Raw genomic sequence first — 144,179 nt, 5'->3', positions numbered from 1 at the left:
TCACACAGTAAAAGTGCATACGGTCCAGATCCTGATATGTGTGTGACAAGGTTTATATCAGGCCTGTCTCCTTGATGCAAATATGTGTTCTACATGTTTGAATTGTGATGAACTATCCCTTTAAGTATAATGTTTTGGCATGACCTATATTTCTGCGGGGATGTGGGGTCACTTGGGTGATGGTTTATTCTTTGTTTCAATAATCTGAGCACATGACAAGAGAATACACATACCCCACCAAACTACAACAGAGGAAACATTAGCGCTGTTTTCTTTTGTGTATGTGTGTGCATGCAGTCAGCCATGGGAGAGGGAGGCAATCGCCTCTAGTCTCAGGAAATGAACGGATGTGGGAGATTATGTTTATGTTAGTGTCCTTTAATAACACTCTTACAAATATCTAAGTTATGCATGTTGCTTTGTCCCTATTGATTGTCATTATCCAGAAAATGACCTCTGGTCGAAACAGAATAATGTGGCGTGTTTATCTATGATATGAGCTTTCCAGGTGAGGTGAGGCATTTATTTCACAATGTTTACTTCACGGATCTATGAATGATTTAGTGTCTTTCCTTCTCTTTGTTCTTTCAGACTGTTGAGCAAGATTCAATAGGCTACTTTGTTAATTTTCAAAGTCTGACCTGGGCTTAAACCTTCAAATAGCTCATAAGAACAGCACATTTGGTCAATTATCCTAATGCACTTATTTATTAGTTTCTGCTGGATGTCTGTTGACTTTTACCCTGCACAGTTAGCATTAAAGGTCTTGTAAAATATGTTGTTTGTTCTGTAAATAATATGATCATTTGCTCATTTTAAATATTTTTTTTTCTCTCCTTCTACATTTCTAAAGTGATAGTTGACCCAAAAATGAAAAGTTAGTTACACTCATGTCTGATTTTCTATATAGCCGAACCCTATGATTCAGTGATTTCGTTCATTTGTTGAATGCAAAATGAGTTATAGTTTTATCAGTCCAGGCCAGTGTTGTTTTAGTGTCATTGAGATACTATTATAGTTTTTATTATTGTTTTGAATTATTCAATTGTTGTATTTAAGTTAAAATAGCTAAAATAAACACGTTTTTACTATTTATTTTATTTCAAATAAAGTTTATTTTATTTCAAGTAACAAAAGTTTTTGGTTTGAGATTTTTGATTTAAGTTTTAGTTAACTATAATAACCCTTGTCCAAGCTGCTCTTTTCCATGTGAGAAAAGTGAATGGTGAGCACATTTTTAGAGCTTGACAGGCCCAGGTCCCCATCCAATTTCATTGTATGAAAAAAACCACGTGAACCTTCATAAAAACCTCTCCTTTTGTGTTCCACAGAAGAAAGAAGGTCATACAGGTTTGGAACGACATGGGGGTGAGTAAATAATGACTGAATTTTAATTTTTGGATGAACAAATGCCTCTTTGGATGCCTCTCTATAAGCATTCATATAGTGTGTGTGTGGTGCTTGAGTCTGGCACGGTGTCATGGCCACAGATTAACTGAGTTCACTGTCCAAACACTGATTTCCATAGTGACATTTCTCCAGTCTGCCGGACAGCTGAGACAAAACGGCAGCAGAGATTCATGAAGAAATGACGAGACATTCAGGTGCATGCACACAGAAACAGATACACCCACATTCCTTCACACAAACACTCCTGTGGCTAGTGTCGTCCAAATATGCCTCACTACACTATCACAAACATTACTGACTGCAAATTCAGGCTGATCAAACAATACTGAAATTGCACCGAGGGAAAATATGCAATGAGACACTTTCACACTGACACTCTTTACTCACATTACTCTGATGGGCTGGACTAACTACCACAGCAACCAGGCCCCTCCCCTGGGTGTGTGAGAGGTTTTTAAGTGGAGTGTTGGGAATGTTGTTTTTAGAGAGGCGCAGAAGGCAGGAGAGTGTCTGTGAGAGTCAATCTAACCACACCGTTTAAAACCACCAGCATTGACTCCAGGATGGGTGAAGACTCCTCTCACGCCGAGCGAAGCACAACCACCTTACCCAGGGAGGAAAGCACCCCGACACCACCAGCTCAGGATGCCCAAGATCTCCTTATTTCGAGCTTCAACCCCAGCCAGGTGCCCTCCTCCCCCGTCAACACCCTTTCCCGTCGGGGCCCAAAGTCCCCCACCAGCCCGACCAGCCCCACGGCCCCTGGTGGCCAGGTCAGCGCCATCACGGTGGTGGCTCTGCTCGACAAGCTGGTGGTGATGATTGAGTCGGTGCAGGAGAACCAGCGGAGGATGGAGAAGAAGCAGGCCGAGCTGGAGGGGGCGGTCAGGGTGGTGCAGGGGGACGTGACCCGGCTTACCAAGAGCCACATGTCCACGGCCAACAGCGTGTCCAAGCTGCTGGAGCGTTCTCGCAAGACTGGCAACAACGTGAAGGAGGTGAGGGAGCGCCTGGATAGACAGAGCAGCCAGGTGAAGCGTCTGGAGGCCAACCACACCCATCTGCTGAAGAGGAACCACTTTAAAGTGATCATCTTTCAGGTGAGCAGATTGAGATTGTCCAACTCTTGAGGAAGCTTTAAAGATAAAAAGATGTGTCTGAATGAGGTTTTTCTACACTTGAGGAACCTTCAAAGACAAATTAAGTTTTTCTACACTTGAGGAAACTTTATAGCTTGTTTTTCATATATAAAAATAAATAGTTTTAAGGCTATAATTACACTGTAACACATGCTTTTTTTTTTAAAAGTTAAACTCCATGTAAATATTTTTTGACATATTTGCAAGGGGATGCACACTGTAATTGCAGAGAAAGTTAGATTTCAGTGTTTTAGGGTTTTAGTGGTGTGTGACAGGACACGTGTGCAGTAGTGTATCATGAATGAAACTAAAGTGCATGGGAATTCTTCCTGTAACTGCAGATGGTATGAAATGTTTGAAGTTTGCGCAGATTGCAGAGGAATGGCAATATGTGCATTTGTGTGTGATCATTTCAGAATGTGTATTGTTACAGAATGTGTGTAAATGAGAGTTGTCAGTAGCTGATCTTGAGCTTCCTGCAAAACTCTCACATTCTTCATCATTCTTTGCCATAAAGCTCAAAGATCACTTTGTTTACAATAGGCTCATTAAATTAAAAGCCTCTCCTTACAAATAAATGTAAAACAAACTGAGATTGTAAAGTCGAGACTTCTGGCTAAACCAGCTTTGTGACCTGTGCTTTAGTTTCCTCTAATCTTTGGTGAGGTGTTTTGTTTGTTCAGATAATGCAATTTTACACACTCAGGAAGTGCTATTATACTTTATGCCGGTTGGTTAATGTAAAGGGTGCGTTGTGTTGATTTAAGCAACTGCGTAGGGCTCATGCTTTTAGAATAGTATTCTTATCTGATTGCCCTAGAGCGAGCCACATGCAGCTTTACATGCTGGGACAGTGATCTTTAACTTGTAGAAGCAGGTAGAGGCATTTCTTATGGGTGTTAGAGTTCTGCTTTTCAAAATGATTTCTGGGAATCAGTTTTCCTGAGGCTAATGTTATTCAATAGCAGAATGAGCTAAATGTCAAAGAGTGTTTGAACCTCAATAGATATGAAAGCACAAACTTGTATCTTGCTCCTTTGAGACTCATCCTGATCCAGCATGTTCACCTGATCATTCACAAAGGCATTAACTAGCATAACATTTTGTAAAATGTCAAAAGGATGTCACATGTTTCCTTCATAAGAAGTCCTTCTTCATAAGAATTTCCTTTTTTGTACATTTGATTCTTCATCAAAGTTTTCTGAAACAGGCTGAGGTTAACAGATTGTTAGACTTAAGCATGCAAATTCAAAATGAGTAACTTTATAAAGACTCCTAAGTAAAACAGGAACTTTTCAGGATATGGTTTTTCATAAACTCTTTTAATAAGAGCAATCTCTCAGTGTGGAGAGAGTTGATTATCGGGGTGATGATGACTCTTGACTAATCCAGCTGTCAGAGTGGAAGCCCATGAGGCTGAACAGTGCGGATATTGGCTGATCCCAAGTCTTAACCGTTCCCTTTGTGATCGCTAGCAGCAGGTGATTTTCTAAAGTGATAATCAGCCTGTATTCAGCTTGTTAAAACTATTCGGCATGAGTGCAGGCTTGCAGAAAGTTTGCTGCAGGAGATTGTAATATCTGCTTTGGGAACGTGTTGTAAGATGAAAAGAAGAGCGAGACACACGCACACATTAACTGGACTAGCACTTCTGCTATGAAAATACACTACCATGTTTTTATATAGAAATTAATACTCCTATTCAGCAAGGACACATTAGATTGATCAAAAGTGGTAGTAAAGACATTTTATAATGTTACAAAATGTCTAATTTTAAATAAATGTTGTTCTTTTGAACTTTCTATTCATAAAAGAATGAAAATTCAGCTTTGCCATCGCAGGAATAAATGAATATTTTAAAATATATTAAAGCAACACACACACATGTGAATATGTCATGTACTGTATGTGTTATTAGACAGTCAGGTATGGAAGCAAGTTTCCACCTCAGAGTAAAAATAAAAATAAATAAAAAGGTAAATCTGGTAAAATTCATAATTGCAAATTTGCTTTCATGTAATTGTGACTTTGTTTCCTATACTGTGTGTCAAACAATGATGTTTGTTGTCAATCTTAAACTTTATCTCACAGTAACCTTTATTTTCACCTGACTTCCATAGTTAGTTGTCATAGTGTGTCTTATAGTGGTTTAGTTCTTATACAGTATTTTGGTCAAAACACACTTTCCCATGTGGTTAAGTGCCTCAGTGACTGCACAGGCATGTACTTTCCTTTCTTGACACATGTTCGGCATTATAGCTGCAGGTGATGTTTCACATTTGTTGCACATGTGTCAATACAAATATGACGTGACAATAGGGCAGCACGATTATGACAAAAATCATAATTGTCGATTGTAATTGCGATTTATTAATTATGATGATCACAATTTACATTGAATGATGTTTTGAATGGCTTATAGCATTGTTTGAAGCAACTGTATGCCATTTTTTATATGAAAATAAACAAGCTGAAGTCTTCCTGAAAGACTTTTATTGCTTTTCTATAGAATTAAGCCTCAATTGTCAACTATACATTGTATATGGCATTATAATGTTATACTAAAACTATATAAAACAATAGAAAATCCCTTAAGATAACCTGTAGAAAGAAAAAACAACACTCATCTTAAAGGGTTAGTTCACCCAAAAATGAAAATTCTGTCATTAATTACTTACCCTCATGTCGTTCGTAAGACCTCCGTTAATCTTCGGAACACAAATGAAGATATTTTAGTTGAAATCCGATGGCTCAGAAAGGCCTCCATTGGCACAATGTACTTTACACTCTCAAGACCCATAAAAGGTACTAAAGACGTCGTTACAAAGTCCATCTCACTACAGTGGTTCTACAATAACTTTATGAAGCGACGAGAATAGTTTTTGTGCGCAAAAAGAACCTAAATAACGACTTATATAGTGATGACCGATTTCAAAACACTGCATCATGAAGCTTCGAAGCGTTATGAATCGGTGAGTCGATTCAGCGGTTTGGATCGCCAAAGTCACGTGATTTCAGCAGTTTGACACGCGATCCGAATCATGATTCGACTCACTGATTCATAACGCTTCGAAGCTTCATGATGCAGTGTTTTGAAATCGGTGCATCACTATATAAATCGTTATTTATAAAGTGCACTTTTTTTTTTGTAATAGCACCTTTGAACGATTATGTAATTGTGGAATCTGTAATTGTAATCACGATCGGAAATTCGATTAATTGTGCCCTATGTTATAAGGATCTTTAATTCACTGACTCTTTTAAGTCAAGACATTTTTCTCTTCTTTTTGTTTTCTGTCTTTCATAATGGAAAGTGATGTGCATGTCCGTATACCATAGGCCAATAAAACAATGGTGTATTGTTCTGTAGAGCGACCACCCCTTTAACACTATTGAAAGTAAACACAGAATACAAAAACAAGGGAGAACCGTTCGGGCTCAGAAGTTTGCTTTGGAAGAGCGCTATTGCTCTTTGGTTGCGCATTTGCTTGTTTTGTAAAAAAAAATTGGCATCTTAATGATGCTCACGCAGCCTGTGTGGTAATTATAAAAGTTCTGTGCACTGTGTAAAGGCATTTGGAGATGGAAGGTGTGGTTCGAACACACAAGGGCCCTCTGAAAGAAAGAAAGAAAGAACTGCAGTAAAGACACTGAGTTTGGAGAGACATTCCGGTCAACTGCCTCGTTTCCATTAACAAGCACTAATGATCTGCAGTAATTACTGCCCATTTAAACCTCTGTTTGTCTATGTTTAATGCATCACTGCTCTTTCTGTGTTCTCAGGAATACATGAGTGTTGATTCTTGAAAAAAGTGGTTCTACGTGCTGAAGCTCTTCACTGCAGTTTCACAGTGCTTTTGAAAGGATCATTAAATGTGTTCACAGCAATAATCTAGACAACTTCTCATAACATGCTGTTTTTGTTCATCTAAGATATAAAGATCGGTTATGTGTGTGTTTTCCATGACGTCAAGCAGAAAAACTCTTTCTATACTTATAAGGGATAACATGCACCTTAAACGTCTTCACCAGGACGTGCAAGGTTTGGCAAGCTGCATGACTGATGGCAAACATGAGGATTTTATGGATGGTTATAAAACATATTTTATTGCTTTTATGTTTTTGAAGGAAAGAAAGATTTGGCTGAGATGTTTCTGCAGTGGGCGTTCACGAAACCATCTGACAACTGTCATTTTTTACACCTTTGTAGTCGCTTCGATTCCCCTCATTAGTTCACCCTCTGAAATCCTGTTGAACATTGTCAGGGTTTATTTTGGCCCAGAGGTGCCTTGGAACGCCTTCATTAGGATGATGTAAGTCTGCTTGGGATCCAAGCAATGCCACGTATGATTGACCAAGTTAATCCATTTGTTTAATTGTGCATTTCGATTTTCGCATAGATGTTCAATCCTCAAGATCAGGAAGTTCAATAAAAGATAAAACAAATATGAGTGTGCAAATGTGAATTGTGGGAAAGTGACAGTCTTTCAGGGTGGGAGAAGGGAAACAACCAGATAGCCAGTGTTTACAGACCCTCCCATAACGAGAAAGAGCTTTTTATAGCGACAGAGCAGATCCTGATGATCAAAACACATTCATTCTGATAGTTCTGCACGATAACACTTGGTTATACAACAAAACACATTCTTTCATCAATCAAAAGCATGATTTCCAACAAAGATTTGTATCCATTTTGCGTACCGGATGCACGCAGTTCATTTTGTTCAACAACAAAGAGTATTCATCGGGATTTGATTGTGTTGATTTGATCTCATCAATGATTATATTCTCTGACACTGAGAGAAAATGTGTTTGCTTATTGTGATCGGTGCATTTCAGAGATTTGTTCTGGCTATTTTAATCTGAGAGCATACTGATTCAGAAAGAAGAAAGAAAGAAAGAAAGAAAGAAAGAAAGAAAGAAAGAAAGAAAGAAAGAAAGAAAGAAAGAAAGAAAGAAAGAAAGAAAGAAAGAAAGAAAGAAAGAAAGAAAGAAAGAAAGAAAGAAAAGCATGAAGAGATTGTGATGAGGGAGGAAACAGCAGAGGAGCAGAACAAGATAGAATGAACTGGACGAGAACAATGGAAAACAAACTGATGTATGAGAGAGAGAGAGAGAGAGAGAGAGAGAGAGAGAGAGAGAGAGAGAGAGAGAGAGAGAGAGAGAGAGAGAGAGAGAGAGAGAGAGAGAGAGAGAGAGAGAGAGAGAGAGAGAGAGAGAGAGAGAGAGAATCAGACATATTTCGGCCCTGTGCAGGATTTCTGGTTTGACAACGCGACTCCTCCCTTTATCTCTGAATAAGCACACACATATAGCCTGTTTGTTTATTACAACGCTCTGAAATACTTGATTCTGATTGGTCAATCGCAGCATTCAGATATGTTTGAATAATGACAGCCAAACTGTAAATTTGACTTTTGCCCCAGAACCTCCTATTCTGTGTTAGTTTCATGTTTCTCGTATCATTCCACAGATAATACAGCCTACAAACACCCAGTCAGGGTTTATTTTGTGATGATGACCATAAATGAAGAACCATTGACCTATTCACTTTGGTGCAGTGGAGCTGAAGTGTGCTCATGCACTTTCCCGCCTTCTAGTCATGATTCCTCCAGCACCCAGCTTAGTAATGTTTGCAAGGGATCATAGTTAAGTGCGGTGTGACTCATCCTGCACAACACAGATATTTGTCCAATCAAATGTTCTAAGGATTAAGAATGCCCCACCCCCTGAATGCAAATACCATCTGCAACCGACTAGAAAGTAGCAATGGTTCACTGGTTAATATATTGTTTTTTTTTTTAATAGACAAGCTCTTTGGTATGCCCCACCCAAACTTTCTGTTTAAATAAGAAATGAATCAAGGGTGAGGTGAGGTGAGATCTGAAAAGTCAAGCCCTGTGAAGATGAAATGATCCAGACACACTCTTTCTACAGGTGTTATTAGACTCACTCAAAGAAATACAGTCTAATTAGAAAAATGATACTTCAGGGAGCATGACTAATCATGTGATTAATTCAAGCGGCCAGACAGACAGAGACAATGAAGCTTTCTTAATATGAACCTGAGAGAGAGAGAGAGAGAATGAGATACAATCAGACCCCTTCTTAGACAGCTTAGTTCTCATCAGCTCAGGCAATAAGTCAGAATTTGCTTTTATATAAAACAAAATACTCTTCATTTCTGCAGGGCAGTTAACCTCTGCTAATTCACTAAAAGACGGTTGAAAGTCCACAGATGGCCCTTTAAGTATCACTTTCCCATAGTTTTTACCACAATGCCGCAGATCGGAGGCGTTGATAGCACATTGCTTTGCCCAGCATCTCACTGAACTGTGTGTTCAAGCCAGTTGGCTGTTGCTTTATACTTATTCTCTCCATCTGGAGCGAGGCCAAAGATTCCCTGAACTTCTTCCACACATCATAAACAGGTAACGGATGAGCGGGCACATTTTTGTCTGGTTTGTGTGCGTGTGTGTGTGTGTGTTTTTTTTTTTTTATGGGGCATCACATATGGGCTGTAAGTCATGTGTTTTAAGTGTTCAGATACGTGTTTTATAAACTTGAAAAGGGTTAAATTAATAAATGGTTAAATGATATTCAGTCATGATATCCATAGTAAGATTTACAATCAAAACTTGTGCAGATGGTGTAGACTTTTTATGAGTCAGATTTGCATAGGACTTGACAGCTGCAGAATCATTTCCCCAGAAGACAAAGTACAAAGACTGTGCCTTTTGTACTGTGCCTTTTTTGTTTTGTGGTGCATGTTTTTCATCTTTCCCCCGTTTTTCCGATCTTTCAAGTTATTATTATCATTAACTAATATAAAAACTAAAACCTTCACAACACAAATAAATAAAATAAAATAAAGCTGAAATAAGTATTACATGAAAAGCCTAACTAAACTAAAGTAAAATTAGAAATGTTCGGCAGCTTACTAAAATACATTTAGGTTGAAGCACTATAAAATTAAACTGGAAATGAATAACTAAAACTGAAATAAAAATAAATTAAACAATAAATAATAATATTTTTTAAAATAATAATAAAAATGACAAAAACATACGCTGTGTCCCAATTCGCATACTATCCGTACTAAATAGTATTCGAAAATAGAATTAGTATGTCCCAAATCGTAGTATGTTAAAAATAGTATTCCAAAGATACCAGGATGGTCTATTATTTCCGTTCAGAATTCGAAGTGCAGATCGACAACCCAATGCAAATTGGACGAGGATTCGATTAGAACTACAAACGCGGATAAAAGTGTTAAAAACTACAAACATGACAGTTGTGCGAGTCCGACGGTTAAGTAGAGGTTTAGATAAAGGGTGTTGAGTGATCAATTATCAGTGTTTAACCTGACGAAAAGATATTTATTCAATGTTATCCACATTATATTATTTTTCACCTCTAACAGCATTGTGAACTTTTGTAATGATACGTTGGGCTATTAAAGCTACAATATGTAGCATTTTAGCAGTAAAATATCCAAAAAACAGGCCAGTGTTATATATTTTGTTCAGTTGACTTACAATATCCCAAATGTTTCCAACTATTTGCAAATCGTGAGAAAATTGCTATTTTAACCCAGGAACCGGGACGTGTGAGGGAATCGCCTGTCAATTCCGTCATATCTGCGTTACCCTCGGTTTCCTAAACGCTTTACTCTTACTGCAGTGTGCCACCAGTGCCATAGCAGCCGCAGAGCGAATGCACAGAGTAACGTCATAACATAATTTTCAACACACTCAAATGTATCTAATATGATAAACAGAGTTGCGTTACCTCATACCACTGATCTATAAAATTATTCTCTATATAGATCAGTGCCTCATACTCATGACCGGAAAAGCGGAAATGGCGCTGGCGACTGCGGCCTAATGAAAGTCCCACTGCTCGCGAGACATGTGTTGTGTTCATCTTTTTAACAATCGCTCCAGCTGCCTTGTTCAGCTCCACAACACTCGGTCCTGCTCTGCTTCATACTACAGTAACATTAATAATCGCATCCATGAACATGATTTCTGCCCGAGTCCTATCCCGATTCTTTTCCACCGGCTGTGAGGTGAGAACCACATGTCCCAAGAATCTGCGCTCAAACGTGGCATCATCAAACTACGCCTTTGTTTTGAATAGGCGACCTCTAGTGGACATACAAGTTACATAGTGCACCTTTAACTTTTAAAAGCATCATTATATTTAAACTGCAAACACATGAGGAGAGTCTCTGCATTAAAGACCCACAAATGGCAGATCAACGTGCTACTACATTTCTCTCCGATACTGTAGGAAATGAAACTGAATGTGGAAGATTTTAACCGTGACGATGATTGACAGGCCAGTTTAAACGGTGACGGGATGCACGTAACTAAGTGACAGAGTCCGTTATAGATGACGAAGTAGTATGTCCCAAAGCTTGCATACTCTTCTGCTACACACTCAAAAGTATGTTTTCTTCACAAAAAGAGTACATACTTTAAGGTCGTAGTATAAGTAGGCAAATTGGGGCGCAGCAATTAACAAAATGACTGAAAGTTAAACTAAATTTAAAATAAAAACAAAGTATAAAAATAAAAGCTAATTCAAAATATTCATAAATACTATATAGTATATGAAATAATACTAAAATAGCACTTATCGGCTAGATTTTTTTTGTGTTTGTATATTAAGTATTGTATTGTAGTGACAGTCTTTGAGAGCCACTTTCCCTTAGTAAGAACAAATGCGATACTGCAAACATCCACCAGTGACACATCCTTCCTTTGTGTGTGTTTTTTTTTTATAGTATATCATCCTCTATTGTTCTTATATGTGTCTTTCCTCTGTTTCTTTCCTGTGCCCTTGTGTTGTAAGAGCCTGATCAAGAGACTCACACACACACACACACACACACACCAGTCTCTCTCATCTCTTTCGATGTTTCCACTCCAAAAAGTCCAGAGGCCTCCAGCAGGGTGCATTAATTATACAGGCTCCCATTACACACACTGAACCAGGGGTATCAGCATGTGACACAATGTTTTCAAAAGTTCTCCCTCTCTCTTTTCTTCAGTCCCCTCCTCTTTCTCTTCCTCTGAGCCTCACAAGCCATTGTGTATTTAGATAAAGGTCAAAATCTGAATGGCAAATGTCTTGATTTATCACTTTGTTACCGGACACAGGGCTGTGAAACAAATGTTAAGAAAGTTGGGTACAGAGCAGCATCAGAATGACTTTAACAGCTTCAACTAAGAATGCAAATGATAAATGAAGAGTGAAACTAACCAAACAGAGACTCCCTGCTTTGGTTTTCAGCTATTCAAAATATGAATGTAGAATAGTATGTAGCTAGTTGCATGACGTCATTCCCCCCCAAAAAATCTAAAATATGCATCTTTATATTAATATATGTTAGTTTTACTACTTTTTATGACACTGTTACTGTTGAGACTCTTTTAATAAAGCCTTCCAATTGGGGTCAACCTACTACTGTGTGAAATTTCCCAGGCTTATATAGAGATATATATTTCATGTGTGCACTTTTCGTCTGACAAGACCCTCAAGGTAAAAACTAATTAGATTTGAGCAGAACCAACATATTTCAATAGGGAATCATTTTACAGAATCAAGGTTTTTTTAATCTAATATCTAAATCCCTAAATCTCATCTGCGTAGTTTCTTGGTAGATTACAGTTCTTGTATGGTTGGATAAAAAAACAACATGAAGGTGTTGCCTAAGTTTCACTCTATTATTAATTATGAAATAGAATACAAATATAGACATTACCAGGTTATTAAAAGCTGATACTTTTACAGAGCTAACCGAACTCCAGCCAACTCCCAGCTCTGGTTTCCACGTCGCTCTTGAACCTGAGGGGTGTTACATGTGCTCGTGAAGAAACTGGTTTGCCCAGAGTCAACACTGGTTTTGACTGGATCTCTGCCCTCAGGTGATACTGGGTATTCAAAGGTGAAATGTTAACAAAGATGAGCACAAGTACCATCCCTTTAGACCATTAAAAAAAATAAACATTTGTTACACTGAAAACATTTTAGAATACTTTCTCGTATTAATCAAGAAAGACATTGGGATTAGTTATTGAATGTAAAGTGGGAGTTGCATTCCTTCACTGGAATTTGTAAAACAACTTCTTGATAATAGCACAGAGTTTTGTGCTCACAAGCAACGCATGATGATCAGGTTGTCTTTACATTATGATTTTATTACATTTTTTGCATTTTTATTACAAGTTAAAGGAACGTGTGAACATTTTTTGAATTAATGAAAGCTAGGCTAGTCGATGTTTTACATAAACACTTTTTGTTATACTGGTTGAAAAACTCTTTACATCCTAATAGCAATTACTATTAGAAGTGGTCTATTAATCTTCTGTGGAAGTCTCAGGACCAAAGCATGTTCTGAGTTTATATCCTCAGACTCTGATTTTCTATCAAAGGCAAAATGAATCTGCAGCTGTCAGGTGGTCACTGTAATTTTGACACGTTCCTGGATCAACATATTTTGTTGATCCTAGAACAAAATTCCTGTCAGAAAGTTTAGTGCTAACCCTATTCCTGACCCTAAACCTTTTTTCTATTCCTTTTTTGTTGCTAACTTATCCCTGTAATCAGAGGGAAATGATGGGTGAACACAAATACAATAATAATGGTAATATCCCTCAAATCTGATTGGTTGATTGAAATGTTGTCTCATGATCATTAAAGATGTTGATCCAGGAACATGTTGTATTTTATGTTCATTATTTATTGTAATGTTATGTGCTTTGAGACATGAGGTATTTCACGTTATCTCATGACGCTTTGCAGACTCTACTCGGGCTCTGCGTGTTCATGTGTTTTGGAGGAGGCGTGGTTTTGGAGAGCGCTCTGAATTCGGGAGGATGGGATCTTATGCTTTCAAAGCTAGCCTCTATGAAACTGCTCAACCTAGCTTGAAAAGCACATAAATGAGTGCTTTATAGGATAGAACATGCTTGACTTGTAGGTTCATTTAAAGACAGGAACATTGGCATCTGAAGATCTATTTATGCATATACTTGCATTTGCAGTTTCATACTGAAATACTGGCAACGAATCTGTCATTTAGATGTTTAGAGCTTGGACAGTGCATGCTCTAAATTACTGGGAGTGTGCTTGGTGCCCTTAGGAGGGAGCAGGTGCGTGTGCAAAAGCTCCATTCGTGCTGTTAATCCGCCCTTCCCTGAGGGTCAGATCTTCAATTTACTCCTTAAGCGTGAAGCATAACCCCTGTAAACCTCAGCAGCCGTGTCTGAGGTATCTGTCAGGGGTCTGCGAGTATGAGGGGAGGGCGCGGGAGATAAGGGAAGATTCTGCACTGTCTCAGAGAGAGATTTGAAAGAGCATAGCATATTTTGTGATTTTTATTATTATTATTATTTCAGTGACTGAATATTTAACTCTACATTAGGTAACAGTATGTATATCACATATCTCATACATGTATAATCACAAAATAAGAAACAAATATAAGTGATAAAAATGATTGCATTCAACATATATTAAGCACAGTTTACCAAAAAATCTTGACTTGTGAAATGAGATTGTTTAGTGAAATAAGATTTTGTGGCTTTTTGTTAAATCAAAGCTTTTTGAAAAGGAATTTAGCATGGGTGAATTTGGGAGCTAAAAGTATATTCTGCACTCTCTCTGTGTGTGTAAGAGAGAGAGATTTGAAAAGGTGTGGCATATTTGGTGCACGGTAAAAAAAAAAGTCCGTAAAAATAGGGCACAATGTACTGTATAAATATGAAGGAATTTTCCATATTGGTTTTTTAAAGGTGTTTTACCTGTATTTTGAATTACACATTGCATTAGTTTGTGTTTTAAGGGTTAACGTAAAATTACTGGATAATGTCCTGGCAGAAAATGACCAAATATTTAATTATGCATAAGCTAACAGATATTTATATTTAATTTATAAGTAACATAATAAGTCAATAGGCAAAGAAGCGATAAAATGATTGCATTCAGCATATACTGAGATATGCAGCATACCCAAATGACTCGAGAAAGGAATCAGATTGCTAAGTGAAACAAGATTTTAGTTTGCGTTTTTATACATGTAAGTTTTAAATCAAAGCTTTTGAAAAGGAATTTAGTGGGAAGAATAAACCTAAACCTTGTGCCATTTTTTTTATTGCTTTGGAATAACTCCAAGACAATGCCTCCACATGTCTTCTCTATAGCTAGCTGTGCCACAAACAGGTTTTTCAACAGATATAATCGCAACGCAATATAACTTAAAAAAACAACAGTGCAAACTGACTCACCTCTTTGTTTTGCTCATTTATACAAGAATATTGTGTGCGGACCTGAAACTAATCTTTATAGTACAGTCTGGTGCAATGCCAAGGCTGTTGGTTTGTTAAAACATCAACTGATAAACTGTTTGCAGTGTAAGTGGCTTTGGAGAAGATTGTTTTCAAAAATCTACATGCAAAAAAATTTACATCAGATTCAGGTTATAGTAGGATTTACACAATATCTACACAATATCTGCACTGTAACCTTAAAGGTCAGGCATTAACACTCTTTCAGGCTTGGTTAAATACGTTTTCTTTTTCTCTAATTTCAGGAGGACAATGAAATCCCCTCCACTCTGCTTACTAAAGATGGCCTGGCCTCCACCTCTCAGGATGAAATCGCTCCATCTTCACCAACTCCACTCCCTGATTTAAACCACTCTCAAGATGAAGGCTTGCAGACCATCAGCCTCTCCTCCGATGACGATGAGGAAAAAGGAGCAATGAGCCCCCTGGCAGAGGGCGGTGATGATTCCATGGTGGATCTGCATGAAGATAGCTTCCCAGGCTTGGGAAATGAACGTCTAGAACGTTCTCGTGCTGACAAGTTCAAGCGCTCCAGTCTGAAGAAGGTGGATAGTCTGAAAAAGGCCTTCTCACGAAGCAGCATCGAGAAGAGGATCAACAAGATTGTGCCTCCGGAACAACGTGAGAAGATCAAGAAAAGCTTCACCCCCAACCACCCAAAGAGCTCCTCTTCCAAGAGCTCGTCCTTCCATGTCTCGCCAATGACCTTCAATGTCAAGAAGGAACGAGATGGAGACGCCAACTCCTCCCAGAAGCCCGGGAGCTCACCCAGAAACCTCACCCCAGTGGAGCTCCCCAATATTGGGGGACCTGACGGTGAGCTGCCCATGGCTGAGTTACACTCCCCATGTGAAAAAGCAAACGGAGATGATCACCACAGCCCCTCCACACCAGGAAGTGCAGATGGAGAGGTGTTTGTCACAGGTGAGGCTGGAGATCTTGAGAACGGTCCATCTGCAACTCTGGCTGAAGAGGAAGTGGATAAAGAAGATGATGACACTGATGATAATGATGAAAATGGGATAGAGGAAGAAGAGGAGAAAGAGAAAGAATCAAGACCCGCAGAAGAAGTGCCCATGTCTCCGCCGTCGACTGCAGCTACTGTTGAACTAACTTCTTAAACAGTTGTTTCTAGCCCTCTGACTTCCATCTACTTTTGAGACTTTGGGAAGCATAGTTACTCCCTTGTGCCACTAGTATCTTGTCCCCACGCTTGTTTAATATTATCATGTCTGCTGGAATAACATATCGCCCTGAATTAACCCCAGATATAATGTAACTATAACCTATTGTGTTATGTTCAGAAATTAAGCATGTTCTTGTAGGAGGAAATTCCATTTAGATTCCATTTCAAATAGATTGTGTACAAAGGCCCAGAGAATGGTACAGCAGTTCAGACCACTGTCACCACAATGATACACCGAAATAGCTATATTTTCCTGTGGGAGCCTGTGAATACCATGAAATTGACTGAACTGAAATGCCTGAACTCTCACTCGCTATCTATTTTTTTTTCTTTGTGTAGGAGAGGCAATGTGTGTGCCAATCTGCCCTTTGTTATGCTGGAGTCCAGACTCTCTTCTGTCAGTGTACATAAGATTTAGTATTAAATTGTCTACAATAAAGTACTATGGAAGTATTATGGTTTTTGGAAACGGTACTTTGTTTTTTTCAGTAACAGTATTATGATGCAAATACTCTGGAGCACCAAGTACACTATGGCATATCACATATGAACATGCTAGCACCATGAAATATAACACCATTAAACATCATTACCATTGTACAAATACAATTATTTTGATAAGGAATAAAACAGACAACTACAAAAGGCAAGAGCTGAAATGTAGACAAAGTTTTTTGTCTTTTATTAAAATATTTAGCAGCAATCCATCTCGAGGCTTGAATAAGTAGATGTCTATGAGGATGTTTACAAATTTGCTGGGGGAAAGCCAGCACAATTGACTGCCATCTCCATGGAAACCTTGCCCACTGCCAACAACTCTCCAATTACTGCTGTAGTGCACGGCAAGGGCACACACACGCAACCTAATAAATACACGTATACAGTGAAGCAGAAGTATTTGTGTGTTGTCAAACATTCCATATGGCTGATGTAATATCGTCATATTCTCCTAAACACTAAAAAAATTTTGTATTCAGACCTGTAAATATAAGAATTGCTGCCAGATAGACTTCAGGGGCCTAATTTATAAAATGTTATGTAGAAACTGTCCTGCTTTTTATCTAAGATCGTTTCTCAAAATACCCTTTTCACATTTCCGGGTTTCTCAGAAGCGGAAGTCGTGTTGGGTTAACTTTTATAGCAGTGGATGAGAGAATACATTAAAGGGTAACTTCAGCGATTTAGCATTAAGCTTTGTATCAGTAGAAACCCGGTATATTCGAATTATGGTACTTTTCACCCTCATATCCCCTGAGACGAAATTTTATTTCTGGAAAAAATCCTCCGATGACGCAAATATCGTCATTTTGCGTCATCTGAGGATTTTTGGCCAGAGCCTAGAGCAGGGCTGTCCAATCCTGATCCTGAAGGGGCACTGTCCTGCAAAGTTTAGCTACAACCCCAATTAAACACACCTGAACCAGCTAATCAAGGTCTTATTATTAGGCATACTAGAAACTTCCAGACAGGTGTTGAGGCAAGTAAGAGCTAAACTCTGCAGGAAAGTGGCCAGGGGAGGGATCTCACTCACAAAATGTAAATGCGCACGGCCGCTGCCGCTCGGTTCGGGCATTCATAACGGAGCGGTGTTTCAACTTTTCAATGAATTCCTATGAAAGTTTAGCTTCCACATGCGATCTGATAACGCACCAGACTGGACACGCGCCGTGCTTACCTCAGCTCTGCTCAGCGATGAATGAAATCTGACTCCTGCTGTGTCTGTGACGTGACTTTGGTTCGGCTCACTCACACTTTTTTGAAAAGACACATTTAGTTTTTAATTGTAGTGTTTATTCTCTAACTGAACGAAATGATTGTATTAAAACGACGGTGGGGTGGTGCCGTGGTGGGCAAGTGATAACCAATTGCCGTGGCTTTGGGAGTGGCCTTGTAGGGCAGCGAAGCAAGTGCATTCTGGGAGTTGTTGTCTTTCATCCACATGAGACAAAAATACATTTTCTGTCTTTTCTCAGTCTAGAAGGCACCAAATGCAAAAATAATTTCAAATTTCTACTACAAAAATGACAGTTTAAATACACATTCATCTTCCCAGCGCTGAAGTACCCCTTTAAAGCTGCAGTCTGTAGTTTTTCCTCTTTGGCGCCATCTCTGTTCGAAATCTGCAATTGCAGTTATTCGCGGAATTATCAACTTTACGTGAATTGTGCCTCGGCACATCACAGCACGGAGGGAGGAATCCAACGTTTTGAGGAGTATATATGCGGCTGTCAGTCACCGCACCGTTGTGGATACTGTCATTCAGAATCACAGATTATACTTTTTGAAAGTATGATCAACATAAGAATTTTCACCAGAAAACGTCATCTGAACAAGTAAGTAGATAACATCCACTTTTGTTCTGACCAACTAACGTTAAGGGGGGAAAAGCATTGCAGTAAATCGCGATGATTAAATCTAACGTCCGCTTATCATATCACGTCAACACGTGCAAATTATACTTTGTTTATAAATTGTTAATTTTAACAACATCAGCATAGCGTGACTACATTTCATGTGTATTAGGGCTACCTGTAGTTTAGTTTCCATTTCTGTGCGGTCTAATTTCTATCTGTCTTATACCAACAAATGAATGTAGAGTAGAGGAGAATTTCTCCCTCTCATAGCTAGCCCAAAAGAATTTATATTTACCATAATGCACATGGCAAAACGAGAAAGGCACAACAAAGAAAACTGTATGAATTAAGCGAACAAGTGTGCTTCTATTACATAATTTAACCATGTCTTTTCCAGCAGAAAAAAAAGCTGTCTCTGCTTCCGTTTTGAACCCCTTTAACACACGGTGTTCACGCCACCTTTCAAAAGCCCTTTTTATCCTTGTTTTCGCATAGGCCCGGTTGCAGTCTCTTTTTTTCTGTAGCCACTCCGAGGGTGCGTCTCAATCAGCTCCCTAGCTCAGTAGTCAGGGCACTGATCAGGGAGTCAGCCCATTGACTTATGTCCTGATCAGTGCCCTGACTACTGAACTAGGGAGCTGACTGAGACGCACCCCATAAGTCCGAAGTCTTTTGCATTTTTCAACGGGTGAATCTCCAGTTGTCACTGGTGATTGTGTTTGAACCTTTCTAGATCCGCCATCAAATTGATAAGTTTAATTATATCAAGTGCTGTGAGAAAAGGCTATAAATCTCCACCTCCAACATCCTCACACACAATATAGCCTACCAGCCGGGACACCTTCTTTATGTGTACAGATGTGACGTAATGACGCAAAGACATGCTTGAATTTCCCGCGGAAATCCACCAATACCACTGGAATTTAAAACATTATTACAAGCTTACCGTTGTAAATCGAGCTAAGGTAAGCAGATAGTATTGAAAACTGTCTGGTTATGTACTTGCTCAAATTATTTTGGATAATTTTTAACCCAAAAAAGTTACGGACTGCAGCTAAATATATTTGTTGTGTCCCCATATTTGCTCAAATAGCAAAAGAAAAACTCTTTCATAAAGAGGGGACAAATAGAGTGAGATTGATAACAGCAGTCAAAAGAGAGAAAGATTAATTCATTTTTGATTAAGGTTAATTTTACCGTCACTCCCATAGACGCTGTAGAAACACCCTCACAGCAGTGTTAACTTGTTTTTTGTAATTTATTGCAAAAGTAATAATACAAAGTATTAGTGTTATAAATGTAAAAAAAAAAATACTGAAAAAACTAAAAACATTGCAGGATTTGCGACCGTTAAAACGTGTCATCACAGTCTGTGAAAAGGGTCTAATGTGTGTGATTCCGAAAAACGAACCTCTCTTGCGCATGTGAAATCTATAAATCGCAAATTATCTTGCAATTGTGCGCAGCTGAATGGTTTCAGATATCCACCTTGTAAACGCCCCCTAATTAAGTTCAGGAAAATTATTCAAAGTATTGAAAAAATTTTCATAGCGATTGTAAAAAACTGTAAAACTGAAGGTTATTCTACAAAGCTACTCTGAGATGGGTCATTCATTTTTTGTATTACATTTCTGCAGCAAAAGACACAAATGCATGCATTTACTAAACCCAACCAAACACAAATGTGGAGAGTCTTCAAAAGACACACAATCTATGATCAATAAAATATACGGTCTATTGTATAAGGGTAGACCTGACACATAAATTAATGCCGTTTCTGTAATTCCATCTAGTGTTAGTGGTTTTATAACATTGTGCTATGTTTGACTAAATGTTCCTGTTGGAAGAGAACATGTACGTGTTAGGGTTTTGGTAGACATAGTGTATTGTGTTAGTGTATAATTGTATTTTAAAAATTAGTTTTGGAGTTTAGTTTTTACAATGTGTGATTTTGAGCATGAAATTAATCCTTTTGGCAGTTGTGTGATGTAGGTGTGTTCATCGGTTCGGCCGTGTTGCTGGAGCGGCTGAGACAGGTGCGCTGTTATTACACAGTATGAGAGCTCTGAGAAGGGTCTGTTGGCATAATATAGCACGAGAGCGGCCTCTAGAGGCGAAAAAACCTCACGTGTGTTGTTTACATTACCACGTGAGGCTGCGCGCTGAACGGAGAGCACATGCTGCACGGAGAGCGCTGACATGTCAGATGTTTAAAACACGCCAGGGAAACGGTATGAATACAGAACACTACAGTACTTGTTGCCAAATCATTATAAGGTAATTCATTTCTTGACTAGATGCTGCATTAACAGGTAAATTACAGCAGTGTGTATGTTTCTCGACGAGGCTGAGAGGACGCTAACATTAGCAGTTACCTCAAGCAGTTAAAACAATGTGATAAAAACACACGCAAGTCCGACCCAAATGTTGCACATATAAAATTAGTGATGTGAGAATGCAAACTGTATGTCATGCTGTCGACAGAAATATAAACAAACAAGAAGCGCATTCGTTTTTTATTAGATAATCGCCTTCTAAAAAAGCATACTGTTTAGTTTTGTATGAAATGGTACAATAAGATTCCATTTGTAACATTGACTACGGTTAATAAATGCTGTGGAAGTATTGTTCATCGTTAGTATGTTAATTTCAACATTAAATTGTTTGAATTTTTATCTGTTATCCTTGGTTAATGCACAATGAACTAGCATGAATGATCAAGGTACAATTGTATTGCTCATATTAATACATGCTGTAATAATGTATGCATAATGCATATAGTTCATGGAAGCTAATGCATCCTTGTTGAAAAGGGACTTGCATAGTGTTACCTATGAAATGTACATGCATGTTTCTAGACAACAGGAGGATCTTTGTTGACATCTTTGTACGCATGCGCGAGTGGTTGTGTGCCAACAAAACAAACAGTATGGCGGGCTGTAAAGACGTGACGAGCACTTTCAAGAGAGTTAGAGGGCGAAATCCACAATATATAAGCACTTTAACATCTGAAGACCGGAGGAGGTTTGGAGAGAAGCTCAAAATTTGTATTGGTGACAAAATTGAAGTTATTCAAAGCCCATATGAGATCTGGGATGACAAAAAACGTTGGTCCGACTCGCCCGTGTCTTGGCCACCAATCTGCTGGGGAGACATTTATTCTTATTTAATAGAAACCCCTGGACCCTTCACTCATAAAAGATTAAAGGCTTTCAAAAGTCTGGAGGCCTATGATTTTGTTTCTCGCAAAGTTGGGCCGATCTTTTCTGCCAAACAGAAAGCAGTGATCGTGCTAAAAGCAGAGGTTAGACCTGGCCAAGCAGAGTCACAGCGTAATTCGCATCTCCCGTGGGTGAAAGCCAAAGAGAACGGCGAAATAATCACTGCTCACTGCGACTGCAAAGCCGGTTAAGTCTTCATTGATCAGTGTTCTTATTTACTTAATTATTGAAAATGTAGTGACTGTTGTACCAATTCAATTGTGTTCAGTGTGAGACTTTCAATGGCGTCTGTACTAATTAGTACACACTAACTAGACACCTGAATCAGAACGCGAAAACATATGACTCGGTTGATTTGACTTATTTATTTTTTATTCAATCTTCTATAAATACATAGTCACTAAGACTTACCATGAACAAAATGTGCCTCACAAACTCGATCAGAAGCTGCAGGAATCCAGGCTTTCTTCGGAGCGTCCAGGTTCAATCGCCTAATTGCACGCAACTATTTCTTTCGTTTTTTGCTATCCTTTTCGGAGGGAATTCGAAAACTTTTTATCAGTCCCCCAACGAGCCGTACAATCGACCACACAGCAAGAGTGAACCATCCTCTTCTCTAAATCCTCCTCCAAACGTGCAAAACAATCAAATTACAGGTATCTAGCGGTGTTTCTTGCCACACGACTCCCATGATGCAACGCGACAAACATAAACAATGACGTCACAAAAGATCCGCCTTATAGGCAAAGAAACAAATTTGACCTGTAATATTTTAATGTTTAAATTATTTTCTGAAGAATTTATGTTAGAACATCTCATTTTAATATTAATAGTTATATGTTTTTAATTTAGCACATTTTCAAAGTTCAGCACTGTTTTAATTATGTTTTTTTTTTTATATCCAGTATCCATTTTAAAAACTATCGGTCGATTAATCGGTTATCGGCAAGTGCGGTCCAACCTAGTTATCGGTATCGGTAAAATCCACTATCGGTCAACCTCTAGTTAAAAGGATTGAAAAAATTGTCATAGCGATTGTAAAAAAACTGTAATATCATTAGTAAAAGAGCACCATTCAACGTCCATTTTTATTAACTTGAGAATGGCAAGCGGTAAGAAAAATAATTATGAAAATTTCATATCACGATTTTAGTGACCCAAATTATCACGATTATCAATATTATCACGTTTTTTTCAAATGAGATGAAAGTGTTCAAAAAGAACAGATGCACACACTGAAAACATTTCAACAAGTTTTATATTTGAAAATCAACAAACAAACAAAAAACAAGCAGCTCTATGCACTTTTTTAAGCAAGATTCTATTCTGTGACATTTCCTTCCTAATGGCCGTCGTCAATAGCAACGCATTATAACACATCACATATCAACGTATCACAATGGACGTGCTCTCTTATTTCATTCAAATACAACTTAGGTCTTGCTTCTCTGTTTTTGATTGTATTGAAAATGAAATAAATACTACTATAATTATTACTATAAGTTATTGTGATCATCTTGTCTGGACGATTGTTTTGTACACTGTACAAAACGGATTAATAAACAGGTAAGATTTAAAACGTATTAAATCCTAATTCAATATGTCCCCGAAATTTTTTATGTAGTAAAGAAAATATGTGTGATAAGTGTACAATGAATATACAGTACATTCATTGTAAATGTCACCCTAGTCTTATCTGAACTTGTTCGTTCGTCTTTGGCTCAAAGCCACTTGCTGCAAACTTTTCTTCATGGAAGCTTTAAAGAAGCTTGGAAGCTTTTCAAGTGAGTGAGATAAAATATTTAAACTCAAAACTTTGTGTCTAATTATTTCCCAGACGTATTGAGGTCAAAGTCCACTTGCCTTGCGTACGCTATACTGTACAAGTAGTGGTTGATGGTCACGAAAACGACTCGGCAGATTTTAAGTGTTTGCCCCTATAGCAGCATGTTCTGCAGACAGGGTGACCATCCTCGATTAAGTTTTTCCTCTGGACTTTTGTCCTATGCTCGAACCAGAGCTGTTTGGACTAATTAAATTGTTAGAACGGGCTTTATACGATGATGGACTGATGATCAACAGTAACGTAATCCACCAAAGAGCGCTAGGGTTGAATCCCTTTACTAAACTAAGAACTTGTTCGTATGCATTTTACTATTTCTCTCAAAAATGATGAACGTGTTAGTAAGTACTCCGTGTATCCTTAAATTATTTCTTCTACTTCTTCCAGCTTGTGTGCAGTTGAGTTCTATTGACAATTATGTGTCGCTCAACATTGCTCTGATTGGTTGTAGGTATATCCAATTGACTGCAGATGCATTTTCTTTCCGGTTTGGTTGAAACCATAGACTGTAAAAAAATATAGACATAGTGTCCGTGACGTCACCCATAGGATTCTGAAGAGCGGTTTTGAAGCGTAAAGTAGGGAAGAGCTGGCCGTTGCCATCTTGGCAGCGCGTCCCGGATAACAGAAAATGGGCAAAAAGGCGGGACGTGGGTGGAGCTGAGGTGACGCAATGACTAACAGACAGCAGTTAAATGGCTATCCACCTGTCACTCAAAGTGGCCACGCCCTTAATTATGCAGAACTTTAAGGCTTTATATAATGTAAACAAATGAGGTATAAAAAAATTCACCCCCCTCACATTTGTCATGAAGGGCAAAATTAGCTATATAGTCCAAAACCACAATTTGTACCAGGCTGTAAAAGTTTTTTCTGCTGTAAAGTTTTAACATTTTAACATGGGCTCAATGAGATTCTGCTCCCTTCTGGAGCCTGTCCCTAGTGACCAGTCGATGAATTGCAGTTTAAGTCACTTCCGTATTGGCTTCAAGAGAAACTCACGTTCTGTTTTACATTATTTCACATAATAATAATGGGGGACAGACATTTATCCGTCAGGATAAGTGCGTGCGTCTGCTCATACCCTGACGTGGCGGTAAGCATTTTTCACGTCAAAGACCATTAAATATGAACTTTGCCATGGATTTTAGCTGTAAGATCAAATCTGTGACGCACTTTTTATAAATGAGGCCCCTTAACTAAAGCTTAACACCCGCCCAGGTACCATAAGCTTTTAATCGTTTTTCTGGACAGTCGCATGCTCACTAAACTATTCAGTACACGCACAATCTCTGATATACACACCAGGTGAAGAAGGTGCATTCCTGGTTCTGATGGATAGCTTCTCTGCAGTTCATTTTCCACTGACTGGAAAAAGAAGAGCTGGGAACGGATTGATGGCTATAGTTTCCACTGGTTAGCTGAGGTATGGAGTACCCGCATGTTCTACAGGTGTGCTGCCTGCAGGCCTCTTCACGGCCCCTCTCGGACACAATACCTCATGCTGGTGTTGCGTCACGCCACGGCAGCGATGCTCAACATCAATAAAACAACTTCAGGACCAGCTTAGTTTAAGTTTTGTGGATTTTGTTAACAACAATGAACACTGATATAGAAAACATTTAAGCATTTATTAATGTAACTTAGAAATGCAAATCAAGATTTTGAGTGTCTCGAGTTCTGTGTTCTTCTCTTAGTAAATGTCATATGTGGTAAAATGAATAGTCGTTCTAGACAGAAAACTTCACTGTTTAGTTCTAAACATCCATGTGAGTTTGGCAAGTAAAATCTCTCTGGCTCCCAGCAGGGGCGTGGGAAGATGTTTTAGGGTGGGGGTGCTGCAGGGCTCCAGACTAACTTTTTTCACTAGGAGCACAGTGGCCCCCAACTGAAAATTTTAGGGGCACAACCAGAAATTTTAGGGGCGCACACCGTAAATCAACATGCTAACCAAATCTACTAATTTCCACTGTATTACTAATAGAGATCGGTATCATTAAGGTTTTAATGGTATTACTACTCTTACCGATACTGCTTATCGATCCGGTACTTTAACAGTATTCTTACCAGTTCTTTTTATTATACTTTTTTTTTTTTTTTTTTTTATTAAAAAAAAAACATAATTAAGAACATAATTACCATGGCTTTATAATCTGAAAAGTAAAATATCTATAGCAAAAGAAACCGCAAAGTTTGAACAAAAATATAAAACATCTATTTGTAAATGGACCAGTGTGAAGGCATTCGCAAGGTCTGCTAACATTAATATTAAAGTAAAAAACAAACCTACAAAGAAATCTAATAAAGTAATGAAATGTAAAACAACACTGCATCGTTTTCACTGTATAAATTGATAGATTAATGCTTATAAAAGCTTGAGTTATTAATTCAAGAGATGTGAATATTTTCTATTTGCCTTTTGTTCGATTTGAATTAATGGATCAATCGTCAGCAGGTTTATTAGATGCGGCCCCTTTAAGACCGATCGAATGTAGAACTAATAATATCATATTCTCCTATTTCTCCAAACTATTTACGCCCATTTAAGATATAAACTGTTAAAATAACTACTCTCCAATCCGGTCATTTTGACACCGGCTATTTGTTGTTTATTTGATGGTTTAGACACGCACACGAAGCCTAAAATATTAAGTGCAAGTCGGTCCATTTCGCAGCACACACACATAAGCCGCCTTGAAGTTGGAAACAGCGTCTCTTGCGCGGATTATTGTGCATTTAATAGCTCTTTATTATCAAACACATCCCGCAGTTTAGCAACAGTAGAGACTGCAGTTTACAACTATCACTGAATCTGACATTAAGTTTAGGTTTAGGGAGAAATGACAGCGCAAGGCTGTGAAGGGAAGGATGAGCTCGACGAACACGGCTATAGGAATAGTTTTACCTCATACCATCTTTTTATAATTCTTGGAAGCCAAAATCGAAAATAAAATTTGATTAATATCACAGCACATCCCTAAAGTTTAAGCAGACTAAACTTTTGTTTAGTTATTGGCCATCGTCATTAAGATGACTGACGTGTTGTGTTTGCCGTAGCTCCACGTGAGCTCGCTCGCTTTCTCTCTCTTCTGGATTGCGAATGGCAAAAATGCATCACGGACAAATGGTTTAATATTATCGCATATAGAAACGGCTGGCAAAGAGAGAATTTGCCAGACATAACGTCTGTCAATTATAATTAGTAAGTGTATTTTCTTAATTTCTTCAGTACCGACAGCAGGCAAATTTACTGGTCGCACATGTGCGACTGGATGTAAAATTCAGTCGCACACTCTCAAATTTTAGTCGCAAAATGCGACCATTTAGTCGCACTCTGGAGCCCTGTGCTGTGATTTCTTTTTTTTTTTTTTTTTTTGGGGGGGGGGGGGGGCGGGGTACAGGAAATACAAATTGACGCAAAAAACCTGCCTACCTTACCAGAGCATGTGAGCAACCGCTGACCGGTAAAATGACGTGCGCTCAAATCCCGCTCCGATATGACATTTCTCTGTTGCCTACTATACTGTTGTAGCCAGTGTTGGGTAAGTTACTCTAAAAAAGTAATGCTTACTAGTTACTAATTACATCTTCAATAGTGTAATTAGATTAGCCTACTGTAGCTACAAATATTACTCTCTCCAAAAAGTATTTAATAACTTATTACAAATTAGGCTACTTCCCAAATCTATATCAACCTCGACTAGTTAAGCGATTCAAGGATAGACATGAAACGGTTCTTTTAATTCATTCAAATAAATAATATAAAACTACATCAATTATTCTGACCAAAGTATTACAAATGTTAGAAGGATACATAAAAACATTCATTTTAAAGTTAGACTTTAAATGTTGATGTTAATTCTATTATTGTATTATATATAATTGTATTTAGTTCAATTACATCAGAAGTAACTGTAATTAAATTACAGAAAAAATAAGAGTGATCCCTTTTCTTTACTTTTTCAAGGGAAAAGTAATTAAATTACAGTAACTAATTACTTATATACTAGTTACACCCAACACTGCTTGTAGCCATTAAAACACGTATTTAGTTTCAGTTTAAATATTATAATGTTATTTTTTTTATTAAATGTACGTTGAAAAGTGAACAGGACACATAAGATGCATAATAGCCTATGTCAGAAGACGGGGGGGGGGGTCTTCAATAAGTTCAATAACACTGCAATAAGTTTTGTTTTGTTGAAAGCCTTAAATTGAATTTCGTTTTGTATAAATTGTATCTTAATTTTAATAAATATTTTATCAACCAAATTGCACGGATTTAATAAATAATAAGCAAATAGCCTATAACAGACAATGACATGGAGGCGGCGGCGCTGCGTGAACAACGCCTTAAATGAACAACTACTAGAAAAAAGAAAGAAAAAAAAAACTTTAGTCTGGGGCAGCCCATTTCAGATAGCCTATATTTGATCCAGAATGTCACAAAGGGAGTTCTGGGTTGAGCGCGCGGTGCTGAGCGGAATGAGCTTCAGAAATGAACAGAATCTCCAGAAAGGCGCTCTCCACTGGACCGCACAATATGACCTCATGTATGTTTTAAAAACACAATTCAACATCTAAATAATACTTTTTAATGGGCCACTTAAAATGTTTATTACAAATAAATGATTAAATCCTAAAAATGAATAAATGTAAATGAACAAAAATTTGCATTGCATTTGCAATCCTTTGAAACCAGGGGGTGCTCCCAGGTAGACTGAGGAGTCGGGTAACATGTAGCCTGTATCTCCAAGTTGAGGGATTATTGAGGAACAGATAAGAATGACAGTGTGAAATATGTAAGGGGGTATGAGATGTAAGAGGAGATTCTAGCTGTGATTATATGTGCCATAAAGAGAAGAGTCATTACACTGAGCTTTTTCCTTCCCTAACAGAGATTACTTTGTACAAAAGGTATACAGGTTATAGGGTATGTGCAGATGCAGAAATAATTTGTCTTATCTCACAATGTGGAGCTGAAGGGCGTTTCTAACAGGGTGTGGTAATGTTTGTAACTGCCATTATTGCAGAAATCTGTCGACTTTTAAATAATACATTTGAAAAAAATATTGCTAAGATTTTCATTCAAATGAAAATGTTAAGGAGGGAAAAAACAAACAAGGGATTCACATTCACATTTACTGTATTATTGTTGTTGTTATCTTCTCAGCCACCTTAGCTGCTTTTTGGAACTGAACTTTCTAGTCATGGATGATGATGTCTCCGCCGTGTGGCCAAATGCCGTCAGTTTACGATTTCGTCTACTTGCCTTGTTGGCGATTTTAAGCCCATAAAACGAACATTAGTTCTTGAACAAATATTAATATTCTGTTATTTCGTTACTCAAAGCATAATCAGATCACTATTTGGCAAAAAATGTGTATAGTATTATATAGTATTCTAATTCAATAAAAACAAGTGTACGTCTGCTTTCCATTATATCTGTAATACCGTTAATAGCTTTTTTGCACACCATGGAGGTTTATTTGAAGACCGTGCGCTAATAAATAAAATATATGCAATTGAAACGTCCACGTTATGCTTTTATATTTTATGTGCTCCAAAGAAAATGGCGTCACGGTGGCCGAGAGGTTAAGGCGTTGGACTCGAAATCCAATGGGGTTTCCCCGCACAGGTTCGAATCCTGTTCGTGACGAATTTTCTTCTTGCGCGAGACTGCAGTTAATTGTTGTTGCTTAACCCATGCAAACAATGTAGCAACATGTGAACTTTAACGTGTAGAAAAATATAATTTATCTCTAGCTAGCTAGTCAGCCGGTCATGTTCTCAATTTTTAATTCGAAAGCAGAGCACTTGGTATGACAACGAACATGTTATGTACTTGTCTACATAGCCTTTAGCATTTTCTTTGATGTGAACATCAGCGCATATTTAACTACCGTACTCTTCATCGATATATAAATACAGCAAAACTTTAAAAACAACTGTTATTGCCAACACTGTTGGATTACTGTGGTAGGTGATGATGCAACCTAAATACCTTAGGAAATATTTTGGAACGTGAAATCAAATCATATTACACAACGTCGACAATCGTACAAGGAAATGGAGTGTGGTTATTTCCTACCCATGTGGACACATTCTTCACGGTGTCCAATCAGATTGAGCTCAATGTAACAAGAACACGGTAAAAACCAACACTTGGGTCTCTCAAGCTTTCGTTCCCGTGCAATGTTCATGATACTGGACAACATTGAGTGAATTATTTGTAATGTCTGTTCAATCAAATGTGCGTGTATTAAAATCGCATGTGTGATTTTAACAACAATAGCGCATCTGTGAACACCCCCGCGAAACAGTGCGATGGTACATCCGGCAGAATTTAAAGAACCGACCACACACTGGTGCAGATCAGACGCTTTGTTAGCAAGGGAGAGGCAGATAGCACTGTGAAATAGAGATTTCCCCTCTTTTTCGAAAGTGTTTTTTTATTATTATTCTGTTTCTTAGGAAGATTGCAGTACGTCACAAGTAGAAAACATAATATAGTTATAACAATTTAAAAGGCCACCAGGAAGTTTCGAACTGCTCATAACGCACATTAAAGTTAGGCAGTTATAGTTCTTTCGGCTGACATCCGTTTTTATATTGACTGTCTCGTCGCTTTAGCATTTTACCGTAAATGTCGATTAGACGCCAGATGAATGATTTTCGAATGGAAGGTGACATGAAGAGACGCGTTGGTGTTCAGTTTGACCGGCAGTGTTTGTGACTGAACTCACTGACACGGTTTTAAACGCAACCCGCAATATAACCGGCATATGTGTAAAGAAACAGATTTTAACAGCTATGTGTTAACTTGACGTCGTGTATTGATAGTGTAAGCTAACTACAAAAACGTGACTCGGTATATTATTCTGGATGCTAGACATTTTGAGCGGTGACAGACTTGGAGACAAGTCTTGGAGTCGTAGTTTTTTAGGTTTAGGGCAGGATGAAGTCTAAAATATCTGTCTGGAAAACGAATTGAGTGGTTTTTATACGAATACTTTTAATCGTGTAGGTGGAAACATTTCCTGATTTTACTTTCATTCCTTTAACGTTAGCTCGATGGTCAAGTGTGAAAAACTGCCTCAAATGTTACGCTAGTAACACATCTGCCTATCTAAAAGGGTGTTGCATACAAAGTTTATTCGCCAAATAAGGTTTATTTGGCAAATACAACAACCCACACAGAGTACAGATTTAGCTTTAGATCAAGAAATCCTCCAACACAGCTGTGGTTTCGCTAGCCGGTGTGCTAGCCTTCACCTCAGCTCTCAGAAATGTCGAATATCTCCAACGAAGCTGTGCTCTTGATAAAAGATGTAAAGGCCGGATCGAAAAACCTTAATATCGTCTTTATAGTTTTGGAAATCGGTAAGTGGATTCACTGCTGTGCCCCTCACGACCGTATATTAGCACAAGCGGAGCTAATTTCTTACAGCTAATATTTATGAATAACATGTCTAACGTTACGCTCGACGTCTGTTTGCCGTGTTCTTGTAGCTTTGATTTCACGCATCACTCTTCGTGTAACTCAATCGTCTGTGTGTTTTCAGTAGTTTTGTAACGGTTGAAATTTTTACTGAACTTTGCTGTGCACGCGCAGGTCGGGTGACGAAGACAAAGGACGGGCACGAGGTGCGCTCGTGCAGAGTGGCGGATAAGAGCGGCAGCATCGCCATCTCTGTGTGGGATGAACTGGGCAGCCTCATCCAGCCTGGGGACATCATCCGCCTTACGAGAGGGTACGAGCCACCTCCTGTGTTTTATTCAGACATGTCAATCAAATATAAAATTGATTTAAACTGCTTTGAGTATCCTCCAAGCCCGTATTAAGACTGTATGTGAAATGAATGTCAATCGCAACCAGGTGCTATAAAAAACGAGCAGAGTAACGTATAAACATTTGTGTTAAGGCTCTTAAATTGTACTTCAAGTACAGATGACGTGTTTCAACTTGTAAATAATTTTTGTGTCTGGATAGTTATGCTTCAATGTGGAAGGGGTGCCTTACTCTGTACACTGGACGAGGAGGAGACTTACAAAAAATAGGAGAGTGAGTATTACATATTGCCTCAGTCAAAATATATAACTTGATGTGATTAATCAGCATGGTAATTTGCCCTCATGTGACGGTTCCAAAATCTACTGACAGACGATGCCGTGAATGGATGCTGTATTCAAATGTTTTGAGTTCAGTAACTGTCTAAAATAACTGTCTATAAAAGTCCCTGTAAAGTCAAAACTAAACATGTGTTCGTAGTTTCTCACACCACAGATGCATTTGTTTTTAACCACCCAGCCAAATTTGAATCACAAAAAAATCCGCTAAGTACATAAAATAGTTTATCAAAAACTTGAAAAAATGGGCAGCATTCTCTGCTCTCAAACGCTGTCGGCGCCGAAACCTCGCCCACTCGCGGGAAAGCTGCCGTAGCTCACAAGACAACACTCACGTACTGATCACGACGCACCAAATGTTGGTGGAACGGGAGGATGAAGGCCGGGTCGTCGGTTCGGCCCCATTCTGCAGCGGATTGTCAGTGAATCCCAGTTGTCTCCGGTGAAAGTTTGTAAAACGAACCGGTGTAAAGTCACTGCAGAGGCAGGTGTTGGTGGTGATCCTCAGCTCTCCATCAAGGTGGCTGTTCACAAAAATTAATCCACCTCTTCTTGATCATCGTTTTTGTTTTGTAAGTTGTAGGCTAGTTACTAACAGGACTGACAGTAACTGCGGGCGAACGGATGCGTTATGATCGTGTAACGTTAGGGGAGGAGCCAGGCTCGGCTGCATCATCGAGCCACCGTTTTAGCCCCGCCCGGAAAATCCTGAACACAGCAACGGTGAAAAACTGTTTAACGGTCTTTAACTTCCGAATTCAGTACTACATAGTTAACAGTCTTTGTAATGTGTTTCAGCAATACATTTATAATGTTTTTAGAAACAAATCTCAGAATTGCCTTAACAGGGACTTTAATATACGGTTCCCATGGCGAAAAACCTGGGATTTTTATTCTTTCCAAGCCTAGAAAGTTAATGGACATGTCTATAGCAGGGATGTCCAATACTGTTCATGGAGGGCAACTTTCCTGTAGCGTTTATTACCCAACCAGCTAATCGAGGTCTTCAGGATCTGCTGGGAATTGGCTTTTGAGCTAGTGAAATGTACGTTTGTCTTTTATGCTTGGCTCTAAGTCATTTTATTGTCAGGAAATTGCTCTGTGAGCGAGGTTGCTGAAGAATGATATGACTAACCAAAAAGAATTCTAGCAAACGTACGGGCCAAAAAGTGTGGGAAAACTGGTTATTTCAGTCATCGTTTGTCAGCGGTTATCTCAGTGGACGTCACTAATATATTATCACAATATATTTGCATAATATGGATTATTGACCACCTTGCTCTCTAGAAATTGTTTTTGTCAACAAAAAAAAGACACAGCCGTCAATCACATGTTCCCCGTGCCTCAAAGTCATGGGTTTAATTCTCAGAGAATGTATGAACTAAAACATGTACACCTTGAATGCAATGTAAGACCCAGGACCATTAAGTTTTACTTCAGTGGCATGTGTTGAAGTCATTAGAAGCAGCCTTTATTGTGCACTTGTCTTTTCGCAGGTTCTGTATGGTGTATTCCGAGGTTCCTAATTTCAGTGAGCCAAATCCAGAGGTGCTAGCTCAAGCTAACCAGCAGAACAAGATGGTGAGTCCAATCAATGTTCTTCATGTTTATGCAAAATGGCACCTCAGTGTGACGCCTCGATGAATATACTTCCGTTCAATCATTTACATGCCTAGATTTGCATTAATTGTGTAAAAACATTGGCTTGTTTTGAAGTTCCTTATTTAGAACACATACCTTGGAATGTAGAAGTATTTATGCAGAAGCATAATTTTTTTTTTTTGCCCCATTCAAAGACCGAGCCATTAAAATGAACATAACCGGAGCTTTGCTGGTTTGGTTAAAGTCAACACAATGGTGTCTTCTCTCTCTCGTCCTCTCAATAGGGTAAAGAACAGCGTGGAAATTCTCCACCGAATCAAAATGCAGGTACTCCTGTGCAGACAGGTGAGCAAATATGGCGAAGTACTTCACATAATCGGTCCTACTAAGGTGACGGATGCTGATTTTGTAGTGGTAGATTAATGGTTTGGAATCTGCTAATGAAGGTTGCAGGTTCAGTCTCCGAAATTGGAGTTACTGAGATCCCACTCCTGTTGTAAGTTGCTTTTGATAAGTGTCTGCTAAATGACACAAGTAATAGTTTTTTTTTTTCTGGTCACTCAATGCGGTATATTTTGAATGTCTCTGACATGATTAAGTCTGCCACCTTTTTTTAATTGTTTGCCCAACAGGAAATGGTACTGGGCCAGTATTTCCCAATAACAGTGCTGCACCTGTGCCTCGGGATCCCAACTTTGGGGCTCCAGGAAGACCAAATGGGCGTGTTTCAGGCAATGGACCACCCCCAGTAACTGCAGGGGGACCCCCTGCTCTCCCTAAACCCACAGTCACCATAAGCAATGGCAGGGACCCAAGAAGGGCTTCAAAGAGATGAGACTGCAAAACCACTTCCATGTTCCCTCTCCTCCCTTAAATCCTTCCACAAACCATCTTTAGAGTATAAAACAATACTGCCAATCAAAAGATACGAGGTTTAGTGCTACTTTTTGCCACCTGTGCTTTTTGTGTTGTCACTTGCCAATATTTGCATAGTTTGATTATCACAAAAGGTTAGAATTCAACTTGTTACAGTTAAAGGTTGGCATCCTCTTTGCCCGTTAAGTGCCGGTTCAGTGGCCCACCAGTTATTTCCTTTCCCTAAATGTGTTGTTAAACTATACACCCTACTTGAACACTCGATGCACTTTCTTCTCCTAATTTATAGTGAATGCATAGTCATGTGACTTCAGGAATGAGTAACTGCTGTTGCAAATTGGGGAAAGAACTTCAGTGACTGACTATGTGGGTTCTTCCCCCTCCTCTTTGGCCAAAAAAAAAAAAAACATACCAGAAGTGACCGTGTGAAAGGAAAGGTGATAGTTTGATTGGACAGTTAGGATTATTTAATTAGGAATAAATGAACAAAATGTTGGGAAATTAATACCTGTGGTTATTGTTGTAATTGTTCTACTTGATCTTTTCAGTGCCATTTAAATTGTTGCCTTTTATATAGTGCAATGTGACTTCACTGAAAACTTGTGCTTACTCTTATATACTGTAACACCACTGTGTTTGTTTTGTTATAGACATTTAACGTTATATATAAAATGTATAACATTTTAGGGATACTTTTCTTATTCAGTCAAATGTGTTTCTATTAGTCCAATAGTTCTAATACACTTTATCATTTGCTGTATGAGTGAAGCTAATACAAATAGCCAAAGTGTTAATTAATTTCTTACTTGCCTGTTAACATGACAAGCTGCTTTATCTTCAGATTTCGTGGTCGGAGTGTGTAATGCTTCTGGTAAGGAAAGCTAATGAATTAGACCCTGAGAGGAGATTTAAAAGTTTTCCCAGTTTGTGGTCTAGATAAGTGATTCTCAACTGGTTTGGCCATGGGGCCCACAAAAGTCAAGCTGTGACTTTTATATTTTAGGAATTTGACCTAATCCATAAACATGCATACACACACGCACACTATATATATATATATATATATATATATATATATATATATATAGCGCCTGTATAAATTACAATGAATTTGCTTTCTAAAAAGCAAATGTATTCCACAAAAATGTTTGACACACAAGTACTGTTCTGCTTTACTTAACAAATAAATTGTAAGAATATTATTAATACTGATGAATAAACATTGTTAGGTAGGGCTATTAAATAGCAGTTAGCATGAGTCACCAAAGTCGTTTAAAAATATACAAAACAAAGTGGCATTTTGGGGTTACAGACACATAACTGTGAGCATAAACTGTTAATGAAACATGGAAACTGCTCCTGATGAATAGAATAAACAAACCTGCATGCAAATCCTTTCCAGCTAACACATGACCCACCAGATGAGAAACACTGGTCTAGATAAGCACCAACCTTTTTTTTATTATTATTGGAAGAACTGTTATATCAGTATATGCATTGTGCCAGTATGTTAGTGTTTTTGCATCCAGTGCCAATGCTATATCAGTTGAATTCCATGCATACCATTGTGCAATATATGATTTTGTGTTTTAAGACATGGTCTAATACCATCATTTAAAAGTTATTGTATTAGTAATCCTTTTCATACTGATGTTTTTGTGTTGTTAGTTTGCATGCATAGAAACGAAAATTAACCGAGGGTGTACTGTTAGGCAAAATAGCTGGATTATTTGTGTAAAATGAGCGTTACTATTTTTGTAGTTGTGTGTAGGCGAGTTTATTTAATGAACGTACCGATCATGCAGTGCAATGCTTTTTTTTTTTATGTGCACTTGCAACATCGTTATCTTAAAAGATGTCTGACATCAATGCATTATAGCATTGGTATCTAACCTATACAATTTTGTTTTTGATAGTGCTAATATGAGGCTACATTATCTTGTGTAAATTCTTGTTTGAAGCACTATTTGGACTAGCTCAGTTTGACAGTATATTCATCTTCCAGAAAGGCGGCATAGGCTTCATATAAGATGCGGAAACCTGTGCTTAGGCTTTATCATCAGACTAATCAAGCACAAACTTGATTTCAGAACATGAAATCGAAATTCTTGTTCATCTCGGGCAGGAACTTGTAAAATTAGAATTCCTGTTGCTGTCTGTATACTTGCTCACTCTGATACTCATTCAACGCATACAGTATGTAATCTAGGATATTTAAGATAGAAGGTTCCTTCTTCAAGCACTAAATGTTCCAGCGCTGACATCCATAATTCTCTAAATGACAAAAAAAAAAAAAGTAAAGCACAATTAAATATTACCCATTTAAGATGCACTTAAAATAATACAGTTACTCCAAGCTTGAGGAGTATGTTCATCCTATTTTTTCAAAACCTATTCCCAAAATGTAGTCAAAATCTGTTATGGGGCAATAATGGAAGTTTTAAAAAAGTGATTTTCACTATTATTTACAAGAGGGTCTACATTTTCATGGGTTTAAATTAAATATTTTTTATTAGAGACAATAAAAACAACTTTGTGCATCAAAACCACTCCTTTCATGGTAAAATATTAACTTGTTTTAAAAGTCAATGAATTTGCGACAGCTGAATGTAACATTTTTGACCAAACATATCAATCTCTGAGTAACATGTAATTTATTTAAGCCACGAAATAAACATTATCCCCCGGTTTCACAGACAATGCTTAAGCTAATCCTAGACTAAAATGCATGTATGAGATGTTTTAACTGAAAGAATCTTGCACTGACAAATCTTAAAATATGTCAGTGGCATTGTTGTCTCAAGATGCACACCAGTAATGTTTTTTTCTTGGGCACGTTTATAAAAGTTACTTAAATGTCCTAATTCAACTAAGGCCTAATCCTGGCTTAGTCTAAGCCCTGTCTGTGAAACCGGGCCTATATGTAAAATAAGTATAACAAACTACGCAAAAAACATTTAGACATCTCCAGCATGTTTTATAATTACCCAAAAATTAAACATTCTTCACCCCTTCTGCACGTCATCACATCCGTCAAAAACTTTGGTTGGTTGGAATATTAGAACTAAAAACACTGACACACACTTTTGGGCATCAATCACTTCACTGAATACTTGCCGGCTAAGTTTTCAAATCCACATCATTTGAATGTCACAAAATTGATGCCTGTCAAAAAAAAATGTACACAATAGAGACAGAGTATTTAGGCCACGCCCACACCCGGGGGGTCACATATCAGCTTTTAGACATTGTTCTGTTTTTTGTTATAAGTCCGAAATGACAAGGATGCCGCTTCACGCAATGCAAAGTCAATGGAGAGCGTTCGATTGTTTTCCCCCCCGGTGGGCGTGGCCTTCAGATTATGACGCGTGTCGCTCTGTCTCCATACATGGCAGTATTTACGAGAAGCAGAGGTCCAGCTAGGCTACACTACCGGATGTTTTCAATGCATCCATTTTCCGAGGAATGAGAAACATGCTGTCTGTCAGAGACAGTAATGTGCATAAAACATAACGCACGCGAGTATAAATTTGTTCTTCACTCGCTGAAATTGAATCTGAATGATCAGGGAACTGAGTGAAATACTTCACATGGTATGCTAAAGAGAATAAACGCCAATCCAACTGAAAAACTTAGCCAGGTTAGAGAACATCATTCAACGTGTTCGTTTTGACAGACATATTTTTTTACATGCGTTGCATCCTGGGCATTACCTGGCAGGACAAGATCCTCAACCGCACTGTCATTGAAAGAGCAGGGACTTCTGCCATGTTCACCCTTCTCAAGCAGAGAAGCGTGCGAATGAATGAAAGATGGCCGCATTCTGAAGTATCTCCTGTATGGCGAGCTGTCAAAAGGAACAAGACCAACAGGCAGACCACACCTGAGATACACAGACACTTGCAAAAGAGATCGCAAGGCCCTCTGAATCAACCCAGACTTTTGGGAAGCTACTGCCTCAGACAGACCTCAGTGGAGACAGGCTGTGTTGAAAGGCCTCTCCAACTTTGAGGAGACCTTCAGTCTGCAGACTGAAGTGGCTATGGAGGCTATCTAGTCTACCTCGGATTTCACCTGCAGGTTTTGCGGCAGAGACTTCCACTACCGTATTAGAATGTTGAGTTGACAGGATGGATTCTTGACTGATCTTTTTTTATAATTTTGGCAATAGATTAACTGTTAAATGGGTGATCTTGAGTCCCTGTAGTCGTCCATTTTGGCTCTCATTGTAATATACATTATAAACTTGACAGGTGATTTTTATAAAATGTAGTTTGAATACCATCCTCTCAGTTGTTTAAAAGACTAAGACAATTATCATTGGTTGAAATTTTTATTTTATTTTACATGATTTTTTTTACATTTAATTACCCTTTAGCAGGTTTTGACTCTTCTATTATTTAAAGGTTTGGGTGAAGTGACATTGTAACCAAATGAATACTATTAAAGAGAGAGAGTTTACCCAAAAAATGAAAATTCTGTCCATTTACTCTCACCCTCATGTCATTCCAAACCTGTATGGCTATTCTGTGAATCACATAAGAAAATATTTTGAGAAATGTTTTGTCCGTACAATGGTAACCAAAACTATTTGGTGGCCAACAATCTTTCAAATATATTTGTGTTCCACAGAAGAAAAAAAAGGTTTTAAACAACATGAGGATGAGTGAATGATGAGAGAATTATAATTATTTGGTTAACTATCCCTTTAAGCACTGTACTTAATATATATAAGTAGTAAATAAGGGCTTATTATCTATTCTTGGTGGCTCAACAAATTCCCTATAATTAACTATTTATTAGTTTGCAATTAAGTTAACACAGCGTTGAAAGTTGTTGGCTTGTTCACATGTGTACACGCTGCAGCTCTTTCCAGAACTCTCCAATGCCATTTGAGAGCGCTCCCTCTGCAAGTCTATGGCACTCGCGTGGGGTAAAGCCCACCAGGGCCGTACCCTTGACGGTCACTCCATGGTGTCTAGCCAGCTCTGCTACACGTGCGGTGATTAGCGAGGCTGGAGCATGGCAGAAGTTTTGCCCTCCAATGGCAAAGCTTGGCCATTGTTCCTCAGCATAAGATGAAGACAATGGAGGACCACCCTCAACACTCTCCACATTGCAAGCGATCTCTATAGCACCTTCATGTGGCAGGGCCATGACCTGAACTCCAGGGATACCTCCAGAACTGGATTCACGGATTGCTAAAGCAATAATCCGGCCCAGGGCCAGATCCTGGGTTTCGATGGTCACGTTACAGTTCATGACGTAGGGGCTGGTGCCAACACCTGCAGAACAAATAGCTGTTATTTGTTTTGTTTAATCAAGTGGTTGAAACACTCTCTTAAAGTTAAAAATCTTCATTTACTCACCCTCATGTCATTCCAAACCTATAATAATCTTCGAAACACATATTAAGATATTTTTCATGAAACCTGAAAGGTTTCTGTCCCTACATTGCAAGTACAGGAAACCAAAACTTAGAAGATTGTTTTAATAGAGCACAACTTTTTTTAGCAGTCTTGTTTTTGTTTACCATTCAGGATATATATATATATATATATATATATATATATATATATATATATATATATATATATATATATATATATATATATATATATATATATAAACTACAATGATGGACTGCCAACAATATCATTATTTTAAAATCATTTTGCTGATAATTACAACAGAAGCATATACGTTCAAATTTTGTATTTTTTTTTACTTCCACAACCCAAATGTGCTTTGTTGCTGTGAAGCAAACTCTACCTTGCTATTTTATTTTTGTTTCTATATTTTGTGAATGCAGATTTGGAAAAATAACCTGTAATGCCGTATCTCCTCGTGACCTGTTGACCTACATCTGGCTGGACGCTTGACATATCTTTGACCTTTTTGAACCAGCCAATCTCCTTCCTCCTTTGAGCCAGACCTCGACGCTGAGGAGAATCTGCCCAGCCAAACAAAAAAGCACTGGTACCTGCCACTCGTTCTGTCAAAGCTGTTGCTAATGCTAAACAAGAAAGAAAACAGGAGTTGAGGTGCATATAGACAAGAACAAAATTACATTCACGTTTGAAAAGGAATACAATTAATTTGTAGAATAATAGTGCCCTATCAACAATGGCATACTGAGCCCAAAATAGCGTATTTATTTATATACTTATTTATACTTTAAGATTATTTTGATACCGTTTCAGTACTTTGTGAAGTGAATATTTAGAGAATGCATTTTAACATGTCTTCTGTATGTGTCTGGCCACATACCCTGGGCCTCTTTTCCACAATCCTCAAGGCCCACCTCCTCCCCCAGTGGATAGAGAGGCACCAGATCCACTGCACCCATACATGGATGGGTGCCCTCATGGACATTTATGTCAATTAGAGAGTATGCACGCTCACAAGCAGACAATACAGCCTCCCCTGAAATCAACAACCATAAAGATTGGCCTCTTTTGTACAATTACTTAGAAAAAAATTGTTCTCAGCAACTGGACATTTATTAAAAACACAACTGGAAGGACAAGCAGGCAACTCACTTATTAGGTCAATGCTTGCAACAATAGTGATGACAGAGCGATTGTAGTCAACATCATTGAAGATGTTCAGCACTGTGATGCCTTCACGCTTTTTACCTTATGAAGGAGAGATTCGGACAGTTTTAACATAATAACATACAATTAAAAGATTACTAATGTCTTCGGTTTATGACCACTTTGAAATATTATTTGGTTTAAAAGGAATTAATAAAGGCACATTTAGTAGATCCATTCGGTCCCACTCTCCTCTCACCATGTGTGTCAGTGATGGCTGATCTAGCCACTGTCTCCACCAGGTCTCTTCTCCGAGCTTCTGAGATGTTTAGGAGACATGCAACCAGCCTTCGACCAAGAGCAGAGCAGGACATCCCTCAAGAGACCAGAAACACTTTACACATTTACAGGCGTACGGACCACAAACCTGGCAACTATCAGTCAACCCAAGCAATATTTAATAGACCAAGTTAGACCATTAGAAATTAGTTGACAGAAATGTCATGAACATTTAAGTTCTATTCGTTTTCGATACATTTTCCACAAAAGGAATGAACTTTCAGGACTGAATAGTTGTGCAAACACTCGGCAGCTCATTGATTAGTTTCTGTCTAACAGTCCAAAGTTTATCATACTCGTAGCTACTACAAGGAGGCACCGTTGATAATTTACTAATACTTTCAGAACTGTCTGACTTGAAATCACATTCGCACAAACATCGTGTACCTTGATTCTCATGCACAGTGTTACTTGAAGGCGTGAAAGTCCAGAAGCACACATGCTCGCAGTCCCAGCTGTTTCCGCTGCGACGTCCGATTCGTGAACGAATTGTTCTATTGAGTCGAAACTTCTCAATGAATCAGTTTTACAAAAACGGTCTGAAAAAAATAAAACGTAGTGCAAACTTGTTTACGACTCGTTTACACGCTAACAAAACAATTGGTTATAAATATAATTGTATTTAGCAAAGAGATAATACAATTAGTGTAGTATTAAATACGTTTAGGTTCAAAACGACCTGTTTTGTGAGCTAAATGGCTGCAACAAATTGACAAATAAAGTACGACAAAAACATCAACAAAACAGTGCCTATAGAACTTTTATTGCATGTAATATATGCCACGTCAGACTCAGAATGTTAGGGACATGATGACGCAATTACGTCATATTCTAAATCATTTTTATACCGGTTCTTTGGCGCGAGTTGTTCAAAAGAACCGACTGAACCGACATGAGTCATGATTCCATCAGTATTTATATTCCGCCCCCTGAAGTTTAAAAAGAAACTTTTTGGGCATTAGATTACACATGGTTCTGCCGCATTAATCACTACTGAGTGTTCATTGCACGCAGTCAATCCATATGCGTTATATATCAGCACTGCTGCTGTTCACGAACGCACCTTGACTCCGCGCATGCGCATCGTTGTCAAGTTTTGACGCTCCCCTAAAGTGCCACTTGGCGGCGTTTAATATAAACAAATATAAACCATACATATTTCATTGTCCTGAACCGTTCGGTTCATTTTAAGATGAAAAAAATTAACGACCGAATGCCCACCGGATTATCCTTAAGGCAGGATGATAGTTTTTGATCATGCGGCGTTACTTTTTGCGCTTGTTTTAAAGGGATGGTTTCGATCTTAACGCTGCAGGTCGTGCAGTCGCCTCCACATAATCCCTTTGTTTATGGGAAGTATTAGATCAGTTGTGGCTTGTTTATCGCTAATCGCTATAGCGAGGAAAATGACTGCCGCTGCTGGGCTGTGCGTACCCGGGACATCTGCTGCTGCGCCCGGGCTGCTCCGCCTGACTTCAGTACCCGGTTATGAGCAAAACCGCGTAAATGATGTTCTGCTCTTAAGACCCGCCACGGACACGCAGAGACGATGCGACAACGAAACAGAGAACCTGCAGAATGGAAACGAACACGTAGTGTTTTTTCCTGGAGACATTCAGGTTGGTGCATGTCATGGATCCTGCACCTGTCATGGTACCACCACGACTGCATAAGTGGTCCTCATACCCTCCTAAATTACTTTACAAACGATAATGTGTTAATAAAGCTCTCAGCTGTGTCAGGAATTAGATATTGTTCATACGGTGTATGATTTGGGCCTTTTATTAAATAAAATAAGCATATTGAGCCTTATAGAGATTGTATGAAATACTATGATACCTCTTGGATTATTCACTAAAGTCATGTGATACAGTTTAGCTTCTTTTGCGACTGAGATGGATCTCTATATTTAGTTTTTCATTGGAGACATTGTAAACAGGCCCACGACACGTATTAACACCATACAGACCAGCATTTATTTGAAATAGCAATGTTTTGCTACAATGTTGATCTGTTTAATGCATCCTTGCTGAAATAAAGTATTAATTTAATTCCAAATAAAAAACATACTGACCCCAAACATTTGAACAGTTTACACAGCTATAGAATTATGTCTGAATAAATGGAGCGTTTTTCTTTTAGATAAAAGTAAAGACATGCACATTTATTTCTGCTGTTTTCTTCTAGAAGAATATTAGTAAAAGCTTGAATAGCTATACTTGATTCATGTAATGGAACACTAGGAATTACCAGGGAATTAAAAAAATTGTAATTTCCTGGCTTGGAAGAATCATAGAAATTAATAATATTTCAGCAAGTCATGTAAATTACCATAGTGAATATATTTTTCTAGTTATGTGCTGGTGTAAAAGCGTTCATTGTGAGAAACTGCCGTTAATCTAAATGAAAAATTACAAATGAGTTATAAATTCATTGCTCAAAATGTGCGAGAATCCTTTTTTGATAGTTTTCCATTAAATATATGCCGAGGCTGAGTTACTTAAATTTCTCTTCCTCTTGACTATTCATCCCCTCTTCTCAACTTCTCATTCTCATCTACTATCCAGAACTTTCAGCAGGAAATGGCCCTCCAGCCTGACGCCGCCCCATGGCAGTCCTGGAGTCTGGAGCGTGTCGCCCTCATCCTGGGCCACCGTTTTCCTGGCTGCCATATCTGGGTAGTCCGTGCATCATGCATGTACCTACACAAGTTCAGCTGCTATCGGAACTTTGTAGAGAGCAACCTATTTGGAGCACCAGAACACTCTCCAGACTACGGAGCCATTCGCCACCTGAGGGCACTCCTGGGTCATGGCATGCAGCGGGCTGGTCTCCCAAATCCTTTACCCCCTCTTAGTGGTACAGCCGCCCCTGGCCCTCTTCCAGCAGGTTTCACTCTTACCATAGTGGGCTTCAGTAAAGGATGTGTTGTTCTCAATCAAATAGTGTATGAGCTGGCTGGAGCTCGAGCAGACCCAGAACTGAGGCTGTTTCTGGACGGTGTCTCAGACATGTACTGGCTGGATGGAGGTCACCCTGGTGGCAGCGAGACGTGGGTGACCGATAAATGTGCTCTGGATGAGCTGGCCTCCAGTGGGGTGGCTGTCCATGCCCATGTCACTCCGTATGAGGTAAGGGACCCGATGAGGGCATGGGTTGGGCGAGAGCACCAGCGCTTTATAAAGACTCTGGAGGATCTGGGCGCCTGCCTGAGCCAGAAACTGCACTTCGAGGAGGAGCCGGCATCCATTGAGAATCACTTCCGAATTATTCAGGAGTTCTGACTGTTCTCGATCTATGCTTTCAAGTCTTAACATGGAGTGTATTCTTTGCAAAGCAGACAGCTTTGCATTGCACTGACGTAATAGTTAGAAAAAGCTTTGCGTTTGCCTACCCAACACTCATAAATAGGAGAGAAGATTGAAGCTTAAAGGGATAGTTCACCGAAAAAGTCAAATACTGTCGCCCTCATGTCGTTCCAAACATGCAAGACTTTGGTTGGTTGACTTTTGGTTGAGGTTTCTGTCCTTCCATTAAAGGTCCAGGTGACCAAAACCTAGATCCAAAAAGGTCAAGTGTTGTAAAATGAATCCATATAAATCAAGTGTGAAGAGATATGACCATACGATATTGGTTATCATATCTCTTCACAAAACTTGGATTAAACTGTTTGATTCATATGGATTTATTTTACGACACCTTTATGAACCTTTTGGATCTTCTAAGTTTTGGTCACCTGGACTTTCAATGGAGGGAGAGAAACCTCTCAGGTTTCATTAAAAATACTTTAATTTGTGTTTCTCAGATTAACGAAAGTCTTATGGGGTTTGGACATGAATGTGAGTAAATTATGACCGAATTTACTTTTTTGGGGGTGAACTGATACTTTAATGACCAAACGTGTAAAACATTTAGCTGCCTGACATTAGCCTTACTGTTTGCCTGTTGCTTCCACCTACATCTTTGTCTGATATACTAGGATACTTGTTTTACATAGTCTATTTGGAATGTAGATATACTTAGTAAAACCATCATCTCATGTTTAAAGGGCTCTCATTTCCCAAGAAAGGGGAAAATAACTATCTGAAAGTGTTTATTATTAATTTAACAACATAAATTAATAATAAGCCTGACGTTTCATTTCCAGTATGCGTATCCCCTATTAGGTATGGATGCTCTTTAATGTAAAACACTTTCTAAACTTCCTTGCCCTGCTAAGGAATATATATTAAAAACATTGCAGACCAGCAAATCAACTGAAGAGCAATGTTACAGCCTCAAACTGTATTTCAGGATTGCATTGGTTTATTATCTAAGATGTGTTCTGTGTTTGTGTTCAATAGTTGGTTTTGCTTTTATTTGGTAATCGAATCCAAGGATCTTCCATTGAAATGAATCTTATAGAATATATTTTTGGTTAGATTTATTTTATTTACTGACTCAGTCTTAATGTTTTATTGACTGAGTAAAGGTTATTACCAAAAACGAATTTAGTATTGAATCTCAGAAGATTAAACTCTAGGTGGCGCACTTTATTTGGATCGTGCTGTATTGAATATGTCACATTCTAATGAATATGCGGATTTTGTAATATCCTCAATGCAATGCGATGAATGTACTTCCTGCTTCATAGTCATTCCGTGCTGATGTAATCCAATAAAAATGTTGAAATGCTTCAGTGATCTGTTTAATTAGAACTTTAAATAATGCAATTCAAGTTGATTCAACATGAAATAAAACAGGAAAAGGTACATCAGTCTACAGCTGGCATCAAGGTTCAAGACAATGTAAGACTTTATATATAAATTAATATGTTAGAATGATTAAAGGCATAAAATGTTAAAAGGATTATTTGATGATTTTCAGTCACAGGCAAGTTTGCTCATGTTAGTATTATTTATGTACGATTTAAGGGTTGGGGGATTCTTATGATGCATTTCAGAAATATAAGAACGTTTTTCAAGTCTGACAGGTGTCACAAATCAATGTCACAGAATGAGATGTATTTTTTAAAAACAAAATTGTTTTGGGTCATAAAACAACAACATAGAAAATCGATACTAAGTGTACATCCTTTACAACTTTATAGACTCTCAATGGCTTTATTAGAATTTGTAATTCAATTGAACGTTGACATTTATTGTGGTACATCAATAAAGTTTATCCCTTAAAGTGTCTTTACAAAGCTTTTTACACAAGCTTTCTGCAAATACCACAGTAACTGCTCCGAAATGCACTCCAAAGTCTGGCCTATTCTCTATTGAATTCCAGCTTCAAATACCTCATGGCCCTTAGACGTAATTGAGGCCGTTTCCCAGGCAAGGAATAGATTCATGTTTTCCTTTAAGATGACGGCATACAGTGAGCACACGACCATGACAAGAGCCTCACGTCTTAGGAGACAATAGCTCTATTATGATTGCATACTGGTGACATCTCTGGGAAACCGTAAGGCCCTGAGCACACAAACACACATGAGCTCTTCACACCCTTGAAACAGAACAAAACTGAAGGGCTCGACCTTCAAGATCGAATTCTGCAATACTAACATTTCCAGTTCTAACAGCCACCGAGAAAAGCTGTCAATTATATTAAACCAATAAACCCTCAGCTGTGCTAGTTATATTTTTCCGCTAACCCTCATCCGTTGCATTACTGCAAACTATCTGATGTGCAGAACCTTCTTCCAAAAATATTTTCCACCTCAATGACATTCATTTGCCTTCATTCCAGAATTCACACTGCGTACTTTCATTACAACCGAACATATTTCACTATCCGACCATAACCATATGATTTCAACAATAACAGCCATCAAGAACCCATCTTTTCATGCCTTACATATCCAAATACCCTACATATACCATATATTTATATATAACTTTTAACACTGTTTTCCTTTCTAAAACCCATTGCATATATGTATCCCCATTACCAAAACCACAGAGTCCATACAAATAATTTACTTTAAATACACCAGGCCATCAGTTTGAAGGGTGTACCAGTATGGTGGTTAAACATTAATAATAATACATCCGCATAAATGTGCTGCATTGGTATTACATGAGATCAAGTGAGGCTGTGTGGCTTAAGCATAGAGGAAAAAATGCACACAAAAGGCACTCGAGAAATATACACCGGTAAACTGCAGTTACAGCTAACCCTGAGAATGAGGCTCAGAATGAACGAGTACTGAAACCTCCATCAGTTAATGGCATTAGCTTAAAAACACCTGTACAAAAAAAGGTAACAAAACCCTGAATTACCTCAGATTGGTGCATAGATAAAAACTGTCATTTTAAGATTATGTATATCATAGGCAATCGCAGGCATTGAGATATTAGGCGCCTGCCGTAGGGGAATGCTAGAATGGTACTTAATAACAGTTTATTACACAATACGTTGGCAATAAAAAAGGAAATATTTAAAACAAGAATGGTTTTAAAATCAATAGATAGACTTGATTGACTAAATCTACTGCTGTTACAAATATTTTCTCATATTTTAGTCACAGAAACACATATAATAGAGGGTTTAAGTGCTTTCCTGCATTTCTTTAGTCATTAGAAGGAAGTTCTGTGACCAATACAAACACATTTTTGTGTAATCCAGGGTGTGTTGTGCGTGTGTGTGTTGAGTCACATTTTTACAGAGCCCTCTAATGTGTCAATACCACACGAAAGGAGATGCGAGACAAAACACACCCATAAACCGAGGGCATTCCTGTACTGAACCTTCTCAACAGAGATAGTCTCACAAGTTGTTTTTGAATGAACAAGGTCTAATCAAACAACTAGAACTCCCTCTTGACACTGAGACACAGAGAACAAAGACTGAGATTAGTTTGCCTAAACACTCTCATCCTTCATTAAAGCAGAATTAAAAACCACGGAATGCCCTGCTGCTCTCAAGCGTCTGTCTCTTTCAAATCCCTTATTGTTGCTCTAAGTGCAGTATGGAATTAGTGTTGAGATTAATATGGGCTACGATCTGCAGAACATTAAATTGATACTAAATGGCAATTAAAATAAAAATATATCCAAATTAATAATTTAAAATCCAAATATGACAGGAAAAACAAACAAAAAAATCGAGAGACAGGACAGCAACATAGATATTTAGATTATCCCTATTATAGTATTAATATTACCCTTTTGTGAAAAGATCATCTTTGGTCAACCAAAGGATGGTGAAGCATGTTTGCTGGTGCCGTGTGGGGGAATGTACTTAAGGACCAAAATTGTGACAATGCTATTCAGTGCAAGTGCATTTCCCTTTAGGATCAGCATAAGTGGTCACTGTCAGCCGGGGCTGACATGTCTTCCTCAAAACGAAACCTCTTGACATGTGGCGAGTCCAGAATGTTCTCTTTGTCTTCAGGATCCTCGGGTGGCGCAGACCACTTTCCCCCGAAACTCCTTTCCCGGGGAGTGCGTGGGGTCACAGGGATTGGATCAGAACCTGGATAGTGGAGCCATAGCCAGGGATGGGTCATGCATTCGGCTGCACTGGGACGATCTCTGAAAAAGGAGGGGAGAACTCATGTCAAGGACTTTGATATGTGGCTGAGTGGAAACTAATCTGAAACTATTACACTGAAACTTTCATCAAGAACAGTAATAAAACCAAAGTACCTCAATTAGTTTATGACAACTAGTGCAAATGTAAAATCTTAAATATTTAGATTTACAACCAAACCTTTTTGCTAAACAGTCTATTTTGACCTCATTTATTTTCAATTGTGTTGTTATTTCTGTCTTGTGAATGCATGTTTGAAGACAAATGAAAAGAAAATGAATCCTGGACTTTATACTTTGTGATAACCAACAGTTATACAATCTTTGGGAATGGAGAAAGTCAATATCCAAATACTTTGCGCCATAAAAGAGTCATCATTTGATCAGTTAATTTGTAAGCCTATTTAACTGCTTGCAACGACTTCATTTCTAAAACTCTGTAATGCATAATAAAAAATGACCCAGAATAATTACGGTTTTGGAAGTGGGGAAGGTTATTACATAGCACTTGTTACATCAGACTCACTCTGGTGTTTTGACCAGCAGTTTCTGGATAAAGTCGACAGCCAGCTCAGACACCCGTGAAAAGGCCTCTATGCTGTAGTCCACGTTCACCTGGGATACGTTTAGGAAGGTCTCCTGTTTATCCTCGCCAGCGAAGGGAGACTCTCCTGTCACCAGCATATAGGCGATCACACCCACACTCCTGAAGTCAACGGACACACAATCAGTTTAAAACCACCTTTGACACATAAACAAAAACATAAATGAACATGGAATATCCTTTATTAGCACAAAGTTGTTTGACTCTTGTATCAAATTGACTTCAAATCTGTCTTGTTTTGGCTGCAGGGGTTAAACCACCCTGCTGTTGCCTCAGCTGGTGTCTGGTCTTAACTGCTCTCCCAGTTTTGATAGGCTGGTTTACTGGCTGGTTTAAAAGGGGTTTGGGGCACATTTGACCTTGATTCAGTTTGTATGAGGGTTTTGTTTAGCAAGGCATGCCTCCAGAGTCCAGACATGTACACTACTGTTCAAAAGTTTTGGGTTTAGTAAGATTTATAAAAAATTAAAATAAAAAGATGAATAATTTTATTCAACATCTCATTAAATTGACCAAAAGTGACAGTAAAGACATTTATAATATACTAAAAGATTTCTATAATGATTTTTCTAAACTATGAATTTCTATAGTTTTCTCAAATATTTAAGTGGTACAATGGTTTTCAACATTGATAATAATAAGAAATGTTTCTTAAGCACCAAATCAGCATATTGAATGATTACTGAATTATTTCTGAAGGATCATGTGACACTGAAGACCGAAATAAAGACTGCTGAAATATTCAACTCAGGAATAACGTTTAACAATAGTTTACAACATTACCGTTTTATATATATACATACATACATACATACATACATACATACATACATTTTTTTTTGATCAAATAAATGCAGTCTTTTCAAAAAGATAGTGAACAGTAGTGTATAGCAAAGTCCTATTTGTGTCTTAACAGAATATAGTAGACAACATTCAACCATTGAATTTCCACAAATTGTGTATAAATAGAAAAATGCCTATTGACCATTGAAATTTCCATGACCTTTTACAGATTTATTTATTTCCAAGACTTTTCCAAGTCTGAATATCACCCAGAACCAGTGGGAACCTTTTATATTGAAACACCTGATGAAAAAGATTAAGACTTACCAGAGGTCTGTTGCTGTGGTGATTGGTTCATAGTTCAGGATCTCAGGAGCTGGATATAGGATCAAAAGCAAAACGAATGAACTCTTCTTCTATCATGAGACCATGAACACAAAATTATGGGTTGATTTGAAGATGAATCACACTGAATGAACCTTACCGACATACTCAGGGGTTCCCAGAATCTCTCTGAGCTCGCCAGCAGAGCCTAACCTGCGGGCCAACCCAAAATCCACTATCTTTATATCCCCCATTGGGTTAAGACTGGTCAGGAGAATATTCTGCGGCTGATTGAGAGAAAACATTGTCTCAATAAATACAACTGGCGCTTTTTAGAAGAAATGCACATAACCAAATTAAAAATAAGATGGCTCTACAGAAGAGAGAAGTGATATTGATTTGAACCAGAGCGGATCATAGGTAAAAGGCTGGAATTGCAGGACAAAAAAGCAGCCGTGCACCTAACCTTCAGATCCAGGTGGACCACGCTGCTCTGGTGGAGTAGATGAACGCCCTCAAGCATCTGTCTGATCAGACGGGTGATCTGACCTTCAGGAAGCAGCTCTTCTGACACACAGTGGTCAAATATCTCTCCACCCGCCGCACTAACACACACACTCAGGGTTATTCTTAGTCCTGAACCCAATGATTATTTAGTGAAAAGGGACATGCAACTGATGCATCTAATCACAGCACTCACTATTCCAGCATTAAAACGAGGTCGTAATCGGTCTCATATACAGCATGCAGGTTCACCACACGAGGGTTGTTCTTCGCTGCCTCCAGAACGGCGATCTCATGAACGACCTCCGCCCTGCAGTCGCGACCTCGTCGCCGCTTCTTGATGAACTTTGCAGCGAAGACTTTTCCTGTGGCCTTTTCCACACACCGCTTCACCACTGCAAACTTCCCCCTGAAGGAGGCAAACAGAGAACACAGAGGTAAAAAAAAGAGGTAGAGAAATAATAAAATGAGTATAAGTAAAATGAGTAATGAAGGCTAAATATGACAAGTGGGAAATTTTGAGATAAATAAAAAAGTACCTATATTTTTTATATCTGGGGTTTTAAATACTTATGATGCACTGTAAAGCTGTCACAGTGTTTACACATTCAGTCACACCTATAGCAGTTCTCTCATTTACACCAAAGCTCTTACTGACACAGATAGTTATTAACGGAGTCAAACCTTCCATTAGATGTTCTCACCATTTAATATCAGGTTAGATGACTGATGTGGGCCAGTCTTTACTCTAGAAACTGCAATTACTGTCACAGCATGAACAGGTGAGATTATATACTCAAAATCAATCCCACAATTCTTTAGACCAGACCATCACCTTGCCTATTATCTTTATAAACAATTTTGTTATACTATATCTTAGGATGTATCATACTGAATGTATAGCCGTACTGTATATTGCATAATGTATTGAGTTAGATCTCGGAACCAAGTCAAAGAAGACAGTTAAATTCAAAAAATATACACAAACTACCATTCAAATTTTTTTTTTAACAGTCTTATGTGCTCACCAAGCTTGCATTTATGTGACAAAAAAATAAAAGTAAAAAACATAATATTGTGACATATTATTACACTTTAAAATAGATATTTTCTATTTCAGTATATTTTTTTTTCTTGTGATGGCAAAGCGGAATTTTCTGCAACGATTACTCCAGTTTCCAGTGTCACATGATCCTTCAGAAATCATCCTAACATGCTGATTTGAGAAACATTTCTTAGTATTAATGTTCAAAACAGTTGTGCTGCTTAATATTTTTTGTGGAAACCATGCAATTTTCTTCAGGATTCTTTGATGAATAGAAAGTTCAAAAGAACAGCATTTATTTGTTGATTGAAATTGAAATCTTTGTAATATTTAAATGTCTCTATGTGCTTTCTTGCTGATAAAACTATTATTTTCTTTCCTTCCAAAAAACTTCTAAACTTTTGAACGGTGTTTATGTATATGAAAAAAGTAAACCCTCCAATGAGTAGAATGAATATATTCACCATTGATAGTTCTATGATAAAAATCCCTGATTTCTCCATTAGAAGTAAACATTTACTTTGCTAATAAACTCTTGCTCTTTGAGCAACACTGCAAATCATCTTGTCATAATACCAATGAAAAATATCACAGTATTCTTTCCACAGAACTGCACTTCCTCCACAGAAACAAACAACAAAAAATATTCACACCAACAAGTTAAAACTGTAAGTGAACTGTGAAATGATTTCCTGTTAAACATCAAAGCCGGTAGTAGCATAAAAACAACCTGAATATGGTTGTATGCAAATGGTATTAGAGAAAGAGGAAGAGACCAATATCACTTCCTCTTTCTCAGTATTCACAGTACAATCTACAGCACAGCACAAAACTGGGTCTGGTTCCCACATGCGTTTCCTTCCTGCAAAAGCTCCAAAGCCTTGCTGTAGAGCTTTAGCAATGACACACACACACGCACACACACATATTAGTCACAGTTCAGTGAGCAAGGCCTTTCCAATCCTGAATAATACAGAAGCAGGACAGACTCCAACTCCATACAGCAGACAACCTTCAGTCCTACTCACCCTGTGACAAAATAAACCAAGGAAACTATCTATCCTAAAGTTCAAATATCTGCTTATAATTTGGGACTACAATACACTCAATGGCAATATATGATAAATATTCCAACTACATACATTCACATAAGCAATTACATGAAATAACATGAACATTTACGTTTTTATTCAGCAAAGATGCATTGAACTGATCAAAAGTAATAACAAATATTTTACATTTACAACAATTTATATGTCAAATGTTCTTTTGAACTTTCTACTCATAAGTGAAACCTGAAGAAAAAAAAGAATCATGGTTTACACATATATCAAACAGAACAACTGTTTTCAACAATTTATAATAATAAGAAATGTTTCTTGAGCACCAAATCAGCATATTAGGATAATTTCTGAAGGATCACAGACTGGAGTAATGCTGAAAATTCACACGAATAAATTACATTGATTAACACATATTAAGATTAAAAAAAATGTTTTACATTGATAAATATTCGAACTATATTATATTATACACAGAACCAGTGTGTAGAGTAAAGATAATGACTAAGGGGATATATGAGGACATAAACATGCTTCAGTTCTCTAAATATATATATCCATCTTTTCATAAAAAATCTGAAAGTACTTTTGTATCAGAGAATTGCAAGAAATATGACAGAACAACCACAACATACCGATGCATACATACTGCACTGAGCATCAGTTTAGCAGTCACTGTATTGTTCGTCAATCAGCATATGAAAACGTTTTATAATGATAATGTTCATAGTAATAATCAAATTAAGCATTTTAAGATGTAACCACTAAAAGAGACACACACTTTAGTAATAAGGAGTATTTACACACCTGCCAAGTTCGTTGCTCATGTCAAAAACGGCATCCAGAATCTCCGTGTGGATGTGAGTGTGGATCTCTGACAGCAGAGCCGAGGATCCACTGCGACTGTCCAGCCTCCTCCGGGCCATCACCACCAACGAGTGTCCACTGTGCAGTGAAGAGTGCAGACTGCTATTATCACTTAACCAGCACTGCTCATGTTCAGAGTCACCACCAGGAAGAAAACACCCACTGCCACCGGCCTCTTAACGGTGTTCACGCCGTGAACGGTGAAACGGCTTCAGAACTAGAGTTTAGTTCGCGGTTATCCAGAAAGTGTTGACAATAAATGAACGCGCTTAACTGGAGTGAGTTCGGTTGAGTTTGAACACGATAACTGATGCTAAGAGCCTATAGCTAGCGCAGATTAGCTCATTTAGCCCTCAAAGATTCCGCTAAAACTCCTGGATTAAACTCTGCCCTTTATTTAGATGAACGTACATGGAGATTCGTCTCATGTTGTCAAAAAGACAAACCGACCGACAGACATCGCTTCTTTTCACGCAGAACAAAATCACGACAAGTTAGAACGGACACCCTCTTCCTCTTCCTCTTCTCACGGGAACAACAGCTGTCGTTCAGCTGACAAACTATCTGTAATAAACACTGAATGAAGCTGAGCGGAGAGTTAACACGCTCGTATGGCTAGTTCATGCTGAGGTAAGTCGGTTTTCAATTCTGGGATTCAGCTCTTCCCCTCTTGTCCGCCGTCCCGTCACCGTGTTCTTCTTCAGTTTCAAATTCTGCTCTGATGCCAGCACGAGAAGTGAGGCACTACGTCACCTCCACCGTCATCATCGGGGTAGTTAGAATTCGCCCATTGTACGATAGATAGATAGATAGATAGATAGATAGATAGATAGATAGATAGATAGATAGATAGATAGATAGATAGATAGATAGATAGATAGATAGATAGATAGATAGATAGATAGATAGATAGATAGATAGATAGATAGATAGATAGATAGATAGATAGATAGATAGATAGATAGATAGATAGATAGATAGATAGATAGATAGGCTACTGATAAATAAAAATAAAAGTAGTTTTCACTCGGACACGTTCTTAAAGTTACTCTTTAATATATATAGACTACTGTCTCTTTAAATTAGGCCTTGATAATTATCTCAATTTAAAAATAAGTGGTAAAAATTAAATATTCTATATATGCGTAACCAAATACATCCAATATGGTGGCTATATATCATGTATTCTTAAAATAATTATTTATATCATACATTTGGTAAAAAAATATTTAATTTTAAACGAATTATTCGTGTTTTCATTTAAGTGTTCAGTGTATGTTTAGCTTATCTGTTTAGCAGTTTATAATACTGTCATCAATGTGAAATGCAGAGGAGCTGGAAGTTCCTGGAACTTTGCAGGTCTACTTTGGATTTCATGTCCCTTCAGTAGCCAACTGAAGTATGCAACTGGACTTTAGACCATGGAAATGCAAACTGAACGAGTAAGCTGACAGGTGCACTTTGATTGGCCAAGCAGAAAGATAAAATGTAAATCATGGCTCTTTTCAAATCTGCCAGTTCTGTGTCAAGGGAAAATGTGTTAAAGCAAAAAAGAGACCAGACTAGCACTCACATCTCTGGTACATTCAGTGCAAAATATAATTTAAACACAGGACAAGACTGACATACATATATTACAGCTATATACAAAAATGGACACATCATGGAACGCATGCAGTTTCACATTTTCACCAACTGGTTTCAAGTGATGGCTCTTTCATCAGCATCAGTGACCCACAAAGTTTAAATAACAGCACAGATGATGTATGAAAAGTATGGGAGTGACATTTTCTATTTTTTTCATTTATTTATTTCTGTCCCCCATCCCACCCCTTATCAACAGCAACTTCTCATGCAAATTAAGATAATCTGGACTTGTTGTTTCACTAATTCCAGCATGCAATATCAAGCTATGACACAACGCCATCTAAGGGTCAAGCTCAGGTACTGCTTCCTTGACCCTGCATGCAGTGTTTTATCCATAGATCAATTACATAGAGAAAGGAGCTGTTTTAAGACAAATCCATATCCTAGGATCTGAACTTTGGCCAGATCGGCATTTGTGTGGTGTGAATGCGGGATGTTCATGTATTGCTGAGCGTGTGTGTGTGTGTGTGTGTGTGTGTGTGTGTGTGTGTGTGAGGGTTTGTGGAGGGACCACAGAAGGAAACGACATGTCTGTAAACGAGGGTTGCAACTCGTCACCCAAAATGAAGAACTTTTCATCCATCCAGTTTTTAGCTTCGATCTGTGGTTACATTAAATGGAAATTCCTCCATTGTTCCATTATTATGTCATATTTCCAAAACACTTCATACCACTAGTTCAATGGTGTACCGTGTTACAGATTGGCTTGCTGCTTGTTTTTTTCCCCTTTCACTTTTCTTTTCTTTTTCCATAGCAGAAGAAACATGTGTTTTAACCACTGCAGCCCTAGTTTTAGATTACTCCAGTGGACTGCACACATCACCATGATATTAACTATACCCAATTATACATTTTAATAAAGATGATTTCAAGGCCACTGTTTGTGTCTGTCACCACAGTTTAGAACAATAGGTCTCCTTATGATTAACTCAAAGAACAAATCTACCATTCCTGATACACAAATATCTTTTGCACACATTGCACATGGTGATCAGTGTTCATACATTCATAGTTTTTTAGTAACATTTGTGGGTTGCATAAAAGGTTGAGAGGTGGATTTAAAAAATGTGTGCATTATATAAAGTACTGAGTGTTGGTGTTTATTAGTCAATCGGCGACCGAAGTGAATTACTACATTTACAGTCCCCTGGAACAGTCTGGTGATAAATGTCTTGCTCAAGGGCACAAGAGGTGATAGAGGAACTATCCTTTCCAGGGTTTGAACCTAGGACGTTCAGGTTGCTATTCTACAACCACTACATTTGGTGCAAGGATCTCTATAAGAGAGTGTGCATGCTGTTTTGTTTTCATGGTTCTCTTGAAAGATGGCAAAAAGAATGAGTTTTCAGAACTAAGATTAATGTCATTTAGACCCTTCAAAACCAAGAACGCCAACCATAAGTATAACCTCTGAAACCAAAAAAGTCATTTTTTTAACTGACATTATCTTTCCACCTGCAGCAAAAATCATCACAGCTTTGTTCCTTTAAACTCTATAGATATAGTTTTGACTTTTAAAAAAGCAGCTCAGTCAAGAACAAAAGGCAAAGACCTGAAACCCAGATCAAAATGTACTGGTCTAAACCTATCAGAAGACCAAAACCAGATAACCAAGATTCCAGCTCTGATGTCTGTGAATATGTTATGGCCCGGGTATACTTCATTTTCCGCGTTCCGCTCCATATATTCCTTTGGCCTTGAGTGCGGAAAGACACATTCGACGTGTGCACATGCGCTGTTGTACGCGCACCGTCCACGCGGACACAAAAATTGGGCTGCGCGCGGACAGTGTGTGCAGACGTCAGCGGACCCTCCTGATAACGTCACGCGAACAGTGCAGTGACCGTCGCGAAACGCGGACGGCCGAAGTATACTTCGGGCTTAAGTCTGTCTTAGTGTGAAGAATTGATTGCAGTTATCACTGGCTTTGAGTTCATACAGAGCAGGAGTTGGCACATGCCAAATGAGTCATTTGATGGCATATATTCCAGTTCCGGAGACTTCTTCAAAAAGATTATGCAAGTGTCCAGTGACCAAGGTCGTAATGAAGAGTGAGGGATGAAAATAAAGGATGAAAATATATGGCGAGCCGGGTTAGTAGCACTTTTGCTATGCTGGGAGCTTACTCCAGACCAAAGGTGCTGGTTTCCTCCACAGCAGTGAGCATCTTCTCGTAGAGCATGGAGAAGGAGGGGTAAGGAGGGAGATCCAGGCGGTTAAAGCAGGTGTGAGCCCTACACAAACATATAAGACAACATGGCATTAGCTGATTGATCATCGATGCGGGATAACATATAAAGGTCACAGTAAGATGTTTGTGTGAGACACTAAATATAAAAAGCTCAGAAATACCGTGGGAGGGAGGTCACTTTGCCCCATTTCTCCACACAGAATCGACGTGGGCCGTTACTGCCCCGCAGGGAGGCAAAGCCCTCATAGGGAATGCTGGAAGTGCCTGTAACAAACTGGAGGAAAACAGAGCACATTTTGGCCAATTTCACTGATCTATCTGGAGAATAGCTTTGTTTAAATGGGAAAATTTTAGAGGTTTTGTTTTACACTGTATGTACGATTTGCATCGGTTCATGCATTCCCTGGTAGTCAAACCCACAACTTTGCTGTTGCTAGCTAGTGACATGCTCTACTCTTTGAGCTACATGAGCTAAAGTCTCTTGCTCATAGGTTTGCCAACTTCAGAAAAGGAAAATAAGGGATGAAATATAAGACGCTCAAAATATTTGCACTGTATTCAAATGTCTGCAGTTAAGTATGTGTATAAAAGGTTCTCAGACATGAACAAATTTGTTTTGCTTAACCTATTTATGTACAATTTAATTCTAAAAAAATGTTTAATGTCATATAAAAAAAATTCACATTGCACACAAAAAGCATCATTCAAAATTACAGCATTTGTGATTTGATAATTTTTTTTGGAAATAAATTAATTAAATTAATAATTTTATTCAGCAAGGAATGCATTAAATTTGTCAAAAGTGACAGTAAAGACATCTATAATGTTACAAAAGCTTTCTATTTCAGATAAATGCTGTTCTTTCGAACTTTACATTCATCAAAGTACACACTGATAATAATCAGAAAGCAGCAAATCAGCATATTAAAATGATTTCTGAAGGATCTGATAATAATCAGAAAGCAGCAAATCAGCATATTAAAATGATTTCTGAAGGATCATGTGACACTGAAGATTGGAGTAATGATGCTAAAAATTCAGCTTTGATCATAGGAATAAATAACATTTTATTATATTCGCATAAAAAGTTATTTCATACAATAATATTTCACAATATAACTTTTTTTAACTCTATTTTGGATCAAACAAATGCAGCCTTGGTGAGCAGAAGACTTTGTTGGTCATTTTGTGTTTCAATAATGAGGTCCAAGGTTAAGAATACGCTATACTTAAATGTAAAATGTTTTTCTCTATTTAACAACATTAACTTACTATAGTGAAAGACGACTAGATTGCATGTTTGTTTGTTTGTTTTTTTGCGTGGCTGTATGTTGGACTCATGAACAATAATCACGTTGTTTACATTCGCCAAAACTTTGCAGAAATCAGTCCTGATTGCTGTGGAGCGGGAGCCGGTTGGTGATCATTCTCAAGTGTCGTGATCAGCACTGCTGCTCTTGCATCAGTCAGTGGTTAGATCAGCGTAGCAGTCAATAAACGGGACAAGGGAGGTCACGTATGGGACAAATCAATGAGGCCCAATATAAGGGACGTCCCAGCTAATACAGGACAGTTACCAACCCTACTTGCTCACCAAGGCTGCATTTTTTAAAATCAAAAACTATATATTTCAAAATTCAAAGTAATTTATTTCTGTGATGGCAAAGCAATTTTCAACATCATTACTCCAGTCTTCAGTATCACATGATACTTCAGAAATCTTTCTAATATACTGATTTGCTGCTCAGGTAACATTTCATATTATTGTCAATGTTGAAAACAGTTGAGCTGCATAAAAATGATGTGGAAACCATGATTCATTATTTTTATTTTTAGGGGTTCAGAAGAAGAGCATTTACTTGATATATATATTTTTTTTCTACAGTAACTTTTGATCAATTTAAAGTGCCCCTATTATGTTTTTTTTCGAATATTCCCTTTCATGCTGTGTGTAATATAGCTGTTTGTGAATGTAAACATTTTGCAAAGTTGTACATTCGAAAGTGCACGATAAATAAATGTATTGGGCCTCACTCATGAAACACGAGCAGAACGAATTTGTGTGTAAATCGTTCGTAAAGCCGCTCTGACGTAAATTTTTGGATTCACGAAAATGTTCGTATTTTCAGAATGTTAGTTGGTACGAAATAAATGTACACCTGCTCCCTACCACGTGTAAATGCTGCGTAAAACATTAGAACGTTCTATGTTCTAATTTAGGCAAACTGACGACATTGCATTTTGATGCACTATGTACCATAATAATATTTAAAGAGTTGATTTGCCCTGTCATTGTTTTTTTTTTTACTGTTCAACGGTCGGTAATAGGCCGCGCTCCTCAATGTCACTTTTTACCCGGCCGTCCAATCACAGTGGAGGAGGGGTGGGACAAAAACTACACCGACCAATCATCCCACTTGTACACCGACTGAACAATAATGAAGTTACTGCTTTTTACTGCATTTTTTATATTCAGTAATATTCTTCAAAATGAGATACTAGTACCACATTACTGCCATGGATATTCTGTATCATATTCATAGCAATCAAAGTATCTCAGATGGAAAAACGCTGCCCTTGCAAAGCGCTCTCAAGCGCCACCAGCTGGCCATTTTCAGAAGAGCACCAGGCGTTTTTTAGCTGGCTAAAAATGCTTTGATGGACACATGATCATTTAATATGTATTGCAAGGCATATGGTCAATTAGCATTTATGCAATATACTGGAGCCAAACCTGAGAAAGAAGTCCACGAGATTCCACAGCGTTCCGGCACATGTCATTTGCAGTTGTAACTCATGGGTGGGAATTATGCTAATTATGAATGAGCGTGCACGCGTGTCCTATTTACGAATGTTTGGAATTCATTAATATACACACGTTTAACTACCGAATCCGTGATATACGAAGCGTTTGTAAATCTGGAGGAGAGTTTTCGTAAAGGCCCATTTTACACGCAAATTAGCCTACTCATATATTTACGAACGTTTCATGAATGAGGCCCATTGTCTCCTAAAATAAAGAATCGACTCTGAACCGCCTGTACGAGTCGTTTGTATTTCGAATCCCAAAGCTTGACAGTTCACCACAATAAATTAGAAATACAAATTGGTTTGTTGATGGACATACACTCGTTCATGCTAATGGTGAGGAATTACAGTTGCAACATCTCATAATGTACCTCAAACTGAGTTTCTTATTACTAAGAAACGGCCTGCTCAAATCGTCCTTGCGATGGAGGTTCGGGTTGAATAAATTGTTCTTCCAATGTTTCATCATCATACTCGGATTTATATGGTAAAATTGACGGCATTGTTACTGTCTTTACAGTGTGTAAAATCGCTGAGCCTTAGGAAGCTGGATGGAGCTGGACGTTTAGCTTCCGAAACATGCATTGTAAGTGGTAGACCAATCACAACAGACTGGGCCATCTGGCCAATCAGAGGAGAGTAGAGTAGGCTCGCGGAAAGCAAAGATTTAGAGAGACTAACTAATCCGTCGAGTCGTGATTAAAAAAATGTGGTGATGTGCAATGTATACTATGAGAAAAGTGTTTTTTGACCTTTGATTCAGGTTGTAGGACACCTCCAAAACAAAATTAGGAGCCTTTTAAATAGCATATAGGGCACTTTAATGCATCCTTGCTGAATAAAAGTATTAATTTCTTATTAAACAAAAGTTTAACACCAAACTTTTAAATGGTAGTGTATCTGACCTATGGTGTTTGTGAGATCTGAGTGTACCTGAAGGAGTCGTAGTCTCTGTTCATTATTGAAACGCTCCACTGCTGCCCAGAACCATCGAATCACTATGTGGTTGTCATGATAACCTTCAAAAAGCAAAGAAAAAGTCACATTAGTGTGATTCTGTGATATTCTTGCCTGGTGTGAAACAACACCTGAATCTGTTTCAGTAAAAATACCTCCTCTGTATTCTGTATTGCTCCTCCAGTCAGATAAATCAATCTCCGCTGTTCCAGCAATGACCAACTCCAGCTCTCGGGCATCAAACACGGAGACGAGTCGGACGTCCACCACCTGCACAATCACATGGTCTCAGATCAATGGAGTTAAACTCTAAGTCATTCATATTCACAGATTCAGACGACATCATACCTCATAGAATCCTCGCACAAGACTCTCAGTCTGCTGGGCCACACCCCTCTCAATCCTCCACTTCACCATCCGTTCAATGTACTCTTTCTTGTTCTTGTCTGACACAGCAATGCCAGACCCACCCGGCTTTAGCTCACGCTCTGTAATCTGACATAAAGATTCCTCCAGTTCACTCTTAGTTTATATAACTTTACAATGAATATGATTAATTAAAATCATTTCTGGTTACTAGGGTGTTGCTAGCGTGGTTTGGTGATTGCTAGGGCGTTGCTAAGGTGTTATGAGTTGTTCGGAGGTTTGCTTATCCAAATACCCCACTCTCATGTGTTTATGATGTTCAGATGCCTACAGAAGATGTTTTTTGGAATAGTAACGAGCACTAATGCCTTAGCAAACACCTCTAACAAAAATTAAAAAGTTTTAGGACCAGTGCTGTTATTAGAAATTATTGCCTTTAGGACTGTTGCCTTTGAGACAAAATGAAAAAAAAAAGTTATATTACTAGGTTCAGTACTAAAGTTACTTAAACTAAAATAAAAATAAAGCTAAACATAAATATTAAAAAATTACAATAGCACATAAAATTACTAAAGTTAAAATGAAAACTGAAAATATAAAAATGCAAAAAATATTGTTAATAATAATTAATATTAATTATTACTATTAACACTATAGTAGTATAAAAATAACGTTGTTGATGACATGTTACTGGGAGGGTTTAGGACTTTTCTAGATGTAAAATATTGAAAATATCACTTAAAAAACATCACTTTTCCTCATGGGGACCAAAAAAAGTCCACACAAGGACAGAATTTTGGATATTGCCATCTTTGTGGGGACATATTGACATATACCATATAATGTATGGTATACCTGAACCACAACCACACACGTTGGGTTTTCATGTTTTATGGGGACATTCCATAGACATTTATTTTTATACTGAACAAACTGTATATTCTATCCCCCAACACAGAAAACTTTCTGCATTTTTACATTTTCAAAACACATCACTTATGATTTATATGATTTATGATTATATAAGCTGTTTTCCTCATGGGGACCAACAACATGTAGGGTTTACCTGAACCACACACACAGACATAAACCATTCTGACCTGTCCAAACACTTCCTCGTTGACAGTAAAGGTGAGGTCCAACATATCCTCAATGTCATTGTCTTTCATCCACTGCAGACTCTGATGGAACTCCTCATCCAGAAACTCTAGATCACTCAGATCACATGGGCTACAAACAGAAATACATCACATATTATTTGACAGAATTATACAACAACTGGAATTTCAGTCAAAAGTCTGGAGTAGTTCAGTCAAGAAAAAGAAAAAGCTGTGATACAGATCTCAGCAGCTGCTTTATATGAAGCAAATATGAATCATCCTTCGGTGCTCAACGTGAAAGACTCACATGCGAAGAAGGCCTTTGTAGAAGGGTCGGGTGAAGAACGCATCCAACAGGTACTGATGAATTAGAGCAAGACCCAGAATGCGTCCGCTGAACCGGAACCTAAAAAACACAACATTAGTCTAAAAAATGCCCTTAGGACATTGATTGTCGGTGAAATCCATCCATTCATCAATCGGCTTATTACCACTCATGATGGTTGTCCACAAAGGCTGACATGGGGCTGATCTGCACAGTGTAAGTGTCATTAGCTGAGTATTCAAATAGTCCATAGTATGGGTTAAACAGCTCTCGGGAAACTAGGAAGAAGAACTCTCTGGATGGACCACTATAGTCCAATCTGAAAGAAAACAAAAAACAGACACGTATATTTAATGCACTCACCAAATCAATGCACACATACAAGTAATAATACAGTGAAGTGTGTAAAATGATCGAACTAAAGGGGCATATACATTTAAATTAAAGATACAGTTATAAGAGTCAGCTTTGCTATCTGCAATGATATGAATACACCTGTTGTAATGTAGAGATTTAACATGATCTCAATAATATACAGGTCAAAATAATTATCAATATATTTCACTTTGATAGAAAATATATGTACCAACCCTTCTTCTCCAACAAAACTAACGTAAAGCCTGCTCCTCTGGAGGTCTTTGCGGGAATAACACATGATCTGGTTGAAAGCGTCCTCCAGCAGGTGATCTCTTCTAATTATTAACCTAAAAATTGATGGAAACCATATCAGGACACAAAGAATCTATGGAAGGACAGATGAATATAAGCATAACAAAAGTGGCTCCATATTTTGTATAAGTGCTGTCAGTTTGCCTTGACATTGTGACGCACCATATTGTTTTGTCTATAGATCTAGAAAAAAGTTTTAGAAACAACCAAGTATTTAATGTCTACAATTGTATTTCTTGGTAGAAACAACATGGAAAATGGAAATGTATTGATTTGTTTTACTTATTTTAAATATTATACAGTTAACAAAAATGTGTCCTAAAAATGTTTTGCTAACTTTCCCATTAAGTTATAAAAAGATTATTTTTGAACGTTCTCTAAATGTTTAAACATGATTTTTATATATATATATATATATATATATATATATATATACATATATATATATATATACATATATATACATATATATACATATATATATATATATACATATATATACATATATATATATATACATATATATATATATATATATATATACATATATATATATACATATATATATATATATATATATATATATATATATATACATATATATATATATATATATACATATATATATATATATACATATATATATATATATACATATATATATATATACACATATATATATATATATATATATATATATACAGTATTTTAAAAACGTCCATTTCATAATTTTGCAAACATTATGGAAACATTTCAGAATGTTTAGAGAACATTCAAAAGTAACAAGTATTAAAAACAGTTAAAAAAAAATATGTTAGATCAATGTCCAACTATAACGTTTCAATGAAAATAATGTATACATTTTTTGTGCTAATGTTTTGAGAACATTATTAAATCATCAGATAACTTTAAAAGAACATTCTGTTAATGTTACTGGTAGAATGTTTGTTCATAACTTTGAGAGAACCTTGCCAGAACGTTAGCCAAAGTTCTGAGAATGTTCTCTATTAGCTGGGTAGACTCAATTAGACGGGATTTAAACTCTTTCAACCAACCAATGAACTGCACAGACAAGATTCGTGATAGAATAAGCAGTACGCACTAACTGCTTGTTGAATAGAACGGAGAATAGTAGAGAATTATCTTTTAAATTATTTTTTGGAAGATAGAACTTACTTCACTTTTCCCGGCCCCTGCCCGTAGCCCTTTGTCTCCATTTTGCGGTAGAAGTTTCTTAGTTTGGCCTCAAAATCACGCTTGTAGGGTGCAGGGGCTCGAGCATTGGCCCGTGGAGTTCCTGTGAGTAAGAGAAGATGTAAATAACTGGAACGAAAACTGAAGTTACCTTGGCCAATCTAGTATCCACAATGCAAAGCTCTTCTAACATTTAAATGCATATATTATAATCAGAATAACTGTTTTGAACATGCGTGATCAGGTAAACATACAAATTAGTCCACAGGGTCTTCCTCTTTCATTAGCTCATTATTTAGTCTTGTAATGGAGGACACAAGGCAGGAAAAAGGGGTGAAAACGGGAAATTATTTGTTTAGATGTGAGTCCGGGTCATGTGACCTCTCACCAGGGGAGCTCTGTGGGGAGGCATGACAGTAGCTGGAAAGCAGTAAGGCATTGGGCGGCACATACGACATCACTTCCTCTTCAAACAGGCTGCAAGGAGAGAGGGCCAGGTAACAGGTATGTGTATTCTAACCTGAGATGGGTGTACAAAGTCAGGCCATCCTAAAATATGTACACCACTTTTTTTCTTGTTTTTTTTACATATACACTACCATTAAAAAGTTTGGAGTCTGAAAAATATGTTTAATGATTTTGAAATCAAGGCTCACCAAGGAAGCATTTATTTGACAAAAGATATATAATTACAATTTAAAATCTCTGTTTTGTATTTGAATACATTCCTGTGATGGCAAAGCTGAACTTTCAGCATCATTACTCCAGTCTTCAGTGTCACATGATCCTTCAAAAATTATTCTAATATGCTGACACACTTCTTACTATTATCAATGTTGAAAACAATTGTGCATATTTGTGGAAAATGTGATGCTTTTTTATGAATATAAATTATTTTATGAATAGCAAGATCAAAAGAACTTTCATAACAATATAAATGTCTTTACTGTCATTTGTTGTGTCATTTGTTCACTACTTTGTTGAATAAAAGTATTAAAAAAAAATCTTAATGGCCCCAAATTTTTGAATGGTAGTGTACTGTACATACACACTGAACTAATGCATGCGTATCTCAGGCAAAGGGAAACAGGCAGGCACACCGTTAGCTGTAATTAAATATGCTGCAAAAAGTGCACACACTAACCTGAGCAACATAACCAGGTCTGCATCACTAGACAGACGGGTCAACCCAGCTGGCCCCTCATTGCGGATGAATTGAACCTTCTCTCTGAAACAACCATACAACATATAAAAAACTTTTAGCATTTAGCTATTATAGTATGAAAATAATAAATAACTACAGCACAATCTCTCAAAGGCGCAGTACGAAATTCTGGGCTTTTGGGCCACATCTGTGGATGAATCAAAAATGCAGAAATATGTACCTAAGGGAGTGGTTTCTCACAAGCTCTGGCTGCCTCTCTTGCAGAATCTCAAAAATGTTGGGTTGTCGCAGGAAGGCGACAATCTTCTCATTATAAGCTGTAAAAAACAAAGATGTGTAATGTGTCTGTACATACAGTATGGGATGATATGTCAGTGTGCACACTGTGTTAATGTGAGCGCACACAGCCACACACTCACCCACAGGCACCAAGTCCTGGTACTGACTGTTTCTTGATGACCGGCCCTGGACAGGAGGACTCGGAGAGCGAGAGTCATCTGCTACCTGAAACATCAGAGGAGGTTTCACAATTTCATAGTGTATTTTCCTAATGACAATGCCCCATATGAGTTTATTAGATGTAAGCAAACAATAGACAGCACATTAAAAACATGTGCAGGAGCAATGAGATTTCACTGCGGGCAGAGATACTCAGTACAAAGGGATAGAAATAGAAACCATGCAATCGTATTAGATACATTTGAGTGTGTTGAAAGGTATGTTATAATGCTACTCTGTGCGTTCGCTAGGCGGCTACTATGAGACACTTGCACACTGCAGTGAGCTAGATCGATATTAGCCATGGTAAAACATGGTACTCGCGGTAAATCAAGAAAACAAGATTTAAACAATAAGACTAACTGTGTTGAGCTATATAAAAATCATTCGTTTTCTGTCGATGAATGTATCTAAACACTTGCTCACCTGTCTAATAAAACACATAATATATTAAAGTGTCATTGGTGTTTCCATGGTTTCTATAAAAAGAAACCGGAAATCGAGGGTATCGCGGGTATGATGTAATTGATAGGCGAGGCATGGACACGATCCGTGTCCTGGTTAAAATTGCTTATTTCTCTGGATTTAAACATTCTTGGAAACATTTGGGATAATGTAAGTGTAAGTTTTTGGATATTTAAAAAATCTTACATATTGTGCCTTTAATAATAGTATTAATTTCTTTAAAAATAATAATCATACTGATCCCAAACTTTTGAATGGAAGTGTGCATGGTTAGCACACACGATATATTGCTGGAATATGTACTGTATACAGAACTACAGTTCTCACATCTCCTGCACTGTGGCTGCGCTGGCGGGACAGATGCTGTCGATGAACCAGCAGGCCGCTGGACCGGGAGTTCTGTAAGGGCAGCCGTGGGTCAATAAACGTTGTGGCACGACAGTTATGATCCACAAAGAAGGCCTGTGATGCATAAACACATAAACAGTGGGTGTGAGCAAAGAACTGTCCATGAAACATACAAAACTGATGGGCCCTTAAGAATAAATAAAACAAGCATCTGTTAATTTTTTCCTGTCAGAAACACTAAATAGACATCAAGAAGACAACCAGATGGGCCTACATGAGCATTAACTCAGATTTCAGTTTCTGTTTTCAGTTTGTCCTGTCAGACTACTCTTATGCAGGTCTAAGGCCCCTAAGACAGAACAAGTTCATAGTTCCAGAAGGAGAAAACACACACACACACACACACACACACACACACCTTCCCAGTGGTGTCATGTTTCATCTCCCAGCCCCGTGGCAGCTCCAGCTGCTTGTTGGAGAACAGATTGAGGAAGTTTACGAGGTCCCGGTTGTGCTGGTACCGCTCGAAGTGTTGGGCATCCCGTCGAACTTTACTGATCATGTGCTTCAGACACGTGTTACTTGTGAACATGCGATAGGCACTCTGAAAAGGAAATGAAGACATCAAATCAGGAAATGTGTCAAAATTATTGCACGCCTGAATATTTTATTCTGTTTGGATACTTGACCATTATCAGTAGAAACATGCCACTGCTAATTTCATAGCAAATTGCCGTCATTTTGCGATTCCAAAACACTTAACTACTGAATACAGTAACAATGACCTGAGAGGACTTCAGTGTTTGAATATAAACAGTAAGCATAAAACCTTAGAAGCTCAGGAGTCCCCATTTAAAGCAATAAGATGAAAACATTGCTCAGAAAAACTATGTAAGAAACACAAAGACATGGATGAGACAGAACTTAAAATTGAGAATAACGTTTTACAATGTAGCTAAATATGTTTGCTAACTAGTCCCGAAAAAAACTGTTACTTGGATTACACAATAATTATAATAATAATAATAATAATAATAAATATTGTAATAGTGCTGCAGCATTGTTGCTAGGCAGTGTGTTATGTTTTAATATACTATTTTGCTTAGCACAAGCTTAAAGCAAATTTACAATTTATTAAAATAATTTCAATTCAAAATTCAATATTTCATGTCCATATTTATTTGGTAAGTAGCCAAGTCATAAGCTGGATAATGTCGAGTCCGTCGTCATTACATTTAATAAAAGAGTTTCAAGGTTTTGCACTTGTCGTCAGGGTTTGTTTTGTAGAGAGCCAAGCATTTGACACATGAAAGAAAAAAATTATATTGTAGCCAAAAATTAAGAATTTTCTCCCATGACATTAATTCACAACCACGTTTTATTAATTTATTCAATCGTTTTAGTTAAATATAGTTACTAATTCATTCCCTCCCTTTAATTTAGTTATATTTTGGCCACAATTTACCTAAAATGGGAGAATTTGTGACCACAATCTCTTGTTTTTCCCCCATATGCAATGTGCGGGGCTCCGTAGTTTTGTAATAATACCCAGCAATACATTATCAAATACTTAGTTTCAGGTGTGCGTGTAAGCACTGATATCTGTGTCTCTGTGTGCTTTAGCTCACAGGATTAGAATGCAGAACAGAGAAGAAGTCTGGACTGGAGAGGAACTTTGCACCAGGAGACTGAAGCAGCAAAGCCAGACGAGAACGTGAGCTGGCTTGACCCATAAAGCCGTCCCGCCGGTATTCTACATGAGAACAGACACATCAACAAGCACAGACTGAACAAAAACCTTTCATTCTACCCAGCCTCATCTTACATTCATATCAGCATAGCATTCATTCACTTTCCCAGACACTATCATCTGTAGTTCTCACTTTGATTGACAGCTTACCAGAGATGGAGTGGGACAGCAGGTCTGTTTCTTCAGGAGGAGGATCGTCCACTCTCGGTTCCTCAGACCTTTCACTGGTCATTGTCCTACGAATACTCTGATACCTGTCAGAGAGAAAATACAGCAATCACAAATTCAGTAATGTATTGACCCTCCTTCTATAGAAAAAAAAACTGTAGCTATACAGCTTTCATATTCCTGGGTCAGTTTTGACCCAGTGGAATGTGTTGTTTGGACTTTGTTTTCTGTCTTCATCGTTTCCCTGCCTGTTTGAGTTCCTCATTTGTAACTATGGTTATAGATTTCAGTCATCATTCAGTTCAGGTGTGTGTAATTAATCATCCTTGGCTGAATCCAAAATCGAAACCCTCATTCACTATTCCCTACGTTAGTCCACTAATATAGTTCACTTGAAGGAGTGAATGAAAACGAGTGAGTGAAGTCGGGCAGGATTGAATGAGTGCACTCAATAACGTCCACTATGGTTTCGGACACCACTACAAATGTCTGTCCCCTCAAATAATGCCCTATTTGAGGGTCTAGGGGGTGATTTCGGATTCAGCCCTTGTTTGCCATTGTATTTAAGTTACTCTGTTTCAGTTGTGTGTGTCTGGTCTCTTCTATGTGTTGCGATTACCTGCTGCCTTCTGTTATATTACTTTTGGAGTATTATTAAAGACTGTGCTTATACTCTAACTCTATCATCGTGTGTTCTTCCTGCAACCTGTGACGGATAAATGTGAGCTTATAAAACAGTCATAACTTACTATTTTTCAACTAAAACCATATTGTATCTGATCAACAACTTCTCATTAATGAGTAAACGTTAAAACGATTTTGAATGTTACAGTGTTTTACTATGTTATTACTACATTTACCCCCGTTTTATTTAGAAATTCTTTGAAATTTAAAATTTTACAAGAACTACAGCAAAACATATGTGATGTATATATTTCAATATTCATGAGCTCTAACCTGCGGTTGAGTTGTTCCATCTGCTGTATAGAGCTGGAGCGGGTCAGACCCTGTGGGGCAGGTGGGCCAGTGGGTCTCTGCCACGTGGTGGTGCGGTTCACATGATCCACAAAGAAGATACGGCCATGACTGTCAATACGAGCCTCCCAGTCTGAGAAAAGAAAGGTGGGAAATGAGAACGGAGAGTCGATGTGATGGTGCCTGATTGAGTCATCAAGCCTAAATTACATAATTTGGCGAAATTCTCTATACAAACAAACACACATAAGCATCTACAGACACATAAACAACGGAAAAGCACATGCGGACGTACAGAAACACATACACACACTCACTGGGAGGTAAGGGCTCGTCCACGCGCTGGTATCTGTGGACGTCTTGTCTTACAGATGGCAGAGAATGAACACGCTGATCTCCATTTATCTGAGGGACACCTGTGCAACATTTTACACACAGAATCAGGATGTATTTACAAACTCACATTCGATAGTCAAGCGAAGGCCAGCTCAATGATTCTGTGAATACCTGATTCTGATTCGGTCTCGGTAACGAAGGTCTCAGAATCCACAGATTCTCCGTCACCGGATGGCATTAACTCCTCCTCTTCCTCATCCTCCTGCGACACACCTGCTGTTGCCTCCAGGCTCCACCTTCTGGACATCGTGTCCTCGGTCATATCTTCACATTCCTCCTCCTCATTGACTGATGGTTCTGGTTTTGGAGCGTTCCTCTCTTGCTCATTAGTTGGATGGGTTTCTTCAGCAGTCTCAGCAACCTCATAAGTTGTGGGTGGATCATCTGAAAGAGATTCTCCCCCTGGGTCAATGGCTGCCTCTGCCCCTTGTTCTGCCTCCTATAAAGATCAAGTTCATAGAGAAAGATTGCCTTCACCTCTCTCTGCTTTTATTAGCATCAAACATGTCAGGTCTAGTGCACGAGCCAGTTGGATTGATGATGTGACAATTATTATTTTATTTTCACTTACTATTATTATTATATCTATTAATTTAATCAAAAATAGATAAATAGATTTATAGATTTAAATTATAATTTCTGATTTTATAATGGCATATATAAAAATGGCAGGATGATTAAAGTCTTGATATCATAAAAAAAAAAATACTCCTTAAAAGAATGAAATTCTTGAAAAGCAAACTATATCAGAGTTTGTCACAATCTTTTATAATTATTTCTTCAAAGTTATGTGGTGCAACCAACATGCAGAAAAAAAATATTAGAAAAGTTGTCCTTTTTATATCAAGGCAAGTGGAGCAACTTTTATATTTTATATTTTTATATTTTAAAATAGACCCATTCACGATGTAAAGAAAATATGTTATTGCTTTATACTTCAGTCTTTAAACTGATTAAGACAAAGATTTCTAGCAACACATGTTATTTTATTATTATTTATGCGCTATCATATATATATATTTTTTTCATATTTTAAGTTTTCATTTGAGTTTGTTTTAGTTATTTTGTATCTTTTTTTCTATTTATCTATTTATATTTCATATTTTATCTATTTATATTTAATTTTTTACTGAAAACGACTTGAATAGTTTTAGTTAACAATGACAACACTGTTTTAAACTAGATTTGAAAAAGATCTGGATGCTTTCAAAAGATTGTGGACACTCTTTGTCATAGACCCACTTAAAACCCTTCTAGGGTCTTCGGGGTCTTTTCTGCTCAAATAAAATAAAAAATGTTCCCTTTGTCCAAATGGCATGAGACTTTGTACGGTTGTCAACACTCTCTAGATCTACAAATAAAAAAAATGATTGGATTGATATCTGTTTTTATGAACAAAAAAAAGTCACACTCAGGGTCTTCGGGGTCACTGGAGACCCCGCTTAGAAAATGGACAAAATTCATCCTCAAAAACAGAAACAACACAGAACACGCATACAGAAATGAAGTGGCACACTTCCAACAATGCATAAAGCATCCACAATGCAAAATGACCATGCTCTCACACATGCTCTCTCACACACACACACACACACACACACACGTCTGGTTCACTATCTTTGTGGGGATTTTCCATAGACGTAATGCTTTTTATACCGTACATACTGTACATTCTATCCCCCTACACTACCCCTGCCCCTAAACCTACCCATCACAGGAGACATTCTGCATTTTTACATTTTCAAAAAACATCATTTAGTCTGATTTATAAGATGTTTTCCTCATGGGGACCAGCCAGCGGTCCCCACAATGTAGGTGATCTCAGGTTTTACTATCATTGTGGGGACATTTGGTCCCCACAATGTAATATAAACACACACACACACACACACACACACACACACACACACACACACACACACACACACACACACACACACACACACACACACACACACACACACACACACACACACACACACACACACACACACACACACACACACACATATATTTATCTATATTATATTTTTTACTCAATATGTAATATAACAGTTCATTTCTGTTAATTTTTGTTCTGTTACAGTTAGTAACTGAAGTGTAGATTAAATTTGTAGAATTATAAGAAAATCAGATGTTTGAAATAAATTATAAACTTTTCTCTTGTTCAGGTTTGATTCTAATCATAATGTAACATCATTGAAAAAAAGATTTTTTCAGTACAAAAAAATGCTAAACTTTGACAAAATTAATTCATTTCAATTGTTATAATTGTGATTTCATAACTTTTAGATATGAATCCAACTGAAAAATACTTGTGAAAAGATATCTTTCAGTCAGTCAAATAGCACATAGCTAATAGTGGAGTTCAGCAGCCATTTACTGGTAATAGACTTTTTTTTTTTTTTTTTTTAAACTGTATTTTCCAAAAGATGGGCAAAAATCTTACACTAAACCATGTCAAATTATTATCCCCACGAATGAAAGTTAGAAATTTGGGTCTCTTATAAAGGAAATTTTACATAAAAAAACTGATTTTGTGTGAAAATCCATTAAAACATTTTTAATTCATTTATTTATATAAATTAAAAAATATATTATAAATACTCCAAAAACTTCACAGATGTTGGGTAAAATCATTAATAAACAGAGAAAAATTACATTTGTTCTAAAAAAAATTGTTTTGTTACAAAATTACATTTTGTCGCCTGGGGTCTGTGGAGACCCCAAAGACCCTGAGTGTAATTCCCAAACTGAAGGTACAAGGGTTAAATTGAGAATTTTCCTTTCAGTAAATCTCAAACTGACCTGAGAAGCAGATGTAGGGCCCGGGCAGCAGTCAGATGCCATTGAAGAAATATCAACTTCGGTTGCCAGCTCCTCACTGGGTGCCAGTCCCTCTTCCTCCTCCTCTGCCTCCACTTCCTCTTCCTCTTGCCTCCCCATCAGGCTGGCTGTTTCCACCTCAGGGGCGACTGAACTTGGCATGACCTCTGGCTCAGGAGGCACCTCTGTTCCTATATTCAGAGTCTCTATTTCCAACACCAGCCCAGCCTCTTCTGGAGGTTCCTCTAAAGATCCTTCAGACGCAGGTCCTGTAATTGGTGGTTTTGGGAGTGTTTGTTGAGTCCTTGAAGTACCATTAAATGTTGGCTGCGAGGCTTCTGTAGCAGTGGACCTCTCTTCATCTTCATCAGAGTCGATGTGCAGCATAGCACTGAGGCGTGTGTGTGTGGGAAAGCTGGATCGCAGTTTAGGAGAAGCTGCCCCAAGAGGCCTATCTCCCGGGCCCTTAGGGGCCTCAATGGAATCAAGCTGCTCACTGAAAGAACCTTGGAGCAGGTCCGGAGAAGAAGGGGCCTCATCATCCAGGGTGGCCCCATACATCTCTGTGTCTGGTGAAGGTATGCTGCTGCCTTCCCCATTTCTATGGGAACCCAGGGAGCCAGTGGGTGAAGGGCCTGCTGATGGGACATGGAGAGGACGGGGCAGCTCTTCATCATCTGAAGGGGTTCCAGGAGCTCCATTGAGGGCTGCTGCCCCCAGAATCGTCTCAGGGAAAACACCTGTGAGAGGTGGGTACAAGTTATTTCATAACCATTTGAAATTAGTAGCTAAGCTAGGCCAGATCAAATGTGTTTGTAAGTGATTTTACCATCTTGGCCAATAGTTGTGATATCCACTTTAAAGTGCATTTGACCGCTCACATGATCAGTGGGCAAACGACGACATAGAGAGAAGCTCAGTGATTGGTTCCTGTAGCCATATAAACATACATTTATTGACACACATACACCAAGCGTGCCGCACACGTCCTGAAAAGTGAAGCCAAAGTGTCTTGATCGCCTCCAAGTGGTTGGTCCCAGTATAGCTCATAAACCCCTCCCCCTCCATGTATTCTAATGGGACGCAAGACAAACTCAACAATCAAATTACACTTCAAATATATTTTTTCCAAAGATGGTTTCTGTCATTTTTTTTTTTTTTATAAGTCTAGTTTTATTTAGTATATTGATGCTTCTCTGAGCGAAGATGTCACTGAGGCACCAACTGACTTTTCTGGGGATTTTCAGGAGGACATTTGACATTTCCACAACTGTTTATTTCACACCGACATAATGAGTTGTTTTGCAGTAAACTGTACTAACAGATACTGCATGAGTGTGGGCATTGTTTTGATATCGCGGCTCTACTTCCCATAGATATACATAATAAAGGCTAGATGTCTTACGGCGGAGTCTTTAACGTCATCACCGGCTGCCATCTAGTCACAGGCAAGCTTTCCGGTGGGCTCTGTGATACTTGATGTAAGGTGAGTGATCTGCACAAACACAAATACTCTTATCTCGCTGAAATCTTGACGGATTTACAAATGGTTTGTTTTCTTACAAACGTTATTAACGTGGCTATAATTCTGGATGATTGAACAAATTATGAATAATTATTCATAAGTATGCAGTGTCATAACTACATCTCTGACGTTTATAACAAACCAAACAGTTTGAAAATCGGTAGAAATTTGAACAAGTTATTTAAAAAGTACATCGACCTCCACTGGCCAGCAGCGCGGACGAGACATCTAGCCTTTATTATGTATATCTATGCTACTTCCTGCTCTCTCAGGTCTCGAGGTCACTACTGCGCAGACGCAGATCCCACATCAGCGCAAGATGTCAGCACCATATTAGAACATTGGCGGCTTCACTTTTCTACAATGGAAGATGTGAAGCGGCGTCGTCCATCTTTTTTTTACAGTCTATGATACACACATACACATCCATTCAAAAGTTTGGGGTAAGTAATATTTTTTGTTTTTGAAAGAAGTCTCTTATTCTCACTAAGGGGGCATTTATTTGATTGAAAATACAGTAAAGAAGTAACAAAAAACTGTATGAAATATGCAATCAAAAGGAATGAAATATTATTACAATTTAAAGTAGCTGTTTTTTATATAAATATATTTTAAAATATAATTTATTCTTATTACACAGCTGAATTTTCAAAATCATTATTCCAGTCTTCAGTGTCACATGATGATCCTTCAGAAATCACTCTAACATGAAAATGATTCATATTTTTGTGATAAACTGATACTTTTTCATAAAAAAATTTCATCATACTTTTTTATTTGAAAGATAAATATTTTGTAACATTATTAACGGTAATTTAATGAACCCTTGTTAAATATAAGTAATCATTTCTTTAAAAAAAATCTTTCTAACCCCAAAGTCTTGAACGGTAGTGTATTACTGATCAATTAGATTGTGACTAATATCAGTGTTTATGTTGCATTGAAGAGATCAATCAGAAAAGAAGAATCATGTTTGTTTACATAAATTGCACATTGTGGTGTGGTGACGATAAGACGAGACATTGCCATGACACTCACCCTGACGCGTGTCTCTCCAGCAGCATCTGCACTGGAATGTTCAGCTGACCCAGGAAGCGCTTAATAATTGGTCGACTTTTAGCAAACTTGTCTTTAACCTCAATCACTAAGACGTCTGTCATAAGAGCCACAAAAGTGTGTTTCTACATGGAAAAACAAAGAGAGATTTGGAAAAAAAACACATCTGGGTCTGAACTGTTTCAGTAGAAGTCTGCATTAGAGAGTTTGTTTCTCTTTGTGTGTGTGTGTGTGTGTGTGTGTGTGTGTGTGTGTGTGTGTGTGTGTGTGTCACCTCTCCATGCCACACAGGATTAGTAGTGTTAGTTGTAATTCCGGATCGTCTTTCTTGGCCATGATGGGAAAAGGTTGGAAAGCAACTTCTCTTGCCTGGATGAATGCTCATCTTCAAATACGGGTCTGGGTTAAAAAACATCCCCTTCTTCAGCCCCACAGCCCGGATATCTAAAACAAACAACAGTTTAATTAGTAATAAAAACAGCACGGATAAATCTATGGAGTATAATATCATTGACAGTTATTTGAAGAGTATAAATCATCAATGGATCATCCCTCTTTGTCTCTTACTCACCTGATAGGGTAAAGCTGACCAATTTTCGACTGCTCTCTGAGGCTTGTTGTCCTTCACCTTGACCGTCGACCTAGAAGATACATAGATATGAGTGCCCTTCTTCTGTAATAACATAGACTTACAGTGATAAATAATAAGTAATAATAAGTATCTTTATAGTTTATCATTCATAATTTATCATTGTAGTCATCATGTATCCTCAGGTTACCAAAAAAAACAGAGAACAAAAAATACACTGTCCAAGTGTGATTATTTAGCTCAAGTGTTTTTCAATAGAGTTGGAACTCTATTTATAGCAGGAGAAAGCTCCCATATGTACAGGACTGGGTTCCCTACATCCACCCAAAGACATGATAAATGGCCTGCACTTATGGGAACTGAGAAATATCCGACCTCCAAACATACATAATGTGAGGCTGCGGTCAAATAGCCATTCAGCACTTAGCACCTCATGTACTGTGTAACCTTTACCAATCATTGTCTGACCTGTAGAGAACAAGACGGCTACAGTAGTATATACTGTATAATCATCTGCTAGTAAACATGTTCAAAATTGCACAGAAAATGTGAGCCAGAAAAAAAAGGACTTAAACAGTAATTACAAAAACAGTGAAAAAAATATGTTTGAAGTAACAAACTACCAAATACACTATAGCTATAACATTTAAAAGCTTGGGATCGGCAATATTTTTGAATATTTTTTGAAAGAAATCTCTTATACTCATTGTGGCTGCATTTACTTGATCAAAAATACAAGTAAAGGTCTTTTCACACCAAGAACGATAATGATAACTATATTAGCACCCACACCAGCGGGTGATGTTGTTTCGTTCATAAGTGCACGCTGAAGTTTTGTCACTTTAAATCCTCAATAGCAGGATGGGTTTTGATTGGCTGTCTTGTTTTTATCATTCATTACCAGGAAAAACATTTTTTTGAAAGTGATTCCGACAATAATGTATCTTTATAAATGTGGTGTGGACTATTCTTTTATATTTAAAATGATTTTAGAACTATATCTTTATAGTTATCGCTATAGTTATCGTTCCTTGGTGTGTAAAATAGATTCTTTGATGAATAGAAAGTTCAAAAGAACAGCAATTATTTGAAGTAGAAATTTTTTGTAACATTATATTAAATCTTACTGACCCAAACATTTGAAAAGTAGTGTAACTCATGATGTCTTCGCATCATGTGTATAATGCATTGTATAATGTAAATTATCTATATGCATGGGGTAGACAAAACATTTTTTTAATGATGTACAACCACAGCACACTGTGTTGTCTACCTTATCCCACAATGCAATGTGCTTGACCTTCCATTTCCAGTGATGAATGCACCAGAAGTGTTTTATTATATCTTGTGTAATTTATTATTTGATCAGACAACTGTTTCACACAAAATTCTATTGAAAAGCCAAGCACTTTACCACACCATGTGTTTTGGTGAGCTATAATGTTGTCTATTTACTCAGGAATAATGTCTGCTGTTGACACACACACACACACACACACACACACACACACACACACACACACACACACACACACACACACACACACACACACACACACACACACACACACACACACACACACACACACACACACACACACACACACACACACACACACACACACACACACACACACACACACTAACCGAGGCTCTGGGGTTCTTGACTGTGATGCAGGGTGTTGTGGCTCTTAGCGCACCACTGACTCCATGGTAGTATTTAAAACAGATCCTTGTCTCAGCTAGAAGAGATAACCAGAAGAGTGCCAGCATAACAAATCTGCCCTGCATATTTGTAGAGTCAGCATGATGTTTTATAACAAAAAGAAAATTACATTTCATATTTATAACCTTCGAAATTTCTAACATGTCACTATAAATCACCAAGAATGTAAAACAAGTGCTTGCCGTTACAAAAGTATGTGCCTCTACTTTTGTCTAACCTCCTGGTCCATGAAATATTGTATAACATCAAGTTGTCACTCACCTTCAAGGAAGTACGGCCCTGCCTCCAGCCTCCAGAAAATCTGACCACACTGCGTACCGTTAACCCCACGGTTCTTGCAGTCCCACATGTTTGATGGACAGGTCTCATCTGAAAAAAAGTTTCGAACAGTTTATAGAACCCGTTTTATGTCACATTCTTATTTATTTTTTAGGTGGCAAATGGAGGAGGTATGATAAACCCAATTACCAGAACAGTGCCCCATAATGATGACAAATTTCACAAGTGATAAAGAATCTACACTGGCTCTGTAAATTACATTGCACAGCATTAGTCATCTACTAATGAACAAATGTAGGGCAGATTACATTGAGGCCATTACTGAATGTCTGCTTAGTCATTGAAACTTAGAGCCCCCTAGAGATAAGACCCTTGTGCAGGTAAAGAAGTTTTGCTGGCCTTCAAGTCGATGGTTAGTGGCTTTGTGCCCAGATGTATCGCTTTGCTCCAGTCTCATATTTTTACATGACAGTGAGAATTGTGATCTTAGTGTATAAGGATGAGGACTGAAGGGCACAGAGGGCAAATGGATCTGTCTGCCATCATCAAGTAAACATGTCTAACAGCATGTCTAGTAGAGTCCTGCTGCTTTTAATTTCAATTCTCTTTGTACTACTTGTACTGTGCTGTACTTGTGTCTCTCTGTTGTGGTCTGTACTTTTGCGAGCGATTTTTAAACTTTGCATCATGCCACTTCTTATGTATTAACCTCCTTGGGATGAATTGCTTTGTTGTATTCCTCAGTTGTTTTAAATAAATTTGTCTTTTAATAAAAAAATGGAAATGTATTTGATTAACAGGATGCTAAACTAAAGCTTAATAATATATATGTATATGTATATAATTTAAATAACTAATAATTAATAACTACACTTTTTAAGTGCTTTATAGCACCAATTTTGGGGCTTCAGTGGTTCTTCAGCGGTTCTTCAGAGGTGCTCCACCGGTTCTTTGATTAAGGTGCTATATAGCACCGCTCAGAACATGTTGAGATATGGTGCTATATAGCACCAAAAGTGGTTCCTCTATGATTACGATGAAGAACAATTTTGGTGCCACATAGAACCTTTTTTTACTGCTTTTGTATTACTTTACTGCTTAATTTAATTGCATGCAATCAATTTAAATGTGTAAAATTAGAGTTTTATTTAAAAATGTACTTAATCATTTTTACTGTCTGGTTCCCAGCATGTGCCCAGGGCAAAATGGAGGCCCCTTTTGAGTTATGTGTCATCATGTGTTGTTAACATCTCTTTCATTAAATATGTGGCTCATGTTCTTGATAAAAGGGCCATAAATCTTGTTTTGAAAACCATCTACATGTTACAAGATGTTGTCTCTTTTGAGACTGAAACCACAGTTTGGCACATTATCACTAGCAACAAAAATGCATAAAAACTTTGATAAATTGATAAATTCATGACTAAATAAAATGATGACTTAGACTAGTAGACATGACAAAATTCATTTAAATTCATACAATATGACTAGCAATCGATTCAAAGTAAATGAAAAGCTAGAATTTAATTGCACATAAAAGTTTTTAGAGCAAACAGACTAGATCATATCAGCAAAACCCAGAACTATTGGAATTTAGATGCTAGTCACAGTAACACCAAGCCTTACCTATGTGGTACAGGCCAATCCAGTCTGTGGCATCCACCTCTTCCTTGATATCCCACGAGATGACCAAGTTCTGGCCGCGGGCCATGGTGAACTCTAAAGTAGAAGCTGTGAGTGAGGATCGCCCTTGAGAACTGACCAGGTCTGTATCACTGTTGGCTCTGAGGAGTCCAACTCCAGCCTGCTCGGCCCCACCACGCTCGGCTAAGCTCCGGAGATTGTCCGGGCTGAGTGTGTGCCGCACATTTGGGCTCCGTCTACGACCTGCAGACTCCCGTGTGGCCAGGTGATCCCGCCCCTGAGGCGCCATGCCTGACGCCGGGGTGGAGCGGGGCCTGGACGGGAGAACTGCTGTGGCGAGAGAGGGGCGAATGGTGGCAACTGTGTGGGAGCACGTCTATAGACTGGATGGGTTTGAATGGGGGTTTGAGGAAAAGGCCGGAATGATCGAGAACCCTGACCTGTATCCTGGATCAGACCTGGCCTGAACTGTAATTGTCTGGACATATAGGTGAAGAACCCTTTTCTGGCCTGTCGTCTGTTAGAGCACTTGGCTATGATAATGGCTATTGACCTTAACGATTTGAGAATAAGGTATTTAATTAATCTTTAATGAATCAAAAAGAGCTCAGTTATTTCCATTGATTGGCCAATGGGTTCCAGCTAGCAAACGCAATCCTCCTCGGCCTAATAGATTATCGTCAAAACAATATGTCTATAAACACACAATGAAGATGAAAATAATTTAGGAACCCAAGAAATAAGTGTGAGGAACAGGAAAAAGATATGGGAAATGGTAAGGCAAATGACAAAGAGAGAGAGAGAGAGGAACAAAGACAGAAAAAGGTCAGTAAAGAGAAAGTATTTATAGTACTACACAATTTTATATGACAGTCATTGATATCATAGATGTAAGTTGCATGAGCCTTAAGTACACATAACTTGCTTCATTCTGAAACAGACATTTCAATCACTGAACGTAATGATAACTTTCATTTCAATAAGTGAATCAGATGTTTCCCTAACATCTCTGGCCGCTTCATTGAGTTAATTCCAATGTTATTTTTTTATATTATTTTGTTTTTATTTTTATATTTTCAGTTTTCATTCTAGTTTAATGTAATTTTTACAACCAAATTTTTAAAAATATATTTCTATATAACTTTCATTTATTTACTTTCATTAAGTTATTTTTTCATAACTTTTCATTTTACTTAAACTTATTTCATTTATTAGCAAATAAACATTTATAATCTTCTTAAAAAATGAAGTTTATGTTTTTCATCTAATATTTATATTGTATTTTATTACAACTTTATTTCAATTTTTACTTATTTAGTTAGTTAACAATAACACTGGTTAATTAATTTGGTGAAGAATTCATAAAAATTCCAGTAACACCTGAATTCAACATTTTGTCAAAACAAGCAGTTCATAGAAGTCATTTGTTCGTGAATTGAACTGTACTGGTTGCACTACACTGAGGTGCGTTCACCTTACAACGATCTAACTCGCTTATTAACTACCATATAGTATGACGCATCGATGGAGAAACTAACCAAATAATCACAACTGAAACCGTAGTAATGGTCGCACCTCTGTCGTTTGAACCACATTGGTTCAACAATATAGGACTGGTTTAATGACGTCAATGCAGGTGGAGGAGTAACTTCTGCTAATTAATCTATTCGAGATCTCTGAGATGCTGCTGTAACGAACATGAGACCTAATGACTACTTCACTGTTTGATGTTTGATTCATCGTGGGTTCCCTCATACTCCGGAGTTCTTTTGCGCATTTTACGCACATGCACTCTTCAAAAATGGTGCATATTGTTGACGTATAGATTAATATATTTATACATATATATTTTATATATAATATATATATATATATATATATATATATATATATATATATATATATATATATATATATATATATATATATATATATATATACACTCTAAAAAATGCTGGGTTAAAAATAACCCAATTTGGGTTGAAAATGGACTAACCCAGCAATTGGGTTGTTTTAAGCAAGCATTTAACCCAACCGCTGGGTTAAAACAACCCAAATGCTGGTATGAATCGGCCTACACATGAGGACAATAGAAAGGCCTGCTTCCTGTTTGCTCTGCAGGTTAAAAAAAGAAACCCAAGAATTTGAAACGAGTATTCAAAAACTTGAGGTATAAAAAAAATAAATAAGGGGGTGTTCTCGACTGTCTAGACACCATGCACCAGATTCAAATGTGCCCCATAAATACACTCTCCGTGATCATTTGACAGGTCTTCAGTTCCAAAGGCACCTCAGGTAAAAATAGGACCAGTGAGAGGATTAGTGGATGTCATTTCTTTGCACTCAGCAGCATCTTCAGTTTTTCAACAGACTCCAGCTCAGCCATTATCCTTCTCAGCCTATCACAGTCACTTTTTACTTATACCTCATAAATCACTAACATGGGCAGGTGGGAAAATGAATGTCATAAAACTTTTCCAGATTTCTAAATAGTGTTACAATACTAAAAAAATTGATGAAAGGAGATTATTTATTGTGCATTATAATGTATCTATTTATTTATGCTGGTTATACAAACATTAAAACGACACACTCTCTACATCTAATGTGAACTTTTAATAATGTATTTATCCACCAATACTGACCGAACATTAAACCGAATTCACAAAGTACCCCACATATAATCTGTAATGTGCGTGCAATATGTGCAGTGGCAGTTTGCAACACTTTGAATTAGAAGTCTTACACTGCAGAATGACAATGTATTGCATGTCGAAAAAATGCTTGAGCGAGCGTGCATGTGTGTATGAGCGCATTACAGGAGGTGATGTCAGCACAGAGAGTTTCTGCAGTGTTTGCATGCGGATGACACCTGATCTTACAGTCCATTAAATAGTAAATGAGGTCTGTTCACCTATGCATTAATGCAGTGTTTGCCATCACTACAGGAGCCCCTCTGTGCACTATAGCGGAGGTTACTGCAGTCTTTGCTTCTTGACATAACGGGCACCTTGGGAAGCTGGCACAGAGCATGGCACAGGAGCGTTACTGTTCCACTCAAACAAAAGCACAAACACACACACTCTACTGCCCAGTTTAACAGATCTTGCCAGCTTTTAAGGCACAATTCATCACTGAAGAGAAGTCTGCTACTTTCGGGCTCACCACTGAAGTCCCAGTTTACTCTTGAAAGATGGATAAATATTTTCTTCCAAGGATCAGTACCCATTTTTAACAAATATCTACCAATATATATATATATATATATATATATATATATATATATATATATATATATATATATATATATATATATATATATATATATATATATATATATATATATATATATATATATATATATATATATATATATTACCCTAAGTGCTTTCTTGCAACTGGTTGCAGGGAATAAAATGCAATGCACTAGGGATATTCCTCATTTGTCACAGATAATGGTCAAACAGTCAAACATTCACTCTGCCACCTGCTTTCCCTCACATCTGAAAATGTGATGCAGCATTATGAATATAGAATGATTTGGGGAGTACTGCAGCATCAGTAATAAGGATGTCAAATTCAGTGAGCAAATTATGCAGCGACATTCAGAGGGTTCACTTTTTAAGTGATATCTGTATTATTTTTTACACATATTCTTGTAGCAACTATAGCTACTCCAGTCCAGCACATTTAGCTAGGCTATGCCAACTATTTAAAGTGAAAAATAATAAAAGTAGGCTACTTGTCATTGTGCATTGTCTCCGACCGCCTGATACTGATCTCAAAAGATAAATCGAGATCAGCGTTCTGTTGCTATGGTTACCTCATCACGCGACTTCAGTTTGTTCGGGTTTATTTGATATAAACACACACACACACACATACTAACTTCTAGCATATGACTTTTAACTTTACTAAAAATCTAATTGAAGCTAAATATGCCATTTAATTGTATGCAAAAATAACACGTTAAGGGACTGATTGAACTGAAGCACTGATCAGTGAGGGGGGATTTCAGTCTCTAGAAGCTGAATCGTCCATCCAGTTAATTTTTTATCAATCTGTTTTTTTATCGTTTATTTGTTTAAACACTAGCTATGCTGTCCAAAACATTTTAATAAATAAATAAAATAAATGTGTGATATGTTATTACTCAGCAGAAGTGTGTATTACGTCATACGAGTTCGAGCTTCTATGCGATCCAACGGATTAATCACATGAAAGGTTTTTTTTTGTATTATTATTATCATTACTATTAATCTGCAGGTGAAGCTCAGCGCGCGCACAAGTTCCCCAGAGCGTGACGGCTTTTCTCACGACAGCATGCAGCAGCGCTATCGGATAACACAGGGAATTCCCTTCGTCATGTATTCTCACATCATGAACAGCAGATAATCAGCATTGCTGCATTCACGCAAACCCTCAACAGCGCATATGTAGGCTATTTCCAAACCTGCTAGTCAGCCCCGCTAATGCATTTTATTACATCTAGAAAAATATCTCCGCGCTAAAATGCGTGATATGCAAAATAACCTCAATCACAGGATGCTGTAGTGCGTTAAAACTGCTGAATCACAAAACATTTTCAGTTAAAATATCGGTTACATAGCCTACAGCATGCATCAAAACACCGTACATTGTGTAACCGCGTACCTGCGCATCAACGTGATGTGTCCATGGAAACGCCAACATAATCCGCGGCTCAAAAGCGAATAACGTGCGTTAATAATACAATTTTATAGCTATTTCCTCATATTCGCCTTGGCAGCGAGGCGTCGAACCATTCAGGCCCTCTTCATCCACTGAAGCGAGATTTTGTCGCTTTGCCGAACCAGAAATCACGACTGAGGGGACAGTTCCCTCTCTGCACAGGCTGACAGATGAGCTATAACATGCTGGATAACAGCTCGATCTATCTGGTCTTACGCTCCTGAATATCTTTGTGATTAGACTATCGCAGAAAACGGCGTTCGGTTTCCCTGTGGACGTGAGCACCCGGCTCGGTCCGTCTTCATGTCACTCCCCGCAGCGCATGCAGCGGTGGTAATAAAGCAGTTATAAGGCGCTCCAGAGCTGGAGGCAGAGTGAGAGTGGCGGGGTGGCGACTGCTGGGGAATACATCTGTCTTGCAGACACATGAGCTCTGGGAAAAATAACAGGCTAAAAGTTACAACCGTCTGCAGATTACATTTGGACGGATTGATCAATGCAGACCTCATCATAATAATGCAGATGTAAAATAATTCAATAGTCAATAATATATTGGCATATAGCCTATACAAATATACACACATACCTACTATATGTGTGTACTTATATAAACACACATCTATATACCTCCATAAACATTAAAGAAACAAATTGAAATGCAAATACTTACAAACATGTTCTCTTTTTCCTATAAGATCATAAATATCTCTGCACCAGTCATTTAAGATTTCAATAACACTTTACAATAGGGTTCAACTGGTTAGTTAATGCAATACCAATACTTTTACAGCATTAATTGACATTAAAAATGTCTATTTCAAGTTGTACAATACACATTAGTTCATTGTAAATGCATTCTGAATAAACATTATTTAACAATGAGCAATATTATGTTTATCAGTTAATATTAACAAGGATTAATAAATGGTAATTTGTACAATTTGTTTGTGTTAATGCAGATACAAAATTATATATGTAAAATATGCATGCTTTACATTGGACAAAACTCATGAAAATATGTTCTGTCAGGGAGCATTATTAGAGACACATTTCCATTCCATGAATCTTCTGTTTGATGCGACTGTACTTGACTCTGCTCTGTTGCGGACAGCATTTGTATTCATATCATGTGGTTTATTCCGAACACTCAAAGACCCTCTCACTGGATCTCACTCCAGACACGCATGTTCACATTAATTCTGCCATCCAGGGAGGGAGTAAATACTGCTGACTATAAAGGAGCTGTATGGGCCAAATGATTTATGTATTTATGGAGAGGTGGACCCTTCAGTGAAGCGGAACAGTGCATCAGATATTGTGATTATATTGTTATCTGTTTTTTTTTAACTGAGATGAAAGAAAACTTTAGCTCAGTCTGAACCCTGTCAAATGGTGTTCTGGCAGCTGCAGTGGCCAAATCTCAGCAGGACTAACAGCCATCTGTTAGGCTGAGGGAAAAATGCTAAATATCATTAAATGTGACTAATTAACAGGAATTAGAATGGCACTGACAATATATTTGAGGGATTTTTCTAGGAATTACTAACATATAATTATATAATAGAATATTACTAATAGAATAGCAATATTCTAAAAAAAAATTGGTGCAAAAAAAAAATTGGTACAAAAAAAAAAAAAAAAAATTGGTACACTGTCCCTGGGGTGGTAACAATGTAAACAAATAATAGGTCTAGCCTGTATGACTCATGCAACTTTCTTATTTGATCTAAAGAATGAAAAAAAAAAAAACCTGATCTCACACACACACACACAATAAAAACTCTCATGTAAACAATTTTATTGGAACTGCAGTAGTGCTCAAAGTGCACATATTTTTGGGTAAAATAACATGGTAAGATATATAAACACTACAAGCCACTGACTCCACAACACATTATTCGCAACCTGAGAATGTTCACTTTGTTATAAGAATGTACTAAGAATTAAATAGGCAAATACCTTATCCTGCACAGTAACAATTTAATTACAAAACAGGTGCACAACATCTGACTCGTTCTAGTATGTCTGTATATTAAATAACAATAAAAGATGCTTCAGAAAAAAAGCATGAAGAATAATAATCACCATATTAAGAAAACAATGATCACAGCCAATCACAGTGTTGCCGCTGTTTGGCCAAACAGGTGAAAGCCAATTGTGTTAAATCAGTCCGACTGCCAATAGAAGTGCTAATCTGTTAGCATACATGTGCTAACATCACAGATCAGTATAAAAGAGGCATTGACAAATGTTAATTTACACTCTCTTACAGTGAAATATGTTCATTACAAAAGCACCACAAACCAAGCAAAACAGCACTATAATCACACTTGCATCAACTTCTACATCTCTTAGTAAACATTTTGTAATATTATACGTTTTAGTGAGCAATTTACAACTGCTGATTTATGCTTTTATTTTAATATTACATATGTATATACCTATTATTCAGCTTTCAAATGAGACGAGTAATATCCACTCCATACAATACAGATTTAAACCTCTCCATTATATAAATCAGATGAGTCACTGTAATGAGTGAGTCACTGCAACTATATTAAAGCACAACAGCATTTAGGTTCATGAGGCAGTGAGCTGCATTTTATTTAAAACTAAAGAAGAAGAAAAAAGAAGGTAAAAACAGTCACAGCTAAACTTGAAGCCCATCCACCCCACTCAAAACCAACAGAAATACCGAATGTGTGTTTCTCACTCAGAATATGACTGTTGGATGTGCGAGCTTTAATACTGAACATTGTGTTTTTAGCTTTATAATTACATTTTGAACTGCCAGTTAAATTTAATTGAAATTTTCAATCAGTTTTAACATTACATTTTTAAATTCAAACCTCAAATATTCGTTTTAATCGATCCCATTCAATGTTTAGGGTCGGTAAGACGTTTTAATGTTTTTAAACACTCATCAAGGCTGCATTTATGTGATCAAAAATACAGTAAAAAAACAGTAATATTGTAAAATGTTTTTATTTTAATACATTTTCAAATGTGATTTGTTTTACATGAATTTTCAGTAGCCATTACTGTATTCTGCAATGTCACATTAAAATAATTTCTGAAGTGTCATATGTTGATTTGGTGCTCAAGAAACATTTCTTATTTTATGTTGAAAAAGGTTGTGCAATGTAATATTTTGTGAAAAATGTTTTTTTTTTCTTCTTCCAGGATTCACTAACGCATATAAAGTTAAACAAAAACAGCATTTGAAATATCATTGTGTCACTTTTGATCATTTGAATGCACCCTTGCTAAATCTTGTTGAACCTAACCTTTAGAATGGTATAGTGTATTAATAAAACCGTAGGGTTCATAAAATTCACGTCTTTACAATTACCATTCAACTGTTTATATTATCTCACAACATATCACAACACTCTATTAAACAAAATATATTTGCGCAAGTTCTTCATTAAATTTCGCTCAGCAGAAGCCTCCCTAGCATCAATACAAACATTGCTGTCATTGCTGCGGAGTTAAAGAGTTGCTGTTGGATCTGTTAGGCTTCCTTGCAGACGGCGAGTGTACTCATTACATGACCAGGACAGATCTGGCCCCAAATTAGCAGTCCTTGCTTCGAGACATAAAATCAGATCCTGGCCTCAAAATATTGTGGCACATCACAGTGAACACCGATGAAAACAATCAGTCACAATCATACCGATAGAAAAAAAGGCATCCTTTCAGACTCTCACCACAAAAACAGCTTAAATTTAGCATGAGGCAGAGCAAGATTGCAACATACCATAAAAAAAGACAACACACACCAAAGCTCACTGCAAAACATCTTAAATGCACACACACCCATGTACATTCACAGTGCAGAAGACACAACTCTGTGCCGTATGAGTGTTTTTTTGGTCAAGTACATCCTGTGAGAGAAGGACATCTGATCTAAATATCAGACTACTTGGATGGACTGACAAATATCCTCAATGACGAGAAGGATCAATTGCAAATCGGTATCAGAGAAGCAGGGGCATGTTACAAGAAAGGCACCGTTCTGTCATTTGACTAAGGATGAAAGTGTCTTTTCAGCTCTCAGGTAAGCAATCCTGAATCATGAGCTGATCAAATGATGAAAGAACAGAAGGACGCTGCTGAGTAGTGTGTGAGGAACACAGACAGACCATCAACAGCCTTCATCAAACATTACAGTAAAAAAAAAAAAAAAGCTATGCAGACAGCAACAATCTCATGGCTACTGTGACTGTGGCAGTGTTTCTAAGATTTCGTCTCAGGTTATGAGACTGCACTATAACTATAAATGTAACCGTGATGTCTATTTAACACCACAAATTGTGCACATTGATGCTGATATAAAATCATCATATTGCTCATCAGTCCAGTTCTGTGATCGCACCTTGTGATACCCACAATAATGCACAAAGACAGAATGTTGTGTTCCTTGCCTTACAGCTTCAGCTAATGCAAAAGGTGGGTTAATAAGAACAGATCTGAGATATTTCAGAATTACATGTGCATTCAAAGCCAAATGGTTTAAGGCAGAAATGACAGATCGAGAATAGGACAGGCAGAGATCCAATCATTCTCACACACAGACGTGTGAACACACACCTAAAGCTGCTTTTACACCCTTAAAGCCAACATGAAAATGCATTCACAATTGCAACCCATTTTACTTCTGTAATGTGACACTTTTATAATGAAACAGGATAGTAAAAAAACAATAATAAACTGAATGGGAACTGATTTCATCCACTGGAAATTGACTAAAGAATGAAATGAATATTGAAAAAGCATTGATTGAACACCATGATTTATAGAAAAAAATGTGTGGGGGAAAAAAATCAATTGGATATTATATAAAGGGCTGGAATGAATTGAAAAAAACGATTTTGTTGTTTAGCAAGGGGAAAATGCTAGATAATTAAATATATGGTAAATATAAATATATGACTAATAATGGTTGAAACAGAACTGAAGCAAATGCTTCTCACTGAAACTGAAAACCCACCCACCTCATTTGGAAAGTGATAACATTAGTGTAAGTGAACAAAGTTTCTACCAGTTTTACATCTATGAACTTTTGATTTTTCAGTAACTATCCACATTACAATTAGCTGAATTTAAAGTAAAATAAAAGAATTGCCATTTATTTAGAATGGAGCGAATGTTCGTAACGATTCATTTCTCAAGATTTATCAAAATATTTTTTTTCTTTGTAATAATGTGCACTGATGAGTCATGCACAAGAACAGGAAGTAAATCGAGTAAGTTGTTAGGACAACTCTGGCTGATACAGATAATCGATAATTATGTTATGGCTGATAACCATTACTTGGCCAATATAAAAATGCCATACCATTTTGTATAAATAAATTAAAAAATAAATCACTAAACTGAAATTATGCTACATGCGAATTTAGGCATCACAAATATAATAATGTATGTTTTAAATTTCATAAAGACTACATATAACAAAGTTAAAATATTAAAATATTTGTCTTCACAAATGACCTTTGCTGTCATGTAAAACTCGTAGGGGATATGAGCAGCAAAATTAAATATCCAATGTTGTCAGATGCTGATAACTATATAACAAAAATAAAATAAAACAATATCTGAAAAAAGACATGGTACTGATATATTGTATTTCCCATCAATGATGATTTCATGTTGACTTTAAGAATTAACACTAAATCAGACAGATACGCTCTCACCACCCCCAACACACACACCCACACACACACACACACACACACACACACCAGTATAGGCTAGATTCCCAGACACTTATTAAATATAGCCTTATATTAACTTATTTCAGGCCATTGACGGTTCTAGCTTGTTTACCCCAAACCCCTGGAGAGAGAAGAAAAAAAATTCAGAGAGAGATGATTGGGTGAGACAAGTTGCTCTCTCTTTACATAATTTGTCAAAAAAGAAAAATCAGCTAATGCAGAACACACAGAAATGAAGGAGTAACACCTTACATCTACACTGGAAAACAAATGAAAACACATACATGAAACAGCATGTTCAGGTTTGACTGTAATATTGTGACAATTATAAAATAAATTATACTTTAATACAAAACAATGCTAAACTTTGACGGAATAATTGTATAATTAAATAATTTTTATAATGCATAAACAAATCTAAATGAAAACCCATTGAGTAATCCTCTGCAGCCATCTAGTGGCTGTAGTTAAAAAAATCATGTTAATTGATGATATCATTGACTTGATGTGCAAATGAGTGGTAAAAACCTGTTTTTAGTTGGGGTTTTTTGCACAGGTGCCCTGTGCCGCCCCCCAGCCTAGACTTAAAATGTGTCTGGGAAAACTAGCCTTATGGACAAGAGGTATTGCTCATGAATACAGACATACCATCATTAACAAATGTAATACCCTGTCAAGAAGCAACAAATGATGACATACGACAAATCACATAACTCTGGATGTGCTGGTCCACTGATGTCACTAGTCCATGTGATCCCACTGAATACACACAGGGTTATAAGGCTGTTTTGGTCTGATCTGGATTTATACAAAACCCAGGTCTTGTTCTAATCTCAATGCATACTCACATTTAAAGTTTGCAGGGAGGTCAAAAGTAACAAGAACAGACCAAGAGGGTCAGTGCTGTGGAGAGGAAGTAAGTAACTCTGTAAATGTGCAGTGGACAAAAAGCCAGCATTCCAACGCACAGCGGCAGCAGTAGATGGAGCATCAGATTAAGCATCAGTTTGCTGTAATACAAGTGTAAATACAGACAACACTTGTTATAACATTTTGTGAGAAATAAATGAATACTTTTATACAGAAAGGATGCATTCAATTGATCAAAAGATAGAGTAAAGGCATTTATAATGTTACAAATGATTTTGATTTCAAATAAATGCTGTTATTTTGAACTTTCCATGAAAGAATCCTGACAAATGTATCATGGTTTCTACAAAAATATTAAGCAGCACAACGGTTTTCAATGTTGATAATAATAAGAAAATGTTTCTTGAGCATCAAATCAGCATATTAGAATGATTCTGAAGGATCGTGTATCACTGAAAATTCAGCTTTGCCATCACAACAGTTGCTACTATTTTACAATACTGTTTTACTGTATTTTTGATCAAATAAATGCAGCCTTTTTGAGCAGAGTCTTCTTTCGAAAATTGTATGTGCGTGTATTTGTATATACTGTATATGAGCCAAAACATTATGCTTTTGGGCTTGGGGCGCCCCTGTCGCCGGTTTGTAGTTTTTCCCTCTACAGACCACTGTTGGTAAATTCTCACCACTGCTGACTGAAGCAACCCACAAGCCTTGCCGTTTTAGAGCTACTGTGACCCAGTTGCCTTGCCATAACAATTTGGCCCTTTTTGAAAGTCACGCAGATCTTTATTCTTCCATTTCGCCTGCATCCAACTTGTTGATTGTGAGAACTAATTGTTTGCTTACCATCTAATCTACCCAGACCTTAATATGTGTCCTTGTTAGTAGACGATCAACAATATTCTCTTCACCTGTGACTAGTAATAATGTTTTGGCTCATCTGTGTGTGTATGTGTGTATGTATGTATGTATGTATGTATGTATGTATGTATGTATGTATGTATGCATGTATGTATGCATGTATGTATATGTATATATTATATTATATTCTAATATAATATATTCTAATATAATATATATATGCATTCACTAAATATTTGTATGATGATTTTGAATTATACTTAAAGGCACAGTATTTAAGTTTCACCGCTAGAGGTCGCTTATTCAAAATAATAACAAAGGCATAGCCTGGGATGGATTACGGACCGGGCCTATGCATGGCTAGATGACGCAGTGAATGAGCGTGGAATCATGGGACTTGTCGTCTTCACCTCCACAGACGATGGAAAGTAATCCGATGGGACTCAGGCAGAAATCATGGATGAGCTAATGTATTGAAGTTTTATTAAGGCTATTGTGGTATGAAGCAGGGTGGGGCAGAGAGCCAGGGACATTTTATATTGCTGATTTTATTATGCTTATATGCTGTAGTCGACGTTGTCGCCCCTTTTGTTTTGTTACTTGTTTATTTTTCGATTAAAAGTTCCATTTAAAGGGATAGTTCACCCAAAAAGTGAAAATTCTGTCATCATTTACTCACCCTCAAGTTGTTCCAAATCTGTATGCGTTTCTTTGTTCTGCTGAACACAAAAGAAGATATTTAGAAGAATGTTTGTAACCAAGCGGATAGAGCAACTATTGACAACCATAGTTTTTTTTTTTCCTACTATGGTAGTCAATAGTTGCTCTATCTGCTTGGTTACAAACATTCTTCTAAATATCAGAACTATTGTTCAGCAGAACAAAGAAACTCATACAGGTTTGGAACAACTTGAGGGTGAGTAAATGACAGAATTTTCATTTGAATCCAAAACGTTTACATATTGTGCCTTTAAGTAACATGATACATATTTAGATGATTTTAAATGCTCTTTGATATGGCCATATTAAGCTTTCTAAAGAGTGTGTCAGTAATGAACATGACTATATGAAATTATGTAAAATTACATGCACACAAACCTGCGGAGGAGTGTATTTGTGTTACAGTTGATGAGCAATACAGAGCTGATGAGCAGGGGTACAATGTGAGGCCAGCAGGGGTCAGGATCCAAATGAACCCAATATCTGAACAAGACATACACATGTTTAAATTATTAACTCCTACAGGACTTTGACAATAGAGTACGTTGTCTTAACTTTCAGGTAGTTGCTCTCTTCTAGGACTTTACTTGCACCACTTCAGTAACTTGTATGAGAAATTCAGAAATTTCTAATGAACCTGCACATTAAATTGCTCTCTTACCTGAGATTGTGCTTCCAGTGGATAAGGGAAGGAGTGCTGAGCATCATGGTAAGAGTAAGCATGGTGGAAAAACTAAAGTGGAGCTGCAGATCATCTCTGACGTCTTGTAGCACTGATTCTGATAGTAAAGGGCTGCCGTTACATTCTTTACTCTTACTGTGAGAATCACTGCCATGAAAACCATTTTCGGAGTTTTGTGAAACTTTCTGGGGCGCCTGGTTTAACAGGAACAAAAAATTTAGAAATTACAGGTATTGTGAGCCAATAAAGTGCGAGTAAAAAAATAAAAAATAATGTAAAATGAGACATATATACCAGGTTCAGGATGTGACTCAGTGATCTCTCGGTCATCTGTAATCTAAGCACCTGGACAAAGGCAATCACAGGAGAAATAAACTCATTATGTAAAGTGTACATTCATATTAAGAAAGATAAATATATTAGTAACTATTATAGACATCAGCATTTACTCGCTATAATCGTTACTGTAATTGAGTAATGGCAGTGAATGTTACTCTATTCTTGAAGTCCATAAAAGTGAATCTACAGCTCTGGAAAAAAATTAAGAGACCACTTAACATTGAGAAATCAATGTTAAGTGGTCTCTTAATTTTTTCCAGAGCTGTACATCCATCATAACTGCTCCACGTGGCTCCGGGGGGTTAATAAAGGCCTTGTGAAGCGAAGCGATGCATTTGTGTAAAAATTCTAACTTCCGGCGGACCATCTTCTTTATTCAATTTATGGAAAAAGTGTTACGCCTCGCGCAGTTCAAAACGTCTGGCGAGCATAACTGGTGTGCAATGTCGTCAGACGTATTTTGAACTGCGCGAGGAGTTACACTTTGAGTATGTAGTAGTTATGAACATACTTTGAGTATGAAGTAATTTTCATAACTTTTATGAACTTCAAAAACAGAGTAACATTCACTGCCATTTTAAAGCTTGAAATAGCCAGGACATTTTTTTATTTAACTCTGTGTTCGTCAGAAAGAAGAATGTCATATACACCTAGGATGGCTTGAGGGTGAGTAAATCATCGGCTAATTTTCATTTTTGGGTGAATTAACCCTTTAAGAATGTTTTTTTTAAAGTATTGTACTTCGCTACATTTTAAACCATATCCGTTACTGAGTATAAATGAATAAATAAAATCGCGCTCCGGAAACTACTGCAATGAATTGAAGGGCGGGAGAACAAACATGCAAAAATCACAAAAAGATGGAGACGGACAAGACAGACGTCAGTGACGCAGACCCAGCTGAAAGCGAAACGTCGTCGTGAACTCCTGGCTAGTATGGAAATACTTTGGATTTTCAATTTGCACAAAAAAAAACCCAATTTGCACAAAATGTGGATGCAAAAGGAGGAAACACATAGAACATGTTTGGGAACACATCCCTCTGTGATGATAAAGGTATGATTATAACTTAAGGCCGAATGAATTCTGTGATGCAGAGGGAATCCAGTCATGAATATTGAATTTACAGTATAACAGATGTCACGTAAAACACAAACTGATGGATGAATCGAAAGTAGAGCTGTACAATAAATCAAATCGTCATGGTCCGTGAATATTAAAGCGCAAAACACTGCTATATAAATATGTGATCTGCTTGTTCTGTCTCTGTGTGAATGAGCAGTGCTGTTTCGTCTACTACATACTCAAGTATGCGTGATGCTCATGGAGTTTTTAAATGTCTCACAAACCTTATTTGGACATGAACATTTCCAGAGCCGATCTGAGAGAACCCCTAATGAGCATTTTCAAATACTTGTCAAATAATTGTCAAATACACTCTGAAAGAGGTCTTCACTAAAACCCGTCAAAATAAACATTTTACCAAGAAGAAATATGACAGAAATATATTACTATTGTAGGACTTTAATAGTAATAATAATAATAATACATAATTTACACATTATTTAAGAATATATTTAATCCATGGTTTAATTTAGTAAATCTCTGGTTTGCAGCACTTTGCCAAAAAATAAAAGGATAAAAGTTTGTGACATTTTATATGATTACCACCGTTCTTGATAATATATTTGTATATATATATAAAATAAATACATTTCATAGGACTCGATTATTCTTAAACATTTTAATGAATGATAAAAAGTTAGTTGTTAATCTAATTCATAATAATCTATTGAATTTAGTTAAAGCTGCACTATGTAACTTTACCGTCCACTAGAGGTCGCCTGTTCAAAACAAAGGTGTATTTTGATGATGCCACGTTTGAGCGCAGAATCTTGGGACACGTGGTCTTCACCTCACAGCCGGTGGAAAAGAATCAGGATAGGACTCGGGCAGAAATCATGTTCATGGATGCGATTATTAATGCTACTGTAGTATGAAGCAGAGCAGGACCGAGTGTTGTGGAGCTGAGCAAGGCCGCTGGAGCAATTGTTAATGAGAAGAGTGACAGGACTTTTTTTATGACACAGTCGCCGGCGGGACTTTTATAATGACACAGTCGACGGCGCCACCATTTTTTCGGTCATGAGTATGAGGTAACGCAGCTCTGTTTATCATTAGATACATCTGAGAGTGTTGAAAATTATGTTAATGACGCTACTCTGTGGGTTCTCTAGGTGGCTGCTATGACACTAAATAAAGCATTTCTGCTAAATAAAACCAGAAACCGAGGCTAACACAGATATGACGCCATCGACAGGCGACTCCCTCACACGTCCTGGTTCCTTGGTTAAAATAGCAATTTCTCACGGTTTACAAATAGTTGGAAACATCTGGGATATTGTAAGTACTCAACTGAACGTCTCAGGTTACTTGCGTAACCTATGTTCTCTGAGTAGGGAACGAGACGCTGCGTCACTTTAATGACGTAATGGGACGCCCTCTGGGTGTGCCGATTGTCTGAAGCCCTTATAGAATCACGCCAATTGATTGGCTGATGGCGTGCACGACGCCCCACTTGACGTAGTCACCTATATTAGCGCGTGCGCGCCATCTGCTCCTCAGATTTCTCTGCCGAAAAGGAAGGCCTGTCGGCAGCGCGAGGAGCGTGGCAGCGTACGCAGCGTCTCGTTCCCTACTCAGAGAACATAGGTTACGCAAGTAACCTGAGACGTTCTCTTTCATAGGTTAACTCGACGCTGCGTCACTTTAATGACGTAATGGGAACGATATACCAAACACGCCAAGCTAAAGCGCTGCCGTATCTGGCTCAAAGAACACCAGATAACATGCATGACTAGGTTAAGCAGACAGGATATGCGAACCTGGAGCCATGTCGAGATCCAAACTATAGAATCTCACAAAAGTGTGCGGAGAGGACCAACTTGCCGCCACACAAATATCTTCCAAAAGAGCCCCTATAAAAAGTGCCACACCTCTAGTAGAATGCGCTCTAATATCAAGAGGTGAAGGTAAACCACGCACCTCATAAGCTAAGGAAATAGCCTCTGTCACCCAATGGGAAACCCTTTGCTTCGAAGCAGCAAGCCCGTGGCGGCCAGCACCGAAGCACACCAACAGCTGATTAGATTTCCTCCAACCATCGGAACGGTCAACATAACACTTCAACGCTCGAACTGGACAGAGCAAATGAAGTTTCTCGTCTTCCTCCGAGTCAAACGGAGGGGGGTGAAAGGAGTGAAGAGTAATAACCTGAGAGCGAAATGACGTGGACAAAACTTTGGGCACATAACCCGGCCTAGGTCTTAAGGTAACCTTGACTAGGCCAGGGGCAAAATCCATACAGGTCCCATTAACAGAGAGAGCCTGTAGATCGCCCACTCGTTTCAAAGAAGACAGAGCTAACAAAAGAGCAACTTTGAGAGTCAGAATTCGCTCAGGAGCTGACTCCAAAAGGCTCAAATGGAGCCAACGTTAGCCCTGGTCCCAAGAGGGAATACCAGGGGAGCGTGCTGGTCTCAGGCGCCTAACCCCTCGCATTGCTTGCCTAGAGGGATTTCGTCCGACTCCCTACCGGCAGCGATAGCTGCGACATAGACCCGAAGGGTGGTGGCCGCTGCTCCAGCAGCAAACTTCTCCTGCAGGAACTCCAGATCCGAACCAACCGGGAAGTTAACTGGATCTACTGCATGAGTCGAGCACCACGACTTAAAGACCCTCCACTTGGAAGAATAGAGCTTCCTTGTGGAGGGGGCTCTCGCATTAGCAATGATCTCCTGAACGTCCGCAGAAAGACCAGTGTTTAGTGTCATTGGCCCTTGATGGGCCATACCCACAACTTCCAAATATCCGGGTGAGGATGCCAAATCCTGCCCTGAAGTTGTGTCAAAAGGTCCTTCCTGACCGGTATCTCCCATGGGGAGGAGTCCAGGAGGAAAACCATCTCCGAGAACCAAGTCTGGGATGGCCAGTGTGGAGCCACCAGCAGGAGGCTGGCCCCACTCTCCCTTACTCTGTACAGAACCGCCGGAATCAGCTTGATGGGCGGGAACGCATAGAGTTTCAGATTGGGCCATGGATGCGCGAACGCATCTATCCCCAACGGGGCCGGAGAGCTCAGAGAAAACCAGAGCCGACACTGGGACGACTCCTTCGAGGCAAAGAGGTCCACTTCCGCTTTCCCGAACATCTCCCAAATCTGTGACACAGTTTGAGGGTTCAGCATCCATTCCCCCGACTGGAGCTTCTGTCTCGACAGATAATCTGCAGCGAGGTTTAAGACTCCGGGTACATGGACTGCTCTCAGGGACAAAAACTTGTCCTGAGACCACAGGAGGAGTCGGCGCGCATGCCTGTCCAGGGTGCGCGACCGTGATCCTCCTTGGCGATTTATGTGAGACACCACTGCCATGTTGTCGGTCCTGACAATGACATGATGCCCCCTGAGTGAGGGGAGAAAATGTTGAAGGGCCAGGGATACCGCTCTCAACTCCAGGCAATTTATGTGCCAGGAGAGAACTTCCCCCTCCCAGATCCCCATAGCTGGTCTGCCCTCGAATACCGCACCCCAGCCGGTAAGAGAGGCATCCATTGTAACCATTTGGCGACGGAAAACAGCCCCCATCTTGACCCCTTTCTGAAGAAAGAGAGGGTCTTGCCACATTGATAGGGCACGAAAGCAGCCGCGTGACACCTTCAATAGGCGAAGGGCTGATCCTGTTGACCGAGCCCCTGAGCGTTTCATCCACCAGAGGAAGGGCCTCATATGGAGCAGTCCCAGGGGAAGCACTGGGGAAGCTGCGGCCATGAGACCCAGGAGCCTGCGACACGTACCCACAGAAACATGATGGCCTAGCCTGAAGCGGACCAAACATGTTGTGATACTGGAAATCCGAGCAGGGGCCAAACGGGCCTGCATCGGAACGGAATCCAGACGAACACCTAAGAAGGTGGTCTGCTGAGCCGGAGTAAGAACGCTCTTGTCGGTGTTCACTCTCAAGCCAAGAGATTGAACGTGTCGAAGAACGACATCTCTGTGATGATAGGCTAACTCCCTGGAGTGGGCCAGAATGAGCCAGTCGTCCAGGTAATTGAGAATACGGATGCCCTGGAGCCTCAGCGGGGCCAGAGCAGCATCCATACACTTCGTGAACGTCCTTGGTGCCAGGGCAAGGCCGAAGGGAAGGACTTTGTGTTGATAAGCCTTCCCTTCGAAGGCGAACCTGAGAAACTTCCTGTGTCGTCTGACAACCTGAATATGGAAGTAAGCATCTCTCAGGTCTATAGTGACAAACCAGTCCTCCGCACGTATCTGAGACAAGATAGTCTTGAGCGTTAGCATCTTGAACTTCCCTTTGTAGAGGGCGAAGTTCAGGCGCCGGAGGTCCAGGATGGGACGCAGACCGCTGTCTTTCTTCGGAACAAGGAAATAACGGCTGAAGAAGCCACATTTCTCCTCTGCTACCGGAACTTCCTCTATTGCCCCCTTTAGGAGGAGAGAAGAGAGCTCTTGTTGTAGCACAGAAGCCTGAGAGGCGCTGTTTACTACCGTTTGAGTGACCCCGTCGAAGCGAGGAGGGTTGCGACAGAACTGAAGCGTGTAGCCTGACTGAATTGTGCGGAGGACCCAGGATGATATCCCTGGCAAAAGCTTCCACTCGTGGAAGAAATTTGACTAAGTGGGAGGTATGATGAGGTGTGGTGGACATACCTGAGATAGGGTGTCGAGCTGGACCTCTGAGGGCGGTGTGGCCATCCGCAGAGGAGAGCACGTGGCGTCCTGGTGCGGAGTAGACAGTGGAGTGGGAAGACTGGGCCGCTCTGGTTCCCGGAGAAGACCGGATGTGTCTCCGTCTGGACGAGCGGCGGATGGTGAGCCAATCAGACGTGAGGGGAGAAAGCAAACAGCGTCTCCTTCCTTCAGCGCCGGAAAAGGCGAGGATAGAGTCGGTTCTGTATTCCGAGGCGCGCTGGGCGGCGGAAATGACAGAGCTGGATAGGGAGAGCTGGTGGGGGGCGGGCAGAAACGCTTGCGCGGTCTGACCCAGCCCCGGTCATGAACTGCAGCTCCCCTTTTTCTGACCAGAGGGTCAGGAGCGACTCGAAGTGGCCGAAGCAGAAGGTTTGCTGGGCCGCTTTGGGTCGATGCGTCTGTGAGGACGTTGACGGGGAAATGGACGACCGCGAGCTCCCCAGACCGTGGTGGGTGGAGGATAACTCTGGTCGCTCCTCCTGGTGGTAAACTCTCTTCTGAAAGAGGGGCGATCTCTGGACTGAGAGGGGGAGGGGGAAGGAACGTCCCTCGCTCTCCTCGGCATGAACTGCTTAAGAGCGGCAGACTGGGATTTTGCAGATCTGAACGTCTCAACCACAGTATTAACCGCCTCCCCAAACAATCCGGACTGAGAAATCGGAGCGTCCATTAGGAAAACTTTTTCCCTATCGCGAATCTCAGTGAGATTGAGCCATAGGTGGCGCTCCGCCACCACCGCGCCCGCCATAGAGCGTCCTACAGCGCGAGCTGTGTGTTTAGTAGCCCTTAACGCCAAATCCGTGGCTTTGCGAAGCTCCTTCACTGCTTCTGGTGTCAAACCGGTGCCCTCGTCCATTTCCTTCAATACATCCGCCTGATAGGCCTGGAGAATGGCCATAGTATGAAGGGCCATGCCAGCCTGACCAGTCGCCATGTAGGATTTGCCAATGAGGGCAGAAGTGGTCCTACACGGCTTAGTGGGAAGAAGGGGGCGGGACTTCCACGAGGGAGCTGAAGATGGCGCGAGGTGAGTGGCCAGCGTGTCCTCAACCGCGGGAATAGCCCTGTTCCTCAAAACCCACGAGGTTGGTGAAATCAGCGGCTGCCGCGTTAGTTAGGCGGGCTGAGAACGGCTGCTTCCAGGATCTAGAAATCTCACTGTGTAGATCACTGAAGAATGGTAGCTTCCTCCGCGGAGGCCTAGAATTAGGGCTGCTGAGGAATCTCTCATCCAACCGAGAAGATTGAGCTTCGCGGGGTTCATCCGGCCACTCGATCGCGAGCTTCTGTGTAGCGCGCGCGAGTACATCCACGAGCTCGTCATATGCCGCTGATGGCCGCGCTTCCTGGCCGCTTGGCGGGAGAGCGTCGTCCGTATTTGCCGCACCGAAATCCTCGGAGTCGGATGCTGCAGTGAAAATGACATCCTCCAGCCCGAAGGAAACGGCATCGCGTGCCTCCGGGCTGGGACAGAGATAATCATGCGAGTATTCCACAGGCGGAGTCTCGCGCACGTGCTCGGGGGAGAGAGGGAGAGAAAGGGCCGTCTTCTCGCACTCCACATCCTCGAGCTCTACATCCGAACCCCAGGTCGCGGATCCAAGAGAGGCCTGCGCGGCCTCGGGAGCGCGACGGGGAAAAACGGATGACTCCCTCTCAAAAACCGCGAGCCTCGAGCGGAGGGTTTTGAGAAGGAGGTTATCGCAGTATTTACAATTAGAGAACCACTGAACCGCGTCGCGTGCGTGAGGAAATCCCAGACATTTAACACACTTACTGTGGGGATCGTCGATCGCGATGAAGCGAGTGCACGGCGGTGGGCAACGTCGGAATTCCATAGCACTTCACCACAAGGAGAACAAAGTTCCACAATCCACGATCGCTGAAGTGCTGAGGTAGATATCGACTGAAATCCTAGAATTTTGGGCCAGAAAAATCGAAAACCGAAGGGCATGAAATGGCCGCTTCGTGAAGGCAGAGAAATCTGAGGAGCAGATGGCGCGCGCGCGCTAATATAGGTGACTACGTCAAGTGGGGCGTCGTGCGCGCCATCACCCAATCAATTGGCGTGATTCTATAAGGGCTTCAGACAATCGGCACACCCAGAGGGCGTCCCATTACGTCATTAAAGTGACGCAGCGTCGAGTGAACCTATGAAAGAGAACAAAATATATAACACTGGCCTAGAGGTTTTTGGATATTTTACTGAAAACATTTTACATATTGCACCTTTAATTAGACATGTTTTATTGACATTTTAATAAACAAAACAAATGGTTTCAAGTTTGTTATAATAGCATAATAGCTTATAAATTTGTTATAAAGCTTCATTCATTTTGATAATGTAATACCCAAGTAGTAATACTTAAAAAAAAAATTGTTTTATGAATTGTTCAATACCATCATGCTGTGAAACTCTGCATGTTTTCTAAGATGGTTATCATATCGTGAAAACCTCATTCTATCACAACCCTACACGGGAGAGTCCCCCACCCCGCTGTTATAAAAAGTAAATTTTAACTACTTTTTACTTTTACTTGAGTAGAATTTTTATTACTCTTTCCACCTCTGTCAGCAGGACTAATTTCTTAAGTCAAGCATCCAACTTAAGGGTGCAGTGCGTAGTATTTATGAAGATCCATTGACAGAAATTCAATATAATATACATAACTATGCTTCAGTGGTGTATAAAGAACTTACATAATGAACTGTTACGTTTTGATCACCTTAGAATGAGCTATTTCTATCTACATACACCACAGGTTCCCTTACAGTGAAATCGCCATTTTGCGCCGTCATGTTTCTACAGTAGCCCTAAACGGACAAACTGCTCTACAGAGCTCTAGTCACTCTCTGCTCTCTCCGACAACAACGTTTTTGTCCTATGTCGGCCCTCGTAGCTTCTCTACGTGCTTCGAAAGGGAGGGGTGAGCAGTGGGTGATTGCAAGTCACAACCTCACTGCTAGATGCCGCTAAAATCTACACACTGCACCTTTAAGGTAAAAAAACCCACCTCTCTAGATTAGAAAAAATATTCCTCTTACCAACCCTAACACATCTTTATATGAAAGTAGTATGAAAAGGCCTTAAGGAAGGGAGGACAGATCACTCACTCTGTAGAGGTGGAGAAGAGTGGAGACCATAAGAGCCAGCGCTCCACAGGTGATGCCTCCCAGCACAATGAGAAAAACTATCAGGAGAATCTGAGTATGAAAACGAAGCGTGCCACAGTCCCGGGACACTGAAGGTCTGCAAACAAACAAAGTGTCACACACATGATTTGTGAAAACATTTCTGAAAACACCTACACAGAGAGATTTACTAATTAGTTTCTTTGGCAGAAAGCGAACGATTTTAGCTAGTTAATAGGGATGGGGATGTTGTTATAACATGTACATAAAAGATTTTAGATCAAAATATGCATAAATTACTCTAGTCTTTGGTGTAACATGATCCTTCAGAAATCATTCTAATATGCTGATCTGAAGCTTACGAAACTTAATATCTATGTTTTTTCAGGATTCTTTGGAAGAGCATTTGTTTGAAACAATTTATTTAGTTTTTACAGTTACTTTTGATCAATTTAAAGCATCCATGCAGGATAAAAGTATTAATTTATTTCAAAATACCTTAACTTTTAAACAGTAGTGTATAAATATAAAATTTTAACATTTAGATGAATACAGTGTTGAACTCACAGAATGACAATTTTTGTTTGTTGATTTAGAATGAAACTAAATAGATTCATGCAAAACATCTATTTATTCAGAGCACCTACTACAAAGAAGTTGATTTTCACCTGTGTAGTGGTGCAAGAAAAAAGGACAGGAAGTAGACAAACACTCTGAGGACTGTGCTACCCCAGAATGCAATGGCTGCACCGAGCACACACAGCAGTGGGGACACTAGACGAGGCCATTCCTGTATAGAGGCTTTTGGATCCTGGGATATGCTTTCCACAGAGTTCAGAGGAAGAGTATCCACCCCAGGAAGACCCAGAGAGGACCAGACATCCTGAAACCAGTTCTGCCTATAGTAGAAAAAAACAAACAGATTAAAGAGGGGGGAAAAAAGAGATATGATATATACTGTATATATTGTATATCTGTATAATTATGTGGCAACCATTTACAGTGGCAAGAAAAAGTATGTGAACCGCTTGAATCTGTGAAAATGGGAATAATTTTAACTAAATAATAGGGATCATACAAAATGCATGTTTTTATTTTTATTTAGTACTGTCCTGAATAAGATACTTTGCATAATTTTTTTTTTATATATAGTCCACAAGACAAAATAAATTGCTGAGTTTATTAAAATGACCCCAATCAAAAGTTTATGAACCATTGATTCTCAGTGCTGTGTGTCGTTCCCTGGATGATCCACGGCTGTTTTTGTTTTGTTTTGTGATGATTGTTCATGAGTCCCTTGATTTTCCTGATCAGTTAAACTGCCCAATGTTCTTCTGAAAAATCCTCCAGGTCCTGCACATTCTTCAGTTTTCCAGCATCTTTTGCGTATTTGAACCCTCTCCAGCAAAAACTGTACGATTTTAAGATCCATCTTTTCACACTGAGGACAATTGAGGGACTCAAACACAACTATTAAAAAAAGGTTCAAACATTCACTGATGCTCCAGAAGGAAATACGATGCATTAAGAGCCGGGGTTAATATTTGAACCGTTTTTAATAGTTGTGTTTGAGTCCCTCAATTGGCTCCTATGTTTTGCAGAAAAAGAGAATCGGCATTCAGATATACAGCAGACAGACACTGTGTCAAGACTCACCTGAGCAGTAGAAGCAGCAGGAGGACAGGCAGTTCCAATTTGTGGAGCTGTAAGGATTTACTCATGGCCTCTTGTATTTCAACAGGATGCCCCGATCTTTTGACAGAGCTCAGCTGAGCCCTTATCATCAAGAGAAGCACTACAGCTGAGTAGACAGGCAGAACTGGACCACAGAAACGTAGAATCTAAAGGACAACAATTGCTTTTGAATACAAGACTCTGGGTTCAAAGTTGAAATGGCAGATGAAATACCATAATGTAAGCACACCTGCCCAAGCACTTTGGGAAACGAAGTCCGAATAGACACCTGTAGAGAAACAAGACAAATGTTAGTTGTTTTACTGGTAGGTTTACCTTTGAGAAAACAAAATAAAAAAATACCTTGTATTGGCAGTTGGGGGCAGTGTGGAGCTGCAGGAGGGCACTGGAGGTGTTGTCTGGGTGGCTGGTGTGAAGCATGCTGTAGATCTCAGATACCGAAGGAACACTTGGGTGGAAAAAATACATAGAGTTTTAAAAAGACACAATCATCAGCACTCTGATGCAAAAAAAGAAATGCGGAGAGAGGAAGAAAGTTGGTTGATTATTAAATGGCAAGACACATTCTACCTTGCAGTTGCAAAGGAGTCTTCATGAAACCAAGGTACCCTCAGTCTGTACACACTGGGCAGTCTGTCTGTATAACACAACACATAGTATCAGACGTGAGTTTTTTAAAACACCATGCTGACTTTCTGGCAGATGAAGTTGAAGAGCTGGTTACCTTTAGTGGTTTTGCAGTGACTCATGATCGTTATTCTGAAAGCCTGATAAACCTGAAGAAACACAAACTTGAGTACACATTTCTTACGCTTTGGGCTATACATCTTTTGTTTGGCTGCAATTGATTACCAATCATTACTAATAATAGGAAGATTATCCTCAAAATACTTTATAATGCTAAAGATTATTATGGGATTTGTACCATTACAAAAGCTTCTACTATGTGTATAAATGGATATTTGAAAAATCAGAGGGATTAAATCTATAGAAAAGCTGAGGTTAGCAGGGAAGGAGAGCAAAATGACAGGGAATGCTGCGAGCGATCACCTGATGAAAGTCTTGTAGCAGTAGTGTATGGAGCAGCCCAGAGGAGTTAACAGTGATGTCACTGACAGTCAGACCTGCAAACAGTCACATTATGGTTAAAGCATTTGCATACATTAAACACAACTTACTTGGTTTTAATGACTGTATTTGATTTGATTATTACATTCTTATTTTATAGGCCCATTTTAAAGTTAAAATGTCCCTATCATGTTTTTCTGCGTATTACCTTTCATGTAGTGTGTAATATAACTCTTTGTGAATGTAAAATGTCTGCAAAGTTTCAAAGATTAAAGTGCATGATAAATTAGTTATTCTTTTCCAAAAGAAAGACCAATTCTGAACTGCCTGAAATGAGTCAGTAATTCCACTTCCTGCACTTCCTAACAAATTTGCATAATGTAAGCCTATGGTCTTCATTGGCTGCCAGCGAACAATGTCTACTTTGACTCGTCCCTCAAACACTAGTTATAGTCGAGGCCCGAAAAAGTTTGGTTTGTGTTATCGACATGTCAAATCCACTTTGTATGCACTTCCAAAGGATGTGGACCCAAGCTTGAATTGATATGGTAAAACCATGGGTAAAACTGACACCATTTTTACTGTTCATATCACGGTGTATAAGTGCTGAGGAAGCCTCTGGAGCTGAAACTCAGATATGATAATGGACGTCTCGTTTCTGATCACAACAGACTGGGTCATCTGACCAATAATAGCAGAGAAGGCCCTCAGAAAAAAGGGGTTTAGAGTGAACCAATCCTTTAGCAAACCGCATCATATGTTGTGAGGAAAAATAGGTGATGCTGCAATGTATATGAAAAAATATGTTTTTTTTTACCTTGGATGTAAAACTATTTTAGGAGACCTCCAAAACAAAATTAGGAACCTTTAAAATGGCATAACAGGGGAACTTTAAATGTGCATAAAAATAAAGAGTTCAAGCAGCTGCCACTAAAGCAAAAAATACTAAAACATTACTCTGGATTAAAGTGTCTGATAAATATTAACATATTCATGTATGTGATTTTGGCTCACCAAAGGACAGCGTATGAGGCACCTGCACTGAGACAGTAAGGCTCTGCTCTCTCTGCAGCTCACACTCCACTACAAACTACAATCAGACAATCAAACATTTAGAATGTATCTTTAACTAGTTCATCATGCAAATTATTTTGACATGAATCATCCAATGCATGTTTTAAAAAGAAAAATGTATACTAATGTGGTCATGTAAATGTAAGTTTTCATAATGTGGACTTTAAATGAACCTGTCCTCCGCTGGGGTTAGAGGCATCAATGATGAGATGAGAGACCGACAAGAGATCACTGATTTTCACTGTCACAGCCTATAAGAGAACATACTGTTTATAGATCACATTTATTTTAAATGTAGTGTTATACAGGAAGTTGTGTTATTGCATGTGTAAGAAAAACTAGGCTGACCTTATAGGCAGGAAGGAGCTCGGTCTCAGATGACAGATCTACAGCCTGAACACTGGAAAATGAGGAAAAACAGAGAAAGAAACACTTTACAAAGCAAATAGTATTCAATTTACATGATCAACAATAGTCCAGAGTACTGGTATGGATCAGCATGTGCGCGATGCACCAGACCAGGCTCGTGAAAATGTGCCAACTTTGTGAAAGACTTTGTGCATTTGAATACTGCAGAAGACACGTGTGCAGATTCTGTGCCATTCATGAGCCCTGGTCATTTCCAATTACAAGTGAAATTCATGTGGTTCATTTTACTCACCACGTGGAGCCGCTCATCTGTGTGCAGCCGTACAGCCAGCTGGTCATTTCCTGGTAAACATGCAGAGATATACATAGCTCGTCAAAGCATAACAGAAAGAAAAACTATTTTCCTGCAAAACATGACTTTTTTTGCTTATCATATACTATTTTTTAAAAGTGTGAGCAGTGGATATCCAAATACTTTGCACAATAAACAAGCACCAAATTCACTCTTAATACGTTTATTTTCTTAATTAATACTTATACATCCAGTACACACAATTATACTCAACTTCATAATATTTGACTAGATTTTTAAAACATTTTAGAATTTGTATATAAATTTACATTTAAATGCACAATAATACTGCACATTTTCTTCATGGCTGGGGCAGCTGGGAAAGCAAGGAATGCTCTTAAATACACCTAATTTCACTGTAATGTTTTGTGACATTCAAATCAAAATGATACATTTAAAAGAAAAAAGGGTTCTGAGTGTGATGCTGTTGGACTCTCTCACCATATTATTACTGCGGCAATGGAAATGACTGTAGGCCTTCCTTCGACTGGAGAGAGCAAACAGGAAGTACTTGACTTGAGCTTCCTGCCAAGAGTTGGAGGATGGTTGATTGATCAGTACAATGTTCAGAGAGAAGCTGCTGGCATAATTTTTCCAGAGATGAAACATATTGTCACCTTAGGGGCAGTGTAGAACAGACGGAGTGTGTTGACCTCCTTCCACGCCTCAGGAGGAGCTGGAAGGACGGATGAATAGATTCGGATAAAAATAGTAAGAAGAAGAAACAGAGATTCAGATATATTATCTTCCATCTGTGTTGAAAACTGCTAAGACTATAAATATACATGTTCACACAAACACAGACCTGAGAAAAGGACAGGGGCATCCTGTGCGTCTCCAGGCTGCAGCACTGGGTGTCTAAAGAAGTGATAGTTCAACACCGACATTCGCTTCTCGGGACTCTCTGTAAACTAAAGAGAAACTTGAGTCAATAAAAACACCTTAAAAGGATAAGTTCACCCAAAAATGAAAGTTAGGCATGTCATTAATTACTCACCCTCTTGACGTTCCAAACCTTTATTTGCAAAATATGAATCTCCAACGCGCATTCACACAACAGCATCTGCTCTCACATCAACATGACACGCATGTGTCACAGTACTCTTGTGAGCATTAATATTTTGTAAATAAAGTGGTAAAATATATATTTTTGTGCAAGCAAAGCACTCACGTCGCTTCATAAAATTGAGGTTAAACCACAGGAGTCACATGGATTACGTTTGACATTTATGATGCCTTTACTACCTTTCTGAGGCTTGAAAGTGGTAGTTGCGTAGGCTGTCAACAGAGGGACAGAAAGCTCTCAGATTTCATTAAAAAGATCTTCATTTGTGTTCCGAAGATGAATGAATGTCTTACTGGCAGAGGCGGACAGTAACAAATTACACTTACTTGAGTACTGTACTTAAGAACACTTTTTGAGCATCTTATTACTTTAACTTCACTACATTTGAAAGACAAATATCGTACTTTTCACTTCACTACATTGAAATGGAAATTGTCTGTGCTTTTAGAGATAAAGTAACGTAAATGGGCTAGTAACGTAATTTTGGAAATATGTTTTAGCAAAATCTTGTCAAATAACCACAATGTAGAAACCTTTTTTCAGTATGATTTCGACTTTTAAAAAAAGCTTTGTAACTTTTAAACAAGTATTTAAATGAGTTCAAGGTTACGACTACCATGAACTCATTTAAATACTTGTTTAAAAGCTACAACGCTTTTTTTTTTTTTTTCAGGCAGTATGCTCTTTTGCTAGCATGACGGATGGTGCATAAATGACTGGCTTAAACAACCATGCCATGATGCACTGACATAAAAAGAACAGAAAAAAGTCAGCACACCAAACTGTCTGATGAAGAGCCTGCATGCTCGAAACGTCACCTATGTAAGAACCCATTATTAAATAGGGCTGAGCAAAAAAAAAAGATTTTTCGATTAATCGTTTTTTAAAATGTGGTTTTCAAATTCAAAATCGATTCTCAAGGCCAAGAATCAATTTTTTTCCCCCCGGGGGTTTCCAGTCGATCCTGCCCGGTATCGCATATATGCTTGTCGTTAAGATAAAATCGAATGTCAATCGCATCTAAGGAAGGCACGCAAATAACAGATAGTGACGAAATATAATGCATCATCCGGGGCATGAATCAAAGCTCAGACGCCTCTGGAGGAAAAAGCCTCCATAAAAACGGACAGAGTCTGAATGACGGTTGGCTAAATCGCAAGAAATGCTTGTCCTTTACTGAAAATTGCTGAAAATCATCCAATATCCTTTTTATTTTTTAGAATAAGTGTATCAAAATATCCATAAAAACAAAATTGTATTGTATTTAACATAATTGTATGCATTTGAAATATAGAGATGGGTTGTTTTAAAGTAGGCCTACCCAATTGTACCTAAAATAAAATGAGTTTAATATACAGGTTTGTGGCTCTTAATTTCTTTTTAATTACCCACTTGTAAACTCATGTTCACTGTTCTTTTTTATAAATATAGTAGGCTATTTGAATTAAATCTATATTGATAGAGTTTAATCGAAATCGAATCGATTTGAGAGCTTGCGAATCGAAACATCTGAATCGATACCCAGCCCTATTATTAAATTTATGGAGCTTTGGTGTGACGACTTCTTTTCTGTTATTTATTGTTTCCTTTGGCAAAATGCTCAAGTTGGGTGCTCGACAGTGATGTGCGTGATTTTGTTCCGTTTCTGTTGACATAAAAAGGAAATTTACTTTTGATACTTAAGTACTTTTAAAAGCAAGTACTTCTGTACTTTGACTTAAGTTAAAATCTGTCTTTAAAACGTTCACTTGTAACGGAGTAACATTTGACCAGTAGTATCTATACTTTCATTCAAGTAATGGAGTTGTGTACTTTGTCTGGAACAACATGAGGGTACGTAATAAATGACAGTGAGTAATTCATTTTTAGGTCAACTAACCCTTTAAACACACACACTAACTATTAGGACAGTGCTCACCTGCCCTTTTTCAGGTTCAATAAGGTCGAAGAACGCCCGGACTGTGGCCAGAACCAGCTCCTTGCACCTTGAATGAAGCATTTGAAATTACAAAGGATGAAATTCAATGGCTATTAATAAGCTAGGTACTTAAAAGCAAAATAATTAGCCATCAGCTTTGATGCTCAATATTGAAGGAACACGCCGACTTTTTGGGACTTTAGCTTATTCATCGTATCCCCCAGAGTTAGATAAGACCATACATACCAATCTCATCTCCCTGCATGCCATAACTCTGTCTGACGCACCCACCGCTAGCCTAGCACAGCACAAAGACTCAAGGTAAACGGCTCCAGCTAGCCTACTGCTCAATAAGTGACAAAATAACGCCAACACTTTCTTATTTGCGCAATATCATTGCGCCTGCTGCACCCATGGTACGGCAGCAAAGTTCCTTGATCATTACACAGGAATGAGAGTATAGTTCCTAGCCATAATCGGTCTAGAAAATCGCAACTTTTCATTTTCTGTCAGTCTTAGTACAAAATGTAACTATATACATCACAGCATGTAAATAGGAAAATGTCAGCGTTATTTTGTCACTTATTGAGCAGTAGGCTAGTTGGAGCTGTTTACCTCCAGTCTTTGTGCTAAGCTAGGCTAGCGGTGGGTGCGTCAGACAGAGTTATGGCATGCACGGAGATGAGAATGGTATGTATGGCCTTATCTAACTCTGGGGGATACGGTGAATAAGCTAAAGTCCCAAAAAGTCAGCGTGTTTCTTTAACATACAAAAACATACCAAACAATGGAAATGTGGTCAGTGGAAACCCAGGTTCTAGGAACTGCAGTCACCTAAATCCAATTTACAAAAAAATATACCAATGTAAGGACATAAAAAAACAAAAAGCAGGTTGTACTTTAAAGTTTCAGGTTGAAATATTTAACTTAAGAGAATTTAGGAACATGGCTAGTAGACTTACCACTACTGACATCTTATTGAGGTCATCAATGGGACAGGAGAGCGCCGTCAAGCCAGAGCGCACCTGGAAGTCAAGGTAACCACCACCCACAGAGAGAACAGTAATATTTCGAAGGTCTTCGGCATTTGTTGCCCAGCGATGCCTGACTGTGGAGTAAAACTCTACAACAGACACACAAGTCAAATGTTAGCATAAAAAACTGTTTGCATCAAACTTTTTAGAGAAAGTAAATATTCAAATTGGCAAGTCAATACCTTCTGATTATACTATCGTTCAAAAGTTTGGGGTTGGTAAGATTTTTTAATCTTTTTGAAAGAAGTCTCATGTTCACCAAGACTGCATGCATTTGATCGATATTATAGTCAATACAGTAATATTGTATTATTACAAGTCAAAATAACCATTGTCTACTTTAATATATTTTTAAATGTAATTTATTCCCGAGATGGCAACGCTGAATTTTCAACATCATTACTCCAGTCTTCAGTGTCACATGATCCTTCAGAAGTCATTCTGATATGCTCTTGCTTAAGAAATATTTCTTATTATTATCAATGTTGAAAACAGTTGTGTCGCTTAATATTTAAGGAAACCGTAATACATTTTTTTTTAGGATTCTTGGATGTATATATATTTTTTTTAAATCTAACAGAAATCTTTTGTAACACTAAAAATATCAAATGTATATATAAATATAAAAAACCACAAACTTTTGAACAGTGGTGTACCTTCAAAACTATTAAACAAATCTTCTGTACACGTGTGTCTATATGTCTTTTTCCTACCCAGTATATATGGGTCAAGAGACAGGACTGGTGCCTGGTGGGGGGAGGCCTGGGTGATGATGAGGCTGACCAGCCGTGGGTTGAAGCGTGCCAGGGTGAACAACGCTCTTGCCACCACACCACCCATGGAGTGTCCCACCAGAACCACAGATGTGGGGGGGTCTGGACGGTCCTGCAGCCATGGGAATGTAGTAAAAAGACTACTGGTTTAGATGTAGATGATCTAGTAATAGCAGGTGAGCTTCAATTACGAAGTCACCAAAGACTGGAAAACACTACATGACTTTTAAAGTCTGGCATCACACACTTGCATACAGAGAGAAAAACTGGGCAACATAAACTAAACTAATGAGGATCAAACCAGACTTTTCACATCGTTCTGAATACAACAAACTCACACAGAAATATGAACCTCGTTGCAAGAAGACGCATGGCAAATGAAAACAATGTGTTCTGCTCAAAATAGATTTTTTTTTGTTTTTTGAAGGAATCATAGCCTGAAGCTAAAAATCTGTGCCCATCACAGATGTCAATTTACAAAATCTGCAAACTCGCTCTAACTTTCTGCAACAAGCATGGTGTCCTCCAGACTGAATACTGCAAAAATCTTTGCCAAAGTCATGTGGTATATTCCAGCCTGGGCTCTGGGCCCTGAGGTGTTTTTGGGGGGCCCTGGAGATTGACATTTGTGTTTAATTCAGTTACTAATAACATTTTAATGGCTAACACTACAAGTAAACTTTTATAAGCATATATATATATATATATATATATATATATATATATATGTGTGCGGTCAACCCAAAACTGATACTGTAAAGACACTGGACCATAAATTCGATCATTACTGTTATTGCTCTTGAATTACTGTGCATACTAACAAAAGTGTAAAATACTGTAATTTGTCATTTCAACAAAGAGACAGAAAGCGACAGGAAAGGATGGATAGGAAAGGGTGAAGAAAGGAAAAGAAAAGGTACAGAAAGAAAATTAAGGAACAAAAAGAGATGAAAAGGAATAAAAAGGACCGCTTGACCTCTGACCTTATAAAGGCGCAAGATGGCTTTGATGCTTTCATGCAGAAACTGAGTCTGTCTGCGCAAGCTGCCCCCGTACAGGGCCACCAGCTCCTCATTGAAGTCAATAGTGAACACGTTCATATGGACCCGTCTGTCCAGGTTCTCAGCCTTCCTCAACGCTACTGAACCCAGAGAACGAGCTGCAAGAGAGTACAACAACATCTTTGTGTTGCAATGAGCTCTCACATCTCACTTCCTCCATTTGCAATGTACAATCTGAAAGTTTCATTAGCGGGGGGTCGAGATTGATTGAGCAAACAAGCAGGTTCTCTGACACCAAGCTGTCAACACCCATCTTGAAGGCAAAGTAAACAAGGCCAAGCTATTTATATCACACATGTGTGTATGTAGAAGATGTGCTGATTAAAATATTGAACAAAAAACAGTTTCATCTTACCTTGCTTGTAGCTGCCTGCATTCCCAGGCAGGAAGAGCACAGGTGCGCCGGTGAGCTTGAGTCCTCTGGTCTCCTGAGCATATGCGCCCTCTCCATACAGATACAGCCCGTATGATGGGTACTGGCGCGCGACACGCCTTGGAAGCTGCACGCGCTGCAAACGCGCACGTACACAAAATGACAGGTGTGACTGAGTATTCACGCGCAGGGGATAATGCAAGACCACAAACTAATGGAGTTGTGGAACAGGATTTTTGACACAACCGAAACTTAGGTTGTGGTGCAGGTTTGAATATTTGACATTTAGAGCTTCATTTTGAGATGTGTCACCACAATAAGCACATCTTAATTTTGTAAAATACAAAAAAATAACGAGTGAATATTATTTAAACTAAATATAGTGCCTTCATTAATTAACAGAAATGTAACGCTTAATGTCTTCAGTCTTTTTTGACTACCGAGAGCAACCCGAATACCACACTTTTGCAAACATTGCGTAAAATGACTGATGGTACCGATTAGGAATGTTTGTTGTTGCCAAAACAACAGGTAGAATGACAGGTATGAGGAACTGATGCATGGCCTGCCACTGCCAGTGAATTGTGCACATTCAGAGCCAGTAGCGTTGCCCTAATTACAAGAAATGGTGCATTTTGCTAAATGCAAAACAAACATGTCCAGAAAACAACAGTGATACAGATGTTTGCCGTGATACTCACTCGGTATTCTGGGTACTCGAACATGTATGTCATGCTGCATCGATTCTCCTCGAACCCAAATAACAATTCCCGCAAACCCACGAGCAAAAGCCCAAGAGCAAAGCCGTAAAACGCGTATACGGCGACTCTCATGTCTCCACAAAATAAGCTTGATTATTTTCACAAATTCATTGTAATCGTGTCTCCGCTTCCCTCGTTGTAAACCCACACTGTCTGTTTGAACCTATAGGAAACCTCCTACGGACCTGTCACCCAGCGCCTAGGATGACGTCGCGACGCAGACAGGAGAGTTAACCAATCGAGAGCGAGAATCGGTTCTAGGTTTGACCAATCAGAATTGAAAGTGGGAGAGACGGGCAAAGGAAAAGTGGGATCATCGTAGAAAAATTCTCCTCTATTTAAAACGCAGAAAGGCGTAAATTGAGGGCAAAAATCAAAGTCCGTCTCGTCACCTTGAATACGTTTAGGGCGAAGGGACCTCAATCGCACATGATTTCACATCAAATATCAGTAATTCTTCTTATGCAGTACACTTTCATATCGCCATATCTTAATATAATAGCTAAAACATTAAAGATAGAAATTTCATTTAATCGCATGAAAAATCTTTACCATGAAAAATTGCTCTTTCTATCTTGTTCGTATTTTGTATTTTCCCTGTAACTAACAAAATTCTTACCGACATCATCCTCCAGGTAGCCACAGCACAAATAAGCACAATGAGCAATAACATCTGTACTTTTTTTGTGGAAAGCCTTAAAAAGTTTCATTTATATCAATTTTCTTGCCACTGAGTTTAAAGGTGTTGTAGCTTGACCAGAGCATATTTCTGAAATTATTTATAGAAACAATTCATTTGCTTACTATATAACCTCATATTTTTAAGTTACAGAGCTCTAAAGGTACTGCATTTCATGTTCAATAGAAAACAAGCCGTTACGATAAACGATAGAAAAAAAATTGGTTTCAAATTCGATTTCTGTACTGTATATATGACATCACAAAATAAAAAGATTCCATTAGAATAACTAACCATATAATTCTGCCGGAATAATTTAAATGTACAATATTTTGATGAATTAGGTTATTTTAATACATCATGTTAACATAAAACATAACTTACTTGTTGCCATTTTGCATAAGATGGCCCCAAACTCAATTATGTTGAAAAACCGTTCTTACACTTTGACTGTCATGTAGTATCTGTAATCATGTTGTATTAGTTTGTCTCATTCAGTCCAGCCCGGTTGGTTTGCTCTAAACCGGCAACAAATTCCTTGTATGCTCATACTTGGCCAATAAAGTTGATTCTGATACATACAACGTTTAAAATAAAATAAAAATATGATTAAACCGATCAATCAGGAGCCTTACAAATTTACAAACATTAAAATATCTGAGATCAGTGAAATGCACACACAGGAAACTAACATTCATAACTTTCTATTGTCCATGGAGAGTGTCAGGAGCTGACAATTCTTTCCAGTGAGGGTTAGAGAATCATGCCTACATTTTTTGGCATGTTGAGAAATATTGAATGAAAAAAAGTATATATATAATCCCCATAGACACTTAGTCAAGAAGTTTCGAGTGCTCTATTCTTGTGATGATCCAATCTGGAGTCACACCCTGGGTAAACTCCCTTTGGAATCTGCCAAAACAGAGAAAACAAGACAGACCATTTTACAGAAGTTTACACATTTACTATAATTAAAATAATACTGACATTTCTAGTCATTAGCTCAAGGTAAATGGTAGCTACTCTTAGTCTTCATATTTATGGGCAATTTAAACTATAATAAAACTATGTATTTAATAAGAATCTTGCAATCCATTTCAAACTCACTATAAGACGCAATACACAAACATTGAAAAGAGTAATCCCAATACTCACTCATAATTGGCTGTAAGCAATCTCTTGGTCTCTGGTCTCTCTTCCTCTCCCCCAATGGCAACCTGGAAAATTCTCGCTCCCTCCATATTGTCATCAGGAATTCTGGCACTCGTTAAGTACCAGAAGCGCATCAAAATACTTACAAATTTCCTCCCTGAAAATGCAATTATTTTGTCATACATATGAATTTATGATCTACTTTAAACAAAATTATATCTTTTTAAATTACATCTTGGCCTGGTTTCACAGACAGGGCTTAAATTAAGACAGGGTTAGGCCTTAGTTCAATTAGGACATTTAAAGGGATAGTTCATCCAAAAATGAAAATTATCCCATAATTTACTCACCTTCACGCCATCCTGGGTGTATATGACCGTCTTCTTTCAGACGAATACAATCGGAGTTATATTAGAAAATATCCTGGCTAATCCAAGCATTATAATGGCAGCCCAAAATTTGAAGCTCAAAAAAATGCATCCATCCATTATAAAAGTAATCCATACAGCTCCAGGAGGTTAATAAAGGCCTTCTGAAGTGAATCGATGGGTTTGTGAAAGAAAAATATCCATATTTAACACGTTATAAAGTAAAATATCTAGCTTCCACCAGACCACCTTCCGTATTCAACTTGCGCAAAAAGTGTTTGGCTTGAAGGCTTGAAGGTGAGTGAATCATGGGGTAATTTTCATTTTAAAGCAAACTACTCCTTTAAGTAGCTTTTATAAACATGCCTTATGTAATTACAAGTTGCTTTCATTTAAAAAAGCTCAAACGTGAATTGTAGTCTGGGAATAGGCTTACGCCTTGTCTGTAAATCCGGGGATAGTAGAACATATTGGCTCTCATAAGAACTAGTCCAATAAAAAGGATGCAAATATGTTGGATGCATGCTACAAAGCTGTTTTTGTTTCTACATTACTCGCCCATAAACAAAAATTAAACATATTACCTGGGCGAATATTGCGTGGTATGAAGCTTATAGGGTCTCACCGCTATCATCATAGTAAATGCCCACATCTCCAGTTGTTGTGTACATGATATCATCAGAATCGGCTGACAGCGCCCTCTTGTGGCTCAAAGGAAGATGAGCGCATTTTTCCTCAAGTTTTTCTATTAGCTATGGGAGGGAATATAAATTGAATTACTTCTTTTGACATTAAATAATCTTAAACAGGAAAATAATAGGATAATTGTTATCTTCATGCACTTACATCTTTAGCCACTAATCCGTCAAGAGGCTCAAACTGACACTGAGACAGCAATCTTGAAACGTGTGAGAAAGCCTGAGAGAGAAAGGATATTTGAATATTCTGTTTACATTATCATGTAACTCAAAACAACTGGGTTAGTGTTTCCCTGTTAACAAAGATTGTGTACTCATTGCTTGTTATAGCTGGCCTAAGCTAAAATAGCCCATTGCAATCTATTAATCCTTTTTTGTAAACAGATCACAAATACAACCAAAAGAATTAGGCCTATGTGTATTAACATTCCCCAAATCAGCCAATTAAACAGGGAAACACAGAAGGAAAAGGGGTTCAAAGGGGGCATGAAAAGTTCAAAGAACACATACATTTTATTTTTGTTTATTGATTTAGAAATGGTATCAACATTACAATGCTTCATATCCTTTATAAAATGTGAAATAAGTTTTTACAATTTGACACTTGTTGATATATCATTTATTTAAAAATACAATTAAACTTATAATTAAACACGCATCTTCTTGTATTTTCATTCATAAAGTATATATATGTATATATATATATATATATATATATATATATATATATATATATATATATATATATATATATATATATATATATATATATATATATATATATACGAAAAGTGTGCACAAGCCGCCTCTCTGAAAGCGTGTGATCCCTTCAGTTCTGTTTTGTGTCTTGTTACACACTGAAACAGTCAAGGTATTTAAATATTGGCATTGCATTTTTTGTTTGTTTACATTGATGTTAAAATGATATTGCCAGATTTGTGACATACATTTTTGCCAAAACACTGCTGGTCACTTTCTGAAGTTGTAGCGATGCTTTCTTTTCCCAGAAAGAATGTGAAACACATAAATGGTATCATTCTCAGTTTTTAAATAAATTGTTTTAATATAATTTAAATAGATTTTACACACCTAAAGCAATATTGTATCGCATATCGCATTTTTCTTCAATATCGCACAGCCCTAAAATATATAAATATATATATATATATATATATATAAATATTACACACACCTAAAAGACATGTTGAAATGTTGGTATCAATCAAGAAGACATTAATTTTTTGCTCCAGAATTATTACAGAACAAGTATTGTTATATCTAACATTATAGTCTATAACATGACGTCGGATAAAGGGACAGTTTACCCAAAAATTAAAATTCTGTCATCATTTAGTCACGCTCAAGTTGTTCCAAACCTGTACAACTTTCTTTGTACTGCTGAACACAAAGGAAGATATTTGGAAGAATGTTTGTAACCAAGTAGATCTCGGCAGCCTTTGACTAAGCTACCATAGTATTTTGCCCCCACTATGGTAGTCAAAGGCTGCCGAGATCTACTTGGTTACAAACATTCTTCCAAATATCTTCCTTTGTGTTCAGCAGAACAAAGAAAGTTAGAACAATTTGAGCGTGACTAAATTATGACAATTTTCATATTTGGGTGAACTATCACTTTAAGCAATTTAGCTCATATGCTGATGACATTACACAAAGGAGACACATAAGTTAAGAATCTATAACTCACCAGTTTGGCTCCTTCCGTGAACTCCTCGATGCTAAACTCTTTGTCGAAGTAAGTTCGGATGAGAAAGAAGTAGATGCGGGTTCGGAACCAAATGAAGGGGTTCGGGATGCCGACAACTACAACCTTTTGGTTCTGTTTGTGTTTCCCCCGCTCAGAGCTGAACTGACGAACATTATACACAGCAGACAATACGGGAGCGAGTCGTCTGGACTGATTCACTAAAAGTGGCTTTGATGCAAAGTATCGGACAAGAATGGAAACGGGCCTGTTACAGCTACAGCATCTCAGTAAGGGCAGCGCCATCTTTCTCCCATCATCCTCAGTGGCCCATCGGTTTGGGAAATCCGACTGACAACATACTAAAGAAAGAATAGTTCCACATTTGCAGATAAATATAACGGATTTGAACACTACAAAACAGACTTACACTTTATTTCATTTATTATTCAAATGTATATTGTGTGCTGTTTGTAAAAACAATACGCTGAACACATGTCCTAGTGGCGGTGTCCAATTTGTTGTCAAATTATTCTTATGAGTCGGTTTATTTATATGAATCATCTGAATCGGTTCTCAAACCGGGCTGAGCGATTCGTTGACGAATCAGACTGAATGGTTCTGAGAGATTCTTCTCGGTTCAACAACTAACCTACTCATTTAACCACCATTGTGAATAAACAACACAGTTATAAACAACAGTACCATGTGTCAACGTGGCTTTACTTGAATGATTTAATTTAGAGCATTTCGACTCGGCATTTGAACCGGTTCTTTAAAACTAACTGTTTGAAAGAGTCGACTCGAATAAACAAGTCGGACTTCCTAAGAAAGGCGAAAGGGTGCAGCAAATGGAGAGTCAACTTCAGATTGTCAGAAATGGACTGTCAGAAAAAGCTGCAGGTGCCCGTATACACCGATGTGGACAGAGAGACTTTCTTGAGGGACATATATCCTCTGGTAACTATATATTATAACAACAGTCAGCCATTAATTGCAGTGTTTTGAGTGTGTTGCGTATAAATGAAACACACGTGTCTCATTCAGCGCAGACCAGTGGTTCTAAAGCGCGTGCCCCTGGGGCCCTGTGTGCGCGCGTGGACGGTGAGTTATCTCGCAGAAAAAGGAGGAGACCGCGAGGTCAAAGTGCACGTGTCCCCAGAGCCCAGGATGGACTTTCTGCATAAGAACTTTGTTTACAGGTGTGTGATTTAACACAGATCAGGAGTCCAACATAAACTGGAAGTTAAAACATCATTCTGTATTTCAGGACACTGCCATTTGACAAGTTTATTCAGAGAGCTGCAGAGTCAAAACACTCTGATTTCTTCATTAGTCAGGTTAGTTACCTTTAATGTTTATTCTATATAAAAATGCATTCCCAGTGTGATAAGTTGTTGGTTAAAGTATATTCTATACGATTTTTAATATTCAAATATTATATCTATGTGTAAAAATATAGCACTGTGCCACTTTTGTATCAAAGTTTGGAAGTAGTTGTGGCTTCAGACACACTAACCAATTTTAATGTATTTTTATTGCAGTCATATACTTTTATTTATTTTATTTTATTTTTTATGAGCCAAACTCAAACACAATCTTCTTTTTCCCAACAGGATGAAAGCTATTACTTGCGCTCACTCGGAGAAGATGTCCGTAAGGTAGTCTGAATTAGAAATTAATATCCTACTTGTTTGGGACTGTAGAGTTTAATTTGAATGAAACTGTAATATGCCTCAGTGTATTTACTGTAGAATGCCTGGAAAATATTCTTGTCCTTTCCCTTTGAGGAACCTGCTGATTTAAGGAAGCAGTTCCCTGAGCTGGCAGAGGACTTTCATATACCCCAGTTCTTTGAGCCGGAGCAGTTTTTCTCCAGTGTCTTTCGTATCAGTTCCCCTGGTCTACAGCTGTGGACACACTATGATGTGAGTTCTACATACCTATAGATTGTGCCACACTTTACTTTTTTTTTGTGCAGAAATACAAAGAAAATGTGACCATGCAGTCTCTTGTAAAGTTTTTAATACACTCTTGGCTTATGGCGGCTATGTTAATGTTTACCGTCAGGTAATGGACAACCTTCTAGCACAGGTTACAGGACGAAAGCGTGTTGTTCTCTACAGCCCCAAAGATGCCCTTCATCTCTACCTCTCAGGTGATGGTCAGAACTTTATAAATGACAACTGTGTACTATACAACTACATACAACTTTACGCACACAAAGACACATTTTACAATGTGTATGATAAAGCTGGATCTACTAGATTTTAATTTGCTAAAATGCATCTGAATAATTGTTGAATTGTAATTTTTTTAGGGGACAAGTCTGAAGTTTTGGACATCGACACTCCTGATCTGCAACTTTATCCTGAGTTTGTGAAAGCGTGCCGCTACGAGTGTGTTCTGGAACCAGGAGACCTGCTCTTCATTCCAGGTACTGGAATTCTTTACCCACGCCAATTAGTTACACATATTGGAAAAACTACTGTCTATATACTTTCACACAACACTCTGAACTAATTGCATTCAAAGATTTTTTTTTTTTAATGTAATGAAGTTTGAATTACATTTCATCAGCTCTTTGGTTTCACAATACCCTGGCTCTCCAGTTTGGAGTTGGTGTCAACGTGTTCTGGAAGCATCTTCCACCTGAGAGTTATGATAAGAAAGATCCATATGGAAACAAAGACCCAGTAGCAGCTACTCGAGCCCTGCAGGCACTGGAGAGGACTCTAGGGGTCTTAGAAGAACTGCCACCTGATTATCGGGATTTTTATGCTCGCCGCATGGTGTTGCGGATTCAAAGCCGGGCGTACCTTAGGCAACCAATGGAGGCGCCACAGGAAAATTTAGACACTACATAGTTCTCTCATTCATTCAGACTGAATGGAGCTGTATAACTGGAAATGCCAAAATTAAGACTTTGCCATGCCATTGCTGTCAAAGAAAATCTGAGAGAATGGTGAGGAGAATGTATATATGGACCATGGACAAACTGTTTAAATTAAAATGGACATTTTATTGCAGATAACAGTTCATAAAGTTAACCTACATGTTAAAGCATTGTAAACAGGGTGGAGCTCTCATCCGGGCTGGTGGTAATAAATGGCGCTTGTGATCACAACAGTCTTGAAGAATTAATGCTTCTGATCACAGAATTTCTCATAATTGGTTTGGAAAACATGAGGATGTTCTTAATCTTCTAGTCTTCTTCATCACCTGGAGGTTGAACGTTAAATCTTGTCAAAGGCAGTTACAACATCAAGAGTTGCTGCTCAGCCTGAAATCCTTGAACAACTTCCTGATCAATGTGTTTGTGTTGGGTGGCATTGTCAGCATCGATGCAACAATAACATTCACTAAGAATCAGTATTCATCTTCATTTATATCACTTCAGTCTTTCTGATGTAGGGAACAGCATGATAGGAAGATCATTATAGACAATTCATTAGAGAAACAGAAAATAAAAGAACACAGATGGCAAAATCCAGCGGTGAGACCTCAATATTCCAGAAACTTTGGATTCAGACACATAAGGAAGAGCTAACTCAACCAGTGTTAATAAAATATCTGAGAGTGGAACACATCAACAGCATCACACATGGACAATCACATATACTCATCTGTCTTGTCTTTGTGAAGCAACATGTGTCTTAAAGGGTTAGTTCACCCAAAATTAAGTAATTGCTCACCCCCATGTCGTACCAAACTCCTAAGACCTTTGTTCATCTTCAGAACACAAATTATATTTTTGAAATCCGAGAGCTCTCTGACCTCTCCACAGACAGCTATTTAATTATCACTTACAAGGCCCAGAAAGGTAGTAAAAACTTTGTCAAAATAGTCCATGTGATTCCAGTGGTTCAACCTTAATTTTATGAAGTGACGAGTATAGTTTTTATGTGCAAAAAACAATTAAAAAATAATGACTTTATTCAACAATTTCTTCTAGCCTGAGTCAGAAATGCACTGAATTTTTGTTTTGTTTTTTGTGCACAAAAAGTATATTAATAGCTTCATTAAATTAAAGGGGTACTTCAACGCTGGGAAGATAAATGTGTATTTAAACTGGGTCATTTAGGTAGTAGAAATGTGAAATTATTTTTGAATTTGGTGCCTTCTAGACTGAAAAGACAGAAAATCTATTTTTGTCTCATGTGGATGAAAGACAACAACTCCCAGAATGCACTTGCTTCGCTGCCCTACGAGGCCACTCCCTACACCGCCCCCAGCGTCGTTTTGATCTTCATAATAATACAATAATTTCGTTCAGTTAGAGAATAAACACTACAATTAAAAAACTGAACGTGTCTTTTCAATAAAGTGTGAGTGAGCTGAACTAAAGTCATTGAATATACTACCGGGTTTCTACTGATACAAAGCTTAATGCTAAATCGCTGAAGTACCCTTTAAAGTTGAACCACTGGAGTCACATGGACTATTTTAACAATGTCTTCACTATCTTTCTGGGCTTTGAAAGTGGTAATTAAATAGCTGTCTTTGGAGGGGTCAGAGAGCTCTCGGGTTTTCATCAAAAATATCTTATGTTACGAAGATGAACAAAGGTCTTAGGGGTTTGGAAAGACATGAGGGCCAGTCATTTTTGGGTGAACTAACCCTTTAAAGTCCTAAAACAAAACAAACAAATGACAACCCAGACTTGCTTGAGCTGGACAACATGTCCTGATCTTCGCAGTCAGAATTCCAAAGCATAACTTCTCAGATCTTTCACCACATAATCTCAGGCAGCCTTGCACTTTAGGTTTGAATAAATTCAGTCATAGCAACATTCAAAAGAGACAATTAGCATTCTAACTTTTTGAACTACAGTGTTTGTGCTTTTGAACGTGGCACACTAAGAGTTGTCCTGCATCATTCAAAAAAAGTCCTGATTGGGTTCTCCAAAGATGAACTCAACCTAAACAGGAAGAAATGGCACGGTTGCAGGATGTAATGTTTCAGGGTTCTCATGGGCGTTAATGCTTATGAGCATAGAGTTCTTTTGGAGGCTGCCCAGTGGGAAATGGACAGGCAGTGGAGGTGAATTTGGGCAGATTAAACCATTAGGGAGTTGCTGCGGTTCCCCGGCCAGTCTTTATCTTCTCCAGCCTTTTTGAGAGGTGGCTGTTACTAGACTCCAACTCTTCAATCTTGTCCAATGCAGATCGTAGCTGCCATGAAGCAAAGTTGAGCAAGCCATTAATTGTATTATATGTACATATAAGTAGGATTTGTCTGTTATATTAATGAGAGCAGTGCTATTTGGCTATTGTACCTCTCGCTGCATTTTGCGTTTTTCAGCTTTGAGTTCGTCTTCCACCTTCTCTGCATTTTCAGAGGCAGATTTGTACCGGGTCACCTGACCCTCGAGCCTCGTGACCTACAACACGAGTTTCAATTCAAACCATGTCAAATGTTGAATCACCATTTCATATTTTAAAGGGTAAAATGTGTGAAATATTTAAAAATAAACAATAACAAAATATATATATTAAAATAACTCACATTCTGTTCAAGTGCTGTGACTTCTTGCTCTGATTTGACAAGTTTAAATTTGAGGTCAATGACTTGCCTGTTGGCATCCCCTGAAACAAGGAACAATTTCTCAACATCCTTGCTTGAACAATGAACCAAACCTGTTAAAAATCATTGCTAATTATGTAATGAATATTATGAGCTGGAGAAAAGTTTCCAAAACTTTTACCCTAAACCTGACTGAGTGTGCAGGCAGTTCCTTACTCTGTATATCCATGATGTTGGAGTCAGCACCATTCTCCAGCACATCCCCCTCTGGGCTGGATGCGTCCTCTATGCCATTCTTCTGTTTCTTCTGCTCAAGTTGACCTTTCAATCGCTTAACCTGGAAAAATAAAACATGCATGTGACTGCACAAAATGAGGACAAAGTGGGTGTAAAGCAAGCAACCACCAGATACGCACCTGCTCTATTAAGTTCTCCCTCTCATCAACCAGTTTTCGCAAACGAATTTCTGAAAAGCAAGTTCAACAGATTTATTATAAGACAAGAACAACATTCTATTTGAATGTTGGGGGGGGGGGGGGGGGGATGATAACACCTTAGGGTACTCATACTCACAATGTTGTAACAACTCTAGTAAAACGTAAAAAAACCCTAAAAAAAACATCTGCAATAATAAAATACATTCGTGTCTTAAAACATTCCAAGGTTAGACAGGAAATATTTTCACATACCAGGGGTGGGAGGAGCCAAAGGCATGGAGGGGGAGGAGTCAGGGCATGCAAAAGTGAGTCTATCCTATGCTGGGATGTGAAGGATGAGGATGGACAACATGCAGAAACTTCAGTGACCTCAAGGGCCTCAGCCTCATGTAGTCAATTCTTTCAGCATTCACTCAATCTGTACATCTATTACATGTCAGTGTTTTCCATTACTTTGAGCTTGTTCAAATGAGTGTTGTTCAAACATCCTATAATTCATGACCTGAAAATTAAACCTTGACCGTAGTTTGGTTTGTATATATTCTTATCTGAAGTAGTTTAATTAAAATGTCATCTATAATTATATAAAAGCTTAGTCAGTTAGCTGGGAAATTAAATTGTAAAATATTAAACTGTAACACAATCAACAACAATAGTTTAAAATATCTATTTTTAATTTATTCATTTTATTGCAACATATGTTCAATTGACATGCACTATTTTGTGTTTCAACACCATCTTAACCAAACAGAATTAAAATGAAATGTGTGTTTACAATGATATCTCCAAAAAAATTAATGGAAAAACAAAGTCTATCTATAACGCTCTGGTCAAATCCTTAGAGGAATGTTTAATAGGGTTGGCACACAATAACATCTTTTATTTACCACATTTGGAACAACATATCACCCATTTAAAGATTATACAAAGTCCTTTGCAACAGAAAACACTGTAATTAGGAAGCTGCATAGACAGAAAGTTGGCAATTTCCAAAACATGTATTAAAATCACATATTATTATGAAAAACATTTTATTCCTGCTTATGTAAAATTTCTAAATAAATATGACACTTTAAACCCATTACTGCCAGGATTTAATGTGTGATTTATTTTAGATTTTACATATTGTTTGACCTAATTTCCTAAGTTCATTCAGTATTGGTTATCAGATCGTTAAAACATTTATGTATAAAATGTGCTTGCGGAAACAGCTGTGATGATTGATAATCGGGCTTGACTGTAAGATAACTTCTAGGGTTCTCTGAAGTAATGGTTCCGGAAATAATTTAATTAAGACCTACAGTATAAGTGCAATGTTACTTGTTGAATGGAAGATGCTGAGAAAAGACACTCAGCAACGTCCTTGTATTAAGACATTTTACATTCTTCTTTCCCTTTGCCCTTTCCTTTCCCTTTTCCACCTTTTTTAGATTCTTTTCTATCATTTTCCTTGTTGATCCCTGCAGCTTCCTGCTCTCCTGAACTATTTGATGCCTTGTTTTCATGGTGAATGGAGCTATTGATCTCTTGGCCTACATCTCTCGTCTCCATCTCTTGGCCTACATCTCTTGTCTCCATCTCTGAACTTTGATGAACCCCTTTACTGAGTGTCACATCTTCTGGTGCCCGCTGATGCTCCACAAATGCATCAGGTGTGTCATGCTGCTGATCATTAGGTCTGACTTCACTGTTGGTTTGGCTGTCCTCTGTTAAACATCTTTCTACATCTGTTGCTGTTTGCGGGTTACCATCATCTTTATACTCCTTTGGCTTTGATTCCTGATCTGCATGTTCCAGACATTCATCTGCTTGGTTCTGGTCCTCATCATTGACATTCCTTTCGTACTCCTGGCTTGCTTCTTGTACATTTTCTTTTAACAAAGCAGAGTCCTCATTTGGTTGATCTACAATGTTTTTTAAAGGGGCATCTGATGATGCTTCAAGATCCATTTCATCAAAATCAAAGGATTCTCCTTCGTCTTCCTCCTCCTCCTCCTCCTCATCTTTTTCCTTGAGCTCTTGAAGAACCACATCTGACTTTACCTGAAGGTCTTCATCATCTTCAGGCAGCTGCACAATAATTTCAACCTGATTTTGGATTGAGCTTTCCTCATGAACTTTTTCTATCTTTGGTTCTTGGTCAGAAGCTTCTGAATCCACAACTGATTCCTGCTTTGCTTCAATGGCAGACAGCTGATCCTCATGTATAACCTGAAACTCTGTTGTTTCAATTAAAGGAGTGTCGTCAACATGGCATCCATCAAACACTTTTTCACAAAGCACATTAAGGCTTTCTACATCTAGTTCATTTGGTGTCTCAACCTCTTCCTGGTCCACGTCTGCTCCAATACTATCTTGAAGTTGACTTTCCATTGGCTGATCAAGAGGTTGTTCCTTTTCAGCTTCATTTTCCACCTTCTCCATCACAGGGGAAGAGGAATGAGCAGAATTATCTTGATCTTCAGAGTGAGTGTCACCATCTAGATCGATATTTTGGAGCCTTTCTTTCTGTTCTTCTACTTCACATCCCAGATGACTCTTCTCTTCCTTGACGCCTACCAATGAAGAATTCTCAATGTTCTCAGAGCTGGACTCAACGCACACTCCAAAAGTATCCATGGGCTGAGCAGGAGGTTCAGGAGGCAGTGAAGTCTCGGTTTCTGCAGACATAAGCTCACAGCTGAATATTACAGGTTCTGGGTCAGGATTTGTTGAATCCTCAGTGTGGTCATCAATAATGGTTGCAGGGTTAGCGATAATATTGTTGGACAGATCATCTGAAAGGACACCATTGTTAGATTCAGGGCAATCAAAATTTGAGATGGTTTTAGAAATTTCTGCCAAATCAACTTTATCTGTAACTAACTGAATTTTGTCTTGTACATTTTCAGCATTAACATTTGTGCTTGTTATTACGATACGGTCCAATTCATTGGTTCCTTTATCACCATGTGGGACATCTGTATTCAACGTTGTTTCGGATACGTCATTCCCTAAGGGCTTCTCGTGGTTTTCTTCTAGATCACCTTCCAGTTCTGGGTTTGGATTGTCTTCACTCAAAACCATTTCATTCTTGTCATCCATCTTTGTGTCACTATCTTGCTTGTCACTTTGTTTCTGCTTCTGCTTGTTTTTCTTCTTCCTTTTCTTTTTTTTATTGGAAGCGCTGGCACCCTGTGTTTTGGAAAGTTTCTCCATTTGAGATGATTCCACAGACTCCTCTTTGAGTTGCTCATCAAGCACTGCCTCACTAGGTTTATCAGTTTCATCATGGATTGAAGCCGCGACAGACTCTACAGGAGTTTCCTCTTTGATTTCCTCACTAGGTTTGACACATTCACTCTCTTGTTGATCGGTCTCCATAAGTTCATCCTTGAGAACTTTGCTCTCTGATTCTTCAGTATCATATCTTGAATCTTCCAGTAAATGTGCATCAGATTTAATCTTCTCCTTGGGTCTTGTTGCAGTGAGTTCATCATCACCAACAGAACTTGGAGGTTCTTCAGGTCTATTCTCAAGCTTCCCTACACCCTGATTCACTTGGTGCCCAAGGTCTTCATTCTCATTTGCTTTTAAAGCTGTATTTGTAGAACTGAAAGGGGCATGTGAAGATTGTTGATTCCCTTGCATCCTGTCATCCAAATCTTTTTGTTGCTGGTCTTTAAACAGCTTCAACTGAGGAGTGCCTGGGAGATGATGGAGGTGTCAGTAGTTAAAGCCAAAATAAATGTGTCTGTAGAAGCCAATGAGTATCTTGCAAATGTTTAGAGCAAGAAGTAAAAGGAAGAAGGAAAGGAGGGAAAAATGAAGACTCCAAGGCAAAGCTCTTGTATAGAGAGCTCTTATATTTGCTATACAAATCAAATGTGTTGAAGGATGTCCCAAAGAAGAAAACCCCACAGTTTAAAGTCAAGAACTGATGAAAGTACTCTGCAATTCCTTCTCTTGATTTTGATTTCAAAGTCAAGAATGAATAAATATTTGCAGCAATTTGATAAACACTTGTCCAGAAGAATATTGGAATATGGACTCCAGAAAGAGACAAGATCCTATAGTGTTTGGTTCATGATATGCCATTAATTAGCAGTATATGCAAAGTGGATACAAGGAAACAGGAAAGTGTGAGATGTTAATGTAACCGTGCATTTGTACCAGGTTTATAGAAGCCATTTAGTTGGACTTTGCTCAAGCTCTACAAGATGAAAATGCAAAGTGGCAAAGATAAAGTAATGTAAGCATGCAATGAATGACGTTAAGAAAAGCAGCTTACCTAGTACGCTACTCCCCTCTCGGATTTCAGCTGATGCTGTTTGAGAATTCTGTTCAGCATTTTCCCCTGTTTCTCCATTGGTGGCCAAGGAGAAGTCGGGTCCAAGGACAATGCCATGTTTCTGTACAAAAAAACAATTGAAAATTAGTATACTTAGTTTAAAAACAGATTCAGGTTACATTTAGACACACTAGGCCTAGAACAGGAATGGGCAACAAACACACTCGAACAAGCTAATGAATGTCTTCAGGATTACTAGAAAGCTACAAGCAGGAGAGTTTTTAATCAGGGTTGGTGCTAAACTCTGCAGGATAGTGGCCCTCCTGGACCGAAGTTGCCCATCCTTGGCCTTTTTAAATGTGTCTGTATTTGTTGATGTATCAATATTATGGTAACATTATAATATAATATAATATTCTGTTCATTCAGTCAGAAGTTGAGTGTTAATAAATCAGTCCTGATTTATATTGTATTCTGGCTTTTAGTATCTTTACATTATTAAAAACTAATACAAAGCTGAGCAGTATAAAGTCCAGAAGGTTTGTCTACAAAAATATGCAAAATATCTGTTCTGGGAAAATTCTAATTCTAGTTTATAGTTTTCACCACACATCAATACCTTCAAAATATCTTTGAGCTGAACAACCTCATCTCTGAGCTCATCCCTCTCATTTCGAATGGCATCAGAAAATTCCTTCTGCCTCTCTAATGCCTGAACAGCACCAGAAGGGATTTGGCAAAGATGCAGCAAAGAGAAGAAAAAGAAGGTGAAAGCAATGAAAACAATGCTGCAGAGGCAAAATACAGACAGGTCGTAGCAGGAAACAGATGTAGATTCAAGCAAATCTATATGTTTGAAAGGTGAAATTATAATTCTCTTTACGTAAATGTAAAGACAAAAATAACTTTTAAGGGAGTTGGATACTGAGGGATCATACCCCAATTTTTTTATTCTTCCACTCAATAGTTTCCTGGAGGTCAGAAATCTCCCTAACAAAGCCGTCTTGCTTGAGCCGTAATTGGCGGATCTCCTAGAAAGCGGTTTTATGCATGGAGGAAGACCAAATATAAAGGAAAAGGAGAAGTCGTTCAGGCAGATCAGCAGAAGCCAAGCATTTGAAAAAGACAAAAAGTTTATGACAGAGACATAAATACAGCAATACTCACAGTGAGCAGTTCTTCACTCTGTTTCAACGTCTCCTTCAATTCACTGAACTGAAACTGCAGTGTACTATGAGCATGCTTCTCTCGTTCAAGGTCCTGAAAAATAACAGCTTTCAGTCATTTCATTTTCATTTTATTTAAATTTCAAATGAAGTTTTTACTTCAAGTGTACGTGTGCAAGTGTGCAAGTGTACACCACTTTTGTATTTTAAAATGACAAAAATAACAAAAGGTTAATTCATATACAAATTAATAAATTAATTAAATCTTAATATTTAAAATGTTATCTATTATTCGACAATGTATTACAACAAACCATTACTGCAACTTACTATAATGCACACCTGACTGTACAGACCTTACTCTTTTCCTCAAGCTCACGGCGTGTTTCAAACAGCTTCTCCTCCAGTTCCATTAAAGAGTCTTTTAAAGTGTCCACTTCATACATCATATTGGTCTTCTCATTGTCCAACTGTGCATTGGACACCATGGCCTTACGGTACTTTTCTTCCACTTCCAAAAGGGAATCCTTCAAAAAGTCAGACATCATATTAAAATCAGCATGCTCACAAACACACCTCTGAACATGCATTACAATACTCACTAAATTAACCATGAACATATTTTTAGACTAAATTTCATCATAATATCATGAAGGAGGATGTATAACACTATGTTTTGGAGAGTCAAAGATGGAAGCAAGCCAGAGAAATCAGAATACAGACTTCTGTGGCACAGAAGTATGAACATGCAAGACGAGAGCTAGATAAGAACCAGAGGCTAGATATCACATCTCATCATGTTCCCGGTCAGCCACTCGCTGATTAAAAAGCACAAATTTGAGCTGTTCCTTTGCCAGCACTGTCATATGTAACTGGGCTTTTGACTGGCACTGTCTTTACCAGACGTGTACCTTGAGCTCTTTGAGGTTCTGCATGTGCTTCGCCTCCACATCTTGAATCTGATCCTTAAGCTCATGGATCTCCTGAATGAAAAGCATTAAGAGTGAGAATGATGAGTAAGGATAAAGGATGCAATGGATGAAGAGCAAAGGAAGGTTAAAGAACAGCAGACTTATTTTTGGATGAATTACTGTGCAAGAAAGTACAAAGCTGTAGAAAATAACAGTGAAGCAGATTATAGCAGGTTCTCAGTCTTACTCCTGAAGAGTTTAACACGCATATCAAAATCTGCAAAGGGGTAATAATGGAACAACAGTTTTAAAAAGTGTTTTTTCACTATTATTTACAACAGGATCTAGATTTTCATGGGTTTAAATCAAATATTTGTGTTATAAGAGGCATTAAAACAACTTTGTGCATCAAAACCACTGATCTTGATTTTCAAAAGTCAATGAATTTGCGACTTTGACTACGTAAAAAGCATTTTAAATGTCTCCAGGACAGTAATTTTATAATTACTCAAAAATCAAACATAGTTCAACCCTCGCGCACATTATCATGTCCGTCAAAAACTGGCTGTCGGTTGGAATATTACTTTAACACTCATGGGCATCAATCACTTCACTGAATACTTGCCGGCTATTTAAAACAAATAAATGATCACTATGATCTGTCGGTTTTCAAATCCACGTCATTTAAATATCACAACATCGATGTCTGTCAAAACATAATGTGCACAATACATTGCAGTATTTACGAGAAGCAGAGGTCCAGCAAGTACAGCCATTTCCTTTTTTTCATTTCACACTACCGGATGATTTGAATGCAGCATCGCTTTCCGAGAAGAGGGAGAAAATGGCGGCCTGAGCAGCTTCAACATGCCGTCTGTCAGAGAAGATAACATGCATAATACAAAATGCACGAGAGTATACATTTGTTCTTTGTTTTTTTTGTTTTATATATATATATATATATATATATATATATATATATATATATATATATATATATATATATATATATATATATATATATATATATATATATATATATATATATAGATATAGTAGATTGAATACTATCTTCCGAGTTGTTTAAAAGATTAAAGCAATTATCAAAGTTTTATAAAATGTTGTTTAATTTTCCAATAAAAGATGATACATTAATCATTGGATTTAATTGCCCCGTAGCAGATTTTGACACTTATCTGGTTTAGATGTGTTTGTTTAGAGATGTGACTAAACTCTGATAAAAGGAACAAGACTGAGCAACATAGAGAAAGAAAATGACAGTGTACTGAGCTTCTGTGAAGAAGGTGAGTGATGAAAATGAGCAATGATATTTTATATCAGATTCTCAATCGGAACAATTATGGCTGTACATTTTTTTAATAAAATCAACATATCACAAATATAAATGTGACCGTAAAGAAAATACAAGATATCAACCAAAACTTAACCCCCTAACTAGAAAGACTTTTAATATAATGACATTTTATTCATAAATAAATACATATTGCATTTACTGTAGGTCTGTCGTCTGTCCAATGTAAACAGCAAAAGCACATGATATCATCCCATGTTTTCCTGGTATGGTAATATAAACCTGCTGCATAAATTTAAACTGGCACCAGACAAGGCAAATAGATCAGGACACACACACACACACACCTTGATTTCCCGTATAGATGCTTCCGTGTCAGCAGAGATGGATGTATCTCCACTTCCTCTCCGTGAGGATGTTCCACCCAGAGAGGCAAGAGTGGCGCCAGATATAGTTGATGCTCGTGAAGAGCCCTAAAAATACAGCAAGTCATAATTCATATTGAATGTTTATACAGCTCACCATGACAATATGCTTAATTGGTGAAAGACAAATCAAACAAAATCACAAACCTTTTCTAAGTAGTCTCGCTCTGACCTGTCATCAACCTGTAAATAAAACGGATACAAAGTCAGTATGTTTTGTAGTCTTGCAAAGTCGAACCATTACAAGTTCTCTTATTCATTCATTGTGATTCATGTTGTCCACTGAAGACATGCTGTTGACAAAAAAGTTAGTAAAAAAATTTTTTTTTCTATTTATTAGTAGGAGAAAATCAGTACGACTTAGTTCAAGTTGAGAAGATTCAAAACCTAATAATAGTATTTGATTAATACGAATGCAACCAGCAACCAATTCTGTAATAATTCTCAAGGTGTTGCAAATATCGTTTTACAATATACTTGAAGTAGAATTTTAACAAATGGAAAGTTCCATCAAACATCATGGCACACAATACTTCAGAGCTTTTCCGCACATAAAATCAGTTTGCTGAAACAAATGACCACTGCAATGACCATCTCACATGCAGGCCATCACCTCAATCCAACATGCCATTGCTTTTATGCATAAATTAAATGCACACATTTTATTCCAGGGCATCAATCACAACAGATTACATCAACCTCAAGATTTCACTCTCATACCATAGGCAGCCTCCCATTAACATTTGGCAGGTCAGGAATGACGACACGGTCAAGGTCTCTAGAGAGCCTAAAACTAGCCACTGAGCTGCTGCAGTCCTCCTGGAAACCACCAGATGGCAGCAATCAACATCAATGCGAGAGGTATTTCAACTATTTAAGTCTCAACGTCCAAGTTTAACAGTTGGCTTTTTGCATGTACTCAAATGAGGAATGCACAGACAAACACACATTACCTCAGGTGTCCTTTCTTAAACTGTTAACGTAATTTAATACTACTCAATAGGTAAACATCGAGTTTAATTTATCATTTTAAATGGCAAGACAAAAAGCACTTTCATGACTCAAGCAGAAACATCCACAATCAATGACACACACACACACACGCAATAACTGTACCAGATCTAAAAGACATTCAATTCAATAGTCGCTTAAACTGGTTGCTTGAAGCTATAACTGAATCTGTCACTGTGAAATAAAATTGTTGGTTCATGACCATCTTGGGAGTCAGTGACACTAAGTTGCTCACCACTGGGCTTCCACACGCAGAATTTGCCCTGGACGAAGTCCTAGAGCTGGAGCCCAGCAGACCACTGTACTCAGAGGACTAGAGGAACACACACACACACACTCGCACTGTGAGAATATGAAAAAGCATATATATATATATATATATATATATATATATATATATATATATATATATATATATATATATATATATATATATATATATATATATATATAAAAAGATATAGAGATAGAGTGTACATGTATATATACAACAAGGTTTGGAGATTGACAGATATTTCAGGCCTCTTGCAGTCACCGCACATTTACAAGCTTCTCAAAAAAAAAAGAAGTAAACAAAAAGGACAAATCTAACAAAACTAAGAAAAACAAGCTGGTATAAAAAAACTACTTTGAGAACACACATGCCTGTTATTGTCTTGTAGATGCTCTGAATGAGCTAGATGGGTAGTTGATATGAAATACCAATTTGACTTATTACCTGAAGTATGACATGCTATTCTCTCCATCTAAAACTACTTTAAACAGCATTTTGTTCATTTTATTATTATTATACATACATTTATTCATTTGAGATACTATGGAATATTTGTACTTTTTGAATGGTTCTGGGGTGTAATAAATGAATTAAATTAACTAATGAAATGAAAAAAATAAATAAATAATGAAACCGAAAAAAAAGAAGAAAAAAAAACAGGACCTGAAAACACATTCCCTTACATTAATTTTAACCTAATATTTTGATGTTAATTAAAAAAGAAAATGTTAAAATTGTTAATTGAAATGTCAAGCGTCAGCTACACAAATATAATTAACATTTTTTCCATTCATTTAGACTTAAGTCATGAACCAAGACAATCAGGTGAAATCACAACACTACAAACTTTGATTTGATATATTGTTTGATAATATATTTTAATATTGCATACAGTTTAAATGCATATATATTGGACCCAGAAAAAAGTGTTTTGAATTTAGTATTTTTTCATGTCATTACATTGTTTAGAGCAGGGGTGTCCAATCCTGCTCCTGGAGGGCCACTGTCCTTCAGAGTTTAGCTCCAACCCCAATTAAACACACCTGTTCCTGCTAATCAAGGTCTTATTAGGCATATTAGAAACTTCCAGACAGGTGTTGAGGCAAGTAAGAGCTAAACTCTGCAGGGCAGTGGCCCTCCAGGACCGACTTTGGACAGCCAGAAACAAATGAAAAAAAAAAAAAAAAACATTTTTGAAAAATTATATTTTATTCATGTTATGATATGATATGTCCTCTGTAGTTGGCACCAGGACTCAGTTGTTTAAAAAATAAAATTACATGAAATTGCATGTATAGGCAAAAACAATGAGATTTATTTTTCCTTCACCAATCAATTTTTAGGTTTCAGGATTTTTTTTAAACAAACTTTGTTTAAAGATGATTCTGAACTATGTTATGAAAGATATAATGTAATGCATTGATATGCCATTTTACTTTATGTAACATGTGGGTAAAATGACCATACTTAGATTTTCCCATTCAATGCAAAGCATCTATACACTGGATCTAATTTGCATATTAATGTGTTCTTGGTGCAACATGTAATGAAAAAATAAGTGTAATAATGGGAGTAATAATTGGCAACATTTTCATAATAATATCTAATATTTCATAGGAATATTGATATGCAATTTCTTTCCCTATTCACTTGTTATGTCTCCAAAATGCCTGATAAACATGATTTAAGTCCTGGCGTCCACTACAGTGGACAATGGACATGTATGAAATCAATGCCCTGTTTTGTAACAGAAAGTCATATTTTGATTAGAAACCCCATAACATTTTCCTGAGATGTGGATTTATAACAAACAATTTGAAAATGAATCCGATTTAAATTATAATTAAAAAATATTATCATATTTCCATAAGAGTGCTAAACATTAATGTCAGATGTTTTTAAAGATCAAGAAGTTGTTGTTGTCCTGATGAAACCTCCAAACATTTGGCATCTCTGCAAAGCCCAGAATGTGCTCTTTACAGGACATCCAGACTGTGACATGTGACATGTATGATGTCAGAGAAATTCACTAAAATATAATGTCCACTACAGTGGACAAAGGTCTATTCGTGGGTCCCAGGAGGATATACACAAACATTTAAGTATCTCATTTAAGTATGTTACAATTTCCCTATGGAGAGTTTTTACTTCCGGAACCCGACTGTTGCACTCTATAATCTGAGTGAGTAACATAACATTATAAGGGTGAACAAAAACAATTTATTTAATAATAATGATGAGCCAACATTACAAATTAATTTTAAAACTTCACACTTTGGTTAGGGAACTGAATGCACAGATTAATAGGGCGATAATTGCATGCACAACTACAGTTTAGCTCTATCATTCTTACAGCACGAGCACTGGAGCGTCGAGAGCCACTGTAGAGACTGTCCTCATATATAGAGCCCTGATAATGGACAGATATAGACAAGAAACAGCATTTATGTCACACCTCAATGTCTGACCCATAACAGCTCTGTGCAAGTGAGCATGCAAACTCTCTACAGTCTCAGTTCTCCTTTTGTGCACAATACATCGATACAGCTGCCTTTCAACACATTCGGATGATTCCATTTAATTGGATTTCTGCCAGGTTGGTGAGGAAAAAAAATCTACAACTATTAAAGCTGAAGTGTGTAAGTTTTCAATTTCAAAAATATTTTTTTTCCCCCATCCCAGTTTAATATGCAGGCAGTGACCACTATAAGTAAGCCTAATTCATAGAATGAATGCCCTTCCCACTGTAACTATGTGGCACTTTTAAAACGTCAACTTCTGGCTCAGCTAATGATAAAAGTTAGAGCAAGAAACCATTTATAATTCAAATTATTTAACAACCAGGAAATATGCATTGTAGCCATTGAATATACAATAGTACATTACATAAACAATAAGTATTAAGGAAGTCTGGTTGGAAAATATATACATATTGCACACTTCATCTTTAAGGACTACACGTCAAAGCCAAAGCAAGCATTTAGCTCAGTCCTCAGGTGTTTGTGGTCTGTGTGGGTTTAAGACCTAATAACCCTACATGACCTGATGTGGATGAGAGAGTGAAAGCATCTAAAATGTGTGTACAGAGCTGCACACATTATTGTGCAGGAAGTGCTGTGGGGCAGAAGGTAATATGAGGAGCAGCACAAACCATGTGCTTCCTGCTGTGCTGCAAAGGGAGCTAAACAGACAAGAGAGATGAACATTTCAAATCAAAAACAGACTAAAAAGGCAGAGAACAGCAAAACAGAGGGTGGACATGACAGAAAAATAGAAAGCTCCAAATGATAAAGTACAAGAAAAGAGAAAAGAGGGGATTTGAACACTGGACAGAGAATAAGGGAGATGGAAGGAGAGGATGAAGATACCTGATAGCCACTGTAGGAAGGGACTTGATGTTTAGAGGAATAACTATTACTGCTGCTGAACAACTCAGAAGAATAGTAGGCACTCTAAAATAATGGGAAATAATGTAGATGGAATGAACGATGAACTGATGATGATAGAAGTGTGAGAGACGACACAAAAAAAGCTGCAATGCAAGGGCATCATGCCAGCTGAAGTCAGAAATTGTACTACATTGGCTTTTCACACTTGAAAACATGCACCGTGCGTTGCTTACCTCAGGGTTAAAGTGGCTTTAACCCTGGATTAAAAAAAGATGTTAAAGTTTTTAGTGTGAAAAGCCTTTACTTTTCATACAATTCACATGCATACAACCATTAAAACCACAGACACCTATAGTAATTAGTCATGTTACCTCTGCAGAAAATCTAATGCCTAAGATCTATTGGCCTGGTTTCACAAACAGGGCTTATATTAAGCCAGGATTAGGCCTGGCTAGGTTCAATAAGGGCATTTAAGTAGCTTTTATAAACACGTCTTAGAAAAAACATTACTGGTGTCCGCAAATGCCGATAATTAAAAAGGAGTCGATAGAAGCCGATATATTAGTCGACCACCAAGTTATTTTGTAAACAAAAACACATGCCTTCTCAAGCACAGTGGCAATCACCCACTCATGTTAGATATATTTCATATCATGGTATTCACATAAAACGTCACTAGGCCAGAAATTCAGGAGGTTAAAGAGACGCAGGATTGAGACCCACCGACTGCAGATCCAGCCTAGAGGAGCGAGACTTTTTGCTCTCATCACTGAGTCTGGAGCTCTGCGCACAAATACACAGAATTCAGTTTAAAACCAACACACCAATCTGTAGCACATCACACCACAGTTAGTCACACTGCTGCTTCACCGGGAATGTGTGAACAACAACACAGCCTCACGCTATTAATACTCAAACACTATAATCGCACGGTTATTTGGGGCACTAACCCGACTAGACAATGTGCTGAGATCATCATCATAGCCATTGCTCTGTGGGAAAGACAGCATGTCATGATTGATATAACATCCTCTCTTTACAGAACACAAATGTGATGTGCATAATTGCTGTGAACGTACGGTTTTAGAAGAATGTTTTTTCTTTTTCTTGGACTTCTTTTGTGAGTGAGAGGAGGTGGCCTGGGGAAGCTGGACAAGATGGTGGGAAATGGAAGTACGATTAAAACAGCAGAATTTACTGCTCAATACTTCATAGTTGTGCACGGTGACATGCAGGTGAAGATTCAGACATTTAACTGTCAAATACAGTCATATCTGTTAAAACCCAGCATACAGATCACACCCCATTCATTTGTCATGTTGATGAAACACTTCAAAACATCACAAATGTAGCATCAGGTATTACAAGTATTAGCTATACTTGGTTGAAAAACACACCACAGTGCAAAAAACTAAATGTCTTGTGAACTCAGTTATGTGCTCATCTCACTTTAACAGGAAGGAAACCAAAAGTAATGACATAAAACTGGTGCCTGAAGAAACATTTCCCACCCGGAGATTCTTACCCCGCCATAAGCACCCGCCGCATCCAAATCCAACTGCCCAGACAAACAAAACCATCATCAGCATGTACAACATTGTGGATGTTTTAAAACCTTTACACAATGCACTCACATACACTTTCACCATGCACTGACCCACAGTACAGAAGGTTTGAAAGGAACTGTGTAGTTACACTAATACTGACCCGTACGTTGCTCCTGCTCCCCACTGACATCCGTTCCTCATCATCTGACACCTTGGATTAAAAAAAAGAGAGGTAAAATGAGATGGAGCCAACAGTTAGCATAAGTTTAAAGACATAAAACCCACCACTGTGCACATACACAGCATATCAGTAGTGAGCCCCAAAATGTAAGTCTGACTTCACATCTATATATAATTGCATTTGAAATGAATTATCAAGTGTTTTTTTGAAGGACAAACTTGCATGGAAGTTTGAGGAGGACAGACAGTGAAAAGAGAAATACAAACCGAAGTGTGTCTCCGAGAGACACGTGTATATCGCTCACTGTCCTCCTGAGGAGAGGAGAGGAGAGGAGAGGAGAAGACAGGAGAGGAGAGGAGAGGAGAGAAAAGTAAAATATATGCAAGATGGCAAAAGAGACAGACACAACACTCAGCAAGCAATGTGAGCAATGTAAGCATGCAAATGATGCAAGAGCAATCTGTTAAAAACAGACAACTTAAGACAATACAAAACATAACCCATTCTATTAATTGGAAAAGTCTGAAGTCAGTAATAATTTATATTTATTTATATATATATATATATATATGTTTTTTTTTTTTATTTATTTATTTTTTTTATTAATCAAGGATGCATTAAGTTGATCAAAAGTGAAAATTTGTATGTTACAAAAAAAAAAGAACTTTCTGTTTATCAAAGAATTCTGAAAAAAACATGGTTTTCAACATGGATAATAATAAGAAAAGTGAGCAGCAAGTGATCATATTAGAATGATTTCTGAAAGATCATGTGGCAATGAAGACTGGATTAATGATGCTGAAAATTCAGCTTTGCCATCACAGGAATAAATTGCATTGTAAAATATATTTAAATATTTTTATCAAATAAATGCAGCCTTGTTTGTAGGCATAAAAGAATACTTTCACAACAAACAGTGCTATACATATCTACAGTGCCATTAAACACAAATTAACATAAAGGCCGATTTCACTTTTTGAACGTGCAAATCAGCCATGTAGAGGTATTGATTGACCTAGTGTTATATTATGTTTGAGACAAATAACCCTGGCCTGTGCTGACTCTTAATTATTAACAGTTAAAACATGAATGCATCCTATATCACAATGAATCCCTATCATGTAAAAGTCACATGCTGATAAAACTAGAGGCCAGAAACATGCAGAAATCTCAACAGTGAATGTACCATCCACTGCTCAATGTCCCCCCATTTGCTGTCCAGGTTATCCAGTCCATAGTATTTCTGGGATTAGAAATTCAACAGAAACCAGGAGAGAAAAATAACTTCAGGTAACAAGAATGACCTGAAAGTAATTACATTAGACTAATAGAATAAGACAGAAACAGCGAAGCAAGAACAGTAGGAAAGGAATTCAAATATATAGAGTAGATCTACAGCATCAGATGTCCTACCTTTTGCACCTGATAAATCTACATCACAGGAGGCCAGCAAGAGGGGATCAGATGAGCAAAGGAAAGAAAGACGCCAGATTGGGAAAGAAAGACAAAAAGAGATGGCATTGATTATTTGACGTGGCAGAGAGCTAACCAAGTGGAAGATTGTGTACACAAAGAGAATGGAAAGGGAAAGCTGTTAAATGTTTAGCAATCCATCAGGCAGGTGTCATGTTACCTGGCCTTACAGGTGAAAGAGAAAAACACCAGTTCACATACTTGACTCAAATACATGAAGGTCATTTGGAACAACAAGCAGAACAATTCAAAAGGCATCACAGATGAGATTTATCAATCAGGAATTTTAAACATCACACTGCAAGTTAATAAAAGCATCTGAATTATGCCATGCAACTGTTCAGATAGTTCAGATAGTAAGAGTTAAAGATGGTCATGTGATCTGGTCTATGGGGGAACAGGATTCTTTCCACTGACGTTTTAGGTTTCATTCAGTCCACTAGTGACCAAACCAATGAACAGCACTAGACAAGTAAAGCAGTGGTGTGTTTACACTAACAAACTTTTATATTTGTTCTTGGCCATAATTTTTTTCCCAAGTAGCATAAAAGCTGAAAATGTGGGTTTTAAAGCATCCCAGCTATTAAAAACATGGTCTGGTCACATCAGTAAACTTAGACTAACCTCCTGCTAATGACAACTAAAAATAAAATTTCTTGATAGAACAATACATCTCTTTAACAGTTTATGTATGGTAAGAATTTTAATAATTTAATCAAGAATTCTAATCCGATTATCTTGTCAAATATTCTACAAGACTTTTTCCTACACTTTCATTCTCACAAAACCTACAGGATCTCACCCAACTGGTTCCCCAGATGCATTTGCTCCATTATTGATGAGTGTTAACACAACATACCTGTAACAAAATCTCTTTCTTGGAGTAATCTTTACCACCTTAAGTATCAAATTAGAGTCTCTTTCTTTACCACAACATCAATGCTCATTTGTTTCTGCAAAACTCTGCAGAGCTATCCTTTGCATTTAGTCAACCCAACCCAACCAATTCAGCCCACACTGTACCAGTTTCAGAACTTCTCATTCAAGGTACATCGTTTACACGACAACGTTGTAGTACAAACAAGTTTTTCCTTAGCATTTTTCACGTTTGTCAAAACGATCCCCGTTCACATATATATGCAAAAAAAAAATTTTTTTAAATGCTATATTATGCATGCCAGGCAAAAAAGGCCACTTTGTAAAGAAACACTACACGCCTATAGACTGAACAGGTAATATGCATGTGCATGACATCACCGTTTTCACAAAATCAAAGAGACAATAACGGTAGTTTTTAAAAACGTACACTTTATACCCTATTTTCAAAAGTTTGCATTTTCAGGCTCCCAAAACGCAGTTGTCGTGTAAATAATCGGCCAAAACGCATAAAAAGTTTTCCGTTTTTAGGTGAAAACGGTGTTGTGTAAACAGCCCCTTAGTCAACAGATCATACAAAAAATAAAACCTGAATAAAAGTTAAGCTAGTATAGAACACTAAATGCAACAATAAATCAGTTACTTCTCATTCATCTGTAATTTCGTACCTAATTTAGTAATTTCTGTAATTTCCAATGCTCATCTAGAAAATTTGAGCTCACCTTCCTCAGCACAGGGGTCTGGGGTCGCCCATTGGTCACTTCCCTAGACCCTCTACGCATTAGTCGCTTACAAGCCGTCCTGCTAGTATCACAGTGTCTCTGTCTACCTCAAGACTGAGGGAGACAGAGACTTTCTATGATCCCAAAGATTTAGTCATATAATCCAAACCCCACAGCCTGTGTGCGCTACAAGTTCATCTTCACAAAGTCCTTGAACTCTTCCAGATCTATTTTATGTCACAGCATGTTCAATCTTGAGTCATTGTGTTCCTGATTAACATAATGATCACATCCAGATAGTGAATGGGTACTGAGTCTGTTATCCTGCTGCAGGTACGGCTGAAAGCTCATAATCTACTTTAAGACTTGTCTGAAGTTTTAAAGCCACAAAGCGCACACCCTTAACATTCTAACACACCTCCTGATCAGACCGGGCTTAACTCTGAATGCTAGCTAATCTTTCAAGTGTGACCCGGCTATGTGTGAAGGCTGTGTTTATCTTCATTACATAAGTTTGTTGTGTCTGAGCTCAGGTACCACAGCGTGAGTTACAGGTTTTACATTCACCTCTAACGGACCAAGAGCAACAGTTAACTCATATGGTTAACTCACTAGATCTCCTAATCAAGTGTCCCTAAATATCTGAAGGAATCTACAATTCGTTTGTATTCGTGCTACTGAACCCATGCCATACATGCCCCACTTACTGTGTGCAGTCGGCTGTAGCAAACCAGCATGAGCAGTCATATTGCATTAATACTAATTACACAGAATAAATCATACGCATTTTAATGGAACCAAACAATACCTTTTCTAGAAATCCAGATCTCTTTACTATGAGGAATGTCCAGACAATGTACTTTTATAATACAAAAAGCCTGACAAATCAAATGAATAACACAAAAGCATCTATGAATTTTTTGTTTATAAAGACTTACAGTAACTTACATGTAACAGGGGTAAAGTACAAAACCTGCAGTAAAGCTGCAGGGTACTACACCAAAATAAGCATAAAGAAAGACCAGGCTTTTTTATGAATGTTAATGCTTTTTGAACAAATTCCTCAGACAACCTAATCCAAATAAATGAAACGCATGTTTTTGTTCAATTGCTGTCAATAGACCTTAAAGGGATAGGTCACCCAAAAATTTAAAATCTGTAATTTCCTCATGTCAAGATATTTTGAAATATTTCTTTTTTTCCATACATTGGAAGTCAATGGGGTCTTAAGCAACAATCTATGTAAAACACCAAAGTGCTCATGATGTAACCTTGGATATTTCTGAGCATTAGCTGAGGCTGAAGGTCCAATGGGCTCTTAGGAGGTCCTGACCCAAGGGGT

The 144,179-nt window shown here is 38.1% G+C and overlaps 10 protein-coding genes across 34 annotated transcripts in view; 4 read left to right on the top strand and 6 right to left on the bottom strand.

Annotated features, from left to right (window-relative positions):
• Positions 1-1,688: 1,688 nt before the first annotated feature.
• cavin2a (caveolae associated protein 2a) lies at positions 1,689-16,547 on the top strand. The gene is made up of 2 exons (XM_079822015.1): positions 1,689-2,510; positions 15,151-16,547. Exons 1-2 carry the CDS (start codon positions 1,974-1,976, stop codon positions 16,024-16,026), a joined length of 1,413 nt encoding a protein of 470 aa, XP_079678141.1. The 5' UTR covers positions 1,689-1,973; the 3' UTR covers positions 16,027-16,547.
• Positions 16,548-29,881: 13,334 nt separating this feature from the next.
• Positions 29,882-34,958, top strand: nabp1a (nucleic acid binding protein 1a). Of its 2 annotated transcripts, none has more exons than XM_079822013.1 (6): positions 29,882-30,892; positions 31,125-31,263; positions 31,503-31,574; positions 33,136-33,220; positions 33,526-33,586; positions 33,874-34,958. In XM_079822013.1, the coding sequence occupies exons 1-6, from the start codon at positions 30,799-30,801 to the stop codon at positions 34,074-34,076; spliced, it is 654 nt and encodes a 217-aa protein (XP_079678139.1). In that variant the 5' UTR covers positions 29,882-30,798; the 3' UTR covers positions 34,077-34,958. The 2 variants fall into 2 exon arrangements, with proteins under 2 accessions (XP_079678139.1, XP_079678140.1); XM_079822014.1 differs by having other exon boundaries at positions 33,526-33,568; positions 33,874-34,795.
• A 3,475-nt stretch (positions 34,959-38,433) lies between these two features.
• ftcdnl1 (formiminotransferase cyclodeaminase N-terminal like 1) lies at positions 38,434-41,531 on the bottom strand. Of its 3 annotated transcripts, none has more exons than XM_079821066.1 (6): positions 41,380-41,531; positions 40,913-41,029; positions 40,660-40,755; positions 40,388-40,543; positions 39,945-40,133; positions 38,434-39,402 (listed from the first exon to the last, which is right to left on the bottom strand). In XM_079821066.1, the coding sequence occupies exons 2-6, from the start codon at positions 41,025-41,027 to the stop codon at positions 38,963-38,965; spliced, it is 996 nt and encodes a 331-aa protein (XP_079677192.1). In that variant the 5' UTR covers positions 41,028-41,029; positions 41,380-41,531; the 3' UTR covers positions 38,434-38,962. The 3 variants fall into 3 exon arrangements, with proteins under 3 accessions (XP_079677192.1, XP_079677193.1, XP_079677194.1); XM_079821067.1 differs by having other exon boundaries at positions 38,463-39,402; positions 40,913-41,087; positions 41,380-41,472; XM_079821068.1 differs by lacking the exon at positions 41,380-41,531 and having other exon boundaries at positions 38,463-39,402; positions 40,913-41,152.
• A 642-nt stretch (positions 41,532-42,173) lies between these two features.
• Positions 42,174-45,742, top strand: cUnh2orf69 (chromosome Un C2orf69 homolog). Its single transcript, XM_079821065.1, is given in 3 exon segments — positions 42,174-42,331; positions 42,333-42,611; positions 43,560-45,742. Coding segments are annotated over 3 exon segments (1,044 nt in total). The 5' UTR covers positions 42,174-42,283; the 3' UTR covers positions 44,277-45,742.
• On the bottom strand, positions 44,805-56,214 carry stk17b (serine/threonine kinase 17b (apoptosis-inducing)). Its single transcript, XM_079821064.1, has 7 exons — positions 53,638-56,214; positions 50,921-51,133; positions 50,687-50,825; positions 50,381-50,507; positions 50,224-50,272; positions 49,036-49,215; positions 44,805-48,512 (listed from the first exon to the last, which is right to left on the bottom strand). Exons 1-7 carry the CDS (start codon positions 53,754-53,756, stop codon positions 48,275-48,277), a joined length of 1,065 nt encoding a protein of 354 aa, XP_079677190.1. The 5' UTR covers positions 53,757-56,214; the 3' UTR covers positions 44,805-48,274.
• hecw2a (HECT, C2 and WW domain containing E3 ubiquitin protein ligase 2a) lies at positions 56,214-80,653 on the bottom strand (the record flags this gene model as incomplete). Its single annotated transcript, XM_079820690.1, has 29 exons — positions 56,214-57,578; positions 57,697-57,809; positions 61,277-61,362; positions 61,456-61,570; positions 61,649-61,795; positions 62,767-62,896; positions 63,074-63,172; positions 63,258-63,410; positions 63,682-63,795; positions 64,937-65,057; positions 65,343-65,431; positions 66,099-66,182; positions 66,340-66,436; positions 66,539-66,623; positions 67,410-67,544; positions 67,849-68,034; positions 69,059-69,183; positions 69,331-69,434; positions 70,306-70,456; positions 70,641-70,739; positions 70,831-71,158; positions 73,528-74,285; positions 74,375-74,475; positions 76,109-76,251; positions 76,401-76,570; positions 76,698-76,767; positions 78,363-78,457; positions 78,703-78,810; positions 80,347-80,653. 29 exons carry the CDS (start codon positions 80,651-80,653, stop codon positions 57,467-57,469), a joined length of 4,425 nt encoding a protein of 1,474 aa, XP_079676816.1. The 3' UTR covers positions 56,214-57,466.
• Positions 80,654-90,274: 9,621 nt separating this feature from the next.
• Positions 90,275-114,911, bottom strand: pgap1 (post-GPI attachment to proteins inositol deacylase 1). Its single transcript, XM_079822570.1, has 26 exons — positions 114,659-114,911; positions 113,940-114,093; positions 113,507-113,682; positions 112,464-112,635; positions 111,679-111,839; positions 111,498-111,550; positions 110,717-110,783; positions 108,538-108,643; positions 108,350-108,408; positions 108,174-108,257; positions 107,673-107,722; positions 107,360-107,411; positions 107,185-107,262; positions 106,952-107,027; positions 105,920-105,993; positions 105,594-105,645; positions 105,440-105,506; positions 105,212-105,317; positions 105,099-105,137; positions 104,831-105,015; positions 103,843-104,073; positions 103,157-103,292; positions 94,225-94,275; positions 93,910-94,124; positions 93,627-93,731; positions 90,275-91,804 (listed from the first exon to the last, which is right to left on the bottom strand). Exons 1-26 carry the CDS (start codon positions 114,788-114,790, stop codon positions 91,663-91,665), a joined length of 2,823 nt encoding a protein of 940 aa, XP_079678696.1. The 5' UTR covers positions 114,791-114,911; the 3' UTR covers positions 90,275-91,662.
• Positions 114,912-115,620: 709 nt separating this feature from the next.
• On the bottom strand, positions 115,621-119,843 carry maip1 (matrix AAA peptidase interacting protein 1). Its single transcript, XM_079821570.1, has 5 exons — positions 119,321-119,843; positions 117,764-117,835; positions 117,543-117,669; positions 116,553-116,706; positions 115,621-116,309 (listed from the first exon to the last, which is right to left on the bottom strand). Exons 1-5 carry the CDS (start codon positions 119,621-119,623, stop codon positions 116,231-116,233), a joined length of 735 nt encoding a protein of 244 aa, XP_079677696.1. The 5' UTR covers positions 119,624-119,843; the 3' UTR covers positions 115,621-116,230.
• On the top strand, positions 119,295-122,442 carry tyw5 (tRNA-yW synthesizing protein 5). The gene is made up of 8 exons (XM_079821569.1): positions 119,295-120,277; positions 120,365-120,519; positions 120,588-120,657; positions 120,934-120,978; positions 121,108-121,245; positions 121,388-121,475; positions 121,638-121,754; positions 121,898-122,442. The coding sequence occupies exons 1-8, from the start codon at positions 120,197-120,199 to the stop codon at positions 122,182-122,184; spliced, it is 981 nt and encodes a 326-aa protein (XP_079677695.1). The 5' UTR covers positions 119,295-120,196; the 3' UTR covers positions 122,185-122,442.
• lrrfip1a (leucine rich repeat (in FLII) interacting protein 1a) overlaps positions 122,322-144,179 on the bottom strand; it is a 43,684-nt gene continuing 21,826 nt past the window's right edge. The window contains exons 3-28 of one of the 22 annotated variants that reach the window (XM_079821557.1): positions 141,180-141,197; positions 140,953-141,009; positions 140,033-140,077; positions 139,746-139,796; positions 139,564-139,596; positions 139,118-139,186; positions 138,989-139,030; positions 138,762-138,821; positions 138,018-138,101; positions 137,801-137,830; positions 137,003-137,059; positions 134,611-134,688; positions 134,085-134,183; positions 133,512-133,547; positions 133,287-133,412; positions 131,628-131,699; positions 131,073-131,243; positions 130,718-130,810; positions 130,489-130,581; positions 130,170-130,262; positions 129,551-129,671; positions 125,260-125,309; positions 125,060-125,180; positions 124,826-124,905; positions 124,596-124,700; positions 122,322-124,491 (exon numbers count right to left, since the gene is read on the bottom strand). In XM_079821557.1, coding sequence (XP_079677683.1) covers positions 124,384-124,491; positions 124,596-124,700; positions 124,826-124,905; positions 125,060-125,180; positions 125,260-125,309; positions 129,551-129,671; positions 130,170-130,262; positions 130,489-130,581; positions 130,718-130,810; positions 131,073-131,243; positions 131,628-131,699; positions 133,287-133,412; positions 133,512-133,547; positions 134,085-134,183; positions 134,611-134,688; positions 137,003-137,059; positions 137,801-137,830; positions 138,018-138,101; positions 138,762-138,821; positions 138,989-139,030; positions 139,118-139,186; positions 139,564-139,596; positions 139,746-139,796; positions 140,033-140,077; positions 140,953-141,009; positions 141,180-141,197 — 1,992 coding nt within the window. In that variant the 3' untranslated portion in view covers positions 122,322-124,383. Of the gene's footprint in view, positions 124,492-124,595; positions 124,701-124,825; positions 124,906-125,059; positions 125,181-125,259; positions 125,310-125,935; positions 128,967-129,550; positions 129,672-130,169; positions 130,263-130,488; positions 130,582-130,717; positions 130,811-131,072; positions 131,244-131,627; positions 131,700-133,286; positions 133,413-133,511; positions 133,548-134,084; positions 134,184-134,610; positions 134,689-137,002; positions 137,060-137,800; positions 137,831-138,017; positions 138,102-138,761; positions 138,822-138,988; positions 139,031-139,117; positions 139,187-139,563; positions 139,597-139,745; positions 139,797-140,032; positions 140,078-140,952; positions 141,010-141,179; positions 141,198-144,179 lie in introns of those variants that run through there. The other 21 variants (XM_079821559.1, XM_079821560.1, XM_079821561.1 and 18 more) reach the window with 21 other exon arrangements.

This window comes from Gobio gobio, assembly GCF_949357685.1.
Source record: "Gobio gobio genome assembly, chromosome: 7".
Taxonomy (NCBI): Eukaryota; Metazoa; Chordata; class Actinopteri; order Cypriniformes; family Gobionidae; genus Gobio; species Gobio gobio.
The sequence above is the reverse complement of the archived record's forward strand: the minus strand, read 5'-3'. Positions and strand labels throughout refer to the sequence as shown.

Coding starts and splice junctions, on each gene's coding strand:
- cavin2a (XM_079822015.1), top strand. CDS start 1,974: ATGGGTGAAGACTCCTCTCACGCCGAGCGAAGCACAACCACCTTACCC. Junction 2,511..15,150: donor TTAAAGTGATCATCTTTCAG/GTGAGCAGATTG, acceptor CTCTAATTTCAG/GAGGACAATGAAATCCCCTC.
- nabp1a (XM_079822013.1), top strand. CDS start 30,799: ATGTCGAATATCTCCAACGAAGCTGTGCTCTTGATAAAAGATGTAAAG. Junction 31,575..33,135: donor GACTTACAAAAAATAGGAGA/GTGAGTATTACA, acceptor GTCTTTTCGCAG/GTTCTGTATGGTGTATTCCG. Junction 33,587..33,873: donor AGGTACTCCTGTGCAGACAG/GTGAGCAAATAT, acceptor TTTGCCCAACAG/GAAATGGTACTGGGCCAGTA.
- ftcdnl1 (XM_079821066.1), bottom strand. CDS start 41,027: ATGTCCTGCTCTGCTCTTGGTCGAAGGCTGGTTGCATGTCTCCTAAAC. Junction 40,544..40,659: donor TGCAAGCATTGACCTAATAA/GTGAGTTGCCTG, acceptor TGTTGATTTCAG/GGGAGGCTGTATTGTCTGCT. Junction 39,403..39,944: donor GAGGAGATACGGCATTACAG/GTTATTTTTCCA, acceptor TTTGTTCTGCAG/GTGTTGGCACCAGCCCCTAC.
- stk17b (XM_079821064.1), bottom strand. CDS start 53,756: ATGGCCCGGAGGAGGCTGGACAGTCGCAGTGGATCCTCGGCTCTGCTG. Junction 51,134..53,637: donor ATGAGCAACGAACTTGGCAG/GTGTGTAAATAC, acceptor TGCCTCCTTCAG/GGGGAAGTTTGCAGTGGTGA. Junction 50,508..50,686: donor TGGTCCACCTGGATCTGAAG/GTTAGGTGCACG, acceptor TCTCTCAATCAG/CCGCAGAATATTCTCCTGAC.
- pgap1 (XM_079822570.1), bottom strand. CDS start 114,790: ATGAGAGTCGCCGTATACGCGTTTTACGGCTTTGCTCTTGGGCTTTTG. Junction 107,412..107,672: donor CAGATGAGCGGCTCCACGTG/GTGAGTAAAATG, acceptor CTCATTTTCCAG/TGTTCAGGCTGTAGATCTGT. Junction 91,805..93,626: donor ACAAATACACTCCTCCGCAG/GTTTGTGTGCAT, acceptor CTTGTATTACAG/CAAACTGATGCTTAATCTGA.
- maip1 (XM_079821570.1), bottom strand. CDS start 119,623: ATGGCGCTGCCCTTACTGAGATGCTGTAGCTGTAACAGGCCCGTTTCC. Junction 117,836..119,320: donor TCACGGAAGGAGCCAAACTG/GTGAGTTATAGA, acceptor TTTCTCTCTCAG/GCTTTCTCACACGTTTCAAG. Junction 116,707..117,542: donor CATTTACTATGATGATAGCG/GTGAGACCCTAT, acceptor TTGCATTTTCAG/GGAGGAAATTTGTAAGTATT.
- tyw5 (XM_079821569.1), top strand. CDS start 120,197: ATGGACTGTCAGAAAAAGCTGCAGGTGCCCGTATACACCGATGTGGAC. Junction 120,278..120,364: donor TGAGGGACATATATCCTCTG/GTAACTATATAT, acceptor TGTCTCATTCAG/CGCAGACCAGTGGTTCTAAA. Junction 121,246..121,387: donor AGCTGTGGACACACTATGAT/GTGAGTTCTACA, acceptor GTTTACCGTCAG/GTAATGGACAACCTTCTAGC.